Source organism: Lissotriton vulgaris, chromosome 5 (genome assembly GCF_964263255.1).
Source record: "Lissotriton vulgaris chromosome 5, aLisVul1.2, whole genome shotgun sequence".
Taxonomy (NCBI): domain Eukaryota; kingdom Metazoa; phylum Chordata; class Amphibia; order Caudata; family Salamandridae; genus Lissotriton; species Lissotriton vulgaris.
In genome coordinates this window covers 597594656-597738834 of record NC_141693.1, presented here as the reverse complement: position 1 = coordinate 597738834, position 144179 = coordinate 597594656, and positions in this window count along the sequence as shown.

Here is a 144179-nt window from a genome sequence, read left to right as displayed (position 1 = left end):
CACTCCCTCCCTCCCTCCTACTCCCTCCCACTCACTCCGTCCCTCCCTCTCACTCCCTCCCTCCCACTCACACCCTCCCACTCACTCCCTCCCACTCACTCCCTCCCACTCACTCCCTCTCACTCCCTCCCTCTCACTCCCGCCCTCCCTCACTCCCTCCCTCCCACTCACTCACTCCCACTCACTCCCTCCCACTCACTCCCTCCCACTCACTCCCTCCCACTCTCCGACTCACTCCCTTCCTCCCTCTCACTCACTCCCTCCCTCTCAATCACGCCATCCCTCTCACTCACTCCATCCCTCTCACTCATTCCAACCCTCTCACTCCCTCCCTCCCTCCCTCTCCCACTCACTCCCTCCCTCCCACTCCCTCCCACTCACTCCCTCCCTCCCTCCCTCCCTCCCACTCACTCCTTCCCCCTCCCTCCCTCCCACTCACTCACTCACTCCCTCCCTCCCACTCACTCCCTCCCTCCTTCTCACTCCCTCCCACTCCCTCCCTCCCACTCACTTCCTCCCACTCACTCCCTCCCACTCACTCCTTCGCTCTCACTCACTCACTCCTTCCCTCTCACTCACTCACTCCTTCCCTCTCACTCACTCACTCCTTCCCTCTCACTCACTCCATCTCATTCACTCCCTCCCTCTCTCTCACTCCCTCCCTCTCACTCCCTCCCTCCCTCTCACTCCCTCCCACTCACTTTCTCCCGCTCACTCCTTCCCTCTCACTCACTACCTCTCACTCACTCCCTCTCACTCACTCCCTCCCTCCCTCCTTCTCACTCCCTCCCTCCCTCTCACTCCCTCCCTCTCTCCCTCTCACTGCCTCCCTCTCACTCCCTCACTCCCTCACTCCCTCTCACTGCCTCCCTCTCACTCCCTCACTCCCTCCCTCCCTCTCACTGTCTCCTTCTCACTCCCTCACTCACTCACTCCGTCCCACTCACTCAATCCTCCCTCTCTCTCACTCCCTCCCTCCCACTCACTCACTCACTCCCTCTCACTCACTCACTCACTCCCACTCACTCACTCACTCACTCCCACTCCCTCCCTCCCACTCCTTCCCTCTCCTTCCCTCTCACTCCCTTTCACACCCTCCCTCCCTCTCACTCCCTCCCTCTCACTCCTCCCTCTCCCTCCCTCCCTCTCACTCACTCCTTCCCTCTCACTCTCTCCCTCTCATTCCCCTCTCACTCACTCACTCCCTCACTCACTCACTCACTCCCTCTCACTCACTCACTCTCGCACTCACTCCCTCTCTCTCACTCCCTCTCCGTCCCCTCCCCCTCCCTTTCCCTCCCACTCCCTCTGTCACCCTCTGTCATCTCACCCTGCCTGTGTGTCAGCCGGGGGACACACACACTCACAGCCGCACCCGAGCACTTAACAGATCTTTAAAAGACCATTTGCATGTTAATGTGGCCTTTGTATTTCACCTCTTCTTAGGCCCCTGACCTTTACTCTGGCCATTGCTAGGATCGCGCCCGCAGCTCCCACAGAGCAGCAGAGTCTCTCGCGCTGCTGCAGACACTTAAAAAAAAAAGTCAAACACAGAGTCTTGGGGGTCCGCGGGCCGCCAGGAAAGGCTTGCCGGGCCGCCACAGGCCCGCGGGCCGTACTATGAGTACCCCTGCTCTAGTATCTTGCGTTAGATTATCGCCTTACCAAACGTTGGGCGCCATGTAGTGTAGTTCCTATATTCCCAATAGGCTCTGCGCATTGGAACAACATAAACAATAGTTTAGACGTAAGACTGAGGTCCACTAGGTCTCTATTGAATATGTTAGACTTAATTATGAATGCCAGGTAGCTCAGAGGTCACTAGAAACTTTCTCGAGTGAACAGGAATGAGTTAACTTTCCTGAATAGACAAGAAGGGACTAGATTCTGACAACCGCATAAACATGACAACTTTGCTCCCTCCAGAATAAGGAGTATATCTCCAGAGTCGTGTGAAAACAATAGATAGCCATTTCACTCAGTCAATCGTGCATGCTTAGTTTCACCAGAGTGCAGAGAAAAAGAGAGACAGGCGTTTTCAATAAAAGTTGTTATTTATTGAGCAGTCTTCTTTCTCATGCAAGAGAAGTGAATTGCCACAATCGCAATACTTGTCATAAAAAAGTACATACAGTAAAAGGAGTATTATGAAATAATACTGTAAAAGCATTTATATGGTTCCTGAGCCATATGATACTTAAAACGGATAAAATATATACAATACATACAATGATAAAAGTTGACTAAACGTACTCAACTGGTGCTTCTAAAATGCGCCTACCCCGGTGTACCTAACCTAAGCCTAGTATGTGGGAAGGAGTAAGTGAGCTGCAGTTTAAGTTAAGTTAGTTTTGCCAAGAATCTGAATCAAGAATTCTCTAAGGATTTAATCAGCTCCGTACCTTGGTTTTAGAATGAAGGACGACTTGTATCTCTTTCTCAGGACTCGATCTCCCAGCAACCCGCAAGGGTGACTGGAAACACTGGAGCTGGATTTCCCGGCAGGAGAAAAGATAGCGTCTTTCTCAGTGCGTCAAATGGGAGGGTCGGCTTCCTTCGGCACTCGCATCAGCTGGGCTTTGGGTAGGTAGATAGCTGCTCTACTCCTAACCATTGTGTGTTTGCTTAAGGCAAATGCTGGTATATTTATACCTGGAAGGTGCCGAGTTTGATGTAAGGTTGGACATAAGACGTCACTAAGAACTTTCAGTTCTTTCAGGACTCTCAGGAGTTCTAGGACAAATCAAAACAGAAGCAGGGGGAATTCCCGGGCTGCTGGAGGCTTGGTTTGTTTAAAGAATGCGTTGTACTTTCTAAGAGCCTAGGGAAGTAGCCTTGCCGTATTTGGACTGCAGTGGTTATGACTGAATATGGATATGATTCTTATGCCTTTATAAGGATATGATTTGTTATAACCACATAAAGGCATGAATCGGGAATATTCAATTAGGGTCCTAGATACGTTCACAACAATAGGTCCTAATCCCGGTGGACACACTCAGCCTTCTTTCTTCTGAGGTCAGCATATGAGAACCATTGAGCTTGGTTACAAGAACTACCTGTCATTTTGCGCCAAGTTGCCAATGGGTCACGTGCACTCCTCATGTCACATTACTGTATGGCACACCGTGCAGCCAGACAGCACATAAATTAAGTCTCCGACATATGTGCGGACCTTTTACTCACAACAAGGGCGAGCCCCTTCTGTTTGAGATGGGCCTATGATACTAGAGCGAATAACATATTATTCTCAAATAAATCACATCTTTCATCTGGGTTGAAAGCTACAATAACAAGTAGGTGTCGTGTGCAAACTCAAGATGGAAGAAAATATTGCGTTTAAACATTTAATAAGCACATGCTAACTTAACACAATATATAGAAACGTAGTAACCATATGACACCCCCCCAATGATCCGAGGACGGTTTAAAAACGCTAAAACACAAGCCATTACCATCTGAAGACTAAAACATGAAATCAGAGTTCAATGATATTGAGCCAAGCTAAATGTATACAAATGTATGTAAAATTGAAAAGCAAAATTATGTATGAATGCCTATAGTGGCCACACAAAATTTAAAAGAGGAATTCAAGGCCTACTCTCAGTTCACAGGCCCAGAACATATAAAAATCAAATGTTCGTATTGAAGCAAAGGCACCATTCAGAATTACTAAAAAGTCACGTGCCATAATAATGAAAGTCTTCAAAGTCACTCATGGGTTGAATGAATATGCAAAATAGGTAGCTACAGCTTCCAACATGAAATCACTGTCATCATCCGAAAACAGTTCAGCCATCCAATTAAGCAATGGGAAAGAACGTACGTGCTCCTCCAACACCGATTCCTCTAGCAACATCAGAGGACAACTCAGTGGGTTCTCGAGAACGCTATGTGCCAGAAAGTCATGCGCCGCTGCGAATATGTCCCACTGACCCATTAGTCCATGCATCGCTGCCACGGCCATAACCCTTTCGCCTGAACAGACCAACTCGTGAGCCACTACGGGGTTCATCAGCTGATCAAAGTCGACGTCAGGTGAAGTCGGTAAGCAGAGACGCAAATCAATGGCCCAGTCGAAATCACAGCTCAGGCAATGAAACACGGGCTGGACACATGTGAAATAGGAAAATCTGAACGATAATCCAAAAGCCGTGCTTAAAGTCGCAAGCGGCAAGGAGCCATAGTAATCAAGCATTCGGTTGCGAAACTGCATCAGTAGGGGCTGAGCGTTTCCTTGCGCAGGATGGGCATCCATGTTTTATAAAGTAAAATATCACCAGAACGCCTGCAGCCAAAGCCAGCAAAACAGGAAATCCGCCAAACAGGCTTGCGAATATAGAATGAAAGAACGCAGGGATAATACCAAATACTTTTTCAAATGTAGTCACGAGACCACTGCTAACCAATTTAAAAAAATGAGCCAGGCCTACTGTGGAGGAGGCATTGAAGATTTGATGAACCAGCTCGCAGAAATGAAACGGCAAATCAGTACTTAAAAGGGCTTGCACCTCTGTGCGTGTGTTTGCTATGTGAAGGACATAAGTTTCGCGGGCAGAGCTCAGGGCCACCTGCTTTTGAGACAAAAGGGCTCTTATACGGCTTAAACCATTGAACTCAGCTCTGAAGGTTGATATTCTTGGCCAAATTAAAACATCTGAATTCCCATGCGTGGGTGGATATAACACATTTTTGCAGCAAACCACCCTCTCTGAAACGGTAACCACATAAGCGATACCGGCCTGTAACCCACAACAAAGTTCGTTATTCAAAAGTAAATAACTACCGTTGGACAATAAAGTGAACGTGGGAACTATTGCAGGAACTGGTGTCCCTTTCAAAACACAGGCCAAATTAGGTTTGTCCTGATTACAAGAACAATGCAACTGGATGTGTCTGCATATTAATGAACGGTCAGGCGACTGTGTACATTCTTCACCATTCAAATTCACTTCATTTCCCTCCTTTAGGCATCTGTAAGTGTATGGTAAAGACCATGTCTCATGTAGGAAAGCACTGCCTAACGGTTCATATCGCCCAATGGCTATATATTTCATACAATTTGTAAATTTATACAAAGCAAAAGGTAAGGTGATAACACCATGGATAAGCCATGTAGCAGCAGTCACCTCAGCCACAGAAAAGGGTAAAGATTCTAATTTTTCAATATGTAACATAGAAAATGTTGCATCTCTCATTGATAACATGTGCTGTTTTTCAGTCAAATTAAATGGGGCAAATAGTGATGAAACGTTCATAAAATTCCAAGGCACTCGACCAGACTTAAGAGTCTGTAGTGTCCAAGCAAACTGCATCACAGAACGCAATTGATTTTGACCATGATACAACACGGACACTTCATCATGTACAATGTCCACAACAGAGGACACAATATTCTTCAACGTGTAAATTCGGGAAGAAAGCGTGTTAATACTGTTATCGACAACTGCAAGCACCTTTTCTAAATTTGCTTGATCAATAGCTCTCAGGCGTTTAGCAGCCTCAATTTGTGAAACTTTCCAAATTTCATTGTAAATCGCATACAGCCATCGTTTAGATCTACCTTTAGCTGGGCCTTTTATAAAATCATTCAAATCCACATTATCATTTAATAGAGACAGATGTAGTTTAACTGCAGCTAATGTGGAATGTTGTAACCAATTTTGACACAGCTTCCCCACAGAATAAGTTGTGACAGTATAGTCTCCTTCAAAACGGGGATCGGGTCTGACTTCTGTGAACCCTTTGGTCAAACCCAGAAAACGGCGTTGGCAAGAATCAGCACTCTTCTGCCATACCAGCCAACCCTTGGAATCCAAACCGGAAATGTTAAAGGATGAATTGTGCAAAAGAGCTTGTAACTCATGAATGGACAAATCAGTAAAATTACCCCAACCTGAATATTCCCCTAAATTTGGGATGGTCGGTGTATTTAACTTTTTAGAAGTAGCCAATCCAAAGCATGTTGTTTGGAAAATGGATGAATTTAAAAACAACATGTGATTCGGGACGAGACATGCACGGTGCAAAGCCTCAGTGCCTTGTACCTGCCAATCTTTGGTACCCCAAACCGATTTAAGGTCAATTGTTCCTTTCCAAAACTCGTAGCCATCTACAGCCAACCTGTCTAAAAAGGACTTCGAATACAGCAATTTTGTATCGGTAAGTCTAACTTTGGACATGGACTTTTGTGTCATTTTAAAATAAAATGACTCGGGATTAGATTGATTAAAGTCTGTGAAATAAGTGTATTTTTTCAGAAATGTATTGGAGCTGCTACCTAATGGAGCAGGGCAATGTTCCCATTGTGTATAATTTACAGCAACCCTCCTGGAATTTGTCTTATGTAAAAAATGATTACCATAATGTTGAAAACAAAACAAATCACCATAATTAGTAGAATCTGAATACAGATCCTCAGCATCGAAGGCAGCATAATACTTCAAATCAGAAAATAATGCTTCTACGGCCTGAATATCCCAATCATCAGAACGTATATTTTGTTTAATCACATCTCCCATGTTTACTCTAAGCACATTTGGAACATTAATCACTTCAGTGGGCCCATGTATCTGAAACCTAATCGCATCCCACACAATCCCATCAAGGACAGGCCAAGCAGTAATGTTGACTGTATTTAAGTTTCGTTTCAGTCTGTGCGCTGAATGTGAAGAGGAAAGAGGGGCCAATGTTCCATTTAGGTACCGAATTCCTGTTCTTTCTTTAACGTAGTGACCATCAATCAGACGGAAAAAATAAAACACAAAACCAATTGACATAAAAAGGTAAAATGAAAATAGGATCAACCAAATGTATGTCCATGGGGGAATCAAAAAATGTTTCTTAAATAACTTGGCATATTTTGCAACAGTTGAGGGTTTCTTTGAAATTTCCGAAACAGAGTCAAAAGAGAATCTGGATTGGTCTGCCAAACGGGTCTGTAAATCAGGCATCGATAAATCAGCAGGATAAGTGTAATTCAGCTCATCAATGTTAGTAACAGGAATAGTATTTAATAAAGGACTGGATATGGCCGGCATCTCGAGGGACACCTCCTGTTCTGCACCAGAAGTTATTGCTAGCACAGAGTGCCTCACCATGGAAGGACAGGATACAGCCGGTGTCATGCTATGAAGAATCGGCCACCCTGTGTGTCTTGACATTGTCAATAGAAATAAATCTGTTTTCCTTACGACCTGGAAGTGGTGGTAAAATGACTGTTCTTGTGCCCTTCACTCCAAGAACTCGAACCGGTGTTCGATATGAGGGACCAAACTCTTTCTTGTTACCGATCTTCTCTCGAACCAGTTCTCCAACTTGGGGTAGCCAGCCAACTACCGGGACCTGCAGTGCATCATCCGATGTGGAGGGCAAATGTTCCTTTGCAAGACTGTCTCTGGTCTTTTGTAGATTCTGTAAAACATTGCAATGTTCATCTACGTCAAAGGCCGTGGTCTGGGCCTTGCAGTCCAGCCCATCGAGGTCAGGGACATACATCTTGATACCAAAGAGCATTTCGTATGGGGTCCGCCCACCCAGGGACCTTCTAGGGAGATTATTAAGCGCACGCTGCACGCCTATGAGGTGGGCTGACCAGTTTCTGCCAGTGCCTATAACTCGAGCTGTCAAAGATTGCTTTAAGTCGCGGTTCATTCGTTCAACTACACTATTACCCTCAGGTCTGTAGGGACTCGAAAATTTGACTTGGGCCCCCATCGAAACCATAGCATCCTTATACGCCTTAGAGGCAAAAGCCGGACCCTGATCCGAATGGAAGGTACCACAGGCAAAATTTCCCACAAAGACTCGCAAATCCTTAATGACAGTACGTGAATCAGCGCTCCGATGTGGCCATACCCACACAAAGCGTGTGCATGAATCTACTGCTACTAAGATGTACTTGTATGCAGTATCAGAAGAAAATGGACCGCAGTGATCCAAATAAACGCATCCAAGCGGTTTATTCGAGATATACAACCATGTCTGAGGCGGACGCGCAGCAGTTGAAGGCTTAATCTGCTGGCAAATGTCACATTGAAGAACATAATCGCGCGTCTGTTTGTACAGTCCCCGCCACCAGAATCTTTGTTGTAGCTGAGTTACAGTGGCTGAGATGCCCGCATGCGCAGACGCCACACCTTCATGAGCCGCTGCAATCAAAGCAGCCCTGCGATCCGAGTTGGGAACTAGACGTTCGCCAACATCAGGGATTTTCACATAAGGAACCTTATCGGGACTTAAGTGGTATGTGTATTTAGAAGGGAACCCCGCAGGATATTTACTTCCCTTCTCCGTTGCAGCAACTGCTGCCAAGATGTTATCATCTATTTTGCTTTTGGACCTCGTGACCGCTGCAACTAAGTATTTTGATACCGCTGACTTCGCTGCTTCATCAGCAAGCGAATTGCCAACAGCGTGGACCCCCACGCGCTGATGACCGAGAGTATGAATCACAAACACGAGTGGCAACTTCTCTTTAAGTTCCGCCACTCGGACCCAGATCATTTTATGTTTTATTGTGCTACCTTTGGAATCACGAAATTCATTCTGAATCCAAAAGAACAAGTTTTCATTGTAAGACTGGACACAGTAGTAAGAGTCACTTACGATTAAAGTCGTCACACTAGGATCTGCGCACTCCAATGCAAGCATCAGAGCACGAAGCTCTGCTAATTGTGCGGTGCAGTCCCCAAGCATCTGCGTGTGCACGACACTGGACTTGAACTCATCGTTCACCATGGCACCAACCACAATGGCGCAAGCGGAAACGCAGGCATGTTTAGAGCCATGCGCAACCTGCGCCGAACCATCAGTGTAAATGATGCAATGGAAATCCTCCAACGGCCGCATTGCTAATGGAGCAGGATGAACAAATTCATACTGTAAATACTCCTGCGACCGTAAAGTGGCGTCAAAAATAAACGTGACATCCTGGGACGTCAAGGACGCAGCCCATTGAATCCACCGAGGGTGCAAAGCTTTGGAATTAGGTACACTGGCTTTCGTAACCGCCTCTAAGGCAGGACACGGGGTAACAACCAACATGCGCTTTCCTTGTGACAGGGCACGTTCCTTAAGAATTGCCATCTGCACAGCCGTTAAAACTTTCTCCACAGTGGAAAAACGCAATTCAGCCGAAGTGTACAAGTGTGACTTGTAAGCAATAGGTACTGTATCTCCTTCATTAAAAGTCAGGTACGTGAAACCCACCGCCCCAGGGATAATTCTTATCACCAGGTTGGTTTGGTTATCACGAGTCTGTAAGTATTCAGAAGCGAGCAAATCAGCCTGCAAAGACTGCAGAATGGCTGAATGCTCAGGCAGCCAGCATGATTTGGAAAAAGATGGTTGTATCAAAGCATACAAAGGCTTGATACGCTGGGCATATTCCGGAATGTAAGTCCTTCCGAAATTCAAAAAGCCCAGAAGAGATTGTAATTTTTTCAGTGTTGTCGGAGAACGCAACTGTGCGCATTTCTCCAGGAAGTGGGGTGCTAAACCCTTCCCTTCGTTGTTAAGCTCGTAACCTAGAAACAACACTGTGTACTCTGCAATGTGCGACTTTGCAAAGTTAACCTTGTAACCTATGTCAGCAAAGTTACAAATTATGCTATTTACTCGACACAGATGCTCCCAAAGATCGTCGTCTGTGAGATAAATGTCATCCACATACGAACAAGCAACTGGGTCGAAGCTCTCCAGCAGAGAGACAATGCGTGCGGAGAATACTCCAGGACTGTTCTTGTAGCCCATTGGGAGTCGCCGAAACATTTTCTGCACACCGCCACATGTAAAACTGGTCCATTGTGAACTTAGACCATCTAATCTATGGGCATAAAAACCATTGGAAATGTCAAGCGTGGTTTTGAACCGGTTACGCTCAAGACTATTCACTAACGCAGAGCCATGAGTATTCTGTACTGCGCAGTTACGGCAATGCGAGTTCAAATGCCTATAATCCAAAACCAAACGACATGAGCCGTCCGGCTTGTTTACAGTAAAAAGGGGGTTATTCATCGGTGACACACACGTTTCAATTACACCTTGATATTCCAATTGTTCAAGGATAGCCGCGACTGAAGCTTTGGCTTCACGCCGTATGGGATATTGAGGTTGAGGCTGTAGCTGAGACCGTAAAGGAATCTCGTGGCTTGGTGACAATTTATCCCAGCCACACTGATTGCGGTACACAGCCGGCGCAAGCGCCAGAGCCCACTCTTCTGCAAAATGCAGCGCTTCCACTCTCGGCACAGTGTGCGCGAAACTGGGTAGGATTACCTCCTCCCCTCGCGGAGCTGCGAGAACAAAAGGTGGGGGCCAGTCAGCCTCCGAAAGCAAAATGTCATACGAAGACGAGAGATTTTCCCAAAATACCCCTTTTACAGTTCGCTGCATGTCACCTTCAATTAGCAGGACAATTTCAAAAAGACGTTCAGGGGGAGCAACATGCGTATCAGCAGTTTCAATCACAACATAAGAATCAGTCGCTGTCACCTTCAACAGTGGACGGAGGGCCTCTCTCACTATGGTGATCTCTGCTGCGCTGTCCAGAAAGGTCAGAGCCCACGTCAGATTCTGAAGCCGCGTTCTCACTATCTGGGGCATAACGATGCGCGGTCAGGGCGGCGACTTTCTTCGTGGCAAACTGTGGTCTCTTGGGCGTAGAGCCTTCCTGCTGCTCTCCACTGTTTCGCGGGCGGGGCTGACCACGTCCTTGCTGGTCACCCCGGCCCCTGCCGCCCCCTCCACCACCGGTTGACGGAGCCGATGAGTCCTGAAAGGAACGAGGAGAGCGTTGGTCAGAAGCCTGAAACCTCTCAGGCGATTTAATCATCGCGCGGTCGCGCAAATCATAAACTCGATCCGACTGCGCAGGCAACGGAGACGCAGGAGCAGAAACCTGTGTTTGTTGTTGTTGTTGCTTACCCTGATTCTGCTTTTTAGGCCAATTTTGTTTTTTGGACTTTTGTTGACCACTAGTTTCCGATGTCTGACCCTGGGGCTGCTTCTTCTCCTTATCAGGAAAAGCTTTAACCCCCATTGCATTGCGGCCAACCATTTTGTAAGCAGCTACAATTATCCTTGCTAACCGTCGGGGTCGTTCGGCCTCGGGAACCAACGCCAATGCGTTAGCAACCTGAAAGTTCACTGCATCCCCCTTGACATTCGCAAGGATCAGATCGCAAACCACATCAAAGGAGCCACACAGGCGCATACCCAATTCAACAGCCGACTCCGGTCCGTGTTCGTCTTGAACACGTTTAAGGACCCCACCTAGGTTGGTCACAGACGGGGAGCCATAGCACCTCGAATAGACCGCTGCAAAAGTCTTGCCCCAGGTCTCACAGTCAACAAGTTCAGGAGCCAAATCTTTCGGCAAACTTAGTGTAAGAATCCGGTGCTTGTCACCCGGACTCGTGTTGGGAAACACAGCTTCCAGCTGGCCGAATTTCTCAGCAAGCCAGAATGGAAAATCATCCTTGTCCTGGGGCTTTTTACCCATCACGGAATTTACCATGACCGGATTGATTTTCAGACCAGCATGTTCTGCACGAAGCTGTGCACCCCTAGGGGCCGCGTCCTGAACATTACGGCTAGTGTAATGAACAAGCGCTCTAATCACTCCCACCGCGACTTCATGAAGCCGCCGCAGATCAGCCACATTACAAGTGGCGCGTTGAGGGTGAGGAGTGAATCCAGCCAAAGCGGGCCAAGGTGTGCCCGGAATGGACAAAGGACCTAACCTCGGAGCGGTTAAAGCGTGCGGTAGGGCGCCACCAAACCAAACTCCATGCTGCCAAGCATCAATAGGAACCTCCAGTGCTCTGTACGGAGCGTACGCAACTGGTACATCCGAAGCAGTGTATGAGTGGAACACACCAGTATTAGCGTTCACTGCCGGAAATGTCACCCACGAATAAAACAGTTCGTACGGGTAAGCATGTTCCGCACTCACCACCAGAACCACAGCCAAGCCTTCCACAGGAACATCATACATCCGCAAATGGTCATGCACCGCAATGCGACTATGCTGCGGGATGTCCACGGCTTGTGCCATGTCAGCACAGGAAAGTGAAAACACAAAGATTACTTTGTAGCACAACTGGGTAGTAACTCAAAGAAACCGTTTACAGATAGATTCAAGCTTGAAAAAGACCTATTTCAAAAATAGGTAGGTTTTTCCGACACTGCCGTTTTCCGAAAACGGGAATGAAGGCGTTAAGGTTTGAATGATATACTACTCGAGTGTCATGAAATAAGGCCAATCAACGTTGGGCGCCATGTAGCAGGGTTTCCGTTCTCCCACAGAACTGCGCACAGAGATCTAGAACCTGGGTGAGTTAGGGTGACCCACAACTCACCTTTGTTTCAGAAATCCCCTTACCAAGCTAGCTACAGTGTCTCATCGGTAGTAATAACTTACCAATGACTTAGACAATCCAGAACATGAACTTAGAGTACCTTAGGTATCGTGGAACACATGAACACTCTTTCGTTATATTATCATTCCAAACCGAAACTGGGAGGCAAAGAATACACGTGCAAGTTTGAAATGTTTATTTTTCAATGCAGCATTCTCAAACGCAGTATCTTGTATAATATCAACATACATATTATAAAAATCAGAGTCAGCAGCATAGTCACTAATCCATAGTAAGCAAAAGGTGATAGCATGTTATGATGCAAAAATCTATAAAATTCTGTATCACCTATATTTCGCACACCCTAATTAGCATATTATATTATATCTAAGAAAGTCTCATCTGGGTTCTTAGCAGGGCGGACCCATACCTCTAATTCTCAGTAGGAGGAGATCACATCAACAGCTACCAGCTCTCTGCATGCTCAGCATCAAGTGTCTTGATTCATTCCCTGTAACTGTATCTTAAACTCACGTAGAGCCCAATGTTGGCAGCAACATTATTTGTGTTATGTCTAACGTGGTGCGAGGATCAGGCCTTCAGCAACCTTGTGTTAGGTTATTCTTAGAGTGTGCAGTTCTCGGTGTACAGACAGTTGTACCAAGTGTACCAAACACGACTGATACTAGAGCAAATAACATATTATTCTCAAATAAATCACATCTTTCGTCTGGGTTGAAAGCTACAATAACAAGTAGGTGTCGTGTGCAAACTCAAGATGGAAGAAAATATTGCGTTTAAACATTTAATAAGCACATGCTAACTTAACGCAATATATAGAAACGTAGTAACCAAATGACAGTCTCAAGTGTAGAAACAAGCCGTAGGATAGGAGATCATTTCCATTGGCTGTGGCAGTAGTTCTTGCTGTCCACGCAGCGAGGGCAAATAAAAGCGGGGTGCAATTGGATTTACATGATCAGCTTGGGGCCTTGGCCGATCCCTGCGGGCAGCTTTTAGCAACAGTCTGTTGATTTTGGTTGGCATTCAGTCAGTACACAAGTCAGCTCTGTAACCTAGGCTTGCATAGTGTTAAATATAGCATCACAGCAATGCTGGTGCAGAGCATGTAGACCGAAACCAGTGAAGGAAGGCAGCAATTTGCAATGCTGCTAGATTCCCCCTCTTTGGACCAGGGGCATGACGTTATGTCAATTATGACCAAAATTCCAAATGCGGCTATCGGTCCAAGCGGTTGCATCTCCTTTGACACAGAAAGAATATCTATCATTGCCACGCCAAGTCTGGGAGTAGGACACAGTGTCAGCAGGGAGATGTTTTTAGGCTGGGCCTAATGCCCCCACACCTCCCGGAAGACCACATGGAAAAGTGTAATTGTCCAATTGTTGTTTCTATTACAGGGAGTCTACAGTTACCTTTTTGCAGAATCTATGTCCACCACAGTTTGTAAGCTTTCCTCATTATGCGGCATGGTCAGGAAACAAACACAGGTAGAGCCAATGGGTTTGGGTCTTGCACAGCAGTGCAAAGATACACCTGCTAATTAGCGTCAGGGGACCTATTGGGTGAAGTGGGCTCTAAACCTGGTTATGTTTGGTGGAGTCAATGTCAACGCCACTTGGCCTCCTTTCCTCCGGCGGCAAGGACAGGAAACACTGACAGAGGGTAGCACCTGCCAGCCTCAGTGCAGCTATTAACAAAGAACGGTGTAAGCACCAGGTAAAACACTTTATTGTCCAGCCCCATGGGGTCAACTTTATTCAGTGAGGGTTGGTTGTTGGGAAAAGTAGAAGATGCTTGGGGCAGGTCAGTGGATCTCAAAGGTGCCGGTGTCGGGTTGACCAGCTGACCTACTTCAGGAGACGTTTAAGGTTGGTCCAGATAATTAATTTTGGGGACCAAAGTCGAGAGCCAAATCTTTTCGGGGAAAGAGATAAATAGGCTAATTTGTGTTAAGATGGTTAGTTGTCCAAAATCCGTAGCTTCTAACTCATGTGGATATCCGTATGAACGTGTGTAGAGAAGAAAACACGAAGTAGAGAACCATAATTCATAGGAATGTAAGGTATAAAATGCATCTCCGGTCCCTTGCCCCTGAAATGGATTACAGTGTGAGGCACATTGATGTCTATGTTATGCTTTTATCTACAGATCAGTATAAGTGTTATACATCGGTTTTTGTAGACTGCAGGGAGAGGGACTCAAACAATTTTCACCCTGCCAAGATAGTCACAGGGATACACACTTTACAGTCGAACTATACATGTGCTTGACCTATGAACTGACGGATTTAACCCTGCCCCCATTTACATAAGTTGTGTCACAACATCACCATTTTCTTAGACTCAGGGCCATTGACATTATGGTGATGCAGCAGTAATTTGCACAGATCTGGGGGCCTGCATTTGCCACTCATATACCTGCTCCATTCTGGCCCACACTATTTTGCTAAAGGTGAGTTCAACGGGCACAGGAGGGGTCATGGCAAAGAAAAACCTGGACCGATTCAGCTTTTAGCTCTGGTGGTGTTTTGAACTCATGGTCTAACCCCCGTTGTGTTCAAATAACCTTTCTTCCTTCTGTGGTTGTTAAAATGAATATCAGAAAGCGGGGTATTAAATATCTCTGATTCAGCTGCAACATGCCTACATGAATACTTGCACTTCAAAAATACACAAGTGTCATGCTCCAACAAGCGCTATACACAGATAACTGGGAAAGGAAGTAATGGGGGCTTGATAACTCTTACTTCTACCTGCATTGGCACACCTTGTCAGGAGTGATTGTCAAAGGTATTGCACTTAAGCCAGGCAATGTTAACACCCATCCACACCAAACCGATTGCTTACGGTCATCCTGGGCCGCATATACACAGCCCAGTATCAGACCCCTTGGTTGCCAGTGTAGTGAACTACGAAATTCAACTGAACAGGAGGCGTGACCGCGGTTTACACTAGCAGACGTTTGGGAGTTCAAAACTCCACATAGGGGGGTGGTGTCACGGCTCCTAGATTCTTTGCAGAGGCAGAACTGATGCTGGTCCCAATCGCCCACCGATCGGTGCCTCCGCTACTGAAAGCCACGTAACCAAAAGGGGGAAAAAGGGGAAGTGGATTGAGAGAAGAGACACTCCGACTGCTGGGCACCCCCGTTAGATTCTAGAATCTTCTAAATGATTCTTCTTTCTGCGTAGTTCAAGGCGCCTAATACACAGAAGGAGGGGAGGGGGATAAGAACATACCACATACCAGAATTCTCCTCAACTTATACTTTATACTATAAATGTATCTATCCTACCAGTTTTCTTCTGATCTTTCGCCTCTCTTCTATTTTATGTGTTCCTGGAGGAAGTACACGATCTAGGAAGAAAAATAACTATTTAATACCTTTTAACCTCTTAACTGTGACTTTGTATCTGGTACTAAAGACTGTGACACTATACCTGAGGTTCTTCCTGGTGATGCCTCAAATGATACACCTATCTTGGGTCAGTCAGTAGAATTCTTGAACTATTTACAGCAGGTAAATACTGGCCATTGCTGATTCCTCAGTTGCGCGCAAAAAGTGATAAGGAAGGAAAAGCGGGAAAGGAAAGAACAGGTAAAGTGCAAATGATAGGGAGGAATACTAAGGCCACAATTAGTTTGTCTCCAAAGCACAGCGGAATGCAGTCTTACTGTACATCCGTTGTCCTCTGCACTCCGTGTTCCAGTCTGCAATTCGGATATTCTCTCACTCTGAAATGTCAAATACTTGAAGAGGCGAATGAAGGCTCCGACCTCAGCACTTCCGTCTCTGTCTCTCCACACTGCCGGATTCCAAAGTACTTTCACTGAGGGAACTGCCAACTCTGACCCTCTAGCTACGCTGACTTATTCCGGAACTTCTCCTGCTCTGCAATGTCTCTTCCCGGCCTGAATATAGCCGCAAAAGAGTTTCAGGGTCAATTTGACTTCCATAATATCCTGCTGTGGATACAAGCATGGAGAAACGGCGCTAAGCTGCTTTCTCTTGCAAAGGTTCGTTGAAGTGCGCAGATAGAATCTCGCGCACTTCACACGAACACTAGACAGTCAGCTGCGGTTCCTAAACCTGAACACTGTCCCAAACGGCGGCCAACTTAAGGAGGAGGCATTACTGTTTACAGTAATGCCAAATGTTTACAGTACTGGGTTTCACTGTCACTCGTGCTCTTCTATGCCTTACAGAACAAAAGGTCGCGGCAATGCTGTGTCTCCTGACAGGTGGCTCCCTGAATTTGATTGACTAGTCCATAATGTTCCCAGCAACTGCATGTGGGAGAGTGTCAATTACCTGTGCATAGTTCATTCAGATACACAATATCATATTAATTGAAATAATCGCTGCAGTTGGAATTTTCAAGCGTAAGATTCCCTCAATGTCAGCAACTGCTCACATTTTCAGCAATAAAGCTGCCTGGGAACTCTGGGTGCAGTCACCACAGATTAAACTGAACAGGCAACAGTCTGGCAGGAAAGGATGGATGTTGAATTTATTGCATACTTAGCAGTTTGACTATTGCACAGGAGGATGGAGGGTGATTCAAGGGACACAGGTGGTGTGATGTCCATGCAAGATTGTCAATTTATGCTTGGTTGGAGGTTCCGTATCACCAACCAGAAGGGTGCCAAGTGGCAAAACCAGTAAATATGTTTAAGACATGTGTGTCTCTGGCCTTACGGCGGTGTAGAGCCATTATCATTTAGAGGTACGCCTAGGTGAAAATTGTGTGCTTAAGGTTCTCATGACCAATGCGGTTTTTGGTATCTTTTCAAGGGGAAGAGATATAAGTTAGGCACTTAATTGCTTACAACGTAGCACATTCAGGCGGGTGTTGTTTCATTGCAAGTTGCAACTGGAAGATTCCCTCATTACGTCAGCAGCTGCGGACAAGACGAGCAGTACACAGCCTGTGAAGTCAGGGGGCGAATACCACTGATTCAACAGTAAAGGCAAAATTACTGTACGAAAGGAGGGATAAATGGCAAGTACACGAAGACTCCCTTGCTTAATGTCACATATTTAGGCTTTCCTGTTTTCAGTTTCTATTTTGGGTATATTCTGGTGGTGTTTTTTCAGTGTGTTCCAGTGATTTCCATACCTTAAAAAAACAGTGCTTTTCAGTAGTAACTCATTTTATCACCATAAAAAACAACTGAAACAGTGTTTTAACAGTGTTTATGGAACGCTTCGCTTTTATTATTGCTTTTTCCACTTTCTTCAGAAATTGTATTCTGCTCTACATTTCAAAAGTTAATACAGTCATGATAATACTTTCTATTGTCCTTTGATCTGCAGCTCAGATTTAACAAGCATTTGCAATGCAATAGGTCTCGCATTTATGCGAGTTTAAGCTATTGGCATTGTAAATGACAAAGCCTTTTATTTATGTTTTAAAAACGAAAACAAAAATAAAAGGCATTGTTATTTGCAATGCATTACAAATGCTTGTTTTAAATGAAAGCGTGAATTGGTCACTCAGTGTTTGTCAATAAATATACGAAGAGAAAAAAACTTCCTCTAGCAAAAAGAAATAATAAGTAGTTGGGTCTTTGTTATTGCCCTTGATTTTTTTTGTCCGACAGTGATGGTAGCTTTTGCTCTTTTGACTGTTCTTCAACAGGATTGTGTAGCAAGTGCTGAAATGCAATAAGGTATTGTTAGGCCCACCATGCCAATAGGTCTCGTCTTTGGGACCTTATTAGTATTTATTTATGCAGCACTATATCCTTGGTGCAACAACAGTAACTGTTGCATGGGTAAACACTTATATGGGCCCAAAGGCTAGACCTATTGGCTATGCCAATGCTGGTTTTTAAACCCATGTTCTTGTTGCTTGCCCAGTCGTTAATTTGTGATTCTCAGAAAGAAAAAAGAAAACAATGTATAACTGTACACAAATAAAACTACTTGAATGTTAAAAAAACAACACATTGCAATTTACGTGGTGTTTGTGTAATTAGCCATTTGACCTCGTCCCAGGCCAAAGATTATGGCTCAAGCTCTCATTGTTAGACCATTCTCCAGCCCTTTCTCCGGCCTACTAAGATTTGAAGCTGCAATCTGCAGCTTGCACACAGAAGGCTGCGTGCAGCAGAAACAGAAACTAAATTAACTGAGTTTGTAATAAACACTAGGCAGGGCACAGGAATACAGTGCTGACAAGGACACGAGGAAGGCAATGTACAGGACTACAGGAGGCAGGCATGGCACAGAAACAGGAGGCAGGCAAAGCACAGAAAGAGGGGCAGGCATGGAACAGAAAGAGTAGGCAGACACGGATCAGAAAGAGGAGGCAGGCGTGGAACAGGAAGAGGAGTCAGACACGGAACAGAAAGAGGAGGCAGACACGGAACAGAAAGAGGAGGCAGACACGGAACAGAAAGAGGAGACAGACATGAAACAGAAAGAGGAGGCAGGCATGGAACAGAAAGAGGAGGCAGGTGTGGAACAGAAACAGAAGGCAGGCAATATACAGGACTGACACACCAGAGGTGTAGCAAACAGGGAAGGGAGGGTACAGATATACCTGGCAAATAGTGCACAGCACCAGCACAAACCAGAAAAAAGACACATTTGGCATGAAGGCTGACTTAGGTGAGATCAGCAAATACATGGGTCAGTGTGAGCTTTGGTGGTCTGAGATTATCCCCCCACAAACTGTGGCACAGGGCTAAGTCAGAGGAGGCAGTTGAACATTCCTGAAAGAGAGTGACAGTTTAATGCCTAAGTTCGCAGATCAGAATGGTCTGGGATTCATCAGACACGAGCTGATTCAGGCCAATGTTAAAGGCTACTTTGATAAAGATGGGTTCCACTTGTCACCTGTGGGAATGGTCCTGTCCCCCTTGGATTTCCAGGAGGCCTTGAAATGGCAGATTGCAGGTGAGAATAGAGCTGTGTTATTGGGGGGGGGCTCTGGCAACGATGGGGGCCACCTCCAGAGCTGTGGCAGAGTTACAGGGTGATCTGGAAGCAGATGGGTACAGAAGGGTACCTCTGCACGAGCACAATAGAGGTTCCAGAGCCAAATCCCAGGAGCCCCAGGGCAGGTTCCTAGAAAACCGCATTGGTGCCCCGTTAGTCCTTCTTGTGGTTGGGGGCCTGACCAACCGGGGGCTTGCTTGCTACACTACGCCCTGAAAGGGGCGTGAGTAAAACGGGACCAATGTGTCACGTGATCCAGGACGAAGATCACCCAAAAGGTGTAGCACTGATTGCGTTACCCACCACATACTTTTGTATGGAATAAACCTGCAGCAATATTTTCCCAGTACAAAAGTTGTTGTGTATTTATTTATACATGCATGCTCAGACTGTGGGTGGGCCTGTTGCCAATAATGGCACAATGTGGCTGCCCGTGGCTCCCTCAGGGGACCACATAAGAGGGCGGCCCTGAGGAAAAGTGTTTTTTCTGATCAGCATCATCTGTACCGAGACTCCATTGTTTTTTCATTGGAATCTCGTGTTAAACACTTCCACAAGACCTACCTGGTCATTTCTGCTGATGCCTGAGGAAATCTAAACTGACACGACAAAAACCATCTTGCAGTCTACATTTCTGCCCAGGAACTGTCACACACCCAACCCCCTGTTCTTTGCAGTTCAACAGAAAGCCATGAGACACCCACGCCGTGTGTAAACAAACTTGTTTTTCATCTCCTGCTCCCAGCCTGGTAAACATCAATGACACCATGATCAGGTTATCTAGACAATGGTCTGATTGTTAGACTCTAATCAGGGTGAATAAACAATGACTTGAAAGACCAGGCTTTGATCAAGGCAATTGAACAATGACCTGAAAGACTGAGCCTTGATCAAAGCTGAGTGAACAATGATCTGTGTACCAAACCTTGACCAGATCACTAACTACAAACATCGTCTGGATCTGGTTATCAACTGTAAACACAGCCCTGATTAAACAGTGGTCTGATAGCCAAAAGACTGGGATGAAAAATGTATAAAAGGCTTGTAAGCTACAGAGTGAAGTAGCAGCCTCCTGGGTTTTGTCTCTGACTAGCCTGGGACTCTGTTCCATAGCCCTGGCTATTGAAATAAATCTGGGTTCCTCCTGCAGACGAAGGTTCCTGTGTCTCCTTTTACTAAATATGGAAGGTATAGAAGATTTGGGCGGTTCCCCTGCCGCGAAACCCAGTAAGTGGGTTATCCTGGTTCCTCAAATGGCGCCTGAACAGGGACTCCACAAGCACGAAGGTCAGGCCCGGTGGATGTGAGGAGGTGCACGGAGAGACTCCGACTGAGGCGCCCTACCCGAGGGATTCTTGTATTCCGTTAGACCGAACGACTCGCCCGCTGTCCCTCCACACCCGGTCTGGGCCACATGACCGCGTTCTCACTGGAGTCCCCTAGCAAATAATTTCTGGAGCAGGACACAGCCCTACGTCTGCAGAAGAGAACTACCCCTGTAAGGTAAGGGTGGACTGATCATCCACCAAGTCTGTATGATTCTGTTATTGACTTTCGCAAAAGCCAAGTTGTTATTGACTTTCGCTAAAGCCAAGCAAGCGAGGTGAAGTTTTAAAAACCCGCTGATGTCTGTTCTGTATGATACTGCTGTTATTGACTTTTGCAAAAGCCAAGCAAGCGAGGTGAGTTTTAAAAAAACACGCTGGTGTCTGTTATCTTTTTTTAAGAATGCCAGTCAGTAGTAAGTTCAAGGGATTATGTTGTTGTATGTGTACACAGGACTCCCAGCTGGAGGCGGCCTGTCTGCTTCCTCCAGAAGAGACCCCTAGCCATACGATGTATGTTAAAAATGGCCCTTCTGCCATAATGTTTTCCTCATTCTGGGTAAAATATACAAAAAAAAGTAACGCGGAATTACAGTGGCCACTGTATGGCTCCTTTAATTCCCAAGTTCTCGCCAACTTAGAGGAACAATTAATGAAAAGAAAAACACGCCCGTCTATGTTTGAATCTGTCCGATTTTGGAGGAAAGAGATAGAGCAGAGAGCTAGAAAACAGAAGGCTCAAGAAAGAAAACAGGAACGTATGTCAATGGTCGACCACGCCAGAGAAAATTTACAAAATCAAATGACAAAATCAGTAGAAATAGCCCATAGGAAGCCTGGGGCACGGGTACAAAAATGTTATTCAGCTCGTGAGGAGAAAAGAAAGGGCCATATGGAAGGGGGAGAAGAAGGTGATTCCTTGCTTGATGCCATGCTAGAAAGCCCTCCTGCATATGCCCTAATGTACCCTGCCCTGACGCCTCACACCCCGCATGCCCCCCCGCCACCACCCACTCCTGCTCCCACTGCCCCTCCTACTGTTCTCCCTGTCACACCGACCCTCTCGACTTTTCCTATAACATCAACCACGGCCGTTTACCCTGTCCATGCTGCGGGAATGACAACAAGTCTCCATCCGCCCAACCCCTGCGGCCTTACCCCTACCCGCCCTTTTCCTACTTCCCCATGGTCTGCAGTTAAGAAGGATTTATATAAATTGTTGAATTCCCCCCGACTGGCATCCCTGCGCTCTGCAGTCAGCTTTTCGTCCCTTCGAGAAAATGACCTACAAAGACAACAGTGTGACTGTTGGATAAATAACGGGAATATTTATACCTTTTAAAGAAATATGGTTCACCTTTTCTCAGTGGACGATTATGGAACAGACCACCTGGGCTGAATATATGTGTACTTTGGTCATGCCAAGATTTGAGAATGCGCTTAAACAGGTACCCACCGGATTAATGGACCTTAGGTCACAAATAAAAGGAGGTGATGTTCAGGGAGGGGATGTTTGGCGCTATTTCTGCTGTAATGGCTTACCGTGATATGACAGCTTTTGTCAACACCCCTCTGGAAACAGCTATGCCAATGAGAGAGACGGACCCTGTCTTTGTTAATGCACTTACCGATGCCCAAAATAATTGCCGAGGGGCTGTTGAAGCACACTGGTGCAGGCTTTGGGTTCATGTTCCTTGGAAAAGGTCAGAGTAATGCAGTTAAAAGGACAATTACCAGATCCCCCGAAGCATCTGGCTGCCTTTTACAGAGAACTAGGTCAGATTATATCTGCAGGTAGTCTCGTTCTTGAGGATATAGATTTACTTTTTGGTACGGTTGTCCCCACTGAAATTTGGGACAAGATTCGACATACTGACCATGAAGTGGCATTGGGAGGTAAATGGGCTGACTTAGAGGCTATGGAAGAAGCAAGGGTAGGAGGGACTAAGCCAGAAGCTGCCATATTGACTTTGCCCGGTAAAATAATGACGTTTATGAAAACCCTTTTGCCGGAAACTGTCATTAACTGGGATAAAAAAGAACTCCTGTAGGCAGCGAAAAGATGAGAATGTGGCTGACTTCTTTACCCGTTTTGAGACAGAGTACAAGGGACACAGTGGTTTGGATCCCCGGACCCCCGGTTCTGGCCCGGTATTTGTCGATAAGTTTGTCAGCAACTTGCTTCCTGAGATCTCCGCCAGGCTTAAGAAAGTTGAAAGTACGTGGTCTGCCCAAACTATGACTGGTATCTTGGCTATGGCACAATATCACGAGAATAGGGAGAATGAAGATAGAGACAGGGAAAGTAGGAAGGTTAGGGATCTTAAGACTAAGGCACTTCTACAGCAGGCTTACCCTCCCCGAGGTCCTGATGCCCGTGGGAATTTTAGACCTCAACTCCAACCCCTTCCGAGGGCTCGCCAGTCTACCCCCTCCAGCCCTCAACGCACGGGAGCCCTCCAAACAGATCAGTGTGCTTATTGGAAGGGGTACGGCCATTGGATAGATAAGTGTCCCGTGTTAGCTGAAAACATCTGAACAGGGAAGTCTCTGCCTCGCGCTCCTAGGGAAGCAAGGCCGACTAGGGACCATGGCCCGCCCCAACCACAGGATAAAGAACGTAGGCCCAGGGATGACGCTCCCGTCTGGCCGCTCCCGGCCAACAGGTTTAATGGGTACAAAGCAACACACACTTATTACAATGATGATTATGACGAAGTTGATGAGACAGGATCCTACCAAGCATAGGACAGCCAGGAAAGGGGTATTACCAGAGTGCAAATTCCAGTGGGTCAAAGGGGCCCGTATGTTCAAATGTCAGTTGTGGGGAGCGATAAGAATTTTCTTTTGGATACTGAGGCCACCAGGTCTTCTATTGCACGTCTGTCAGTCCCGGGGGCACCCCTTTCTGGCAATATGAATGTCTCTGTGGGTTTTGCAGGAACACGTGTGACCAGCCCTGTCTCTGAACCCCTCCCTCTCGATATTGGCCCTGCACATGTTGACCCTCCCTTGATTCTTACTACAGGTTGCAGTGAAAACGTGTTAGGCATGGATTTGCTGAAAGCTCTGTATGTGATCATATCATGTAGTCCCCAAGGTGTATCCCTAACAATTTCTTCCACCGCAGTTTCCTACATGTATCTGTCCGGTCCCCTCCCACCAGAGTTGCAGTCTGTACCTTCCTCCCACTGGGCATCATCAGACACTGATGTTGGGTGTCTCAACATTCCCCCTCATGTGGTACACATCCAGCCAGGTGCACTTCTCCCCCGCCTCCGACAGTATCGACTACCCACGGAAGGGGAAATGGCCCTTTTGACAATAATATCTGAATTGATGGACAAGGGCGTAGTGGAGGAGACACGTGGCAATATCTGTAACAGTCCCATTATTCCTGTTCTTAAAAAGACCAATGGAGATGCTCTCTCCCCTAAAATATACCGATTTGTGATTGACCTGAGAGCCCTTAACAAAATAACAATCTCCCAATATCCTGTCATCCCGACATTACAGCCCTATTAAAGATAGTCCCTTCTGATGCCACGCACTTCTCTGTCATAGACCTGAAGAATGCTTTTTTCAGCATTCCTATACATCCTGACCGCAGACATTTTAGTGGTTTCTCCCTTGGTGGGCGGAGCTTTAGATTCTGCTGCGCCCCCCAAGGTTTCACCGAGAGCCCCAGTATCTATAGTAAAGCCCTAAAAAGTCAACTAGATTCCTCAGAACTTCCTGATAATTCCACACTATTACAATATGTAGCTGACCTCCTCATTGCTGCAAATTCTGCCCCAGCGTGTAAAGAAGCTACTCTCTGTTTGTTCCGCCACATTGCCCTCCATAATCACAAAGTCTCTTTAAAAAAGCTTCAATTTTGTCAAGAGAAGGTGACGTATTTAGGTCATCTCCTCTCGAAGAAGGGAAGGCAGCTCACCGCTGATCATGTAGCCATTATCAATGCTACGATGGCCCCACGAACACAAAAGCAGGTACGAGCCTTCGTAGGCCTAACCTCATATTGTAGACAGTGTATTACCAATTTTTCGGCCATAGTCAAACCTCTTCTTGCCCTCACCACTAAGGACAAATCAGACACTTCCTTTCCATGGACTACAGAGCATGCGCAGGCTTTCCGAGATTTGAAGAGGGCCCAGTGTACTGCTCCAGTCCTCTGTACTCCTGCCTATTGCAAACAATCTTTTCTTTTTGTACATAAGACAGACGGCTGTGCATGCGCTGTCTTGACCCAGATGTTTGGAGGTCACCAACGGCCATGTGCCTATTTTTCAGCCACCTTAGATCCAGTTGCAATGGGCTCTCCCAGGATGCCTACGGGTGACCGCTGCGGCCGCCCTCATGGTCCGTCACAGTGCGGGAATCGTCATGAACTCCCCCCTGACTCTGATGGTCCCCCATTCTGTAGATACCCTCCTTAATAACACCAAGACACAGTACCTCACTAGCGCAGGTCTCACAGGATATGAACTGACACTCTTTGCCAGCCACATCAACATCAAAAGATGCACTGGACTGAACCCCACCACATTACTCCCACTGGATACTCAGGATGCCCGCTTAGACCCACATGACTGCATATTAAGGACAGAGGAGGAGACAACGGGACGGGTTGACTTACAGCATACCCCGATACCAGAACCTGACGGTACACTGTATGTGTGGTCAGATCATGTCTCAGAGGGCCAGATGGTAACACCTGAGCCGCCTACGCCCGCACGACACTGAGGCAAGTTGTAGAAACAGCTCAGATTCCGCAGTGCTCTGCTCAGGCAGCAGAATTAGTGGCCCTCACTAGGGCCTGTGAGAAAAGCAAGGGAATAACAGTAAATATCTATACTGACAGTCAGTATGCTTTTGCGGTGGCCCACAACTTCGGGAGATTGTGGAAAGAAAGGAATTTCCTTACTTTCCATGGGACCAAGATCCAACATGGCCCCCTAATTCACAGACTGTTAGACTCCCTGACACTCCCCAGAAAGGTGGCCATTTTAAAATGTAAGGCCCATAACAAAGTGACAGGTGATGTTGGGAAAGGTAATGCCCCGGCTGACCAGACAGCCAGACAAACAGCTCTTAGGAAAAGAGAAGGAATGTATATAGGAGGTCCCGCTAGGTGGGTGACAGATGAGGGCATGGTTGAAAACACAGTACAAAGTGTGATTGATATTCAGTCCCATGCTACTCCTGAGGAACTAAGGGTGTGGAAGGAGCAAGTAGCAAAGGAGGGAATTTATGGTTGCTGGGTCCGTTCGACTATGGAAAAACAATGGATGTTACCTGACAGTCACGTGCCACCAGTAGTTACGATGGCCCATGGTCCTGCTCACATTTGTGCAAAAGGGATTTGCAAGCTGTTGAAACCTACGTGGTACAACTCTAAGATACCAGCATATGCTGAAAAGCTGGTTAAAACATGCATGATTTGCCTAATGTACAACCCAGGAAAAGGCACAGTTAGTACTAAAGGAGGATTCTCCCCTCCTACCTTCCCTTTTGGAATCCTCCAAATGGATTACATCCAGATAGACAGATCTAACAATCTAAAATATGTCCTGGTGGTGGTCTGTACCTTCAGCCGATGGGTGGAGGCCTAGCCCGTCAAAGACTGCACTGCTATCACTACCGCCAAAGTGCTATTAAAAGAATACCTCCTATGATTTGGTTTGCCCCGCTTGGTATGGAGTGACAACGGGACCCACTTTACAGCCCAAATTATGGAATATGTCTGTACAGCATTGGGAATAAAACAAAAATGTCATGCAGCTAACCACCCAAGTCAGCAGGTCTAGTAGAGGTGTCCAATGGCATACTAAAAACTAAAATGGCCAAAATAGTAGCTGAGACAGGTGTCACTTGGGTTGATGCTCTGCCCCTAGCCCTACTGTCTACAAGAACAATGGCACACACCCGGATAGGGCTATCCCCCCACGAGATTGTGTTCGGGAGGCTTGCCAATGTCTGGGGTGTCCCACGGCCTAAGAAACTGTCTGATGTTGAATACCCTGTATTAACTGATTATCTGTACAGTCTCATACCTTTCGTACTCTTTATCACCAGGTGCACGAGGCCATACCTGATAAAGGCGAGGGCCCAGGACACGTTATCCAACCTGGAGAATATGTCCTGATCCGGAACTTTCAACGGACTAAGAGCCTCGAGCCCCGCTGGACACAGCCCCGTCAGGTGTTACTGGCCACCCACACCGCTGTGAAAGTAGAAGGTCGGAAGAATTGGGTTCATTCGTCTCACTGCCGGCGTGTGCCTCTGCCACTCCCCTATGATCAGTGGGTGAGGGAAGGACAAGGAGACTCAGAAACAGAAACAGTTCCGACGTTTGTCCCATTCAGCGATGCCAGACTGCATTCTACATCTACGGAAGCAGAGAGTGACAACATACTGAAAGGAAGCATGGAACCTTCCCCTAACTCTGCTCAACACCAAAAACAATTGTTTCCCGACCATACTGTTCCTACTTCCGACCGATATTACTTGAGCCCCAGAGGGAAGGCTTGTCCTTGACTTCGCCAAGTGCTGATAGGCTGTAGGGCTGTGATCTTATCAGATGAGAGTAGTGCTGGTGTGTCAGACTAAGGTATGCCATAGGGCTCCTTGGCACCTGCACCCAGTGAAGCAACCACCAATCACAGACAGCCGCTGGAGGTCCCTAGCTTAGCACAATGGCAGCCGTTCAAAACACCCAAATCCAGAAACAAGATGTCAGTCTCCGACATAGTAAATGCTTCATAGCCACCGTGGTGACGCTGTTTATCTCCCTCATCCTGTCTATCCTTGGTTGGCTGTTACTAATCTACCATCCTGTTACCACACCAACTCCTGCAGAGCACCAATATTACATGCTACCAGCCCACGAATTACCCCACTGTGCAAAATTCTTCAACAACACCTTCATCCAAATGTTGCATCATCCTCAGCTGATCATGAACACTTCCAACTGCTGGGTTTGTGGACTGATGCCGCATTCCATGACACACCCTGTTCCATTCTTTCCTAACCCCTTCTCCATCACTGGGTCTTGTCTTGCATGGTGGATGCTGATGCAGGAGGCCTACACTGTCAATGGTACTGCCAATTCTATCCTTGGGACATTTCGGGATGACTTCTGGCAGAACAGGTCTGGTAATGCCAATGCTCCTTTTTGCCCGACCAGCTCGTCCACATTGCTACTACCACCAGATGAACTCAGTGAAATGGTAGTATTCAACTCAACCACTCGACGAACATTTTCCAGATTCCGCACACGAAGGATACTGCCTGATGAACAAGACACTGTGAATGTCATAAATGTGCAAGGCCGTGTCTGCATCCATGGCCTAGGGACTAAAAAAGTTGGTACCAGTACTTGTGATATCACAAAAACTTTGAACTCCACTTCTCCTCCGAAGGTGGTGGCATCCCCAACACCTATTTCATCTGTGGCACTGCCGCCTACACTTGGCTCCCCGTAACTGGTCTGGTACCTGCTATCTGGCTTTCCTCCTTCCACCAACATACTCTACCCATGGAGGTTACCACCAGTCAATGAAGGGCTCCCTGCGCCGCTCACGTAGGGGCGTCATATCAGCAGAGGATACAGCGGGCCAGGAAGCCGGGGACTTCTTTAAAGGTTTCCTTCCATTCTGGGGCCCCAGTTGGGCTGTACGAGGGCTGACCAGGGTCCTTGAGGCCACCATCACAGTAACAGCTGGTGCCCTCTCCAATATCACTGCAGAGCTACAGGCGGACCGCCTCATAACGCTCCAAAACCGCATGGTCTTCGACGCCATCCTTGCTGATCGTGGTGGTGTATGTAAATTGATCGGCTCCAGCTGCTGCGTGAACATCCCAGACAATGCACCTACAGTGTACAATGCCATCCGACGTCTGCATCGCCTTTCTTCAGAAATTCATTTCGATGAACGCAGCTGGTCCCTCACCGGCTGGGCCTGGGGCCTCCTTTCCCAGTGGGATTGGAGGGTCCTCATTATCCTTGCATTGGGAGTAGCTGTCCTGGTCTCCTGCTGTTTGTGCTTTAAGTGCCTGCCAGTGCTGTGTACAATGTGTGTTCTGACCATCAAGCCTCCACCCTATAACATTCACAACACCAATATGATGATGATGATGCTCCAACAAGAAACAGATGATCTTATGAACATTGACATTTCTTAAAAGTATTTGCCATTCAATGGTAAGAGGAGGGTCTGAGGAAAAGTGTTTTTTCTGATCAGCATCATCTGTACCGAGACTCCATTGTTTTTTCACTGCCATCTCGTGTCAAACACTTCCACATGACCCACCTGGTCATTTCTGCTGATGCCTGAGGAAAATCTAAACTGACACGACAAAAACCATCTTGCAGCCTGCATTTCTGCCCACGAACTGTCGCACACCCAACCCCCTGTTCTTTGCAGTTCAACAGAAAGCCATGAGACACCCACACCCTGTGTAAACATGCTTGTTTTCCATCTCCTGCTCCCAGCCTGATAAACATCCTTGACACCATTATCAGGTTATCTAGACAGTTGTCTGACTGTTGGACTCTAATCAGGGTGAATAAACAATGACTTGAAAGACCAGGCTTTGATCAAGGCAATTGAACAATGACCTGAAAGACTGAGCCTTGATCAAAGCTGAGTGAACAATGATCTATGTACCAAGCCTTGATCAGGTCACTAACTACAAACATCGTTTGGATCTGGTTATCAACTGTAAACACTGCCCTGATTAAACAATGGTCTGACAGCCAAAAGACTGGGATGAAAAAAGTATAAAAGGCTCGTAAGGTACAGAGTGAAGTAGCAGCCTCCTGGGTTTTGTATCTGACTAACTTGGGACTCTGTTCCATAGCCTGGGCTGCTGAAATAAATCTGGGTTCCTCCTGCAGACGAAGGCTCCTGTGTCTCCTTTTACTAAGTATGGAAGGTATGGAAGATTTGGATGATTCCCCCGCCACCGAGACCCAGTAAGTGGGTTATCCCGGTTCCTCAGCCCTTTAGTGCCATTTGGGCACAAACACCACCCCTCTCAGTGGTTGAACTCAGGGACGGAGTCCTTTCGCCTTGGCATGATAGACGTGTCACTTCCAGCACACAGAGGTTGAGGGAGGGTACTTTTACCTCCCCCCAAATTTTGGGCATCCTCTTTGCGCCGTGCACACCATCTCCAACCCTACTGCTTAACCGGCGTGGGGCTGGCAGGCAAAGTACGTAGAACATTGTAATGTTTTCTTTTGTCATTGCAGGCCGAGTTAAAGGGCGATCAGGAAGCAGATGGGTACAGAAGGGTACCTCTGCACGAGTACAATATTGGTGCCAGACCCAAATCCCAGAAGCCTCAGGGCAGGTTCCTGGAAAACCACATCAGCGCCCCGTTAGTCCTTTGGGCAGTTGGGGGCCTGACCAACCGGGGGCTTGTCTTGCTACGCTTTGCCCTGAAAGGGGCGTGAGTAATAAGGGACCAATGTGTCACGTGATCCCTGAAGAGGATCACCCAAAAGGTGTAGCACTGATTCGGTTATCCACAGTGCTGGCTCTTCAAGCGGGCAGGGCAGCACAGGTTGGTTACAGCTGCTTGTCCCTGGATCGCCCGTAAGATAACCCACCATATTGCATACTTTTGTATGGAATAAAACTGCAGCAATATTTTCCCATAACAAAAGTTGTTGTGTATTTATTCATGCATGTTCAGTCTGTGGGTGGGGATGGTGCCAATAATGGCACTATGCTCTGTGTGCCTTTCTTTAGAAATAACTTTCTTTCAACTTCCCAAAGTGTTGTCAGAGTTTGAGTAAAGCATCCATTGTAGAAATTTGGATACATAACCAAAAAATTGCAGGGTTCTGGCTCATAAGAACAGACACAACGTTTTATCTTACTGAAGCTACTACAATTACTATCATTGAGAAGGACAGTAAAGTTGTCTAACCTGCAAGCGTCTACAATCTAGTAATCTTGTGCGCTTTATAGATAATGCTGCTTTTTTAAGCTTTTCTATATTAAAGTAGTTCTCATCATTCTTACTTCGCTTTTAGTTTTTTGGTCTATCTTGACAGTACAGCTTTCTGCCTAACATATGTTACGAATTCTTTAAAATGTAGATGGGGTAAGTTTTGGGTCTTCCAAGAGGACTAATACACTTCAGGCAATTGGTTAATTGTTGCGGCTTCCACGGTACGCTTTTATTGGGCAGTACGAGGGACTATACTACATCGAAAAATTACACTGATTCATAGTGTCGTTTTTCACGTTCTACTCTCTAGTTCTATATACATCCTATACAGAAAGTTATCATTTTTCGATACCCGTCCCACCCACCGTCCCCCCACCCCTCCAGCATTGTCAAATCCAGAAGAGCTGTCTTGAATGTGGTGAACAACATTTCTGTGTGCGTAACATTTGTACAGGCCTGGGTATAAATGTGTACCTGTGCTTGCCACTGTTTAGTAGCCACTGCGGATAGAATCGCCAAAGAAAAACGAATCGTGCGGGGAGAAAAACTTGTAGCAGACGCTCCCGGTTTTCGAATCTCGATAAGGGGGTGTTAGCTAAGTGGAATGCATAATTGAGACGGCGCTTCTCGCTGACACTCCTGCTCTCCAAACAGAGCCTTGGTTGTACAGGCAAAATGGGGGCCTGCTGCGCACTCCCTGGCTGCCTGTGGGGCCTCTCGGGGGGGGGGGGGGGGGGGGGGGGGGTTTGGAACGCTTTGTGATGGTAATGCGAGCCAGGACAGCTGCTGCTGTCGAAGAATGGATCCCGAGGCCGGTTACTTCAATCTGTGTTATTAAAAACAGAGACATGCCAAAAATGCCTCCGGCTCACTGACGTATTCTAAAGTCGGTTTACAACCCCTCTTTAACGTCTAAGTGCATCTGAAAACGAAGGGGGTACGGCTAATGGAGCAAGCGGCGAGCTTCGCCTGCAAGGGACAGTAAATGACAAGCAACGTTCAGTGACCGAATTCCAGCAATTTGCCCGCCGTTGTGAGGAGAAAGCGAACGAGTTTGTTCCTGGAAGTCCCCATTCCTGTGATTTCCTGCTTCTTGAGATGTCTCTGGTATCCACTAGTCCGGAACAAATCTTTTGCTTGGGCCCAGCGACCCGGAATGGACCAGGCCCTCGGCACCAGCGTCAACCGTGGAGCAACTGAAAGCCAGATAGTTTCAAGTGGGTAATAAACAGAATGTCAACGCTGGGAAGAAAAAGTGAAAAAGAATCGACAACACCCCTGCTTGCGTGGGAGATTCATGTTATTTATTTGTCAGGGATTTAAGTGAGATGAAAAAACTCGGGGGTCTCTGAAAGGGCGTGACCAATGTAATTAACGCCGTGGCATCAAAACACTTAAGCTAGAAATCTATGCTTAGCATAGTGTGCCACCAGACTTGTATTTTGCTGTTTCTGTCATTGTAAGGGGAAGGGCCTATATTTAATTAAGGGCATGGCTTAAGCATATACACAAACATTTCCATAGGGTGCCACTCTACTCACACATTTACAACTAATCACAACTGCAACTGGCATATGCACCCATTGCACTATGAGGAGAGGCCAAGGGTTGGATACGAGTTCTGAATACTTTTTTGCCCCACTGGCAGGTATTGAGAGAAACCCACTGCGTTCAGCCACATCTCGATTGTGCCGCGTTATAAACACCTAGATGCGGTTTAGTTCAAATTATGCACTAAACAAAAGCAATGTTCTGCCAGAAAACAAATCAGCAACACAGTTACACAGCAGTCTGGAAAAAGTAACGCTTACAGTAGGGAATGCACAATTAAGTAAACCACGTGGAATATGGGCAGGAACGACATGGATTACCTTCCCGTTTTTACACATGAATACAGGGCCTAATCGGATTGGTTTCAATGTCTGTTTGAAAGTACTACCTGGTCTGAGACCTGGATGAATCCGGGCTACTTAAAGCACTATCTATTATCGTATATACGCTGGTGCCGGAAACCAGGGCTCGAGCCTCAAGGTCGCGTCCACTTCCTGTGATTCAGGGCAAATCACTTAATCTCCCCTTTCCTGAATGTGTAATGTAAATACGGTGCTCCTGTAAAGCGGTCCAATACCTTCGGGTCGAGTTCGCGCTATATAAAATATGCAAAAAAAACAACAAAAAAACAGGTATCAAGGCGCTGCACCTTCGACATTTAAACAAGCATTTAAATAAGCAGCGCTTATTGATTTTGATGGCATAGAAATAATCAGTTGCGGCACATATTGTACTCAAAAACAATGTTTCACAGTTTTACAAGGGACAGCAACCTACTTATGGCCTCATATACAATATGATGACTCACAGAAGCACATCAAGCCTTCCTGCTGTGCTGCTGTGCATCAAAAGAAAAGGGCAGGAATGAGCCATATCTACAAGATACAGCGCATTCATGTCCTTTTCTCCTGCACTGGCACACAATGGGCTGCCAACCGCCAATGCAGGCACCCATGCACCATGGTAAGGGTGACATGTTTTTGTGCAGGACACCTTCCTGCACAAAAAACAATCACTGGAGGTGTTTTCCTCTTTCTATGTGTGCTGCAGAATGTAGGACACATAGAAAAATGTTAGACCAGGCACAGTTGGCGTGGATCTCGCCTCCATTTTTGCTGTTACCTCATGTATTTTTGCTGGTGTTAGATGCTTTGGGGACTGTGCCACTGCTATCCAGTGCCACAGTGCAAGTGTTCCCTATTGTAAATTGATGTATTAATCAGTGGTTCCATGTTTGGCTATTTAGTTTTCTTGTCAGACCCTAGTCTAGTGCACTGAGTGTGCCCAGGGCGTGTAAATCCAAATGCTGCTGGTGGGCTTGCAGCACTTGTTGTGCCACCCATATAAGCAGCCTTGTAAAATGTATCTAAGGTCTGCCATTGCAGAGCCTGCGTGCAGTCTGGTACTGTCAAGCTGACTGGGCAAGTGCACCCATTTCCCAGTCCCTAAACCTTCCCTTTTCTTCATATCAGTCACCCCTATGGTAGGCCCAAGGGCAGGCTGCATTGTAAGTATACGGTAGGACAAGCCCTGATGTGTGTGGCATGTCCTATTAGTGAATTACAGCCATTTTCATTTTTCACTATTGCAACGAGTGTGCAGCACTCCTATTGGACCTACTGACACTGCACAGGATCCACGTGGAGGCGCTAGAGAGCAGAGCAGAGTGCGGAGAGTGCTGCCAGATCGTCGCTGAGGGGAAGCGGAGCAGACCGGTCACGGCGCAGGGCAGAGTGGCGGCGGATGAGCAGCGTGGTGTTTATAGCCATCAACGGGACTGGGACCGGGAGTTAGCAGCGGTAACCGGTAACCGGGACCAGAGAAAATACTGCGAGAACGAAAACTCCGCAGCCCCGCAGCTCCGCGGTTTTGGACAATCCCCCAGCCATAGCCACAGCACAGCAATCAATGCGTGGGGACGCGATCAACCAAAAGGTTAAAGGACAATCGGCTAACTAACCCCCCAATCTTCCAACTCAGCCCAACCCAGCACAGCCCAACCCGTGAAGGCGTCGACAGCGACAGTGCCAGGCAGTACCGGCCAGGACCGGGTGGTACCGGGCTGCATCAGGCACAGCCAGGACTAAGCCGGTGAGTGCTGTGTTGGGGGGCGTGTGGGGGGGGTGCCAAAGGACTAGTGCATCTGCCACAGAGTTAGCAAACCACGACCAGTGACACCACCGGTCAATGTGCACCCTTAGCTTCCCCAGCTTTCCCCAGCTTCTACCTTCTGCCGGCCGTAGCAACCCAGGGCCAAATAGCCCCAACATGAGATCTGGAATGATCCGAGGGGACCAAACGAACAAGGGAGGGCCAAATAAGCGAAAACAAAATTCTAAGCCATCTAAGGGGGAAATGAGGCTCAAACAGATGCATCTAAAGCTATAGTGAAGAGCCCCTTACTGGACATAATTGACCTAACGGTCTCAACGGAGCCAACGGAGTCAACACAGAACCAACCTGCCACAAACAAACAAACAAGAAATACGATGAACAAAGAAGGGGGAAATAAAATGAATAAATCTTTGGTACAGCCTAAAATCTATACAAAATTCTGCTTTCTAAAGGATCCAGGGGACGCTCTATTCTCAAAGATCAACAAAGTATCAGGCCTTCAATCGTCTCTTGAACCACTTCAATCAACCCTGCACCACCAGCCCAATGACAAGCAGCCCCGACTGGATGACGGCAACAGCAATAGTTTCAGTAATAGAAAAGGAGACAAAAGCATAACACCTATAACATCACCCCAAAAAACATCAACACCTCAGCACAACAACATCAAACCGGGGCTAAAAGCCGAAATGGCAGGTACCCTGGTAGGACGAAAAACGGCTATAGACGCCAATTTAATCCAAGTACACTGGCCAAATGAAGCCAAGGACATGTCGCCTTCAAAATTGGAGGAGCACATCTTTAACATCAACAGCAACATCGAGAGCGTCAGCATAAGCAATGAACTTGGCCACGGGGACATAAGCAACAACGAAGAGAGCAAGAGGAAAGAGGAAACTGCAACCGTACCAGCGCGGCCAACAGAGATGGAACCCTCATTAGTAGTCCTTGACATCTCTAACAATGAACCCACACTAGCACCCACGGCATCAGAAGGGACGCGAAACAAAGACACAAGCCAGAAGAATCTCACCCCAGAGGTGATCGAAATCTCTTCTTACCTAAGGAAAGAGGAGTGGGAGGAACTCATAGCGGTTTGCCCCAAAGACCTGAGCATAAGTAGGACGGCCAGTGAGACATCAAAAAGTAGAACGGCCTACATGCAGACAAATATAGCAGGAATGGGTGGGCCAGAAATAGCGCAACCCCTCAAAGAGCCACCCGTGTCCAAAGAAGCGGGGCTTAAAGAGAGTCACGGAAACCAGGATGCAATTCCAGCTCAAGCCAGGCAAGAAAGCGCATGGCCCAGTCTCCTCAATACAGTACAACTCCTGGTGGATGCAGCACACTACCAATCGGAGAAAATGGACGCCCAACTAACGTTATTAGACACGCTGGCAGTATTCGTAGTTGCAATAGATGGAAAGCTAGGCATGCTAAACTCGCTTCTCCAGAGCAAACTTGACCAACTTGAGGATACCAAAAGGAGAAACGGCATCGAGTGTGAATGTGGCCCAATCATTGACAAGCTGGCCACCCTGCCGACTTTAATGTCAGACTTATGCGGTCATCTCAAACGATCTGCCGAACATAGTCAGAAGATCAGCATTGACGTACTGGGGTGCCCTAAATCAAATGGATTCGGAAAAGTGACTATTGCACAAGCAGGGGCGGCCGAAGCAGACACCACCCTCAGTAAGGACACTGCTGTCAAACGGCATGGCAAAACATCGATGACTGGCGCCCATGATCACCCCATGACGAAAGAGTCAATCCAGCACACAGGGGAGAACAGAATGGAGCCAATAAAATCTCTATCAGCGGGTGCCGAAGATGACGCTGACACAAACCAGAAATTAAACGCCAAACAGAGGAGAGCGAAAAAACGCAAAGGGAGGAAATATAAGCTTTGCTCGAAACGTGAAGGCTTTAGACAACTCTTCGGGCAAAATAACCCCGCAGAACAAAACATGAACAATCCGGTGGAAGCAACAACACCAAATCGTGATCACGATGAAACGAGCGGCACACCTGAAGATAACGTCCAACTAGCAAACACAAGCTCTGCGATAACAGCAGCTGATCTACAAAGCAATCAAGCTGCTCTGCCCCAACACTCTGGGTCCATCATTTCATCGGCTGACCCTGGGTTACGGAAATGGCAAACACATAACACCCAGCCTTGTATAAAATCCATGGGAAGCCCAAAACCCTTTATAAGCCCAAGGGGAGAAAAAACAGGAAGACAAGATCTAGGACTCACTGAAAACCAAATACTAGCCTTTACCAAAGCAACCGTGTCAACTCATCTAAGGGCGGACCAGACAATGACAACAACTGCCCCCGTAGCCCTGATTTCAAATACGCAGCATCCACACTGCGAAACCTTTGGTTTAACCGTATGTGCAAGGGTTCAAACCTCAGCATGGGAGCACAACCGAGAGGGCTACCGGGCATTAGCAAATGCAACAAGTGGCGCGAAGCGGACAGTAATACTAAATATGGACAACGCATCTGGGGGTGCAACCAACCAAGGGGAAGATTCGGATGCCACATGGTTCACCCCAGACTTTACATCCAAAGGAAGTCACGACATCCTCAATAGAGGCAATATCTTGCAACTATTGGCCCACATCCCCTCACTGTCATTCGTGGCAAGCTCTGACCTGAAGTCTATTGAATTTATAGTTGCGGAAGGCACAGGAAAAGAGCCGACGAAGGCGACTTGGGCTTCGGCAGACCTGGCACAAAAGATCCTAACGGAATCCGAGACCTTTAAAAACTGGGGCATCACGAAGAAGCCTTTCACAAAGCCAGGATATCCGGATGTACTGTGCCCTGAGAGAAGCCTGAACTCGAGGGAGTACGCAGAAAGCAGTAAAATCTCGGTTCTCAGGGGTGCTGCCGGGCCAAACTGTATTGGCAGAAATGGGTTCATCGAACTTGCTCTCGGGGAATTACATGGAAGACAAGCTCCAAACGGGTGGCAGGAACAAAGACGTTTCGTGAGAACCCTAACAAACAGTAATTGACACGCGGAGCGGATAATAACGGAGCACCCACAGAACCAGTTGTGCTTATGCTCCTGGAATATAAATGGCCAAGCATCCAAAATGCTGGATTTGGATTTCATAGACTACATTCGATCCTTTGACTTAATTGCGCTACAAGAAACTTGGCTTGCAGAGCCCCCGCACCTTCAGGGGTACCTACGCTTTTTTTCTGGCGCCAAGAGCTTAGCCAAGTATGGGCACTTAAGAGGAGGCTTGGTAATATATGTAGCTACAACTAGCTTTGTGATGGCAAAAGAAACTGGGCCCTCGGTGACAGCTGCACTCACAGTTAACCTGACTCTGACAACAGGCTCAGGCAAAGCAAGTAACAACTGCATCCTGGTCAATGCTTATATTAACCCTAAAGGAAAGAAAAAAGCAGCGGAGGACTTATATGCCTTCATAGAAGAGTGCATCACGGGGGAAAAAACAGCAACCTAGTACTCACTGGGGATTTCAACCTCAATCTCATGGGAACAACACAAGAGGAGGGAATTATGGCACAAAACACATCTTGGGCCCTACCACAACAAGGAAAGCCACAAACAGCTAAACAATCAAAACTGGGAAAAAAGGTACTTGAGGCATTAGAACACTTCAACATCAGGGCATTAAATGGCAGGTTGGCAGGGGATAACCCGCCAGCCTCAACTTTTCACTCAAGAAAAGCGAACAGTACACTAGATTATACCTTCATGTCACTTCCACTTTTCCAACATATAATATCCTATCGGATAGGGAACCAAATAGATAGCGATCACTGTCCTCAGGAAATTACCATGGACCTTGCTAGACCGACTTACGAGCGTTCGACGGCTCCTAAAGAGTCCATCTATACCGTAAACTTTAAAAAAAAATAAGTATTCGGCTGCAACGGGTGAAATCTTGAAAGGACTGGCAAAACAACATTACATGGAGCGTACAAGGCCTCAACGAAGTAGCGAAATGGGTGCAGTTTACTAAGACCCTGGGGCAACATGCAACAAAGCCCAAAGTGCGCACAAGGACAAACAAGCTGGGTATCCTTCCCAGAGCACATACAGGGAAAATTAAAGAAATGAAAAACTCAATCTCTAACTTAATGAGAGCAGTACAGCTGGACCACAATAACAAAGGGAAGTCGGATCAACTCTCTAAATTAAAAGCTTCATTAAAAAAACTAAAGTGGGACGCAAACAGAACTATAGAGGAACAACTTTGGGCAACACTTCATGAGGACATAAAAAAGAACGACGGGGCAAGGTTCTGGAAAACAATAAATTCATTAACGCACCCTGCAAAAATGGAGACCACATCAAACATCACAGAGGCAACCTGGGCAGCTTATCTCGATAACCACTTTAACCGAGACTTGTCCGCTAATCAGAATATGAGCAAACCAATTCCCGGACAAGCCCATGTCGGTAACATGCCACAAAGGTGCCCAATCAACCAGGACACGGTGGGTGACGCAGATCATATATTACCTCAACCCAAAATCAAGCGGCAAATAAAGAAAGGAAGGAGGGAATGTCCGCCGGGTCCAAATGGGATCCCGCCCGTCCTCTTCAAACAAGACATGGACTATTGGGCAGCGGCACTTGAACCCCTTTTTTGGGAGATTAGGTACACTAACATCTTGCCAGACACTTGGAAGGGCTCCATCATTGCCCCCATATATAAAGCAGGGGACAGGGGCCTCCCTCAAAATTACCGGCTAGTTGCCTTAATCGATAACGACGCAAAGTATTTTGCAGGGCTCATACTGGAAGAACTACAGGCATGGGCCACGAGGAAATCTCTTATACCTGTTAATCAAACAGGCTTCGTCAAAGCAGTGGGAACAACAACAAACATATTGTCTATGGGTATGCTTATAGACTAGGCAGAGATGAAAAAACTGCCCCTACACCTCTGCTATATTGATTACAAAGCGGCATTCGACAACATCAACTGCAATCTACTGTGGACAAAACTAAATGACTGGGGCATCCCAAAAGTTCTGTTGGAGCTGTTAATCAACCTACACACAGATACCTAGATTCAGATCAAGGTGGGGGACGGCTCAATGCTGTCAAGGCGGATACAAACTAACAACGGCCTCAAGCAGGGCTGCGTATTGGCCCCCACACTGTTCAACCTGTACCTGGGGGACCTGGCGCCCCTACTAAACAACTGTAATTCACACTCGCCAAAATTAGGAGGCCTCAATCTACCATGCCTCTTATATGCAGACGACCTGGTGCTAATAAGCCATACAAGAGTAGGGCTTCAAAACCTCTTAAATACGACCCAGAGATATTCCGAGTCAAATGACTTAACAGCGAACCTCGAGAAAACGCAAACAATGACAATCAGTAAGAATAAAAAGAAGAAAGCTTTCTCGTGGTTCTGGAATAACACCTGCATCAAAGACACCTCGTCGTATAAATATCTAGGTGTGAAGATAGACAGTGGTGGCCAATTCAGCGCACAAAGGGCTAGTATCAGAGGCAAAGGCCTTGCTCTGGCAATCGCCTTAAAAACACTAAACAACAACCTCTCCGGCCCTTCTCTAACTCCTTTACTACATGTCATGCGTGCCAAACTGTTACCAACACTAACTTATGGGAGCGAGGTCCACCGAGGCAGAGATGCCATATTACTTGACAGCACAATTGTGTCGGCATATAGAATAATTTTCAGCCTCCCAAAGCGATCCTCCCCAGCACAGATAAGACTGGAATTTGGAATTCGGTCACAGCTTTTGGCACGACAGGGGGCATATATCTGCACATGGGACAAAGTGAGAAAAACGACTGAAGGAACCTTGAATGAATACTTATGGAAAGAGCTAGAGCAGACCCAAAATTCACCAGCAGCAAAATACCTGGCAAAAAGCTTAGAGAACACGGGGCTGGCAGAGCTCTGGGCGCCCCTGCAGATCATAAATCACTTAACGAGCTGGTAAAGAAATCGATCAAGTTACAGTCATGGGTCCAGGACAAAGCCATCCTATCAAAAAGATCTCACGCATGGATGGTATTAAATACATACCAGACACAAGTCTCCCAGCCTTATTTCGGTCTGGGTTATGCAAAAAAAACCAAATTGACCTTCTTAAGATACCGACTGGGCCTGCTACCATGTATTCAACACCTTCCTCACTGGCTGAGATCGAAAGCAGGAACACTATGTAGGATATGCGGCACTGGGGCAGAAGACATGCTGCACCTGCTATGCTTGTGTGAGGAACTGCAAGAAGAAAGGAAGCTCCTGCTGAAACGCCATTTCATTCTACAGGGGGTACGCACACGAAGGAGCACAGTTTTAACCTGCTTCTCAGCACAGGACCCTCAGCTGAGCTGCAGCTTCGTGAAATTTTTTTAAGTAATGGGAAAAAAACACTAAAAATTGACCCATGAAAACTCAATAAATTAGGACACCTGTTCTAACTTATATTGTGGAAATCATCTATGTCGAAAAATTTCATGAAAAATTTTATGTAAAACACGAATGGACTAGCAGGCCTACAAAGTGGATGGGAAGCATAGTATGGCCCAATGCAGGCGGCCTGCAAACAAAATTACCCTTTTATGTTGAATCGTTTATTCTTATCTCGCTATTGTATAGCATTGGTCTTAAACGCATGTCTTTTTATGCTGCATTTGAACCTTTCTTATTGTGTTATTGTATTGCATTGGTTTTAATTAACTGTGTAATAAACTATAAACTAAACTATAAACTATTGCAAGGCTACCTATTCTCCATGGGCCAGAATGGGCTGTTAGAGTTATTACATTTTATAATCTTAACTGTCTCAGAGAACATGGTGGAAATTCGAGTTTAGTATGCCTGGACTCAGAATAATAAAATACATCTTTTAGTGAGGTTGGTTTTAATATTCTGTGTTTGTAAATACCACTTTTAGAAAGTAGGTATTTGCTTGTATAACCATTTAAACCTGCCTCTGCTAGGTTGTGCATTCCTATGACTGGTTTTGTGAGTGACAGGGCTGGGGAATTCCAGGAGACAGGCTAAGTCACCCAGTGGTGAATAGAGAGATCTGCATCTAGATGGAAGGAAGGAGTTGCACCTGAATCTTGATTAGGGCTGTGCCTGCCTTCCACAATACTGGCTCCACCCCCTGGGGAGCGGCTGATGTCTCTGCCCTGCACATTGAAAGAAGAGAAGGAGTCCTGTAAACAAAGTGCTCTAGGACTGTATTTGCCGTCCACAATGCTGGCTCCACCTCCTGTGGGACGTCTGATGTGTATGCTGTGAAAAGAAAGGAGAAGTCTGGTAAACAGAGTGCTTCAGAACTGGTTTGGACTGGGCAAAGACCCCTCTCCCCTCAGAGAACAAAGGATTTTGGGGTATAAATATTGGGACCCTGATCCCATGAAATTAGATCACTTTGGACTACAAGAAGAAACCTTTACTGAGGAGAGGAACCTGAAGAAACTGAGGAGAGACTATTCCCAAGCTGAAGTGCTGCTTGGGGAATTGGCCTGCAGTGGTTGCCTTACTGCCAAAGGAAGGAGAAAGGAACTTTGTGTACTTTTCTTTCAACTTGTGAAGGATCTCCAAGGGCTTGGAAAAGAGCTTGCCTCCTGCTGAAGTCTCAGGGACAACAGACTTCACCCCCCATCTTCCCAGAGTTCTTTGGAAGTGCCTGCTGCTGTTTTGGGCCTTCTGAGGGACTGCGTGTCGCAAGGTGCTTGAAGCGTGACTCAACGAGAAGAAGCGTGTCGCCGTGCCTGCCGTCGCAACTCCGAAGGAGGGTGTCGCCGCTGGAACTGTCGCACTGCACCTCTCCGGAGAGAATTGTGCAGCAACGAAGAGGAAGTGTGTTGCCGGTGCTGCTGCTGCCGTCGCACCTCCGAAGGAGGGTGTAGCCGCTGTAGTTGTCGCACTGCGCCGCATCAGGAAAAGAATCTCGCAACGAGGTCGGAGCGTGTCGCCGTTGCTGTGCCTGCCGTCGCAACTCCGAAGGGGGGTGTCGCCGCTGGAACTGTCGCATTGCACCGCATCGACCAAGAGCACCTCGCATCCCCGAAAAGCGAGTCACCATCAGAGCTGCTGCCGTCGCATCTTGGATGTCGTCGCTGTAGTTGTCGCATCGAGCGGAAGATTCACGCATCGTGGGAGAAGAGCGTCACAGCTAGAGCTGTTGCCGTCGCATCTTGGATGTCGCCGCTGTAGTCCACGCATCGAACCGAGACCTTCTTGCATCCCCAAGAAGCGTGCCGCATCTGGAAGATCTTCACGTCTTTATTTCTTTGTATCTGAACTTTGCCGCATTTACCATCGCTGCAACATTGCTTGTCGTAGAAGCGCAACGCAACTTAAGGTACATTGACGCCGAGTGTCGCATCTAAGAACTGAACTGAACTAAGCTTAAATCTACCATCTTAAAGTAATCATTGTGTGTATTTTTGTCGTTTATGGTCTTGTGATAACTATATAAAGTCTACTTATTTTTCATATAAAACCTATGTGGCGTCCATTTGTAGTGTTGTCACTGGGTTACTGTATGTGGTCATAACTGCTTAACTTACAACGCCTCTGAAATGAACCTTGACTGCTCGCGCCACGCAGCCTAGAGGGTGAGCAGGGGTTATTTTAGTAGTGTAATCCTCCTTGTCCTGTCTAGAGGATAGGGTCCCTATTTGTCACAAGTACCTACCTGTGCCAACTAGAGACCCCCACATATAACATTGGCAGTCAGCGGTGAGGATTCTGGATTTGCATTTGTGACTCATGTACAGTGACAGGTGAACACTACTTAGTGAGTGTAGACCATAACAATAACACATACTTTTTGGTAGATTCCTTTTTTAATTTTTGTTCTATTTTTGAAAGATGCCTGATTCAGTAGAGAAAGCAGAATATGTGGTCGCCCTTCATTGCGAATGGGAAGAAGAGAGGCTGGAATGCTACACAGTAAAGCAGCTGAAGTACTTTTGCAAGAAATCAAAGGTTTCCACTGTTGGGTGCACCAAGAAAGAAGAATTCTACAAGGCGCTGAGGGCCTGGGTAGAAGCAAGAAAAACTCCTGAGGTTGAGGAGGATCATAACGCAGAAGTACAACAAGAAGAGCCATTGGGCTTGGGAAGGAAGATAATACCTTCCCCTGCAGGTAGCAATGCTTCTAACAAAAGTCTGTCTCCAGAAGAGCTGCAGAACAGAGAGAGATCAAGAAGGCATGAAATGGAGATGACCATGTTCAAGGTGGATAGGCAGCTAGAATTAGAAAATAGACAATTAGATCTTGAGGAAAAGAAAATGCAGTTTGAGCATGAAAAAGTTTTGAGGGAGTTGGAGTTTAAAACCAACAGTTTAGAAGTTACTCCCTCTGGAAGCAGCGTACCGTCAGTACAAACCGAAAGTAGAGTGTATATTCCCAAGGATGTGGTGAAGGAGTTATACAAAAATGATAATATTGGTCAGTGGTTCAGAGCCTATGAGGTAGCCATGTCTTCCCACCGGGTCCCTGAGAGAGATTGGAGAGCGGGGTTGTGGGGAAGGTTACTTAGTGAGGGGCGGGATACATTGTTAGACTTGCCTTCTGAAGTCCACAATTCATACAGCCACATGAAAGATGCATTGATGTCTAGATATAGTTTGACACCTGAGCTCTGTAGGCAGAGGTTCAGTAAATGCACAAAGTTAGACAACAGTACTTGGGTTGAATATGTCACTTTCTTTTGCAGAGCATTGGAAGGTTGGGTAAAGGGCAGCCAGGTTAATGATTTTCAAGGTCTCTTTGATTTGATTGCATGGGAGCACTTGTCTGATAATTGTTTTCCAGAGCTGCGCCAGTATCTGATAGATAGCAAGCTGACTAACCCTAGGAAGCTTGCTGAGGAGGCGGACCGCTGGGTCAGTACCAGGGTCCACAAGGGTCACATGAGAGACTCAGCCAAAGGTGGGTAGGGTCCCCAGCAGAAGAGGGGGGGACAAGGGCAAACAGAAGGAGTTCCGCAAAGGTCCCCAAAAAGTAGTCCCCAAGGGAACCCTGTGAAAGGTTCCCAGCCTCCCCCTGAGAGAAAGCAAGGGGGCCCTGACAGGTAGTCCTGTTCCCCAGGGGTCCCTGAAATGTTAGAAGTGTGGTGACCTGGGTCATAAGTAAGCATGGGCGAATTTTGCGAATCTCGCGTTCGCGAATTTTGCGGATTTGCGAACTCGCAATCCGCAAAATCCGCGAATTCTCGCGAATTTGCGGATTTTTTTTTTTGTGTTTGCGCGGGTTTCTGCCAGTTCGCGAGGGTTTTTTACAATGTCGCAAATTGCGAACTTACCTGTCGGGTCGCAAGTTTCGCGAACTTGTTGTTTCTACGTGTCCAGCCTGTTTGGGACACTCTTCTTCATCACTGCCACTCTCTGTCACCACTGCCACTCTCTGACTACTCATGCCACCCTCTGGCCCACCCATGCCACCCTCTGTTTCATCACAGCACCCTCTGGTTGTCCAGTCAGTGTACATTATTGTGGCAACGCAAGCACACCTTCCCTGCCTCAAGTGACCTGAATTAATTTGGGGCTGATTAATGTGTCACAGAATATTTTTTTAGCTGGCACCTGCTTCCTTAGTGCTTCCTGATTAGTGATCTTTTGCACTTGCTAAGTGCTTTCATTGTTGCAAAATTAGTTACAACACCTGCCCTGCCCCAACTGACAATAATGCATTAGGGGCTGATTAATGGATTTGAACTTCCAGCCTGGCTCCTGCTTGTCTCCCTTAGCTGTAATTCAGGACCTTTGTGGCATATGTGTAACTATTCTGAGGTTCAGAGCAGGGTCACATAATAGTTTCAACTGGCAACTGAACTCTGGAGGGGCCCCTCAGGAAGCACTACAGGAAATGGCTACTAATGATGAGCCTGAACTTTTGAACCTGGTAAGTAGTTACTTTCAGTTTTGCTAAGATCGTATTTCTGCAATTTTGCACTTATTCGCGGGGCGCGAACTCACGCGAACAGTGCGAACAGTGCGAGCAAAATCCGCTGCTCGCGGATTTGCGGATTTTGCGGGAGATTCGCGAATCTCGCGGATTGCGAATTTACCAAAAATCCGCAAAATCCGCGAGCGAAACAGATTTTCCGCCCATGGTTAGTCATAAGGCAAATGATACCAGGTGGCACCTGTTTGGTAAACAAGCACCCACTGCTTCTCCGCCCCGGCAGATGGCTAGTGAAGCCTTGAGGGAGGAGATTGATGTCCAAGGTGGGTAGGGTCCCGCACAGCTGACCCTTGTCTCTTTAGGAGACTGTGAGACGGTCTCAGAAGCTCAGCTACCCAGGAACACTAAGAAATATGGGCATTGAGTGACCGTCAATGGCCAAAAGGTGGAGGCTCTTAGAGATACAGGAGCCAGTGTGACAGCTGTCAGGTATCACCTGGTGTCTCAAGAGCAGATTGTTCCTCATGCATTTTGCCCAGTCGTTAACACAGACAACAGAGAGAACCTTTGTCCAATGGCTCAGGTTCCCTTTGAGTGGGGGGTCTCTGGTACTCTTCAGGTAGCTATGAGGCCCGCCATGCCTGTTGACTGTTTGTTGGGAAATGATTTATAGAGCTCCCCTTGGGAAACGGTGGAGAAGACAACTCACTTGAAGATGGTTGGACTGCCTGACTGGGCGTGCGTGACCACCCGGTCAATATCAGCCAGTAGGGGTTTTCAAGACGACCTGGAACCTGAGAGGGAGGCCCAGGACCCTGCCCGAGAGAGAAGTGGCAGGCGGCGCGGGAAACCGTCCCCAGAAGTTCCCATGGCCCAGGCAGGAGGTATACCCTGAGGGGGATGCCCTGGAGCCTACCAGGGAGCAAGTAGCTGAACTGGAGGACCTGCCTGAGCTGACCCATTGGCAGCAAGAAGGAGGCCCCTCCAGGGAAGAATTTTGCAAGGAACAGAGAGAATGCCCTTCTCTTGTGGGCTTGTGGCAACAGGCTGCAAGCGAGGCAGCAGGTGATCAGTCAGGGTCACACTTGATTTACTGGGAGAATGGTCTCCTGTATAGTGAGCCTAAGGTTGCTAAACCTGGGGGAGCCGTGTGCTGGAGGTACCCCAGAAGTTCAGAGCCTTCCTACTGGGGCTGGCTCATGATGTGCCGTTAGCAGGACAATTGGGGCAGGGCAAGACCTTTGAGAGGCTTGTCACCCACTTTCATTGCCCCCATATGCGCAAGAGCTCTGATACTCATTGAAAAAGAGTGGGAGGAAGCACAAAGCTCCTCTCCAGCCATTCCCTGTGGTCAGTACCCCCTTTGAGAGCGTGGGGATTGACATTGTGGGGCCACTGGACCCCAAGACAACCATGGGCAACAGTTTCATCTTGGTCTTGTTGGACCATGCCACCTGGTACCCGGAAGCCATACCTCTGAGGACAGTGACGGCCCGTGGTGGGACGAGCACTGATGGGAATTTTCTCCCGAGTGGGATTCCCTCGCGAGGTAGTGTCTGACCAGGGACCCAACTTCATCTTCAAGTATATGAAGTCCCTGTGGCAGGAGTGTGGTGTAACCTACAAGTTCACCACTCCTTATCACCCCCAAGGAAATGGGCTGGTTGAAAGGTTCAACTGGACTCTGAAGGGCATGATAATGGGTCATGAGGAACCCATGAGGCGTAAGTGGGACGTCCTCTTACCATGCCTACTATTTGAATACCGTGAGGTGCCACAGCAATCTCTAGGGTTCAGTCCCTTTGAGCTTCTCTATGGACACCCAGTCCGAGGACCTCTGAGTCTGGTTAAGGAAGGCTGGGAGCAATCTCCCAGGAAACCTCCCTAGGATGTATATAGCTACATGCTGGCCTTCAGGAACCAGACTAGGCGTTTCGGGCAACTTGCTGAGGCGAATCTGCAAGCCAGCCAGGAGGAGATGAAGCGATGGTATGACCAGAATGCCACTCTGGTAGAGATTCAACCTGGCCAAAAAGTGTGGGTCATGGCCCCCGTGGAGCCCTGCGCGCTCCAAGATAAGTGGACCGGACCATTTGATGGTGTGAAGTGCAAGAGTCCAGTTACCTACTTGGTGGACTTGCAGTCTCCTAGGAACCCCTTGAGAGTCCTACATGTCCACCACCTTAAGACCCACTTAGAGAGGTCTGAAGTGGGCGTGCTCTTGGCAGAAGATGCTGGGATGGAGGAGGAGACTGAGCCTCTTCCTGACCTCCTGTCAGCCTCAGAGCAAGATGGGTCAGTGGATGGTGTTAACCTCTCTTCCACCCTGACACCTGAGCAACAGAATAATTGCCGCCAGTTGCTGGGACAGTTTTCTGATCTGTTCTCCCTGGTTCCTAGTGTCACAGATTGGTGCGTCCATAATGTGGACACAGGAGACAGCTTACCTGTGAAGCACAAGTCTTACAGGGTAACTGAAAGGGTAAGGGCTTGCATTAAAGAGGAGGTCTCAAAGATGCTTGCATTTGGGGTGATTGAGTCATCTAGCATTCCTTGGGCCAGCCCAGTGGTCTTGGTCCCGAAGGCTGCAGCGCCGGATGCCACACCCGAACTCCGGTTCTGTGTGGATTACAGACGGCTCAATTCAGACACCCAGAGCTGATGAGCTCATAGATTGGCTAGGGGCTGCACAGTAGCTCAGCACGCTTGACTTAATGTCTGGGTACTGGCAGATAACCTTGAATTGATGGGAAAAAGGAGAGGTCAGCATTCTCCACACCAGAAGGGCATTTCCAGTTCTGTGTTATACCCTTTGAGATGAAGAATGCCCCTGCCACCTTTCAGAGGTTGGTCAACCAGGTGTTGGTTGGGCTGGACGAGTTCAGTGCTGCCTACCTGGATGACATCGCAGTGTTCAGTGCCAGTTGGAAGGAACATCTGCGCCACCTCTGGGAAGTGTTGATGGCGCTGCGGAAAGCAGGTCTCACGATCAAGGCGAGTAAGTGCCAGATCGGGCAGGGTTCCGTGGTGTACTTGGGACACCAAGTTGGGAGCGGCCAGGTGGTGCCCCTACAACCCAAGATTGAAACTATCTTGGCTTGGGAGCCACCCAAAACACAGACAGAGGTGGAGTGCTATTGAGCGTGAGGCATTTGCTGTGGTCTGGGCACTGAAGAAGCTGAGACCATACCTGTTTGGGACTCACTTCCGGGTTCAGATAGAGCACAGACCCCTCAGATGGTTGATGCAGATGAGGAGTGAGAATCCAAAGCTGTTGAGGTGGTCCATCTCAATACAGGATATGGCGCTACGGTGGAACACCGCCCTGGTACAGAACACTCCAACGCTGATGGTCTGTCCAGATTTTTCCGCCTTAGTGAAGAGAACTCCCAGGAGTTAGGGTAGTTCTCCCCACTTTTCAGCTGGAGGGGACACCTGTTAGACCTGGCACCATTGGCGTGGGTCTCGCTTCCAATTTTGCTGTTGCCTCATGTATTTTTGCTGGTGTTAGATGCTTTGGGCACTGTGCCACTGCTTTCCAGTGCTACAGTGCAAATGCTCCCTATTGTAAATTGATGTATTAATCATTGGTTCCATGTTTGGCTATTTGGTTTACTTGTCAGACCCTAGTCTAGTGCACTGAGTGTGCCCAGGGCGTGTCAATCCAAATGCTGCTGCTGGGCTTGCAGCACTGGTTGTACCACCCACAGAAGCAGCCTTGTAAAATGTGTCTAAGGTCTGCCATTGCCGAGCCTGCATGCAGTCTGGTACTGTCATGCTGAATGGGCAAGTGCACCCACTTCCCAGTCCCTAAACCTTCCCTTTTCTTCATATCAGTCACCCCTATGGTAGGCCCAATCACAGGCTGCATTGTAAGTATTAGGTAGGACAAGCCCTGATGTGTGTGGCATGTCCTAATAGTAATTTACAGCCATTTTCGTTTTTCACTATTGCACGGCTACCTGTTCTCCATAGGCCAGAATGGGCTGTTAGAGTTATTACATTTTATAATCCTAACTGTCTAAGAGAACATGGTAGAGATTTGAGTTTAGCATGCCTGGACTCATAATAATAAAATACATCTTTTAGTGAAGTTGGTTTTAATATTCTGTGTTTGCAAATACCACTTTTAGAAAGTAGGTATTTGCTTGTCTAACCATTCAAACCTGCATCTGCTAGGTTGTGTATTCCTATGTCTGGTTTTGTGAGTGACAGGGCTGGGGAATTCCAGGAGACAGGCTGAGTCACCCAGTGGTGAATAGAGAGATCTGCATCTAGATGGGAGGGAGGAGTTGCACCTGAACCTTGAATAGGGATGTGCCTGCCTTTCACAATGCTGGCTCCACTCCCTGGGGAGCGGCTGATGTCTCTGCCCTGCACACTGAAAGAAGAGAAGGAGTCCTGTAAACAAAGTGCTCCAGGACTATACTTGCCTTCCACAATGCTGACTCCACCTCCTGTGGGGCATCTGATGTGCATGCCCTGCACTGTGAAAGGAAAGGAGAAGTCTAGTAAACACAGTGCTTCAGAACTGGTTTCAACTGGGCAAAGGCCCCTCTCCCCTCAGAGAACATATGATTTTTGGGTATAAATATTGGGACCCTGATCACATGAAATTAGATCACTTTGGACTACAAGAAGAAACTATTACTGAGGGGAGGAACCTTAAGAAACTGAGGAGAGACTATCCCCAAGCTGAAGTGCTGCTTGGGCGATTGGCCTGCAGTGGTTGCCTTACTGCCAAAGGAAGGAGAAAGGAACTTTGTGTACTTTGCTTTCAACTTGTGAAGGATCTCCAAGGGCTTGGAAAAGAGTTTGCCTCCTGCTGAAGTCTCAGGGACATCAGACTTCAACCCCCCCCCCCAGCTCCCCAGAGTTCTTTGGAAGTGCCTGCTGCTGTTTTGGGCCTTCTGAGGGACTGCGTGTCGCAAGGAGTTGGAAGCGCGACTCAACGAGAAGAAGTGTATCGCCGTCGCTGTGCCTGCCGTCGCAACTCCGAAGGAGGGTGTCGCCGCTGGAACTGTCGTACTCCACTGCATCGTAGAGAAGCGTGCCACAACGAAGAGGAGGCATGTTGCCGTCGCTGCTGCTGCCGTCGTAACTCCGAAGGAGGGTGTCCCCGCTGGAACTGTCGCATTGCACCGCATCGACCAAGAGCACCTCGCATCCCCGAGAAGCGCGCCGCCGTCGGAGCTGCTACAGTCGCATCTTGGATGTTGCCGCATCTTGGATGTCGCCGCTGTAGTTGTCGCATCGAGCGGAAGCTTCACGCATCGTGGGAGAAGAGTGTCGCCGCTGGAGCTGTTGCCGTCGCATCTTGGATGTCGCCGCTGTAGTCCACGCATCGAACCGAGACCTTCTCGCATCCCCGAGAAGAGTGTCGCATCTGGAAGATCGTCACGTCTTTATTTCTTTGTATTTGAACTTTGCCGCATTTCCCATCGTTGCAACATTGCTTGTTGTGGAAGCACAATGCAACTTAAGGTACATTGACACATAGTGTCGCATCTAAGAACTGAACTGAACTAAGCTTAAATCTACCATCTTAAAGTAATCATAGTGTATATTTTTGTCATTTATGGTCTTGTGGTAAGTCTATATAAAGTCTACTTGTATGTAAAACCTGTGTGGTGTCCATTTGTAGTGTTGTCACTGGGTTACTGTATGTAGTCACAACTGCTTAATTTAAACGCGTCTGAAATAAGCCTTGACTGTTCGCGCCACGCAGCCTAAAGGGTGAGCAGGGGTTATTTTAGGAGTGTAATACCCCTTGTCCTGACTAGAGGAGAGGGTCCCTATTTGTCACAAGTACCTACCTGTGCCAACTAGAGAACCCAAAATCTAACAAAAAAAGAAAACATTTAGTAGAAATCAAGGTAATTCTCCTCATTGTGCCTCCTTTATGCCTCCCCTCGGGAGTTGTAGGAATTTGACGCATTCCCAGGTTTACAAAATGTTGTAAATCTAGGATAGCGTCAGGTTCCATGGACTTTGATAGGGAGCAGCGACAGCAACATCTATGGAACACCCCTTTCATGCAGAGTAATGCGTGAAAGCGGGCCATGTTTACAAGGCCATGAAAAGCCATGCAGGGTGGATTTAAGTGGCCTTGTAAATATGGGCAGGCACACTGCGCTGCAGGTGCGTCAAAACATAAAAACTGGAGTACAATGTTATATAAGTAACATATCAGTAATATTTGTCTAATAAGGCTCAGCAAAGAGTGCACCACAGATAAAACCAGGAGCCAGAAATCAAAAGGGAGATAGGCTAGAGAAGTAGAAAATATATATGGGGACAAAGACAGTAGAGAGAGAGAGATATGAGGGTGTGAGGCTGGCTGTCTGTGTAGTGAAGGCTCAGGGTTCAAATCTGAATATTAATCATAATATACAATTAATCGCCACCAAAAACTGGAGTAAACTTTCTCAACATATCTGAACTACTACTCCACTCCTCAACTTCCACAAGAATCTGAAGATCTGGCTCTTCAACAAGGAGCACTTGTTTTATTTGTTTTAAAGGTTTTATATAGCGCTGGCTAGACCCGGAGGTATCAGAGCGCCTTACATGAGCATCAGATCATAGTTACAGGTTAACATCGTTACAAAGGTTACACAGTTATTAGAGCAACATAGTTACTTGTAAGGTCCAGATAAACAATAATAACAAATACGTAAGGGGAAGAGCAGGCAAGTGGAAAGATTCAGGGGAGGGGGAAGGAGCTGGGGAAGTAGACAGGTAATGAAGGCGGGAAAGAGGCGGGGAGGGTGAAGGACATCACATGGAAAGAGGAGGGGAATGGCGACAGGGACACAAACCGGTAGATGAGTCAAAGCAAAATCCAAAGTCCAGTAAGCTGTGATCCCAGAGGAAGTGGTATCACTTCCCTATCTCTTTTGCGGGAGGCTCCCTTTACGCAGTGGACTCTCTCAGGGGGGGGTCACTGAGACTCCAAGGTCTAAATACTGGATCCTTCCCCAAAAAGGGGAGAAGGAGTGCTTTGGCAAGGGGTGCCATACCATACCTCAACTGTGAATGGCACCCTAGGCGCTGTGGACTCTCTCAGCGGGTACGCTGAGACTCCAGAGTATAAATATTGGATCTTTCCCCAACAAGGGGAGAAGGAGTGCTTAGTCAAAGGGCACAAAGGACAGGGGGCTAGGCAGACTAGCAGGCAAGGTGAGAGATTCAGGGGAGACTGGCTAGGAGCTAGGAGCTAGGGAGGTAGACAAAGGGTGAAAGAGTACTAAATGGGAACAAATTTAATTAATGAGTTATTATATAGTGCTGGCTAGACCCGATGGAATCAGAGCGCTTTACATGAGGGACAATAATGTTGCAAATTACATCAGTTAAAAGTTACATAATGATCACGAAAAGCATTTAAAGAACATAGGGGACAAGGTGAATGGAGCAGGAAGGATAAGGGGATAGGGTAAAGGGGTAGGAGGAAGACAGGACATAGAGACGAGGGGAAAATCTGCCCAAGGTCCGGCTGGGTAGGTGACGGCAGGGAGGGGGAGTCCACAACCCATCTCCCCTTTAGCTATATGGTAGCTTCACCGGGCATCAGCCAAATCGCTAGGTCTCCACAGTCTGGGGTAAGTTCCGCTGCTTCCAAGTCTTGATCTGTAGGCAGGTTAGGGGATAGGTTCAAGGTCTGGTCAATGTCCCATTGTTGTCCCAGGGAAGTAAAACAACGTGTAGGGGACCACTATGGAAGCCATCTTGCGGATGAGGAGCTCAGTGGACTTCTGGTAGCGGCGAATCTCACGGAGAGCCACGGTGCCGGGCCGGTAGCGGTGAGGCTTCTTGACTCCGCCGGTGGCAGGCGCGCTTTGCGGGCAGCCTTGGTAGCCAGCCGCTTGCGAGGCGCTTTGCCGCCGGTGGACTTGCGGGCTGTCTGCTTGGTGCGGGCCATGGCGGATATGGTCTCTTTCAGCAGTTCGTGATAGTCCCTGTTCTGTATTAGAGTTGGATCTTAAGAATTGAGCAGCCACACTGTACTGCAAGGGAAGGAACACTGAAAAAAGGCTGGTAGGCCTCGACATGAATCAAATGCATCAGACTACCAGTTATTGTAACAAGCTGGTCCCGCAGAACAGTCACCCATGCTTTCTTAAAGCGACGGATACACGATGGTCTGGGTGCACCGCTGCTGCTTGGTCTATGGTCCAGCCTGGGGCAGACGATCGCAACAAGATCTCAGCAGCCACAGTGCCTCCAGCTTTGGTGCTTCCCGCAGTTTACCACACTGTGCCAGCAGGGCGCCTCCCGCGTATTCCCGCAGGAGATAGTGGTGCGCTTCTCTCCCCCAGCAAAACACGATGCCCCCACTTCGAGCACCGGCAGAGTCCGCCTTCAATTGCCCGTGTCTGACTGCAGTCTGCAGGCATCTTCTCCCCGTCCCACGTCCGCCATTTTAAAGTAGTACGTGTAGTTCACTGAGGTCTCCGCTCTCATTCCACCGTGAGTGCAGACAATTAGAAATGGCTCACCCTCTGCATGTGTGTTGTCTCTAGCAGTTCTTTTCACAGGGTAGCCGCGCGGGCCCAAGCTACTGCTCAGAGTTCCTGGATACCCTAACGGGTAATAAGCTGCACCATACAAACCCAGCTAACATAACATAGCATACCAGAAAACGAGCTGTGTATCAGACACCATTTAGGGTCCACATACCCTATTTGTGGATGTTATGAAGCTCAATCAATCAATCAGGAGTTTGTTAAAGCGCGACTACTCACCCGTAAGGGTCTCAAGGCGCTAGGGGTGGGGGGGTGGGGTGGTGCAGGTTCCATTCCAAAAGGAGGGGGTCTGTAGAAGAGCCAGGTTTTGAGGTTTCTTGCGAAGATGGGGAGCGATGTTGTCTGTCTGAGGAGGAGCGGAAGGGCGTTCCATGCTTTGGCCGCGAGGAAGGAGAAGGAGCGGCCTCCTGATCTGGTCTTTCTGGTGCGGGGGACCACGGCGTAGGAAAGCTGGGCTGATCGTAGGGTCCTTTGGGGTGCGTGGAATTTGAGTCGGCTGTTCAGGTATGCTGGTCCGGTGCCGTGGAGGGCCTTGTGTGCGTGGGTGAGCATCTTAAAGGTGATTCTCGCCTCGACGGGGAGCCAGTGGAGTGTGCGCAGTTGCTGGGACATGTGGCAGTGTTTTGGCAGGTTGAGGACCAGTCTTGCGGCGGTGTTCAGGATGTTCTGTAGCTTGCGGATGAGGTTTTTGTTTATTCCGGCGTAGAGTGGGTTGCCGTAGTCGAGTCTGTTGGTGACCAGGGCGTGAGTGACTGTCTTTCGGTGTTCGAGGGGGATCCATTTGAAGGTCTTACGAAGGAGGCGGAGGGTGTGGAAGCAGGAAGATGAGACAGAGTTGATCTGGCGGTCCATTTTGAGCTCGGAGTCCAGGATGATTCCCAGGTTGCGTGCGTGGTCTGTGGGGGTTGGCGGGTTTCCGAGGGCAGTGGGCCACCAGGTGTCGCTCCAGGCATCGGAGTTTGGGCCCATGATGAGTACTTCTGTTTGGTTAGTGTTTAGTTGAAGGCAGCTGTTTTTCATCCATTTGGCGACGGCTTCCATGCCTTCTCGAAAGTTGCGTCTGGCGGTGTTGGGCTCGTTGGATAGGGAGAGGATGAGCTGGGTGTCGTCTGCATATGACACGATGTTCAGTCCATAGGTTCTGACGATGGGGGCAAGTGGAACTGTATAGAGAAAATTAGAAGGTACCCTGCCAATTATTTATGGAGGTCCCAGCTAGGGGATCCTACTGTGATAAAGTGAGGGGGTGGTTAGCCCAGCGGCTGAGGCTGCACAGGACAAAACTAGGTCATTCCAACCAAACTAGACAACATGTTTTGAAAAAATACATATTTTTTTATTTTTTTCTTCTTAAATATATTCAAAAGACATACATGTATAGATTTAAATAATCAGTGATATTTCACAAAACACATGAGCAAAATTCTTTACAGGATAACGGGCGGTTTGCATTTTTTCTCGCCCTTGCTCAGGGACCCGCAGAAGCGGCACCCCGCCAGGGTTCCGAAAACTGTCGGTGGAATCCATAACCAAAAGCCGGGCTTGATTTAATTCTAAGGTAAATACTGCCTTTGAGACTACTGCACGGTAAACTTATGAGCTTTCCCAGATGTATAGCCCTTGTTCATGAATCTCTGAGGTATTGCTCAATATCTGGAAAGGGTTTATCTGAAATCGCTAAGCAGTGGGCTCGTCTCAGTCTGTCTATCTGCCCTCCCCTAAATAAACATCGGGGGATAGTTACACCATGGAAGGCATAAAACGAGTCATTTAAAACTGACTCTGGCATTAAAGGGGGCCACCAGGGTCTCATAACGGCAAAAACATACGAGCATGAGAAGTTATGTTTAACTACACCCTTTGTTTCCATCTGTTTCTTTGTGTGTATTAGTTACGGAAATACCAGACGCATTATTTTTACCCGATCTATGGCATCGAAAGCAAAAGATTAGAAAGTACAGGTAATAAAGCATAGATGAATCTCTGGGTTTAAATTACGGCAATATGGGCATACCTCGAAATTAACAAATACGCATTATTGTGCTATGTTATTAATAGGACTACCTACCAACCATCCTTCCTCTTGATGCCCGGCAGTCTTTAATGAAGAAGCTATAAATAACTAACAGAGCAACAAATCGGAAGGTAGAATTTCATGCTAATTTACTTATTGATAGTGGGGCATGACTGTTCCGTTAAAAACGAATGGATGGCAAATTTAATCTCTTTGTCTCCTCTATATTTAGAAGGATCTGATATCTCTGTCTGTCCGAGTGATGGGATTCATTCGGTTGAATAAACTGACCTGTTAACCCTACAGGAGGGATCACGGGTGGAATCCTTAAACCTTGGTAAATGAATATTTCCTGAATGAGCATATGATAAAGATCAATTAATTTCTGATTGTAAATAGTAACCTAATGTACCCTCTCATTAAGGTGATAAATGGAACTTACTCCCTCCTAAAATGGTGAAGGTGGCCCTTACTTCGTAGGCGTCCCCAATGACCTAAACAGGTAACATTTATGAAAGTAAACTATCGGGTATAATAGTATGCACTAAATAGCTATAATCTGTTCTAGGTAGATAATACGATCCGGTTACCCTTCTGTCGAAAACAATTCCCGTCTTTTCCTATTAGCAACCTTCTTTGATTAAAAATACAAATGGAAAACTGTCTTGCTGAAACAAGAGGTCTTAGGTGAATGAAACTAAATATGTGAGATTATAGAAAAAAAGGTGTATGATGTTGTATGTTGTTGTAATATAAACTCTACTATTCATTTGGCTAAGGCTATCTGTTTGCCTTCTTTGGATTCCACGAAACAGGGAATTCTAACTTGGGGAGTGTCTTCAGGTGGTCTGTTACTGCACAGTGTCGAAAATGTCATCCTGGCATGTATTGAATCAACTCGTTTCAAAAATGTTCGGCAGAGTGATAGAAATTTAAGTAAAATGAAATGATGGAATATGTCTCTTTTGTGTCAGTTTATCAAAAATGTAGTACTAAGACATGATTTTTTTACTTCTAGATTTTTATTCCTTACCCCTGCCCAGCATACTACCTTGGCCCTGACGAAGGTGCGGCCATATTGGCTTTCCACCGAAACGCGCGTCGGCACGTTGTCCCAGGAATACGGCAACCCGTTCCAAAAACATCAGGACCCGTATTAATACCACCTTCCTGGTTTAACCCCCCGTTTTAGGCAACTTATGTAATATCTAGTGTTGCCTACGCCAGGACTATAAGAATGGATGAATGAGAGTTGAATGGTCCTATCGTAGCTAGGAAAATCCCTGTGTGAATGAGTGTGGTAGTTTGTTTAAAGTGTGGGCAGATCTTAATCCTGTAAAGAATTTTGCTTATGTGTTTTGTGAAATATCACTGATTATTTAAATCTATACATGTATGTCTTTTGAATATATTTAAGAAGAAAAAAATAAAAAAATATGTATTTTTTCAAAACATGTTGTCTAGTTTGGTTGGAATGACCTAGTTTTGTCCTGTGCAGCCTCAGCCGCTGGGCTAACCACCCCCTCACTTTATCACAGTAGGATCCCCTAGCTGGGACCTCCATAAATAATTGGCAGGGTACCTTCTAATTTTCTCTATACAGTTGTTCTTCCCCCTTGGCCTGCCTATATCTCTAAGATACCCTACGGGGAGCCCCCTTCTATTGTTGATGGGGGCAAGTGGAGCCATGTAGACGTTGAAGAGCGTCGGGCTGAGGGAGGAGCCCTGGGGGACTCCGCAGGTGATCGGCGTGGGGTCCGAGAGGAAAGGGGGGAGTCTGACCCGCTGCGTCCTGCCGGAGAGGAAGGAGCAGATCCAGTCGAGGGCCTTGTCCTGGATTCCTGCATCGTAGAGTCTGCGTATTAGGGTGGGATGGGAGACTGTGTCGAACGCCGCTGATAGGTCAAGGAGGATGAGTGCTACTGTTTCTCCTTTGTCCAGTAAGGTGTCCTCTTGCCTATTTTCTAAGTTTAGATGCCACATTTGCCTAATGGTCATGGATGCTGGCTTTGAAACTGGGGAACCAGGTTTGTGTCCTGGCATAGGCTCCACATCCTGTGCCTCTGGGTAAATTACTGCAAGGTGCCTGCCAACACATAAAAATAGTGAGCATGACTTTATGTAATGTAATCTGGTGTTCATGTAAAGTGCTCTTATGCCCTTGGGCCAAGTTTGCACTATATAAAACTGCAAAAAAAATTAGCAATTTACTTGAAAATGGCAAATGTTCTTTGCTGTATATGAGCATCCCCATACAGAACACAGTATTCACAGTGACCTGTTGTTTTCTGAGCTAATTGAATTAGATATTAAGATTTTTTTTAAATATTTCAGTGAAGTGGGGTGGATATTTTCCTCCTATATTTATAATTATCATTCGTCAATTACATTTTGCACATATCATATTTTGCATCAGATACATTCCTCTGGACAGGATGCTATATACAAATTACAACTGCAAGAATCAGACATCTAAGTGTAGGTGGTCTTGTGGCTGACAAATTAACGTCTTCCTATTTGGTTGTTAGAAACATGTTACATTGTACAATACAAATAAACAATATTACAATTCTTACACGTTTTAAAATACTCTGGTTGTATCTGCATACAAAATATTTGGAAGGTTGTCTAAAATCCTTATAAACCTTTAAAGAGTTTCTCATCTGCGATGTAGAGGTCCTATCAAAATCTGTGACAGAAATCTGAATCTTGGATTGAATAATATTTTGGGTAGATTTGGGGCCTTATTACGAGTTTGGCGGTCCTTTGGACCGCCAAATCTGCGGTTGATGTGCAGTGGGGGCCGGGGACATCAACAACAGTGGTCCGACCGCCACATTATAACTATGGCGGTCGGACCACCATAGGGCTGCCGCAACTGCCAGGGATTTGCTATCCATGCCAGTAGTGCAGCGGTCTGAGGCCACAATATGCATGGCAGTGTGACTGTGGCTCTTCCAAGAAAACTACGAGTTTCCTCACAGTGAGCGGTCTCGTGGCGGTGCTCATGCCATGAAAATGTTGGTGGTGAGGATTTTTCTCTGGGCCTGGGAAACATGCCGGGGGGAACATTGTCTGCCCCCCTGTGTGCATGCACCCCTTTTTCTGCATGGCATGGACTGCACAGTCAATGCCGTGCAGGAAAAAGATTTCACGCTCCCATTGCGGTGCCTTTCAAATAGGCACCACAGTGGGACCGCCAAAGGACTACCTGCCAGAACACAAGCAAACTGGTGGTGAGGTGGTGAGGATTTTTCTCTGGGCCTGGGAAACATGCAGGGGGAACATTGTCTGCCCCACTGTGTGCATGCTCCCCTTTTCCTGCATGGCATGGACTGCACAGTCCATGCCGTGCAGGAAAAGGATTTGACACTCCTATTGCGGTGCCTTTCAAATAGGCACCACAGTGGGCCCGCCAAAGGGCTGCCAGCAAGAACACAAGCAAACTTGTAATCTGGCGAGCGATCGAGTTTGGTTGTGTAGGAGTGGAGCTCTGGCATAGCAGCCTGATCCCACACCACCAAACTCATAATCAGGTCCAAAGACTGTGACTGACATACGCTTTTTGTAAAATCATGTTTCATGTCCTAAGCGTGATGCCTAAAAAAGGCTATTTCAGCTTCTCTTCTGGTCATACTATCAACAGTTAATCCTAAAAGAAAGCCATTCTTCAGGTGCTTGCACTGTTTTCACAGTTACCTAAACAGATGAAATTGCTTAGTCGGAAAATGCATTCGCTGTAGATACCCAAATGAACTCAGTGAAACATAGGTCCATGTCCATTCTGGGCTCAATTATGAGAAAGTTTTATATAATGAGCAGGCAAATATTATAATCTGTAATTTACATGTCAGGAACGCATACAACTCTACTAGTAATCACTACACAAAACAAGATATGTTCTGTAGCATTAGGCTAGTGCACAGACCATTATCTTTTCATGGTCTTTTGCCCTCCTTGAAAATAATGAAGTAGCTTATTTAAAGCAACAGTATTCTTGCATGTTAGTTGTGATTTCTGCAGTTGTTAACATCCAAGAACAATTAATTTATGCACAATAGACAATACTTTTTAAAGGATGCTGCCTTTGCCAAATGCAGCCCTTAAACGTTATATATAAATGCATATGAAAACTCTAAAAGGAACCAGAGTCTGTTAGGTTTTCAGTGCCACTAGGTGAAAACTACTGCTGTGGTATTACAAAAATGGCCTACAGAGACTGTCACTGCATTAAGAGATTCCAGAAAAACAACTTTTTAAGAATCAATGCAAGTGAACTGCACTTTCGCATTATTCATCATCTACTACATAATATTTGTAGGTTTATCAAAAATGTTATTCTAGGTCAAACAGATTAAAAGTTATTGGCAGTCAGTCATATTCTTTATTTTGATCAACCAAGGATCATAAAAATACAAGTATTAAAACCATCCGATCCAAGGGGGGAGACAAAGTGGGTACGGTCCTAGCTCAACACTTGCGGGCGTGTGCTGCCAAAGCGCACATCACCAATGTTCAGACGGGCGACAGCACGGGGGTTAAACGCGACGCCTTTTATAAGTATTACTCAGCACTATATACCAAGAACATGCCACCTCCGGACAGGGTGCCAGCCGTTTTGACAATTGCCCCATGTCACCGATCAGTCGATACCTTGCTCAGCTGCTGGAAGAGCCCCTTACCCCAGATGAACTTGTGAGCGCTCTGAAGGATCTACCCCTTTGGAAAACGCTGGGCCCGGACGGTCTCCCCCTGTCTTTCTACAGATTCTTCTTACCGCAGCTCCAGACGCATTTATTGCGTCTTTTTAATTCGTTTACTGACACTGAGGAACCGTCCATCTCCATGGGGCTAGCGGAGATAGCCCTCATCCCCAAACCAGGCAAGCACCCCACACTTTGCTCTTTGTTTCGTCCCATAGCCCTTTAGAATTCAGACCGTTAAATATGGACTAAAATCTTGGCTAAACGGCTTGACCGTCTTCTACCCGGCCTCATCGAACCAGATCAGGTTGGCTTCATCCGCAATTGCCAGGGAGCAGATAACCTGCGCTGTGCTGCACATCTTGTAGGGAAGGCCCACCACTGGAATATACTTGCATGTTTACTATCGCTCGACGAAGAAAAAGCGTTCAACGGAATGGACTGGACCTTCCTTCGAGCGGTGTTGCCCAAGATCGGGTTGGGTCAAGCTTATGATAACCCGGATCATGGCTCCCTATATTTCCCCGCAGGCAGGAGTATGGGTTAATGGTCAATTCACAAATCTCATATCTAGTCACAGAGGCACGCCACAGGGCTGTCCCATCTCCCCCCTGTTGTTTGTCCTCGTGTTGGAACCACTGGCTATGATGATCCGGCAAGCTCGACGTTCATGGCATCCCTCTTGGGGGCCAACAGCACAAAGTGGCTCTTTATGCCGATGATCTGATTCTTACTCTGTCCCGCCCACACACATCTCTCCCGGGATTAGTCTCCTTATTGCGGTCCTTTGAACTGGCATCCGTCCTTAAAATTATCCACGAGAAGTCCTGGACCTTGAACCTTACGATCCCAAGGGAGGAGATCCCCACACTTCAATCCGTTGTTCCTTACAAGTGGGCTACTAGCTCCATTCGCTATCTGGGGCTTCAACTGACCCTTTCACTTGACACGCGGTCCCAAGTCAACTGGCGGGAATGCAGGCAGGTGGTTTTGGAGGACATACGCATTTGGAAACCTCTCACCCTCGCTTGGCTGGGTCGCCTGACCGCCATCAAAATGTCAATACTCCCCAAACTTTTATATCTCTTTCAATGTCTCCCCTCCGCCATCCCGCAGCACCAGATTCAAACTCTTCAGCGAGAAATCACAAACTTTATAGGGGGTGGACGCAGACCGCGATTCTCCAACAAAATTCTCATGCTACCAAGGGATAGGAGCAGGCTTGCGTGCCCAAACTTATTAGAATACTATTGGGCCTCCCACCTTCGCTTCATCTCTGAGTGGAGGGCGAGGGAGAGCGAAAAGGTATGGTTCCATATGGACAGGGCGGTAACTGGACAAACCATTTGGGACCTCTCCTGGCTCCCCCGGGCCTCTCGCTCCCATAGTGCCTATATTGCCCTTCCCACCAGGACGGTACTGGACATCTGGGACAAGGTGTCTGTTTCTAAAGGACTCACTACCTTTCAATCACCCCATACCCCCATCGCTGGAAATTCGCTTTTCCCGCCGGCTGCCAACTCCCAGGTGTTTTCTGCTTGGTTGGAGGGTGGATGCAGAACGATCCGGGATCTGTTTCCAGGTGACATCTTCAAAACTTTTGCGCAACGCAAGGAGGAGTTCCGACTTTTTGTAGGAGAAAAACTCCAGTACACTGGGTATTCATGTCCTCTCTAACACAGGCCCCCACCCGCGCGTTCACTCCATTTGAACATTGTAGCCGGCGGGGTAGGGAAAGGCAGGAGACGGGTCTTAGTGATGTTCAAACCAGGTTTTATTTGGTGGAACAAACGGTCTGTACAGGTCTTCCTGGCCGCGACTCTTCTCGTGGATCGGCTTCTTTCACGCCGGCACTTTCTGAGCACACCTTCTTCCCGTCGTCGAGTCAGGCTCCTCCTCCTTCTTCCTTCCTCGGGCTCCGTTATGACCCAGGCTCCGCCGAAGGGGAAGACACCAGAGAGGAAGTATCAGGTACAAGCTTGTTCAATCAACAGTCTTAGGGAAAGGGGGTGAGGACAACCTTGGTGCTCGGGGAAGTGTAGGGGAGTGAATGACGTGAGTACCGGGGTTTTAATTAGGGCTACGGGGTACCTCTACACTTTTTACCAACCCAACCCGCTATCCGGTCACACACCTCGGTTAGCCACTCCCCTCCAGGGGAGCGGCTGGGCGATGCATGAAATCGTTGGCCTCCTGGCTCCGTTGACACCGCTGCTCCTCTTCGGACTCCTGCTTCCCGATGCTCTGAATTCTCCACCGCTGCCTGGGCGTCCTCCGTCCCGTCCTTCGTGACTGTTCTTGCCTTCTCCTCCGATGCCGCTCTCGCCTCCTCCTCCGATGCCGCTCTCGCCTCCTCGTCCACGCTCTTGCTCCACGCCGCTCCTCTCCACTCACTGACCACTCCTCCGGTGTAAAGACACACCTGAGTTTGCGGGCGGTCGTCCTTTAAGGCGTGTCCTGACTCCTCCTCTGCGATACTCCCACCTGGCCACTTAAAGGGCCCGAGGCCCATCTCCTCGTCATCACAACTATACCGCTCCTCATGCCAGTTCCATGCCGGGCCGTTTACGTCTGTGGAAACAAGAGGGAGGGGTCACAGGTTACGGGCTCACTCCGGGGCACAGGATGCGGGGGCCACCCGTCCTGGTTACAAACACCTAGTGCGCTCCTTCGATGATTCTAAAGGGCTCATCTCTCGGACTCACCAGGTTCTACAGCATCCCCTACTCGTGAACCCCCATCCATACCAATGTCAATGGCAATCAGTGGCTCCCTCTGCCATCAGCCCCACCCAATGGAGCCACCAGTGGCGAGACATCCCGAAGGTGTACCGCAGCACCTCTCAATGGGAAACTGCGTATACGCTTATGTCGCAGTGGTATTACACTCCCCTTCGACTGTACAAGGTGTTTCCTACCTCCTCTCCCCTGTGTTGGAGATGCTCGAGCATCTCAGTAGATTTTATCCATATATAGTGGGCCTGCAAGCTCTTGACTCTATTCTGGAAAGAGGTTCTTAGTCATATTAGGTGGTGCTTGGCTTCCCCCTGCACTCCAGGTACAATTCTCCTAGGCCTCAAACCTGACATGCACTAACCCTTAGAGATTGGCATATCGCCCTCCACATGCTCTGTGCCGCTAAACAGCTCATAGCCTTGTACTGGAAAAAAACTGAGCCCCCTCCCATTAATATCTGGTTCACACGTTTGTGGCACATAGTAACTATGGAATTACTGACCCCGCAATCTCGCGACACACACTTCACCAAAATATGGCAGCCACTGGTCACCTACCTTGGTAAAATGGAGCACGCACGTCTTTTGCCCCCGAAGCCCCGGGCTCTACACCTCTTTGAGGACGCTCTGTACCCACCTGACTCTGACAGAGCTCCTACACAATCAGTCTGGTCCTGTCCCTTGTTCGTTACACCATTCATTGAGGGGCAAGTTGAATGTCCTACGCCTCTATCTATCCACCCACCCCCTCCCGCACCCTACCGCTCTACCTCTTTTAGATACTGTCTTGGATCATAACTCTTGGACCTCATGATTATTATGGAATCCACCTCTTGTCCCTTCCTACATGTCCTTGACTCCCCCACAGTAGCTCCTTTTTGATTTCTATTCTGTATGTCCCCCATACTCTCCTCCCTGCCAACTACCTCTTCTCTCTTTTTTGTCAGGCTTTTCTCTTTTCTTCCTTATCCATGTTGAATTTGGGTCTTCTTGTTCTCACTGCCTAGAAGCATCTTCACATTTGATCTCCCATGCGATGCCTCTTATCATATGCGGCCGGCCCGTCATGGGTTGTACGCGACTTGATGTGTAACATCTGCATTGGTAATTAAAATCTGCACTTTAAATGCCTACCCTAAACAATGCGGCCGGCCTTGTAAAGGGTTTTAGGTGATAAGCTGTGTACAGGTAAACCCTACCTCTGGTTTTCACCCCAAAATAAAAACAGACTTAAAACAAAACCATCCGATCGATATTCATGAGTGTCCTACAGATCATAAGGTGTCAGAGTGCAAACATTATTCATTGTGATCCACAATATTTACTGCCAACGCATCATACAGATTCCCCATGACCCAATGAAACTCCTGCGTAATTTAACTGAGAATATGTTAGTAAGATACATAAAGCCAGCATTGCAGTGTACCTAGGGGCCTGGCAGACCCTCCATGTAAGAGAGTAGTGCACCATGGGATTAAGGTTCAATAGTACAACATATCCTGCTAGTCCATAGCTCGTCTATGTACAATACAGTGGTGTAATCTGTTCAAATAAAGTACACGTTCTTTAGTACCTACATAAGGTCCTGGTTTATTTGACCATTTGAACCAGAAAGGGTGTGCAATATTGAAGTGGGCTGCTAGCCTTTAAAGTGGAAATTTTCCATTCAGACACTTCACCGGTGTTTGACACAATACCACAAAATTTGAGTTAAAACACAATTAAACCATTTTGGAAGTTAAAATCAATATTAAAAATACGGTCACAAACACATGGAAAGTGCAAAAAGGTTAAAGTGCTAATAGATTATCTACTGCAGCAATGTTAAATATAAAAGGGAGAAAGCTGGTCCGATGCATCCCACATAATTATCGTGGAAGATTCTGTTCAATTGCTCATCTATACTTTGAATGCCAGATCCAGGCAGCCAAAATGTATATTGTTACAGTGAATACTGATCCAGCACTACACTTAATCAGTGATCAATACTCATTAACTTTTCTTACAAATGGCACATACACATTCACGAACTCATGAAATCCTCGTTGTGCTGGGGGTCAAGTTTTAATGACGTGAAAAATGATTTCCGTCACAAGTTCACGTGTAACATTTCTAAATACATAACTAGCTTGTGTATCAACTCTCTTTCCTCTGGTGGATGGACAAATTAGTTGAGTAGTTGATAGTAATAATAGTACTAACTATCTAGTCAGCTAAATAATCACAGACACTCAGTCAGATTAATAAAGTTTAACTCAAATAAATGTGAATAATTAATGCTCATCGCATACAGGTTACAAATGCAAACAAATAATCTCATAAGAGGGAAATAAAAACATCAGCAAAATGCGAACAGACTCATACTTATCATCAAATGAACGATATGCGTATGAAGGAGTGGATAGATGAAGAGAGATAAGTTTCATCAAAAAAATGTGAAACAATATACATATGACGGAGGGGATGGATGAAGAGACATACGTTTCAGCAAAATAATGTGAAACAATATACACATGGCGGAGGGGATAGATGACGAGAAATAAGTTTCAGAGACAAAAATACATTTGCAAATGATTATGCAAAGTACGAGTCATGAAGAAAATACTAACCCAAAGGATCAGTGAAATACCACCCCCCTGGCCAAGGAGGTAGTTTGGGTCCCCTGAAATATAGTCAGGGAACAAAGATTTCAGGTTTCAGGAATGGTACAGGGACAGGAACAGCTAGGCCCCTCTCAAATCGACAGACAGCAACAAATCACCCCTCTCGCCTCTCCAGACAACCTAATTCCTAAAACACACCCCCAAAGGTACCCCAGTTGTACCCTAGAACCTACATGTCCAACCCACATTAGTTGAAACAATTTATGAAACAGATTCTTCTATTGGATGGTTTGGGGGTGTTTAATCACACCACCATGATCACATTCATAATTCTGCATGCTCATTGTTTTACATCTTATCACATGACATAATTCTTGACTTGTTCATTCAAAGTCAAAGTCAAAAAAGCTTTATTCGGTGCATTATATACAACCATAAAGGCATTCTAATCATAAAAGACTGATTACATTAAAATGTATGCAATTTCAAAAGAATATTTTACATTCAGGCTCGTTCATTCATTTTAATACTTGTAACTTTTTCATTATTTCACATGAGACTTTCAGCTACGTCCACGGAAGAAGTCTTGGGTCCCACGACCAGTCTCATCTTTTGGCAGACAAACAATGTTCTCTGTATCTGATTAACCTTGACATTTTCAGGCACTTCTGCAGCGCTCAGCTTTTCTGTCTATTTGTCGGGTTATTCATGCTCTCTCCAGCCCTCATCTATGATGTCAATTTTAGGAAAATGCAGGCCCATTCGGCTCACTATGATGAATAAAACATAAGCATTAATTAATTACATGGTAATGCACTATTTAATGTTTACCACCCACCTTTGCACTATACCATGTTAATATTTTTTTAGCAAAGCTTAAAGCAAAAGCGGCAACATTTATTATTATTTTTTAAGCAAAATGCAAGATGTGAAATGTGGCCTAGTCATGCATTAATTTTGTTTCTTTTGAAGCGCAATGTAAAATGCGACCCAGTTCTTTCAGGCATTAGCTCATATTAGTGCACGCATGCGCACAGAGGTTTCCCATGTTTTTAATGTGATTTTGATGCTAGTTTCCACTGCACGCACACTGTTAGTATGTATTTAGGTGGTGGCAATCTGAGGAGGTTTCTTTTTACAAAACCCTGCTCCATCAATCCACCCTCTGATGGCTTTCTAGAGCCATCATAAAATACCCACCAGACCAAGAGCCATCTTTCTTTTTACTAACGTTCAGTATTCTTTTCTCTTTTTAACATATTTTCGTCAACATTTTTCATCCTTTCATAATAATCTCCTTTCATCTCTTCTGGTTCTAACTCATCTCTTTTTCTTTTTCTTTCTCTTCGTTTGTTCTTTGATTCTGTCATCTCTTTTCTTCCGCACCTACACTTACAACATTTATATATTGTTACTATTAATAAGGCTACTATAGCTACTGTAATGATTGGCATTATTATTTTCCCTAATAAGCTACTCCGAAAGGTAGAAAACCATTTACCTACAGAAGAGAAACTCTTACTAAGTCTCTCTCAGAAACCGTCAACCTCCAGTTGGGTCAAATCTTTATGTAATTTCGTAATATTCTTAATATATCCCTCTATTCCTTTACTTTTGTCAGGAATATAAGTGCAGCAGTGTTGAATTTTCAACATGCCACAGACTCCACCCTCTTTTGCCAATAAGATATCAAGGGCAAGTCGATTTTGCAAAATCATTGATCTGATTACAACCATTTCAGTGTCAATCATCAAGAACCCACCAGCAGTATCTGTTGATAAATGATCAACCACTGTGGACACTTTTTGAATTTCATGTGACTTCATAACGACTCCAACTGATGATATCAGTGCACAAAAGATGTCACCTATTATTTCTGTAAAACTCGCTCTCTTTTTACACGTTAGTCCTTGTTATTTCATTAATTCTGTTAATGTTTCTATCTACATGGTAGGCTTTTGGGAAAACAATTGCAAAATAACAACTAGCATACCAATGTGCAGGCAACCTGTAATAGGCTTTCTTACCACACACATAATAGACTCCTGGGACTCCTGGGAAAACAGCATCCGTTCCACCCTTCAATCCTCATCCTCCAGTAATTTGGAAAGTATGCTCACATTCACTAGTACCAATGAAATAAATATTATAGTTAGTTTTTAGTCTAAGCAAACAGATTTTCTCCTTTTGATATCAATCCAGGGACATTGCAGTGTATGTCTTGCCTATCACATCATTTCCTTCTCTAAAAGCCCACGGTGGTACCTGTGACTTCTGCTCAGCAGCACTTCTTTGGAAACGATTTCTTCTATCTTCTACCAGATCTATAAACGCCTTTCTTCAACCTGCAAACTACATGTTGGATTATGTTTATAGGCATATTCTATATCTAGTGTCTTGGTAATATGGAAGAATTCTTCCATATATTGTGCATTTTTACTAATTAAAACCTTGTTCAGCTCCTTTATAACAGGTATTTTTGAAAATACTAAATCTATATTGGAATAATGATACTCCAGCTTTCCCGTCATGTAGAAGAGGCTGGTTAAAACATTACACGACACACCATAAGTTAAAGGTAGGTGATGGTAGGTCACACCCTCTGAGACAGACAAAGGTAATTGCATGGACACATAACAATCACTCATAATTATTGTATTAAAATATTCATACAACTTTTAACGTGAAATTAATTGATTTATCATGATGGAAAATACTTCCATTTATTTGTTCTATGTTAGTATTAGGGGGTTCTTTAGTAACATCACTCACTCTTTCACCTATTACATTATTAGTATTGTTTCTGTTATTAGTTACCTTTAGAATAGGTACAATGACAGTTAATAATATCCACATAAATGTTAGTAATAAGACACTACATAAGCAAGCTTTAATGCATCTATGTTTTAGACTAGAATTTGGATGTTCAGTCACTTTTGCTTCGGCCATTTTGTATTCTACCAAATATAAAAATCTATAAAATCTAAATCTATAAAACGCTAACTTTGCTAAAAAATGTCTGAAAAATAGTGTAATCCTACAGTTCAACGCTTTTTTCTTTATTCCTTTCTTTGATTTCTTTCTTCAATTTTTCTGAGTCTTTCAATTCTTACTGACTGACACGGTGACACCTTAGTTTTTCACAGTTCTTTTAAGGTGGCTTCAATTTGCTGTCATCAGTTAGCTCAGTGCCAGTACTGTCTTTTTTTCACTTTTATCTGTGCTCTCAATTTCTTCCCAAATTATGTACGTCCATTCTGGTGCTTTGTACTTCTTGTTTGGAATTCTTACTCTCTTTGTTTTTCACACTGAATCTTCTCCTTAGTCTTCCTGTTTTGTTTGACTTGAGACCTCATTAATTTTCTCTGGTCTTTTCTTTGACTTTCTCCTCACCAGAGTGTATTTCAGTCTTTTCACTCCACTTGGCCAATTATCACCCTTTCTTGCTCTCTTAGTTTGAACTGCTTCTTCACCTTCTTTTGCTGGCTCACAGGTTATTTTACTTGGCCCTTCTCTTATTGGTTCTTCTTCTTGACTTTCAAGAGCTTCTCTTTCCTCTGTTTCAACAGCAGTCTCACAAGACACAGTATCTGGTGCCCACTCTACCTGACTTGTGCTTGGCTTTTCATCATCTGTTTGTTCTTCAGAATCTGTCAATTTAGATTCTTCAGCTTCGCACACTTCAGCATCTAGTTTTTGACTTTGGCTTACCATTTGCTGCTCTTCTTGTCTTTCAAGCGGACTTGGGACTCATTTGGTATAGCTCGCATGAATCCAATTTGGCAAACCACCACACTTCGCTGCTGTCATCGTCACCAGAATTACTTGGTGTGGTCCATTACACCTGGGTTCTAAACACGATTTTCTCAAGATCATGAGCTTGATTAGGCTGTGCTGTAGTGGCATTCTCTACTAACCTGGTGAGACACAGAAAGCACCAGATCAGCCAATCCTCAGCAATATTCAAGCACTAGATCATCAGATATATTCATCAGTTTGTTCGGTTGTACAAATGCTTGTCTTGTTGCTCTTCCCATCAGGACTTCATGAGGACTCAATACTGTCTTTTTGACAGTAATGCTTCTAAGACTCATCCATAGAAGCGGTAAAGCATCAGGACATCTCCATGTTGTGGATGCACAGACCTTTCCTAACCTAGGTTTTTTTGTGCCCTTGATATGCTCAACCACTCCAGATGCTTCGTGTCAATAGGCACAATGCAGCTTCTGCTCAATCTGTAATGCTGCACAAATTATCTGAATTATCTCATTGTTAAAATGTGTTCCTCTATCTGTTTCTTAAGTGACTGGAAATCCAAATCTTGGGATCAGCTCTCTTGGAAGTAGCTTTGCAATAGTGAGACTATTTTTCTTTCTTGTTGGATAGGCTTCCACCCAGCAAGAGAACAAGCAGACGACAACCAAAACATGTTTTAGCCCATTACACGGAGAGAGCTATAAAATCCAATTGGAGTCAGGTAAATGGTCCTGCTAATTTTCCAATTCGTCCCCAACTAACAACTGTCTTCCTGCCTGGATTTTTCTGCTGACAGGAGGCGCACCTCTGGCAAAGACTCTCTGCAATGACCCTGAGTTTTGGATTATACCATGACAGCTTGAAGAGTCTGATCATTGCATTTCTTCCAACATGTGCAAATCCATGGTATTCCCTTGCCATTTGGGATAGTAAACAATCTGACATGACTGGTCTTTCGTCTATATAAACTCACACTTTGTCCTCTGCTCTCTTTCTGCAGCCTGAATTTATCCAAATTTCTTTTCCCTCATCACTTGCTTCTTCCTGCAACTGTCTAATTTCATCCCAAGTTTCAAATGAAGAAGAGAACATAAGATGGCAATTGGTATTTTCTTTTTCTATCCCTCTGTTTAGGGCAATTAAATTTGGTGAACAGAAACTCGCGCTACCTGATCTGCATATCTGCTGCCCTTCGTCACATAATCATCTCCTAACATTTGTGTGGAACATTTGACCACTGCAATCCTTCTGGGCAATTGCAAAGCATCCAATAATTCTTTTACAGTTTTGCTGTCCTTATAGGGGAACCTGAAGAAGTCAGAAATCCCCTTTGCATCCATAGCTGGCCAAAATCGTGGACCACCCCAAAACCATATTGACTATCAGTAAACATGGTTACCCTAAGGCTTTTGGCAATTTTGCACACCCTAATCAGAGCTATCAATTTAGCAATTTTGGCAGAGTTTACCCATTTTACACAGGATGCTTCTAAAACTCCCGCTATGGTGCAGACAGCATAGGCAGAACACAATTCACCTTTCTCATTCCTCAAACATGATCCATCAATGGACATCTCACAGTCTGATTCTTCTAATGGGATGTCCTCAATGTCAGGCCTGGTCACAATATGAATTCGGGAACAGGGTCGCCGGATTTACGGTTGTGCACCTCACCATAGTCACATTTTCAACACCCGAAATCACTCTTTCATACCTAGTCAGCCGACTATAGGTCAAATACTTCATCCTCGTTCATGTCAAAAGGATCTCAACTAAATTTGGCACATATACTTTGACTGGATGTCCCATCACAATCACTTCACTCTGCTCTAGACTCACACAAGTAGCAGCTACTGCTTTCAAACAGCCTGGCAACCACGTAGCCACTGAATCCAAAGTAGCAGAAAAATATGTTACTGGACATCGTGCCATTCCATGTTTCTGACTTAAGACTGAAAGTGAACACCCATCTCTTTCACAGCAGTACAACGCAAACTCATTTGCATAATCTGGCATTCTGTCAGGTTTAGGGCGGCACGCGGTCTAGGGGTCGCCCCACTCACTGTACATGTATGTATGAGGTTGCGCGCTAAGGTCCCCTGTAGTAAAGCGCATAAGGCTGCTTCCTTGGCTCGCTGGTGGCTGTTCTGCTCCCATCGAAGGTGTTGTGCTTTTGCCAGTTTGCCGTGCATCAAAATGTTAAAATGTTTTAACAGTTAATTTTGTAACCGGCACTTGTGTATCTTTATTTAACTTGATGCCTGCTTTCTAGTTGTAAGAGCTCTTATAGCTCTTTATTGTCTTTCAGGAGATCCTTCCCCTGGGAACTACATCTCCCATCACGCTTGGGGGAAGCTGCACGGAGAGCGTGGCAAAGCTTACGTCAGCGCCCACGCCCCTACTTCCATGCTCACTATTCCATTGGATTTTCCTGAGTACGGAGCTCTCAGCTTTGGTCCCAGTCTCCTTACCTTCCAGGAGCCTTGCTGTGCAGGTTAGTGGCCTTGGTGCTGACCCTTTGAGGCCCGGGATCCTAGTTTGGTCGGGCCCATTTTGCCTCAGACCTCCCGGAGTTCTTTGATGGTTGGTGCTGGCTCACGCAGTACGCACTGGGCCACCCGCTGTTCCTCTCAGCTCCGTGCCGACTCCCAGCAGAGTTTTTCCCTTCGCATTTGGCAACACTACTGAAAAATAGATGAGTAGGTCGTACTCTGCAGGAAAGAAGAGTACAGTTATTACAAAGTCTATATTGCAACTTATTTGCATATTCTTTGAGTAATCACGCAGAAATTTGTCAAAACTGTTTTCTTTTGTGTATGAGAATTTGTATAATCTCTGGAACACAGAAACTGGGCAAGCTTTTGTTTATGAATGTTTGCATAATCTCTGGCATTTAACGATTGAAGTCAAGACTTCAATCACATATCTATATGGTGCCTTAGGACATTATATTTTTTATGGAAAAAGGTGACTTAGAAGAAGCCATTTCATTTTATAAAGAGTGAGTATTAACTCTTGTGCTACTCTGTCATTATAGTTCTGAGTGCAGAAACTTATTTATATAGTTATACTGCATAAAAGTTAATAGTGAGATAAAACTCTAGGGAGTTGTGGGACATGTTATTTCACTATTGTTACAGCTGTTTTGTTGTATTTTAACATTTTCCTTTACAGATCTCCTTTCCTGGTGTTCCCATCCTAATTTCCCTTCCCCCCCCCGCTTGATCACTTCAATCCTCTGTTAAATTGAAATCAAAGTTGAAGGTATCGAGAGGTGGGTCATTGTGTCTTCACGTCCAGAACCCTGAGGAAGGAAGCTCAACGTGACAGACTAGTGAGCCCACAAATAAAATTCCTTCCGGTCTGTACAAGGGTATACAACCTTTACAACGAATCTTTTACCACGCACTACCATTACAACGCAGTCATTACAACGCAAACCATTACAACGCATTGCGCTGGGGGCGCTCTAGGATAGGGAATAAGTTTAATTTACTATCCAACACCTTCCCTAGTGTCCATGGGGACTGGAGTTGGAATAGTAAATAAACTATTCACTATCCAGCACCCCAAAGCGCTATGCGTTGTAATGGTATGCGTTGTAAAAACCGCATTGTAAAGGTATGCGTGGTAAAAGTATGCGTTGTAACGTCATACATCCCTGTACGAGAGGTTATAATGGCCACCTTAGATGATCTTATGAAGGTTATTACACAAATGCAGAGGGATGTAGCAGAAGCAAAAACTGTTACTGCAGCTCTTTCTGATAAGGTGGATTGCATACAGCAACACAGTACTGGTAGTCCTTTCCCTCAAACTACAATGTCTGCGTCCAGAGTAGAATCACAACCCTCCACTAATATAGCTGTGAACATTTCTACACAAATCCCTTTGGCTCCTCCTGAACGTTTTTCTGGTGACCCTTCTAAAGTACTAATATTCCTGACTAAGGTGGAACTGCATTTTACGTGTAGACCTGCCGCGTTTCTGGATCCCCAATCCCGAATCGTCTTTTTGATTTCCTATCTGTCAGGAGACGCAGCCACTTGGGCTGTTACTTTGGTGCGGCAAGATAGTCTGCTACTGTATAATTGGCGAAGATTTGTAGAGGAATTCAAAAAAATATTTGATAGACGTGTAGTAACTTTGTCGGCTGCTCGAGAACTATTAGAACTAAGGCAGGGAAACAAAGACTTGATTTCATATTTATTGCATTTTAATAGGTTGATAGCCGAGACCTCTTGGCCTGAGGAAAAAAGAGCAGCTCTCTTTTATCAGGGACTGAAAGATGAGCTAAAAGATGTTCTTGCACAGATTGATCCTCAACCAACAACATGCCCAGAACGAATAAATCTAACATTGTGATTGGATTACAAACTCTCTGAAAGGAAATCTGACAGGAAGAAACTCAATAAATCCAGTTGGCGACTCAAAAAATCCAGGATGCAGCCTTTTCCTTCAGAGTCCACAGTTGAACTTATGGAAATAGGAACTCTTCGACAGCCATTATCCAAAGACGAACAAGACACTTATCTCAAGAATGCGCAGTGCTTGTATTGTGGTCATAAGGGACATTTTGTTAAGGACTGTCCAATTAAACCTAAAGGGAAGAATCCTAATACCAAAACTGTGGCTGTAACGACAGATAAGGTGACAGAAAACTGATTTGCCCAAGATGTTTGGAAGGGAATCTCTTGGGTACCCTTGCCTCCCCTTCAATAAATTCTTGCGTTTCAAATTATAAAGCCCATTGTCGTTTAGCAGTACAGATCAAGCCTAACACCACAGTCCATCAAACGGAGGTTTTAGTGGACTCTAGAGCGACTGGAAATTTTGTCGATTTAGAAACGGCTCAAACATTACGCATAGTATGTGAAAAGAAAGAAACATCTGAAATTGTGGAAGCAGTTGATGGGAAAATGTTATCAGGAGGACCGGTAACCATGCAAACTTCCAAAATGCTCATGTCCTGTACAGATGCTAAGGAACAAAAACATACTGAGGAACTTCAATTTGATGTTATTCAATCCCCGCCATATGGTTTCATTTTAGGGATGCCTTGGCTCCGTTTACATAATCCTATGATTGATTGGTAAAAAAGAGAACTCTGTTTCCTTTCCAGTCATTGTTACTCTCAATGTTTTTCTTTTGACCAACAAGTGCAAGGACGTATTGCCACAGCAGAAGAAAAAGAAACCATCCTGCCAACCCATTATGAGCAATTTCAAGATGTATTCAGTGAAGCCAAAGCTGCCATTCTCCAACCACATCGGACATATGATTGTCAGATAGATCTTAAACCTGTGTACGGAATTGCCTAATTTACAGTCTATCTGAAAATTTGAATCAACACTTGCGACAATATCTCGATCAATATGTGGAGAACGGTTTTACTCGTCCCTCTCGGTCTCCAGCAGCTTCTCCTCTTTTTTTCATTCCAAAGGCCAATGGTGAATTAAGAATGTGTATTGATTATAGGGCCTTGAACAAGATCACAATCAAAAATAAATTCCCCCTTCCACTGTTTCCCGTCCTTTTGGATCCGGGGAGCATACCATTTGGTTTGCATTCGACAAGGATACAAATGGAAAACCACCTTTAAAACACAATATGGATTTTTTGAGTATTTGGTCATGCCTTTTGAACTTAGTAACGCCCCAGCTGTGTTCCAATTTTTCTTAAATTATGTCTTACGAGTCCTGTTTGTCATTGTGTATATTGATGACATTTTGATTTATTCAAACACTGTTGACATCCATGAAAGTCATGTTAAAAAGGTTTTGACCACTCTTCAAAAACATCATTTATACTGTAAGTTATCTAAGTGTGACTTTCATGTTAATCAAGTTGAATTCTTAGGAGTAATTCTGACACCATCTGGGATGAAAATGACTGATAGAAAGATGCAAGCTGTTGCAGACTGGCCAATCCCTAAGACTGTTAGAGATGTGCAATGCTTTCTAGGCTTTGCAAATTTCTATTGTCGTTTTATCGATCACTTTTCATCGTTAGTAGCTCCAATCACGCAGTTGTTGCGGAAAAAGGTGAAGTTTGACTGGACCTCAGAAGCTGATTCGGCTTTTTTAGCTCTTAAAGAAGCTTTCACAGCTGCTCCAATTTTAATGCACCCTGATGTTCAAGAACCATTTATTATAGAAGCGGACGCATCTGATATAGTCATAGGCGCCATTTTGTCCCAAAGAAACTCAAACCCAGGACAATTACATCCTGTGGCTAATATGTCTAGAAAATTAAATTCTGCAGAAAAGAATTACATGATAGCCGAGAAAGAGTTACTTGCCATCCACAACACTTTCAAAGAATGGCGACACTACCTATTGGGTGCAGGTTTTAATTTTACAGTGTATACGGATCACAGGAATCTGCAGTTTATGAGTGCAGCTAGGGTTTTAACGCCACGCTAGTTACGTTGGATGATGTTTTTTGTGGAATACGATTTTATTGTAACGTATCAACCTGGAAATGACAATTAAAAAGCTGATGCTTTGTCTAGAAAAGATTCTTCTTGGTCACAGTGGATTAGGCAATGCAAAATTCAGACCGTAAGAGAAGGGATAACTTTTCATGGAAAACAAGTATACCTACTCACCAAAGAATTACAAGAAAAAGTGTTTTATTGGCTTCACTCTCTCCCGTTGGCAGGTCATCCAGGACCCAAAAAGACAGTGGAGAAGATACAAGGAACCTTTTGGTGCCCAACTGTGAACAAAGACATTACAAGGATGGTTCAGGAGTGTGAAGTCTGCGCACAAATCAAAACCGATCATTGCAAACCAAAAGGATTGTTACAAAGTCTTCCAATGCCTTCCACACCGTGGGAACATGTGTCCATGGATTTCATCACAGGCTTACCTGCAGTGCACCAACATTTGGTTATTTTAGTGGTCGTAGACAGCTTAACAAATATATGCTCATTTCATCACATGTAAAAACTTACCAACATCCAGTCAACTGGCGCAAATATTTTTACAGCAAATTGTGTGGTTACATGGATTGCCTACTGTGCTTTTATCAGATCGTGGTTCTCAATTTTCTTCTATATTTTGACAACAATGGTGTCACAGTTTACAAATCACGTCAAACATATCAACACGTTATCATCCACAAATGGACGGTTAAACCGAACGTCTCAATCAACCTTTAAAACAATATTTTAGTTGTTATGCCTCTGAAGATAAAAACTCTTGGTTGGACTTACTGTGCATGGCAGAGGTAGCGTACAACTCATCACCACATGCTTCTATTGGTACGTCCCCTTTTGAAGGTTTGTACAGATATGTTCCCAACACTATCCCAGTGGCCTTACCGAAGACAAGTTCAGACACACCGGCAGTACAGGATACAGTTTGTCATATGCACCAGATTCACAAAAATCGTATTCAAGCTAAGCGGAAGTATAAACAACAATATAATAAACACAATAGACCTGTCCGCTCTATAACCCGGGGGACAAGGCATGGATTTCCTCCAAAAACTTTGCCTTCAAAACAGGAAGTGTTTTCCATCCAAAATGTATTGGGCCATACAAAGTTGTATGTCAAGTCAATCCAGTAACTTACAAATTACAATTACCAAGTTCCTTACAGATTCCTCCTGTGTTTCACACTTATCTGTTGAAACCCGCCAGTAACACATGCCCTGAACGTCCAGCACCTCTGCTGGTTCACGGACATTGGGAATACGAGGTATGTGACATTTTGGATTACAAGTTCAGAGGTTTTTTATTGTGGTATTTAATATCCTGGAAAGGGTATGTACCCAAAAATGACTAATGGAAGCCTGCAGGGAATGTTAATGCTCCACGTTTGGTGAGATGCTTCCACCTCCGAAATCCTCAGAAGCCGGGCCCTAGACCGTGCTGGGGAGGGGGAAGTACTGTCAGGTTTAAGGCGGCACGCGGTCTAGGGCCCGCCCCACTCACTGCACATGTATGTATGCCGTTGTCCGCTAAGGTCCATTGTGGTAAAGCGCATTAGGCTGCTTCCTTGGCTCGCTGGTGGCTGTTCTGCTCCCATCAAAGGTGATGTGCTTTTGCCAGTTTGCCTTGCATCAAAATGTTAAAAGGTTTTAACTGTAAATGTAGTAACCGGCACTTGTGTATCTTTATTTACATTGATGCCTGCCTTATATTTGTAAGAGCTCTTATAGCTCTTTATTGTCTTTCAGGAGATCCTTCCCCTGAGAACTACATCTCCCATCATGCTTGGGGAAAGCTGCACGGAGAGTGTGGCAACGCTTACATCAACAGCCACGCCCCTTCTTCCGTGCTCACTATTCCATTGGATTTTCCTGAATACAGAGCTCTCAGCTTTGGTCCTGGTCTCCTTATAATCCAGGAGCCTTGCTGTGCAGGTTAGTGGCCTTGGTGCTGCCCCCTTGAGGTCTGGAATCCTAGTTTGGTCGGGCCCATTTCACCTCAGGCCTCCTGGAGTTCCTTCATGGTTGGTGCCGGCTCCCGCAGTACACACTGAGCATCCAGCTGTTCCTCTAAGGTCCGTGCTGGCTCTCGCAGAGTTTTTCCCTTTGCATTTTGCAACACTAATGAGAAATAGCAGAGTAGGTCGTACTCTGCAGGTAAGAAGAGTACAGTTATTACAAAGTCTATATTGTGGCTTAGTTTTCGTAACTGTTAAATCATTTGCATATTCTTTGAATAATCATGCAGAAATTGGGCAAAACTGTTTTCTTTTGTTTATGAGATTTTGTAAAATCTCTGGCATGCAGAAACTGGGCACGCTTTTTGTTTATGAAAGTTTGCATAATCTCTGGCATTTAACGATTGAAGTCAAGACTTTAGGAGTTCATCACATATCTATATGATGCCTTTGGACATGATATTTTTTATGGAAAAAGGTGACTTAGAAGAAGCCATTTCATTTTATAAAAAGTGATTATTAACTCTTGTGCTATGCTGTCATTATTGTTCTGAGTGCAGAAACTTATTTACATAATTATACTGCATAAAAGCTAATAGTGAGATAAAACTTTAGGAAGTTTTGGGGCATATTATTTCACTATTGGTACAGTTGTTTTGTTGTATTTTAACCTTTTCCTTTACAAATCTCCTACCCTGCTTGTCCCATCCTAATTTTCTTTCCCCCAGCTTGATCACTTCAATCCTCTGTTAAATTAAAATCAGAGTTGAAGGTATCGAGAGGTGGGTCATTGTGTCTTCGCGTCCAGACCCTGAGGAAGGAATTCGCAATTTAGTAGAAACTTCCAGTCCTTCATTATCCAAAACATTCAGATCTTTCACATCTTTTCGTGTCAGCCTCTGTGGAGGATTTGCAATCAATGAGAAATCACTGTTCCACTGTCTGCAGTATCCAACCATTCCCAAGAACACTCAAACTTCTCTCTGAGTTTAGGGTGGGCTCATTTGTTTAATCACACTAATTCGTTCTGGTGTCACCTTTTCTATTTTTTGCCCTAGGTACTGGACTTCCTGTTTACAAAATTGCAATTTTGCAGGTGATTCTTTGTGTCCTCCTTCTGCTAAATGGTTCAGTAAGGCAATGGTATCTGTCACACATGCCTCTTGTGTCTTTGATGCCACTAATAGGTCATCAATGTACTGAACCAAAAATGAATTTCCTGGCATGAATAAACATCTTTTCAGAATCTGATTAAGGATTGAAGGACTCCAGGGTACCTTTGAGGAACTCGCCAAAACATGGTCTCTGAACTGGAATGCAAACAAATACTGGCTTTCCGGATGTAAAGGAATCAAGAAAAGTGCTTGGCACAAATCAATCACTGTGTACCATTCAGCTTCACAGGGAATTTGGTAAAGGATGACTGCTGGATTTGGCACTTATGGACAACAGGGTACTACAATTTTGTTGATTTTTCTTAAATCCTGCACTGTTGTGTATTTTCCACTGGGCTTTCTAATTCCTATATAAGGTGAATTACAAGGACTGCTCAATATTTCTTTCAGAATTCTCTTTTAAATCATTTGTTCAATCACAGGAATGACTCCTGCAATTACTTCCGGACTCATTTTGTACTGAGGTGTGTTTGGATATATAGCACACTCTTTCACTGTAATCTGAATCAGATCTACATTTGTCATTAGACCAATTTCTTTTCCTGTAAAGTCGCATACATCCGACTTTACTGTACTTTTTAATTCTTTGGGCAAATTCTCTTCTGTTAGAAGTGAACACAACTCATCCACTTCTGTCCCTTGCTTTGCTAACATCATTTTGAATGGAACATCCTCATCAGGTGTCTGAAACGCAATACCATCTGGCGTACAATAGATGGTACAATTCATTTTACACAGTACATCTCTTCCTAAGAGATTTACTGGACTCAAGTCATATACCACGAAACAATGCATGTCTCTGAAACGCCTAATATGAACTTCTATTGGATATGTGACTGATATGCTTCTTCGAGACTCCTAAAACTTGAATAGTTTTTATCTGAGAGGGGGAGGTTCAGAATTTCTGCTGCTCTCACAGTAGAACGGGTAGCACCAGTGTCCACTAGGAATGTAATATCATTACCTTCCACTTTCCCGTCAACAAATGGACCTGACTGATCTACCGCCAAAGATGCACCAAGCACGCACTTTTCCTCCCCCCTCAGGCACCCTCATTGAGATGAGTCTGAATCACACTCATTGCCCTGCAACCAGTATTGAATAACCATTTGCACATTTTGATTCTTACTAACTTGATCAGGTCTGCGAAATCCAGTGTTCGCACTGTACCTCTGTACTTGAGCATTCACATTATTTGCATAGGAGCTTGTGGCAAATGTAAGTTTGGAGCAACTACCTCTGCTGCTGTTGATTCACAGCCACCTCATTCTGCATCTGTGGATTTCAATTTTGATTAACCTCATTATTCTTTTGAGCAGTGTTAGAACTGGGGGTCTCTAGTTGGCAAAGGTGTACACCTTTGACCAAATAGGGGACCCTTGCTTGTAAGTCAGGGAAAGGGGATTACAATCCTGGATAACCCCTGCTCACCCCCTTGGTAGCTTAGCACAAGCAGAAAGGCTTATCTCAGAGGCAGTATGTTAAGCATTTGTGGATACACACAGTAATACAGTGAAAACACTACAGATGGACACCACACAGGTTTTATAAAAAATAAGTATTCCTTATATAAACTTAACACAAGACCACAAACGACAAAACTCCACAATACTGTACTTAAAGTAGACTTAAAGATGGTAGAAGTCACTTAGTCCAAGTTGATGATAAAACAAACAAATGTCTCAAAAAAAGTACCTGGATGCGTAACGCAAAACAAACAAAAGGCTTGCAGAGTGGGAGATGCGTTGGTTCCTTGTTTCGGGGGAAGATGATGCGTCGTGCCTCAATACTTGCGCAGAGTAGGGGATGCATCTTGGTCTTTACCCGAGAGGAGGTGATGTGTGGATTCTCGTACTGCGGCCCGGTTACGATGCAGCAAGATGACGCCTTGATGCGATGCGATAATACGGTGCGAGGCAATAAAATGGCACCCTTGATGCGACGACGTGAAGAAGATGCGTGCACGCCCGGCCGCCGTGTGGCGAACTGTAGCTTTGGACCCGCGACCTTGCGGCAGCGACACTCTTCTCCGGTGATGCGTTGGGTAACAGCTTTAACGAAGGCACGCTTCTCTGGGGATGCGGCTGCAACCTCTGAGGCGGCGACATGCTCCTCTGGTGATGCTACGGCAACAGCTGTGACTGCAACACGCTTCTTCTCGATGCGTCGCGCTTCCAGCGACACGCAGGCTTCTACAGACAGAATTCCCAGCAAGGAAATTCAGAGGGGAGCTGGTGGTGAAATCTTTTGTCCCTGAGACTTCACAAGGAGGCAAGCACAAGTTCAAGTCCTTGCAGTAATTTTCTGCAAGGTGATGAAAGTTCTTTAAAAGTTCCTTCTCCTTTCCTTGACAATAAAGAAACCACTGCAGGCCAACCCAGCAACAAAGCACACTGGCAGGGGGGCAGTCCAAACTCCTACAGCTTCCTTTGCTTTTGCCTAGTCCAAACTAGTTCTGGTCAGTCTTGGAGCACTTTGTTTACAAGACTCCTTCTTTCCTTTCACAGTGTAGGCCAGGGACATCAGACACACCACAGGGGGTGGAGCCAGCCTTGTGGAGGTACGGCACAGCCCTATTCAGGTCCCAGGTGCAGCTCCTCCAATACATCTACAAGCAGATCTCGCTATTCAGCCCTGTACTGACTTACACTATCTCCTAGAATCTCCCAGCCCCTGTCACTCAAACTCCAGACAAGGAATACACAACCTAGCAGAGGCACGCGCGGATAGTTAGGCAAGAAAATACCTACTTTCTAAAAGTGGTATTTTCAAACACAGAATGTTAAACCAACTTTACTAAAAGATGTATTTTATTACTCTGAGTCCAGGCTTACTAAATTCGAATTTCTACCATGTTCCCTGAGTCAGTTAGGATATTATAAGCTGTTATAATCAAACTGCCCATTCTAGCCCATGGAGAGCAGGAGGCCTTGTAATAGTGAAAAACAAAACTGGCTGTAATGCACTAATAGGACATGCCACACACATCAGGGCATGTCCTACTTATACTTACAATGTACCCTGCCCTTGGGCCTACCTTAGGGGTGTCAGATATGAAGAAAAGGGAAGGGTTAGGGACTGGCAAGTGGGTGCACTTACCAAGTCGACATGGCAGTACCAGATTGCACACAGTCTCTGCAATGGCAGGTCTGAAACACACTTTACAAGCTGATTCTGTGGGTGGCACAACCAGTGCTGCAAGCCCACCAGCAGCATTTGATTTACAAGCCCTGGACACACATGGTGCACTGTGCTAGGGTCTGACAAGTAAATCAAATAACCCAATCATGGAGTCACTAATCAATACATCAGTTTAACAGAGGGAGCACTTGCACTGTGGCACTGAATGGCAGTGGCACAGTGCCCAAAGCATCTAACCAGCAAAACAGATCAAAACAGAGGAGGCAATCAGTTAAAATAGAAGGGAGACTCACGCCAATGATACCAGGTCTAACACATGTCCCCTCCTGCTGAAATGTGGGGAAAATTCCCCTTCCCCTTGGGAGTTCTCTTCACTAAGGCGGAAAAATCTGGACAGACCCTCAGCACTGGTGTGTTCTGTACCAGGGCGGTGTTCCACCGCAGAGTCCATACCCTGTATGGAAATGGACCACCTCAACAACTTTTGGTTCTCACCTCTCATCTGCATCAACTATCTGAGGGGCCTGTGGTCTGTCTGAACCCGGAAGTGAGTCCCAAACAGGCATGGTCTCAACTTCTTCAGTGCCCAGACCACAGCAAATGCCTCACGCTCAATTGCACTCCACCTCTGTTCCTGTGGAGGTAACCTCCTGCTGATGAAGGCTACAGGTTGGTCTAGGCCCTCCTCATCAATCTGTGAAAGAAAAGCCCCCACACCATGCTCTGAAGCGTCTGTTTGAACAATGAATTAATTTGAGAAGTTGGGCGCCTGATGCATGGGTGCTGTGCACATGGCAGTCTTCATGGAGTCAAAAGCCTTCTGACTGGTGTCAGTCCAGTTCACTTTCTTGGGCTGCTTCCTGAAATTCAGCTCAGTCAAGGGTGCAACAATGTTGCCATACCCCTTGACAATCCTCCTGTAGTACCCCTTGAGTCCTAAAAAGGTGCTCACCTGTGCCTGAGCCTTTGGGGGTTCCCATGCCAGGATGGTATCAATCTTGGGTTGTAGGGGCACCACCTGGCCGCTCCCTACCTGGTGCCCCAAGTACACCACGGAACCCTGCACGATCTGGCACTTACTCACCTTGATCGTGAGGCCTGCCTTGCGCAGTGCCATTAACACTTCCCAGAGGTGGCACAGATGTTCTTCCCAACTGGCGCTGAACACTGCAATGGCATCCAGGTGGGCGGCACTAAAATCTTCCAGTCCAGCCAACACCTGGTTGACCAACCTCTGAAAGGTGGCAGAGGCATTCTTCATCCCAAAGGACATAACCCGGAATTGGTAGTGCCCATCTGGTGTGGAGAATGCTGACCTCTCTTCTGCCCCATCAGTCAAGGCGATCTGCCAGTACCCTGACGTCAAATCAAACGTGCTGAACTACCATGCAGCCCCTAACCGATCAATGAGCTAATCAGCTCTAGGGATGGGGTGCGCGTCAGTCTTGTTGACTGAATTGAGTCCTCGGTAGTCCACACAGAACCGGAGTTCAGGTATGGCACCAGGCACAGCAGCCTTAAGGACCAAGACCACTGGACTGGCCCAAGGACTATTGGAGGACTCAATCACCCCTAAAGCAAACATCTTGGAGACCTCCTTCTTAATGTAAGCTCTGACCCTGTCAGTCACTCTGGTAGCCTTGTGCTTCACAGGGGGACTGTCCCCAGTGTCCACATCATGGACGCACCACTCAGTGACACCAGGAACCTGAGAAAACTAATCAAAGAATTGCCCCAACAGTTGGGACAATCTTGCTGCTGTTCAGGGGTCAGTGTGGCAGAGAGAGTGACACCATCCACTGACCCATCATGCTCGGTGGCAGACAGGAGGTCAGGAAGAGGCTCGGTCTCTTCCTCCATTCAATCATCTGTCACTAGGAGCATGCCCACTTTGGACTTTTCTAAGTGGGGCTTCAGGCGGTTAACATGCAGGACCCACAAAGGGTTCCTAGGAAACTGCAAGTTCACCAAATAGGTGACATCACTATTGCGCTCCACCACCTCAAATGCTCCAGTTTACCTTGGGGTGGTAAGGAATGATGAACTTGTATGTAACACCACACTCCTTCCACAGGGACTTCCTATAACTGGAAATTAAGTTGGTACCTCGGTCAGACACCCCCTCTCTGGGAAACCCCACACGGGAGAAAATCCCCATCAGTGCACGTCCCACCACGGGGGCAGTCACTGTCCTGAGTGGGATGGCTACCGGGTAGCATGGTCCACCAAGACCAGGATAAACCTGTTGCCCATGGCTGTCTTGGTGTCCAGTGGCCCCACAATGTCAATGCCCACCCGTTCAAAGGGGGTACTGACTACAGGGAAAGGTTGTGGAGGAGCCTTGTGCTTCCTTCCACTTTTCCCACTTGCCTGGCAAGTTTAACAAGTCCTACAATGAGTATCTGAACTCTTCCGCATCTGGTGCCAATACAAGTGGGTGATAAGCCTTTCAAAGGTCTTGTCCTGCCCCAGATGTCCAGCTAAAGGCACATCATTAGCCAACCCCAGTTGGAAGGCTCTGAAGTGCTGTGGTACCACCAGCACACGGGCTGACCCAGGCTCAGAAACCTTAGGCTCGCTATACAGGAGGTTGTTTTCCCAGTAGATCCAATGTGATACAGAATGATTACCTGCTGCCTAGTTTGTGGCCTGTTGCCATAAACCCACAAGAGACGGGCTCTTCTTCTACTCAGCACAAAATTCCTCCCTGGAGGGACCTCATTCTTGCTGCCAAGGGTCAGCTAAGGCAGGTCCCCCAGTTCAGCAACTTGTTCCCTTGTAGGTTTCAGGGCATCCCCCTCAAGGTCTGCCCCCCCCCTGGACCGTTGGAACAATGGGGTCTGGTTTCTCGTACCCCCTACCTCTTCTCTTTAAGGCAGGTTTCAGGACCATACTTTCAGGCTCCAGGATCTCTTGCACACCCTTCTGGCTGCCATAGACCGAGTTGTCACACACGCCCTCTCAGGCAGACCCAACATCTACATATGAACCTTCTTCTCCTCCTTATCCCAAGGTGAGCTTTCTAAAACATTGCCCAACAGACAGTCAACAGGCATGGCTGGCCTCACAGCTACTTGAAGAGTACCAGAGACCCCCCCCCCTCACTCAAAGGGAACCTGAGCCACCTTGCAGTGGCGCTCTGTGTTGTCAGCGGCAAAAACTGGGAAGAATGCATTGGGGACCACCTGCTCTTCAGACACCAAGTTACACCTGACAGCTGTCACTCTGGCTCCGGTGTCTCTAAGAGCCTCCACTCTATGTAATGTAATGTAATGTAATGTAATGTAATGTAAGTCGTTTTTTATAAAGCGCGGCTATCACTCCAAGGAGCATCTTGGCACTGAAAGACCAGAAAAGGTGAAGGGTCTGGTCAGGCTGCTTCCAGTAGGAAGGCCAGGGTACTCATATTAAAGCTTTAGCGCACATGTCCGGGAGATTAAAAATCCAAGTCTTCAGTGATTTTCTTAACTCAGATTCCAAGGCCATAGCACGGAGATGTGGGGGGAGTTTATTCCATGCTTTGGATCCAAGAACTGCCAGGGATTTACCTTCCTTCGAGATGAGTCTGAAAGTCGGGATGGCCAACAAATTGGCATTAGAGGATCTAAGGTTGCGTGATGGATGGTAACGCAAGAACCTCTTTTGTAGGTATTTTGGTCCTCGTGAGTGAAAAGCCCTAAAGGTGATTACTAGGACTTTGAACAATACCCGTTTGTAAATTGGTAGCCAGTGGAAAGTGTTCAGTGCGGCAGACGGTGAGGATTTCTTAGGCCACTTCAATACAAGCCTGGCCGCTGTGTGCTGTACCATTTGCAGCTTGTGTATGACAACCTTGTTGGTTTCTGCATACAGACTATTACAGTAGTCGAGTCTCGATGTTATGAGGGCGACCGCTACCATTTTTCTGGCTGATAGTGGGAGTAGATCAAAGAATTTCCTTAAGCCCTTTATAACATTAAAACAGGTACCTGCTACTGTCAGAGCCTGTTGTTTAAAAGACAGGGAGGCGTCAAACTTAATGCCTAAGTTTCATGCTGCATTAGTCGTGTTTTGAGGCACTTCCGCATCTTCAGGCCACCATTGTTTGGGAACAAAGTTATTCTGTGGGCCCAACGGAAAGATTTCAGTTTTTCCTGTATTGCACTTCAAATGATTCCTACCCATCCACTCGAAAGTGGCTGATAGGCAGCTCTTAAAGTTTTCTTCCCAGTCCTTAGTGTCTTTGTCCAGGACTAGGATAAGCTGTGTATCGTCCGCATAAGAGATAATATCTATCTTAAAGGACAATATCAGCCTGATCAGAGGGGCTGTCTAAACATTAAAGAGCGTCGGGCTCAGGCTAGATCCCAAAGGGACTCCTGACGTGAGCGCTTTTTCTTCTGAACAAAAATCTCCAAGGGTGACCACTTGACGCCTGTCACTCAGAAAGGTTTTGATCCACTCCAATTCGTCTCCTGCTATGCCAGATGTTACTAAACGGTCGATAAGGATGGCATGTGAGACTGTATCGAAGGCTGCAGATAGGTCTAATAAAATCTAAACAGCCTTCTTACCCTGATCCATAGCAGTGCGTATGGTGTCTGTAGCAAACAGGAGGGCCGATTCAGTGGAGTGCTGAGCTCTAAAACCCGATTGATTCGGGTGCGAGGCATTATTTTCCTCAAGGAACTTTGTGAGTTGTCTATTCACAAATGTTTCCGTTAGCTTACATAACACAGGGATAAGCGAGATGGGCCAGAGATTAGACAAAGTAGTAGGGTCTGCTAACAGTTTTTTTGGTAAAGGCTTTACCGCCGCAAGTTTCCTATTTGTTGGAATCATTGCAGTATCCAGCGAAGCGTTTACAATGTTATCAATAATGGGGTTAACTGTGTCCACAAGGGCTTGTAAAAGAATAGGGGGACAAGGATCAAACGGGGATCCCGGCTTAATCGACAATATGGCCTGGTGGTTTTCCTCCAGACTAATAGGTCGAAAAGTCGTCATACAGACCAAGTCTGTGCTTGCAGAGCTCCCTTCTTCTGCTATATGAGCGTTAGGCGGGGAAAAGTCTTTGGTAAGTACCTGCACTTTTTGTTAAAAGAAGTCCACTATGGTATTGCACTGTTCCTGAGAGGCAGGAATTTCATGCAACAGTATTTTTGGATTATTAAAACCATTCACAATCTCAAAAATCGGCCATTGATGGCCACCCACTGCCTGTACTTGTTAGTGTTATCGGGGAGCTGAGTTTCAGGGACCATCTCAAAGTCTTCCAATGAGACAAGGGACATTTCTGCGGGACCCCACCCACATTGGGCACCCATTTCCTCCCCACCCAGGGCTACACTGGCCATCTGATAGGATGGTGCACAGGGTGGCACATACTGACCCTTCTGGGGACACTGGGGATCATACCAACGGTGTCGCACTTGCTCACACTGAAAGCAAGTAGCAGGCCCCCTGTTCACAGGTTTACCTGTCGGGGGCTCTGGCTTTTTCTCAGGGGGAGGCTGGGAACCTTTCCCTTGGTTCCCTTGGGAATTACTTCCGGGCCCTTTCTAGAACTCCCTCTGTTTACCCTTGTCCCCACACTCTGCTGCTGGGGACCCTGCCCACCTTTGGCTGAGTCTCCCACATGACCCTTGTGGACCCTAGTACTGACCCAGCGGTCCGCCTCGTCAGCAAGCTTCCTAGGGTTAGTTAACTTGCTTTCAATAAGGTGCTGGAGATGCTCTGGAAATCAGTTAGTAGACAAGTGCTCCCTTGCAACCAAATCATAGAGCACTTCAAATGTATCCACTTTGCTACCCTTCACCGAACCATCCATAGCTCTGCAAAAGAAGGATACATATTCCAACCAAGTGGTTCCCTCCAGATTCTTACAATTTCTGAATCTCTGTCTATAGAGTTCTGGGGACAACCCATACCTTGCCATCATGGCTTCCTTGATGTGGGCATAAAGCATCCTAATTTCATTGGGTATGTCTAACAAAGTATCCCTCCCTTAACTCACAATGCGGCCCCACAACCCAGCTCCCCAATCCTTCTCAGGGACCCGGTGGGCCAACATTGCTATCTCATAGGCTGTAAACCACTTCCCAATATCCTCATGCTTATGAACATCTTTGATGACATCCTTGGAGATATATACCCTGCCTTCTGAAGGCACAGACGGTGCGCTGCCACCAGAGGGATTGATCTCTAAGCCCTTTGCCTTGATTGCAAAACTCCCTCACCATCATCTCATGCTCCGTTCTCATTCGCTCTCTCTCCAATGACAACCTGTTATTCTCTATTTCCCTCTGACCCTCCATCTTAAGCTTAGCCATCTCCAACGTGTGTGCCCTATTTCTCTCCCTGTCTTCCAGCTCTCTGGGGGACAGGTCTTTGGAAGAGATGCTACTGCCAGGTGGGAACGGTAACCCTTCCCTAGCTGGAAACACTGGCCTATCCAGGTACCCATCTGCATCCCTAGCTGGCTCCACCACCAACTCGCGGGCATTTCTTGCTTCTACCCAGGCCCTCAGCGCTTTTGGTAGCCATCCTTTTTGGAAATGCCTGTTGTGGCAACTTTCAATTTCTTGCAGAGATGCTTGAGCTGTTTAAAAGTGTAAGTTTCCAACCTCTCTTCCTCAAAATCTAGATCCATAGAGGCAACTAATACTGGTTTAATGATGGCAGTATGAATTGGTAGCTCTTAGGAAAAATAACAGTCCAAGGAAAAAAAATTCACCCAAAAAAAGTATGTGGTCGCGTTTGGTCTGCACTCACTAGTAGTGTACACCAATTACTGTATATGAGTCACAAATGCAGGTCTAAATTCTCACCGCTGACCACCAATGTTAGAACTGGGGGTCTTTAGTTGGCAATGGTGTACATCTTTGACCAAATATGGACTCTTGCTTCTAAGTCAGGGAAAGGGGATTACACAGCTGGATAACCCCTGCTCACCCCCTTGGTAGCTTGGCACGACCAGACAGGCTTATCTCAGAGGCAGTGTGTTAAGCATTTGTGAATACACACTGTAATACAGTGAAAATACTACAGATGAACACCACACAGTTTTATAAAAATAAGTATTCTTTATATAGACTTAACACAAGACCACACACAACAGAAATCCACAATACTGTACTTAAAATAGACTTAAAGATGGTAGAAGTCACTTTTTTTCAAGTTGATGATAAATGCAACACAGTTCTCACAAAAGTACCTGGATGCGTGACGCAAAACAAAGAAAAGGCTCGTAAAGTGGGAGATGTGTTGGTTCCTTGTTTCTGGGAAAGATGATGTTTCGCACCTCAAAGCTTGCGCAGAGTAGGGGATGCGTCTTGGTCCTTACCGGAGAGGAGGTGATGCGTAGATTCTCGTACTGCGGCCCGGTTACGATGCGGCAAGATAGCGCCTCTGTTAGACTTGGCATCTTTTGGCGTGTTTCCCCTGACTTTTTGCTTTCTGACCTCGAGTTTTTTGCTCTGTTTTTGCTCGTGTAATGATTCTGCGCACTTTCCTCACTGCTGTCCAATGGTAAAGTGCAAGTGCTCCTGTATAAAATGTGTTATGGATTGGTATTTCCACGATTGGCTCAAATAATTTATATGTCAGTCACTAGTAAAGTGCACTGCGAGTGCCAGGGCCTATAAATCAAATGCTTTTGGTGGGCTGCAGGACTGGATTGTGCCACCCATAGCCCGTAAAGAGTACCTCTGGCCTGCCATTGCAGAGCCTGTGCACAGCCTGGGGCTGCCATGTCGACTTGGCAAGCACACACACACTGCAAGCACACACACTTGCAAAGTCCCTAAACCTTCCCTTTTCTACATGTGAGTCACCCCTAAGGTAGGCCCAAGGTACCCCCATGGGCAGGGTACATTGTATATGAAAGTTAGGACATGCCCTGTGTGTGTGGCATGTCCTGATAGTGAATTACAGCCTACGTCATTTTTCACTATTGCAAGGCTACCTGTTCTCCATAGGCCAGAATGGGAAGTTTGATCATTACATCATATGATCCTAACTGTCTCAGGGAACATGGTAGAAATTCGAGTTTAGTATGCCTGAACTCAGAATGATAAAATACATATTTTAGTGAAGTTGGTTTTAACATTCTGGGTGTGAAAATACCACTTTTAGAAAGTAGGTATTTTCTGACCTAACCATCCAGCCCGCCTCTGCTAGCTTGTGTATCGTCTGTCTGGTTTGTGAGTGACAGGGGCTGGGGAGAAAGGGTGAGTCAGCAGGGCTGAATAGGCACATCTACACATAGATGGGTGGGAGGAGTAGCACCTGGGTCTGAATGGGGCTGGGCTCACCATCCACAATGCTGTCTCCACCTCCTGTGGTGCGTCTGAGGACCCTGGCCCACACAGACAAAGAAAGAAGGTACACCCTGGCAGAGTTCACCCCAAACTGGTTTGAACTAGGCCCAGGCCCCTCTGCCTTTATAGGACAAATGAATTGCTGGTATAAATATTGGAGCACTAACCCCAAGACTTTAGATATTGCTGAAATCAAGAAACCTGCTAAGAAGAAGAGCTGAAAGAGCTGCCAGGAGGAGTACTGCCCCCTTGCTGTGGGTTGGCCTGCAGCTGCTGTTTCTGCCTTGGGCAGTGAAAGGACTGGACTGAACCTTCTCTACTTGTGCTGAGCGTCTCCAAGAGCCTGAAACCATGCTGGCCTCCTGTTAAGAAGTCTCAGGGACTGAAAAGACTTCACCAACCTCTGGGTACCGCTCCTGGATCTGCTGTTTCAGTTGCCACAGAGAAGAGGGAACTGCACCCGACTCCGTCTGCCAACTCCGTCAACCGAGTCCGCAGCTGGCCTTGTGTCCTGAAGGCACCGCAGGCTGCACCGACTTGCCCTGCACTGCACGCCTTGGTCTCACTGACGCCGTCTGCACGATTGTCACCAAACTGTTCCCTACACCGCTTTGAGAGGCACCACAACCAGCAACGTCTCGCTTCACTTCTCTGGCCTGATCTCACAGACTCGGTCGCCGTTGGCTCGACACCTGTCACCGCCTCGTCATGTACAGCTGTCCGGCTTGGCCAGCACCGATTCCCGCCAACCGTCTCTGTCGCTGCACTGCAACTTGCCCTCACTGCATCAAGCACCGTCTCGCCCTGCACCGCCCGCCTTGGTCTTATCAACGCCGTCTGGATGATCGTCACTGAGACTGTGCTCGCACCGCATCGAGGGACACCGCACCGTGCACCGCTTCCACTTTACACCATAACTGCGATGGACGCCACGACCTGCTCTGTCCCCTGCATCGCAACCTGCCAGTACCGCATCGAACACCATCTCGCCCTGCACCGCCCGCCTTGGTCCCACCGACGCCATCTGGATGACCGTCACCGAGACACTGCACGCACCACGTCGAGGGACAGAGCACCGTACCGCTTCCTCTTTGCATCGCAACCGCGACGGATGCCAAGATCGACTCGCACCTCCATGTGAGCCGCACTAAATAAGGTACTGTTAACGAGTCTGTCCTGCTGTTGCTGGCCCGTACCGACGCCGTCAGCTAGAGCTGTGAGACTCTGTTGTTTTCAGCATCGCGGTAGGCTCGGACCAAGTTACCGACTCGTACGAACTGTGTTTTCAACGTCATTTTGCCATTTAAAAACTATCTGGTGAAGCAACTATTGTGGATTTTTATCGTACTTGGTCTTGTTTAAGCATATGAAAATATTGGATGTTTTTCTAAACTGGTGTGGTGTCCTTTTGTAGTGAATTCATTTTATTACTGTTGGTTTTGTGCAAATATTTTACACACTGCCTCTAGGATAAGCCTGACTGCTCATGCCAAGCTACCAAGGGGATGAGCAGGGGTTATTTTAGGAGTGTAACTCCCTTATCCTGACTAGGGTGCTGGTTTCTGCCTGGCTTTGGTGCAAACCTTATTCAACCAGAAATCCCATTTCTAACAGCCTCGATGCGCTGCGGTAATCAGGTGTGATACGATAAGATAAGATGGTGCCTTTGATGCGGCAACATGAAGACGATGCGTGCATGCCTCGCGGCCGTGCGGCAAACTCTGTAGCTTTGGAGCCACGACAGGCCCTGCGAAACACTTCTCCGGTGATGCGTCGAGTAACAGCTTTGGCGAAGGCACGCTTCTCTGGGGATGCGGCGGCAATCTCTGCGGCAACGGCATACTTCGCCGGCGATGCGACAGCAACAGCTGCAACTGCGACACGCTTCTTCTCGATGCGTCAGGCTTCCAGCCCCCAGCGACACGCAGGCTTCTGCAGACAGAATTTCCAGCAAGGGAATTCAGAGGGGAGCTGGTGGTGAAGTATTTTGTCCCTGAGACTTCAGCAGGAGGCAAGCACAAGTTCAAGCCCTTGGAGTAATATTCTGCAAGATGATAAAAGTTCTTTAAAAGTTCCTTCTCCTTTCCTTGGCAATAAATAAACCACTGCAGGCCAACCCAGCAGCACAGCACACTGGCAGGGGGGCAGTTCAAACTCCTACAGCTTCCTTGGTTCTTCTCCTTGGCAAAGGTTTGTCTTTTTATTCCAGAAGTGATCTAAAATCTTGGGATATGGGTCCCCATATTTATACTGGAAAATCCTTTGTCCTCTGAAGGCAGAGGGACCTTTGCCTACTCCAAACCAGTTCTGGTCAGTCTTGGAGCACTTTGTTGACAAGACTTTACTTTCACAGTGTAGGCCAGGAATATCAGACATACCACAGGAGGTAGAGCCAGCAGTGTGGCAGGAAGGCACAGCCCTATTCAGGTCCGAGGTGCAACTCCTCCCACCCATCTACATGCAGCTCTCTCTATTCAGCCCTGTGCTGACTCACCCTGTCTCCCAGAATACCCCCAACCCTGTCACTTAAATTCCAGACAAGGAATACACAACCTAGCAGAGGCAGGCTTGGATAGTTAGGCAAGAACATACATACTTTCTAAAAGTGGTATTTTCAAACACAGATTGCTAAAACCAACTTGACTAAAAGATGTATTTTATCATTCTGAGTTCAGGCATACTAAATTCGGATTTCTACCATTTTCCCTGAGTCAGTTAGAATTATCAGCTGTTATTATCAAACTGCCTATTCTGGCCTAGGGGGAACAGGTAGCCTTGCAATAGTGAAAAACGAAAATGGCTGTAATTTACTAATAGGACATGTCACACACATCTGGGCATGTCCTACCTTATACTTACAATGCACCCTGCCCTTGGGCCTACCTTAGGGATGTCTGATATAAAGAAAAGGGAAGGTTTATGGACTGGCAAGTGGTTACACTTGCCAAGTCGACATGGCAGTACTAGACTGCACACAGGTTCTGCAATGGCAGGCCTGAGACATGCTTTACAAGCTGCTTCTGTGGGTGGCACAACCAATGCTGCAAGCCCACCAGCAGCATTTGATTTACAAGTCCTGGGCACACATGGTGCTCTATACTAGGGTCTAACAAGTAAATCAAATAACCCAATCATGGAGTCACTAATCAATACATCAATTTAACAGAGGGAGCACTTGCACTGTGGCACTGAATAGCAGTGGCACAGTGCCCAAAGCATCTAACCAGCAAAACAGTTCAAAAGCAGAGGAGGCAATCAGTAAAAATGGAAGGGAGGCTCACGCCAATAATACCAGGTCTAACAAGCAGATCTGCACTCGTTCTTCCAATGTCCATACTTTCCGCACGCATGACAAGGAAATTTCTTCCTAGCCTCTTCTTTACTCATTTTAACTCTACCTCTACCTCCACCCTCTACCTCCACTGGGTACCTGTCCAATTTGATTCTGATCATTCATCTGATAACCTACTTTAGAATCATTGTTTCTTCTTGCTGCTCTGCTACCTTCACACATCATTTTCTCTTTTAACTTTTTATGTCTTGATTCAATGTCATCACTATAATACTTTGCATACCCTAAACTTTCATTAATTGTTTTTCTCTGCCAACAGTTCAAATGCTGCTGTATTATGTAACTAATCTCTTGTTTCAAATCATTCACAAAATGTCCCATATCTTTGTCTCCAATATTCTCAAACCCTTTGTACTGTTTGAATACCTGCAACAACCTTTCATAGTAGGCATGTACTGACTCTTTTGGTTCTTCGGTTGTCCTGTCTATCTTAACCCAATCTGTTTCCTTAGGGGAAATGTTACCTTTCAAAAAGGTGATTACCTGATTATAATTTCTTATCACCTCATCAAATGGTGCACCTGTTTTAGGATCTCTAGGATATTCTTATTTTGGCCAATCAACAGTGATTTTACACAAATCAGCTGGAACTACAATCTCAAACAAACCATCTAAATCCTTTAACAAAACCTTTGAAACTTTCACAAACCTTTCTACCTGTTTGTACCACTCAACTGATTTCTCCCTTCACCTGTGAAAATCTTTCGTAAAGGATAATATATCCTGTCTCGTCCAGGGAACATGAACAATCCACCACATGATGGACCCCCAAGCGGGTTAAACCTTCTGCCCCTTGGTATACAGACAAACTTAAATCTCAGAAACTGGTCTGTAAAAAACTAGAACAGGTTTGAAGGAAGGACTATAAAAACATTGATAAAGAAACGTATAAGCAAAGTCTTAAATGTTATAAAGAATTGTTGCTGGAAACAAAAGAACTTTACTTATCGAGTGAAATTCTACGAGCAAAATCTAATGCTAAAGAACTATTTAAGACGGTTATAAAACTTACCTCATCAAATTCATCTGTGCGGGCTAGCAGCCCTGAACTTTGTAATATGCTAGCTACCTTTTTCCAAGGTTGAGTGTATATACTCTATTTTTTCACCAGCCCAGAAGGAAGACGGAACCTTCCGTTCAGCAGTGCTGCAAATTGGTCTGAGTGTGGTGCCTGTATTTGACTGTTTCATCCCTTTAGAAAGATCTGAGACCACTAAACTTCTGAACTACATACGCTCAGGCTCTCCCACTGATCCGTGCCCAGTCTCGATCCTAAAAGCGATTCCGGAAACAATTGCATCCGCCTTACACCCCTTGATTAGTAACATCTTTGCTTCTGGGTGTTTCCCCAAAGAGTGGAAGAAGGCGTCTATTCTTCCCTTATTGAAAAAAACAAAAATGGATCCCGCAGACCCCAGTAGTTATAGGCCAATTTCACGGTTGCCAATGCCAGCTAAAATCATTGAAAAGGCAATGAACATTCTGCTCAGTCTACATCTTCAGACCAACTAATTACTTGATCCAACACAATATGGCTTTAGATCCGAACATAAAACAGAACTGGCTCTTATTAAAGCTACTGAAGAAGTAAGGGAGGCGTTGGACGGTGAAGGGAAGGCTGTTCTGATTTTGTTAGATCTATCAGCCGCCTTCGACACGGTCCATCATATGGTTTTGATGGACCGTCTGTCGGAGGTAGAAGTACAGGGTGTGACATGGAAATGCTGTACTCTTTTCTCTCAGATAGATCACATAGGTCAACCTGGACAATAATAAGTCTCATCCGTTCCGCCTTCCCTGTGGGGTCACCCAGGGGTCCTCATTAAGCCCTACGCTTTTCAATGTTTATATGATATCATTGGCTGGCCTTATAAAATCTTTTGGCTTTCAGCTTACCTCGTACACCGATGATACTCAAATAGTTTTATCATTTAACGACGGCGAGGAAAAAGCAACTGAATTGCGCTTTCATAATTGTATGAAAGAGATAGCGGGGTGGGTGACTTCTAACTGTTTGAAATTGAATTCCACCAAAACTGAGATCATTGTCTTTGGAAACAATCCTCATATCTGGACCCCGGACTGGTGGCCAGCAGAATTGGGAAATTGCCCTTTGCCTACACAGAAAGCCAAGAACCTGGGTGTAACAGTAGACAATAAATTGACATTTAGAGATCATACCAGTGTGGTGGTTTCCGCCTGTTTCCTGATACTGAGAATCCTAAGGAAAATTAAACCTTATCTTTCGGATGGTAATTTCAGGACTATAGTCACGTTACTTGTAATGTCAAGATTGGACTACTGTAAAGGCCTCTATCTGAATGCCCAAAAACAAGTCATCAATAGGCTTCAGAAAGCACAAAATGCTGCAGCCAAGCTGTTATCAGGTACCCCCAAATTCGTCTCAGTAAAAAATGAGCTAATCAGGCTACACTGGCTTCCGGTGAAACAAAGGGTTCGCTTTAAGGCCTTATGCATGGCTTTCAAGGCTCTTAATGGTTTAGGCCCCGACCACTTGAGGGAAAAATTCAAGTGGTATGTTCCAGCAAGGGCCCTTCGTTCAATGGGAGCAAAAAAGGTCTGAATACCAACTGTTAAAAAGACCTCCTGAGGAGGCAGGAGTTTTGTTGTAGGTATATCCAAGGATTGGAACGATCTGCCATTCTATTTGAGGAATGCTTCTGACCTCCTCCTTTTTAGGTGGGGTTGAAGACATAGTTGTTTACTCAATGATCCTCTCCTCACTATGGCTAGGCATTACATAGCGCCAGGACACCCCAGGGTAACCGTTGCGCTCAATAAATTTAATTAGCATAACATAACATGGAACTTCCCTCATCGGACACGCCCTCTCAACTTGCTCTGTCTCTCTCAACTGAAACAAAGATGCTCCTTTACCAACTGCCTTTTTGTTCTTTTTCGTCCATCTACCTTTTCATTGTTCTACATCTCCCAATTTTTTCAAAAAATTCATCAACTCCTTTATCTGTAATCTTTTTCCAGACAAATTCAAACTTTCCAAATCCTTATCAGTAAAATCCATCATGTATGTTTTCTGCAACACCTTTGACTTTCCTATGTCAACTCCATATTCACTAGCAGCATCTGCTATTTTCTCATTATGATTTCTCGCTCTCCAAGTAATATTTTTACACAAAAACAACAGCTCTTCATCTCAGTAAGTTCCTAGTCCATCTGGACTTTTTTTTTACAAATATTCATCTCTTCCAAATCTCTTCTCAATTGACTTACATTTATACTCTGTGGTTGAGGTTTTTTTTTCCCTTTATCCAATCATCTAATCATCTGATGAAGGACCTACTGAACTCTCTGTCATTGGAGTGACATGTGTCCCTGTTTTCCTCTGGTCCATTTGTGTACTTCTTTTAGGGGTTTCAGTTATCATCTCACAAACCGGAATTTCTAACAATGAAGTATTCCTGTTAGTCTGTCCATCCTCATCCGCTACTGTCACCATTTCACTCCGTACACTACTGCTTGGAACTGCCAACGTATGTACTTTTGATATATTCTGCTTTTCTCCATACAATGGAATTATGGGACCGATTGTTACCGGTAATGTCAATGCTTCCGCATTTAAACTTAACTGATTTATTTCATCGGTCAGTTCTTCTCTTGTCTTATCCACCATGTCCTTGTCACTTTCTCATACAACTGTAGTTATTTTCAGGACTTGTGGAATTAATAGGATTCCCATTAGTGGTACAATTGGAGTCACTTCACCTGAAGTTTCTAGATAGGGCAAGGTCTTTTGGTCAAAATGTCATCTAACAACTAATCATCAGAATTATTTGGGTCATAGCCTAATTTCGAAGTCTCTATATGTTTCTTTTTCGCTTTACATTTACCTCCTGTATGGTCTTCTGCAACTAAAACTGGGTACAAACCCTCAGTTACCACAGCTCTCCTTCATTTTTTCATGTTCTCTTCTCATAAAAAGATATCTAGTCATTATATCTCTGTATCTCCTGCCGCCTCAATATTTTTCTCTTTTGAAGGCTTCTACTTCCCATTCCTCTAACGCTTCATACTGTGTAGGTCTGGGATTCTGCTCGAGGGAATTCATTTGATCCCTCAAATTATGTAAAATCCTTACATTAAACGAACCATGTTTTGGGAAAGCTTAAACACCATCATCCTTTGTGTATTCCACCCAATTCTCCAACCAAGTACATGTATGTTATCCTCACTCCAAAGTTGTTCTTGGAGGTGGAATATGAATTCCCTCTTTAGTCACTATTGATTTGTCCTTTTATAAAAAAAATCTTTATTTTCTTAAGCAACTTCATTTTCTGACTCTTTACGCTAATGTATCTCAGCAAAACAAAAAAGGAAACCTTTCCGTATTTCTACTTATTCTATTTGTCAGTTCACGTCCTATACCAGTGGGACTCACACCAACCGACCAATAAGAGCTTCACTATGTAAGCAATGTCTCAACCAATACAAATGGAATTCACGTAAATCAACAAATCACAGCTCCCTAAACGCCCTCTATCTGACCAATGCCAGCGCAGCTTTTTCTGATCTCAGTATTACTCCTTCTACTGACCCTCCCTTTACAAAGTAATATGGCAATATAATTCTTAATCAAATTCTTGTTAGTGACAACACAAAACAATGCTACTCTGTCTGCTCCACTAAATAAAGAGATAGTTTTTCACTTCCAAACAAGATTCTTTCACTTCAAATAAAACAATGACCAGCGCTATTTTATGTCCAAACACGCTACAGGTAGACCTAATACTCCTCTAGGGATAATGCCAAAGATTCACAAGAGGACTTTATTTAAAGAGGTCTTGTTACTCCCCAGGGGATAAGGCCAGAGTTTCGGAAGTGGACCCTTCGCTAGTTCAGACACTCTACTTACATACATAATTGTCCCTAAATATAACACCTACCACCTTCCTCTGTACGGTACTATAACAGACAAAGGGTCACATGCTTCAAAGTTTGCATTTGCGATTCCTAAATTGCGATTTTTAAGAAATCGCAATTTATTAATCGCAAATGCCTATGCATGTAAGAATTGCAAATAAAATTGCGATTCCTACACATTCTTTAATTGCGACTCGCAACTTGCGAATCGCTATTAAGGAATTGCTTCCCATTCATGCCTATGGGCCTAAAGGCCCATAGGAATCAATGGGAATTGCATGCACAATTTGCAAGTACCAAATAAGAACTTGCAAATTGTGCATGCAAATTCATGGGTGCCAAAAGGACACCCTGATGCACTCCTGAAATTATACTGTTTTCACATGTTGCACACACACATGCCCCAAAGGCATGTACATGTACAACATGGAACTTTGAAAAATGCACTTTTGTGCATTTTTAAAAGTTCTCGCAAATTACCATCAACTTGGAATTGATGGTTATTTGTGTTTCTTAATTGCAGAATTGCAATATTTTGTTGTTAATGCATTGCATTTAGGGAATCTCAATTTGCGATTCCCTAAATGCAATTGCAATTTAAGTAATCACAAATGTAGCAATTACTTAAATTGCGATTTTTGCATTTAGGATGAAACATCCCAAATGCAAAAATTCTGATCGCAAAGGAGCAGATTCTGCGAATCTGCCCCTTTGCGAGCGGTATTTTCAATGATGCATGTGGCCCAAAGTACTTCTTCAGTGTGATAACTTATCAACACTCTTTTTCTGCCTATTTCAGGCTAAATTTCCATCCTGGGATCTCTCAGGTAACTCCGTACCCGTACTTCTAGGCAACTTAGAACAGGACACACATTTTTCACGTTAAGAACATATAATCAATAATTATTACCAAACTAATCAATACTTAAACTGTCCTCTGCTACCAGAAAACTGATCCAGCGCTACTCTTGATTCGGGAATGATACTCATTAACTTTTCTTACAAATGGCCCATGCACATTCACCCAACTCATAAAATCCCTGTGCGCTGGGGGTCAAGTTTTGATGACGTGAAAATTTGTTTCCTTCACAGGCTCATGTCTAACATTTCTAAATACATAACTAGACCTGTATATCAACTCTCTTTCCTCTGGTCGATGGACCAATTAGTTGAGTAGTTGATGGTAATAATAGTACTATCTAACTATCTAGTCAGCTAAATAATCAAAGACTCTTGGTAATATCAATAAAATGTATCTCAAATAAATGTAAAGAATTAATGCTCATTGCATACAGGTTACAAAAGCAAACAAATAATCTCATAAGAGGGAGAGAAAAACATCATCAAAATGCAAACAGTGTCATACTCATCATTAAATGAACAATATGCATATGAAGGAGTGGATAGATGAAGAGACATAAGTTTCAGAGACAAAAATACATTTGCAAATGATTATGCAAAGTACGAGTCATGAAGATAATACTAACCCAAAGGTTCAGTGAAATACCACCCCCCTGGCCAAGGAGGTAGTGGGGGTCCCCTGAAATAGAGTTAGGGAACAAAGATTTCAGGTTTCAGGAATGGGACAGGGACAGGAACAGCTAGGCCTCTCTGCAAACTGACGGACAGCAACAAATCACCCCTTTCTCCTCTCCAGACGACCTAACTCCTAAACCAAACTCCAAAGGTACCCCAGTTATACTCTAAAACCTACATGTCCAACCCACATTAGTTGAAACAATTTATTAAATGGATTCTCCTATTGGATGGTTTAGAGGGCGTTCAATCACACCACCATGATCACATTCATAATTCTGCATGCTCATTGTTTTACATCCTTTCACATGACATAATTCTTAACTCGTTCATTCATTTTAATACTTGTAACTTTTCATTATTTCACATGAGTCTTTCAGCTACATCCACGGAAGAAGTCTTGGGTCCCAAGGCCAGTCTCATCTTTTGGCAGGCAAATAATGTTCTCCGTAGCTGTTTAACCTTGACTTTTTAGACACTTCTGCAGCACTCAACTTTTCTGTCTATTTGTCGAGTTATTCATGGTCTCTCCAGCCCCCATCTATCATGTCAATTTTAGGAAAATGCAGGCTCATTCGGCTCACTATGACGAATAAAACATAAGCATTCATTAATTACATGGAAATGCAATTTTCACTGTTTACCATCCACCTTTGCACTATCCCATGTTAATATTTTTATTAGCAAAGCTTAAAGCAGCATTATTTACTATTATTTTTAAAGCGAGATGCAAGATGCTAAATGCGGCCTAGTCATGCATTAATTTTGTTTCTTTCGAAGCGCAATGTAAAATGCGGCCTAGTTCTTTCATGCATTAGTTCATATTATTGCACGCATAGGCAAAGCGGTTTTCCATGTATTTCATGTGATTTGGATGTTAGTTTCCACTGCACACTGTTAGTATGTATTACAGGGGTGTCAGTCCGAGCAGGTTTCCTTTGGGAAACCCTGCTCCATCAATACGACTGTCCAAGAACTGTCCGCCTTTAAAATCCTAAGTGCCTACGGATGCCTCCTAGTGCCTGCACATGGGCAATAACCATTTTTGTGCTAAAGGATGTAAGCAGGACGAAAACATTATATGTGGGGTATGGTCTCTGAAGGCCCTCTACATGCTGGGCACTTGATGACCAGATATTGGGCATTAGCCCTCTTAGGACAGAAAGCTCTAGTGGGGAGAGACTGGTACTTTAATTGTAAGAACAGTTTTCTAGCCAGAGGGACCATGGTTTCATCATTTGTCTTTTCATACATAGGGAGCATTTTCAAGTTGATAAATTCTGTAGTTAACATGCCTCTACTGCTACGAATGGTTTCAACAGATAAGTACTCCCATTAGGCCGATTTCAAATCCTTTTTGGATATGGAGTTAGATTCCACCGGCCTTGCCCAAAGTTTCTCCAGCCACACCTTCCTTAGAGTAGTTCTAATATGAATGAGCCAAGGGAGTTTTTCGGGGCACCAGATGTGAACAAGAGATCCCATAGGGATTCCCTGAAGGCTCCCTAGCCAGATGAGGCCCGGAGTCTATGCCAGTAAAGCAAAGGCCTATACTCAGTTTTCAGATAGATTTTCCTAAATGCCATATTGAGATTGGTAAACAGACAAAATATCGACTACAAAATATCGAATTGACATAATATTGAGTTCAAAATATAGGCTGGACAGAATATCGAATGGACCGAATATAGACATCAAAAATATCGTTTTGAAGGTAAGTAAGGTAATATCGAAATTTAAAATATAGATAGTCAAAATATCGAAGTACATAATATAGGTTATTAAAAATATCGAAAATGTAATAATATCGAATTTTTATAGTGTATTTTATGTGTTAAAAGTGTTTATTTATGCTATAATGTATTTAAATTAATGAATTTAATGTTATTTACATTTTGCGTAATTTAACTCAGTAGCGGGTTGTGGGTTTATAGGGGAATAAGGTGGGAAATAATTTAATTATAATTAATTAAATATGTAAATGTATTTATTGGTATTTGTTTATAAATAATTGTTAATTAATTTTTATTTTGTAATGAATGACATTTTAATTGCCAATTAATTTTATTTAATTGATTAATTGATAATTATGTTAATTTAATTAATGTATTTTTTGTAGCGGGTTGTGGGTTTATAGGGGAATAGGATGGGAAGTAATTTAATTATAAATAATTAAACATGTAAATTTATTTATTGGTATTTGTTTATAATTAATTGCTAATTAATTTTTATTTTGTAATTACATTTTATTTGCCAATTAATTGTATTTAATTGATTAATTGATAATTATGTTAATTTAATTAATGTAGTTTTTGTAGCGGGTTGTGGGTTTATAGGGGAATAGGGTGGGAAGTAATTTAATTATAATTAATTAAAAATGTACATTTATTTATTGTTATTTGTTTATAATTAATTCTTAAATAATTTTTATTTTGTAATTAATTACATTTTAATTGCCAATTAATTTTATTTAATTGATTAATTGATCATTATGTTAATTTAATTAATTTTATTTTTTGCGGGTTGTGGGTTTATAGGGGAGTAGGGTGGGAGGTAATTTATTTATAATTAATTAAATATGTAAATTTATTTATTGGTATTTGTTGCACTCTTTGGAGTGGGAATAGTCATTTTTACCCCTACTCTATCCAACGCTTTCCCTAATGTTGGACTCTTTGGAGTGGGAATAGTAAGTTTTTACCCCTACGCTATCCAAAGCTTTCCCTACTGTTGCACTCTCTGGAGTGGGAATAGTAATTTTTACCCCTACGCTATCCAACCCTTTCCCTACTGTTGCACTCTTTGGAGTGGGAAAAGTAGTTTTTACCCCTACACTATCCAACGCTTTCCCTACTGTTGCACTCTCTGGAGTGGGAATAGTACTTTCCACCCCTACGCTATCCAACGCTTTCCCTACTGTTGCACTGTCTGGAGTGGGAATAGTAATTTTTACCTCTACGCTATCCAACGCTTTCCCTACTGTTGCACTTTCTGGAGTGGGAATAGTAATTTTAACCCCTACGCTATCCAACGCTTTCCCTACTGTTGCACTCTCTGGAGTGGGAATAGTCATTTTTACTCCTACGCTATCCAACGCTTTCCCTACTGTTGCACTCTCTGGAGTGGGAATAGTAATTTTTACCCCTACGCTATCCAACGCTTTCTCTACTGTTGCACTCTCTGGAGTGGGAATAGTAATTTTTACCCCTACGCTATCCAACCCTTTCCCTACTGTTGCACTCTCTGGAGTGGGAATAGTAATTTTTACCCCTACGCTATCCAACGCCTTATCTACTGTTGCACTCTTTGGAGTGGGAATAGTAATTTTACACTTCCGCTATCCTACGGTAAAAATATTGGACATTTTTAAATTATATCATGTTATTATATATATATGTTTTAACAAATATGATTGTACATTTTTTTATAACTTTAATGTATTATTTAATTATTATAAGTTAATTTAAGTATTTTTAAGTATATTTTAGTAAATAATGTTTTATATTAATTTAATTTAACATTGTTTTTACTAAAGTCGATATTTTTACAAACTATATTTTAGTAAACGATATTTTTTACTTGATATTTTTGTACTTACCTGTTTGTAGATACAAAGTCGATATTCTGTCTGTCTATATTTTGTCAACGATATTTTAGGTAGTCGATATTATGTCCCTCGATGTTATGTCAGTGATCCATTGAGATGCAAAGGGATCAGTGGCAAGCTCTTGGGATGAGCAAAAAGGGGCCTAATAAAATTGTTTTCTGCTAATGTCAGACAGTTACAGTTAGCATGACCCTAAATCTCGGAGCTGTATATGATGGGTCCGAATGGCTTCGCATTGTAGATCTCAAGAGTGTGATTCATGCCCCTGCATTGACCAATCTAGATTTGGTGTTGATTTTATCCCTAAATAGTCAAAGTTGAGAACCTGTTCTATAGACTCCTTGCTGGCATACAACTCATATTTGAGATTTAAAGGGTTAAATATCATACATTTCGTTTTAGAGCTATTAAGCTCTAGCCCACACTATTTTCAGAAGTTATTGAAATCATTCAGGAGCTTCTGTAGACCTTTCAGTGATTTAGAAATCAGCAGACTGTCATCTGCAAAAAGTAGAGCTGGCACTCTACTATCTGCCACATTGGGTGCATCACAACCATCTCTGTCCAGCCTTCCCACTACGTCATTTATGTATATTGAGAACAATAGGGGGCCAAAACACAACCCTGCCTGACCCCACAAGATCATTATGGGGTCAGGAGTTGCCCCCGATGTCCCCACCTGACCCTTAAGTAGTTATCTTTGTGAAGCTGGGCAAGAATTGCCAGTAGGTTTCACGGAATGTCTGACTTATCCAGAGTCGAGCAAAGGGTTGCTCTAAGGACTAAATCAAAAGCTGCATGCAAGTCAACCAAGGCTACTAATAGTCAACCCCTGTTGACTACTACAGCCTTCCAGAATAGGCAATTGAATTGGAAGATCTGATCGACCGTACTTACACCACTTCTGAACTCCACCTGGAGTTCAGATAATATATTAATCTCCTCAATCCAGTTCAGGAGGTGTGCTAAAACTTGCTTACAGAAAATTTTTTGTGAAGCATGAATTAAGCTTATTGGGCGCTAGAAACTCTGCACATTCTGTTGGCCCTTCTTGTGGATTGGAATGATCTCTGCAGTGAGCCAGGTGGTGGGGAGCTTCACACCATTTAGGCTAGAGTTTTAAAGTTAATTCATATAGGTGCCCCAAACATCCAGATGGAAAATGAAAAACTCATTTGGGATCTGGTTAGGACCTGGTGCTTTTGCCTCCAGCATCTCCCTATGCTCAAATTCCATGGTATTTTGGTCTTTTAGCTTGTCTGCCAGCAAAGGGTCGGTACCCACCCATGTTGAATCCTCACTGCAAGAATACAGATTACTAAAATGAGACACTAACTCTTGGGTTTGCACAAAGAATTATATTTCCTTCTTACCACCATTTTCTCTCAGTGCTAGAGTTGACCAGAACCGTACATTGCCCCTGGTGTTCACGGTAGAAGACGGCTCATCCCAAAGTATGTTTTCCCAATCCACCTTGGCATTTGTCAGTTCCTTTTCATAACATGCCCTAAACAGCACAAGCTGGGGCCTGTTTTCAGTTTTATCTGCTAACAGAAGCTCTGTTTTAGGTGCGCTCCGATCTAGTCCCAGAGAGGCCAAAGAGTGAAGTCCAGCTGTTTGGCAAGGGGGACGGCGTCCACCCGGTAAAATAAGTGGGCGGACGCCGTCCACCCGTGTTGTACCCCGGCTCGAGCCCTGCTTATTATCCTGAGCCAAAAGATCTCTTATACTGGTGAAAAGCACCTCATGGGGCTTTTCCTTAGTCAGGCTACTCTCTTCTGAAGAAAGGCTATCTAGTATTTCTACTTGCTTCTTAACCATATTAACCAATGACCCCAGGACCTCCGGATGCTTTTCAACCCATCCCCACCTAATACCTTTCGCATCGTTTAAAAGTGCAGCGTCCCCATCTTGCGCACAACTTTGGGTACGAGGGACATTGGCTATGGTACTCAGTAACGACAGACTAAGGGCATACAAGCAGCGCAGTGAGGCGGTGGGCCGGGTGGGGGGAATTTCGACAGACAGCAATGAAGGGAAATTATTGATTTAATTTTCCCTAATGGTCGTCTGTCGGATCCTCCTCCAACCTGGCTCCACAACTCTTACCTGCTTGGGCCGCAGGAGACAAATCCGTTACATAATTCAAACATGGTGCATAAATATGTTTTTCGCTTTTTACCCTCATATTTACACCACACCATTTACAAGAAGGCACGGGAACTTAAAATCACAGTTTTCAATGTTTATTTGCCTTCCGAAGTGCCTTCTTGTGAAACACATTCATGGTAAGAATGAAGTGTCATCTGCTCTGCAGGACTGTCTCTAATTGGAAACAACTGCAGGAAATAACTGAGGCACACATTTTATTACAAGAAGTGTGTTCTTGTATGCATGTTTTCTGCTGAGGGAGACATCATTTTACACAATTTATTTTGCTATAGGAGGAAGACACGACAGTGTTAATAAAATCCCATGTGTGTGCTTCCAGGCATGACAAAATCATTAATTGCTGGTGCATAACAGTTTAAATTGCATCGACTGAATGTGCATAGTCGACGTCCTTCAAGTTCAGGCTTGTGTGAAGCTTTGCAATCCCCTTTGTATTCACGTTTGCTAAATTGGCAATTTAATTATTTAATAATGCCTCTGAATATGCTGAATCATTATGTTGCACAATTTGCCTTTCTTTGTCCATTAATTGAGCCAGCCCTGACACATCTTCAGGTCTTTAGTTGGTATATAATTCCAGTGGCCTCACAAGGTTAGTTGGATTCATTAAGGATGCCATCTTTACCAAGAGAGTGCTTCTGTCACTCTGCATGCACAGTACAGCTCCACTTGGGTGTCACTGTGGCAAACTGCTAAGCTTCCTGCAAATGGCGACTTCATCTCTTGGAACAAGACTTGCACCATTGCCTGAAACAAGAGACACAACACTTGTTCCCAGTGCTGTCCTGTGGTCCGAGGACAGCCATCCGAAGTGACACATACTGCAGGCATAACTGGAGCTGGCTAGGTTTGCAGCCGCCGTTCGTGAAGGTAACAGCGGTGAGGTGGTGGGGCCGCGTGGGGGGGATTTCAAGGGACGTTGCAGAGGGAAAATTAAATAAATAATTAATTTTCCCGCTGCATCGTCCCTCGAAATCCCCCTTTCCCCTACGCGGCCCCACCGCCTCACCGCTGTTACTTGCACGGACGGCTGCTGCACGTTTGTGTCCCTTGTACAGTGCTTGAAATGGAAAAATAGAAGTGCAGGTACTCTGTAACAAAGTACCTTGTTGTTTTTGAGAAGTGGCGGTGCTCTCCAATTAAAAGTATAGCATTTCTCTTGAGAAGTGCCGGTACTCTCCCTCTCAAAATAGAAAAGTGCCGGTACTCCTTACCGGACAGTACTGGCCCATTTAAAACAATGCTTGTGTACCCTTTTACCACCTCCTTGCATGTGTAAAATTCTACCATTCACACTCCTAACCGTGTCCATTCATCAACCCCAGCTCCATACTATCAGGATCAATCAGGGAAGCTGTGTGCCCCAGAAAACAAAAGTCAAACCAAGTGCACAGCAACATCTACTCAGCTGTGTGGCCTAGGAGCATGCAGTGTGCACTAATGCTGGTGACGGTTAATCAATGGGTCTGGGAACCTGCTGCAGAAACCTGCATGTAAACTATAGCCAAACACACTCATGTGCCAGTTGAGCTAACTCAGGCTTTTATGTCTCTTAAGTTGATAACATAAATTCTTTTGAACTCATATCCTAGCAACTGCAATAACCTACTGTTCATCCAGCTACATCACAAAAAGACGTTGCAAGTATGAATTCTATGAAAATGTGTGTGTTCAATGTGATTGTTGAGATTGCCAAATGGTCTTTTAGGGAGTTAACCAAATAGCGCAGTAAAAAAAATTCCATAAAGCCAAACATCAATCTTTGCTCGTCAGTGTTGCCACCAAATCCTTAGAACGCTGTACAAGTTTTAAACATGTTAAAGTTTTGTACAGTTCTCTCCATGAGTTAATTACTTTACTGATGCTTGATAGATGCAGCCGATGTCTTTATCTAATTGGATTTGAGAACTGAAGCCGTCATTTTTCCTTCTTTCTCTCTTACATTTTCTGAAGATTTTTATACTTTATTTGAGAAGATCGTATGTAATTGTACACGTGTATCCAATACTGGCACAATTGGTACACCATGAAACTAACCCTGGGCGAAGAACTACGCTCCGTTCGTGGAGTTTGCGGAGTTTCGGCAACTCCGCGTTCCGCGGAGAACGCGTAGCTGTCGATTACTCCGCGATCCGGTGCGTAGCGTAGTTCTCGCGCGCTGCATAACATTATCGCGTGCGCGGCAATGGCTTACCTTGGTTCTGCGTTCGCTTTTTCCCGGTCGCGTGTGCCACCATGTTTGTAAACCCTCCCGCACAATTCCGTGCGACTGTGCGAACGCGATAACGTCATTTGGATGCGCGATAGCGTCATAAGGACGCGCGAGGATGCTTGTTGGTAAGATCGAGTTGCCGAACACGCAGAAACTGCAATCTTGCACAGAATAATTCGCGAGCATGTTAAAAGTAAAACCATAATAATAAATTACCATTTTGGTTAGCAAAAAAGTGAGAAACCCCTTAAAGTTGTACCTTTGGCTGTATTTTTGGGGGGAAGGAGTTCTCTTTTTGTTTCTACTCTATTTTTGAAGATTAAGGAGGAAGGGCCCTTGAGTTTACAACTTCCTGTTCCTGTCCACCAGGCTCCTCCCAGTGCTTTGTCCATGAGGTGCTCACTTTCATTTGGATATTGAGCTGGAAGGATCACTTTCTGTGTGTGTTGGCTGCATTACTGCTTTTTCTTGGATTTTATTGAGGACTTTTGGATTTGGAATTCTCTTTTTCAAGTAAGTTTGAGTAATGTATGAGTGAGTATGATGTTGTAGACTTGTGTTTGTTTGATTTGAGATTTTAACTACAGTATTCAATCCTGGATTTAAATTATTGATGGGGGCCTGTACTTTTATGAGGTCCCAACTTGTATTTCTTTTTAAATTTCATCCAGGCTACATAGAGAGGTACCCATGGGTAAAATCATGTTTCTGTGGTCTGTGTTTAAATTTTTATTCAAGTTTGTAAACAAACATCATGGATGGCATTGGATTATGGTCATTATGCAATAGCAATGTCTGTTGTGGAATTTCTGTTTGTGTAATTTAAATGTTTTTATTTTTTTTAAGCCAATAGCTGACCCTAGTACTCCATGTAGTAAGTGTGTAGGCATGCTTGAGTTCATTGTATTAACTTTCTGTGGTTGGCCTGGCCATGTGTTGGCGGCCATTTTATGTTTCCAGCCACTTTGCTCTTGCCATAGGCCTCCAACCTTGTGGCCTACTCTGCCAGTAGGCCAGAGGGTCATGAAAGTTAATCAACTGTCTTTGTGGTGTACCCTTAATTAGAAAATCATGGATGGCTTGGATTGATTTAGAAAATCTTATTTTTATGTGTGGGGTATGTCAGGTTTTGGGTGTGTTTAACTAATCTGTCAATTTCTGCCATTAGGTAACCCTAGGAATACAGCTTGGGTAGTTTTGGTAACTTCGCACAGTGTAAGAACGTGACCTTACATTTTTTGTCTTGTTCGCGCGCTCAATGTACTGGCTCGGGAACGCGATAACGACGTTTCATTCAATTCGCGCTGCCGAACACGCCGATTTTGCAATCTCGCGAACAATATGTCCCGAATTGCATAAAAGTTCCTCGAAAATGTTTAATGTGTTTCTTGTGCTACAAAAAGTCCTCATTTATGTGTCATTTGGTTGTAGTTTTCTCTTATTGGAGCATGGACCACTTCCAGTTTCTGTCCTCTATGTAATGATTTCTTGTTTATGGGTGGGGTGACCAATTTGGGCGGTGGTGTGTCCATTTTGTGAAGCTGAGCATTGTCCCTTTGCCATAGGCATTTATTGTCTGTCTTCTCTTTCTTTTCATGTTGTTGTGGGTGGCCAGGCCATTGTGGTGGGGGCCATTTTGTGTGTACTTCCTTTGTGATGATTTTGCCATGTTGTTGTTGGTGGACAGGCCATGTGGTGGCGGCCATTTTGTGTATGCTTCCTTTGTGACTGATTTTGCCATGTTGTTGGTGGCCAGGCCATGTGGTGGGGGCCATTTTGGGTATACATCCTTTGTGATTTTTCCATGTTGTTGTTGGTGGCCAGGCCCTATGGTGGCGGCCATTTTGTGTGTCCTTCCTTTGTGCTTTTGCCATAGGCATCCAAGGTTTTTGACTATTCTGGCAGTAGGGCAGAGGTACTACTACTCATAGCCATAGGTGCATTAAAGTTAATCAACTCTTTTTGTGGTGTATCTTTAATTACATCGTGTATGGCTTTGGATTGCTTCACATTTTTTTTATGTTGGTACTTTCAGCTTTTGGTTGCTTGTGTGTAACTAATATGGCACTCCCTGCCAGTAGGTAACCTTAGGAATACAGCCCGCGTACTTTTGGTAACGTCGCACCGTGTGGACACGCGACATTACATTTTTTGTCTTGTTCGCGCGCTCAATGTACTGGATAACGACGTTTCATTCAATTCGCGCTGCCGAACACGCCGATTTTGCAATCTCGCGAACAATATGTCCTGGGTTGCATAAAAGTTCCTCAAAAATGTTTAATGTGTTTCTTGTGCTACAAAAAGTCCTCATTTATGTGCCATTTGGTTGTAGTTTTCTCTTATTGGAGCATGGACCACTTCCAGTTTCTGTCCTCTATGTAATGATTTCTTGTTTATGGGTGGGGTGACCAATTTGGGCGGTGGTGTGTCCATTTTGTGAAGCTAAGTATTGTCCCTTTGCCATAGGCATTTATTGTCTGTCTTCTCTTCTTTTCATGTTGTTGTGGGTGGCCAGGCCATGTGGTGGGGGCCATTTTGTGTGTACTTCCTTTGTGATGATTTTGCCATGTGGTTGTTGGTTGCCAGGCCATGTGGTGGAGGCCATTTTGTGTATACATCCTTTGTGATTTTTCCATGTTGTTGTTGGTGGCCAGGCCCTATGGCGGCGGCCATTTTGTGTGTCCTTCCTTTGTGCTTTTCCCATAGGCATCCAAGGTTTTTGACTATTCTGGCAGTAGGGCAGAGGTACTACTACTCATAGCCATAGGTGCATTAAAGTTAATCAACTCTTATTGTGGTGTATCTTTAATTACATCGTGTATGGCTTTGGATTGCTTCACATTTTTTTTATGTTGGTACTTTCAGCTTTTGGGTGTGTGTAACTATTATGGCACTCCCTCCAAGTAGGTAACCTTAGGAATACAGCTTGCGTATTTTTGGTAACGTCGCACAGTGTGGACACGCGACATTGCATTTTTTGTCTTGTTTGCGCGCTCAATGTACTTGCTCGGGAACGCGATAACGACGTTTCATTCAATTCGCGCTGCCGAACACGCCGATTTTGCAATCTCGCGAACAATATGTCCCGAGTTGCATAAAAGTTTCTCGCAAATGTTTAATGTGTTTCTTGTGCACCCAAAAAAACTGGAGTTGTCATTTGGTTGTAGTTTTTGGAGCATGAAACAATTCCTGTGTCTGTCTTCTTGTTTCTGGGTGGGCTGACCACGTGGGCAGTGGTGCAGCTACTTTGTGAAGCAAAGCAAAGCATTGTCCCTTTCCCATAGGCATTTATTGTCTGTCTTCTCTTTTCTCTTTCTTTTCATGTTGCTGTGGGTGGCCAGGCCATGTGGTGGCGGCCATTTTGTAAGTACTTCCTTTGTGCATTTATCATTGGCCTCCCTGCTTTTGGTCTGATCTGACAGTAGGCCAGAGTCCCAGAGGTAGTAGTTAGCGGGGCTGCTTAATGTAGCTGTTTCTATTCGGTCTATTCAATTAACATCATTAGGGCATGTGTGTATGGCATTGCATTCCCAAATGTGTTGTCTGGGCAGGGGTGTAGGTAACTTTTTTGTGTGTGTAATAATTTTATGCCTTGTATGTGTTTTTGCGGTGTAGGTTTCCAACCTCTTAGCCATGGGGTATTTTATTCCTTGCATTAACCTGTCATGTGTAGCAGGCATCCTCCTTTTTCTGTCCATATTGGTATATATATAGGCCTGCTAGACTTTATTGGTTCTTTCTGGACTTCGTGTGGCTGGGAGCTGTGGTGCTGGTAGTATTAGTCTTCTGTTTTGTGTTTTATACATTGGCCTGTGTGTCTTTCAATTGTTCATGTTGGCTTACTGCTAGTTTGACTGATGTTGTTCTGTCTTCTTTGCTTGTAGCTGCACAAAAAAAGACTGAGGAGGTGCTGGTTGTTTTCATCCATCGCCCGTTCTACTGCCAGACGGACGTCCTTCAGTTGTACGCCACGTGTGGGTTGTGACTCATCTGACCACACATCTCTGCAATTTGTGCTACTGAGTGCTGCTGTGTGCTGACATCAGAAGAAGATGGGTCCTAAGAAAGCAGGTACCAGGTCCTCCACCACCAAGAAAGTTGCTGAGAAGAAGGTACAGAAGAAGGAAGTGTCACTTAAGTCTGGTATGGACCCCAAAACTTTTTTGGGCCCCCAAAAGGTACGCCTGCAGCAGCGGTGTCCGGGGTGCAAGCTGGGGCCAGCACATCCGCAATAGCTGGGGCAAGCCACCAACCCAGGGCCAAGCACATGAGGGTCGAAGAGGTAGCCAGACTAGTGTTACAAAGCAGTGATACTGAGCCTGAACTAAACTTATCGCTGTCTCAAAGTAGTACACAATCCACACAAGATGAAAGTGCTCAACAACCACCGCCAGCAGTAGATGTTCAACAACCACAACCACTTCCCGCAATAGTTGTTGAACAACCACAACCACCGCCACAATAGTTGTTCAACAACAACAACAACCAAATCCCACAATAGTAGTTGTTGAAGAACCACAGCCCGCTATAGTACTTCCTCAAGAACAACAACCACCATCTCCGCACGCAATAGTAGTAGTTGTTCCTCCCGAAGTCGGGGCAGTTCAGGAAGTAGAGCCTCATTCCGAGCAAGAAGAAGAGGAAGCCACTTCTGGAGGTGATCTATTGTCTTTCAATTCAACAAGGGAAAGGAGGGTTAGTGGCAGTGCATCGAGTTCTTCGCCAAGCATCCCTTCAGATGACCTTGATAAGGATTGGCATCCACAACTATCTGAGCATTCAAAGGAGAGACATCCCAAGACCAGGCTAGGAAAAAGGAAGGATCCACCAAGGCTTGAACTTATGGAGGTCGATGTAGGTGAGCAGGATACTGCTGGTGATAAAGACGGGTCTGACACTGTCATCATCACGAGCGTTATTCCTGGTGCAGAGGATGTAGAGACCAACATTTTCACCCTATCCAGAAGGGCTGCGATTAGTGATGAGCAGGTAGCACGTATAAATCCTACACACTCAGCACCCAAAGTAACACCAGCTCCCATTTTTTCATCAGCGAAGGCCCGGCAGCTTCCGACATCCAGCACAAGCGCCACCTCAACAGAAGGAGGTAGTGGCAGTACTAGTACTGAACTGTCACATAGGGAAATTCAACAAAAATCCTCCAGTTCATCCGGCATTGGAAGTGGGTCCTCTTCCTATGGCAGGAGACAAAAGTTTACCTCCCCAGTGTGGGATTTTTTTACAGTTCACCCACATCAGGAGAACATTGCTATATGCACCATTTGTCATGTCAATGTTAGTCGTGGTAAGATTGGTACAAACTATGGTACTGGAGGCCAAACGACCCATTTGAAAAAAACACACTTAATCACGTGGGAGAACCACCTTGCAAGCTTAAAAAATTTAAGCACTGGTGTTGGTGGGGATACAGTACTACAAGGTCCACTCATGGTTGACCAGGAGGAAGAAGAGGGAGACGATGACCTTCTATCTGGGAGTGGTATACAAATGAGCCCTGTCGCCAGCACTGGAGTGGTACAGTCCACATCCTCCGCATCAGCAACTTCTCAGTGGCACCAGAGTCAGCCGGAGACACCAAGGAGTGCAAAGTCTGCTTTGCAAGGTGGTCCGTCTAGCATAACAGAAAGAAATACCAAGCAGCGTACCATTACTAGCATGTTTAGGCAGGAGGGAAAGTACGAGCAGAACCACCCAATAGCACGTTTGTACAATGCGAAACTTGCAAAAATGTTGGCACTAGACCTTCTCCCATTTTCATTTGTTGAGGCAGTGGGATTTCGGGAATTAGTGGCAACACTCTGCCCAAAATGGAAGGTTCCCAGTCGCTACTATTTTGCAAGAGTTGCTATTCCAGCACTACACCACGACGTGCTGGAATTGATTGGGAAAGCCTTACAACAGAGTGTTGTCCATTGTATCCACCTGACAACAGACATGTGGAGCAGTTGCGAAGCCACAGATTACATGTGCATCACCGCACACTGGATCTCTTTTGCAGGTGTTAAAGACAAGTTAACTTCAGGCCTTGATGTTGCTGGGATTTTTAATGATACTCGCAGACATGCAACTGTAGCCATGTTTGGTATGGAGAAAACTCATACTGCTGAAAACATGTTGTCTGAGTTTAACAGCAAGGTCTTTGAATGGCTGCAACCAAGAGGCCTTAAGATTGGTTTTGTTGCCACCGACAATGGCAGTAATGTAGTGAAGGCAATGAGAGAAGGACATTATTTCAGGCTACCCTGTTTGGCACACTGCATTAACTTAGTCGTGCAAGACTTTCTGAAAACTGAAGCCAAAGTCAGCAACATACTGACCATCTGCAGAAGAATATGCACGCATTTTAACCATTCTTTTAAAGCACGGAAGCTGCTACGGGTCATTCAGCGTGAGCATAAATTGCCAGTCAAAGCACTGATCCAGGAGGTCCCAACACGTTGGAACTCTACTTATTTCATGCTTGAGCGTCTCTTTGAGCAGTACATACCACTGAATGCTTATGTCATGTCAAGAAGATTAGGGGATCCTACTGTTAATCTTAAAACCCTGACCGTTGAGATGTGGCAGTGGGACATCATTAAATGCTTGACAGAGATGCTACTACCTTTTGAGGTCTTCACACGTGCAGTTAGCAGGGAGGACTGTACTATGGGCCAAGCCATCCCATTGTTGTACATGCTTGAGCAACAGCTGAAGGAGGTCTGTGAAACATACGAAGGTGACGAAGAAAAAGTTGATGCATATACCTTGGCCAAGGCCTTAGCCAACCGCTTATCTCTAAATGCAAGGCTTCAAATGATTGTGTCAGATCAACATTACATAACTGCAACAATGTTGGATCCACGGTACAAATTATTTGTCAGCAGTAGCGTAGTAATTCCTTTTTCAGATGGGGATGTTGCCAATTACAAAACTTCCATAGCTGTGGAAGCTAATGATTTAGAAACTGAACTGCTGTTACTTAAAGGCCTGCCAGTGCCAGCCCAGGACAGTCAAAGTACTCCATGCCATCCTCCTGGGGCAAGTTCTTCAGAGCATGAGAGCAGTGCGTCTGCTTCCCAGCAGGCACCAACAGTACCAAAAGCAGCACCTACACGATCTGATTCATCAGACACAACCAAAAGCATAACTGCTTTTTTTCTACAAAAAGGGATGGGTAAGTCCGTTGCTGTTGCAAAGGGGAAAGAGGACCAGCAAAGCCGAGCACCAATGAACACTGAGCGGATGGTTCAGGCCTATCTGGATGACACAACAGAGGTGTTCATGGAGCAAAGCCCATTAGTCTATTGGTATGAAAGAAGGAGACAGTGGCCAGTGCTGAGCAGGCTGGCGATAAAGTATCTGTCTTGTCCTGTAGCCAGTGTCCCTTCTGAGCGGGTTTTCAGTGCTGCTGGTGCCATTGTGACATCGAAAAGGACCAGTCTCTCCCCCAAAAGCGTGGAGAGGCTGACAATGATAAAAATGAATCAATACTTCATACCACCAGACTATAAAGTACGTGAATCAGAGCAGGATGAAGAAAGCGAGTCCGAAGACATCATCACTACTGTGTTACATGACCTACTTCTGTCCGAACCCCCAGAGTTTGAGGACGAGCTCCTCTTCCCTGACAACTAGGCTTTTAAATTGTTACTTTCTCCCTTCCTTTATTTGTGTTATTCATTTTTTTATTAACAATGGTTTTCTGGTGCAAAACTGCTAATAAAAACCACAACCAAATCCATCCCCACCACTGATTCTTTTTATGTACCTACTGGAGTTGCACGCCTGTGCATTTATTTTCACTGTATCTTTTTATTTACCTCCTGGAGTTGCACGCCTGTGCATTTATGTTCCATGTTGACTGCACTCCTCAGAGTCTTGCTCCATCTTCTAGACTCCCACTCAAGTCAATACAATTCCATCTTGCCAGCCATACATTGGATGTTGTAGATGGAGTATAGTACAATAACAATAATGTAGCATTACACCAAGTTTTGAAATGCACCGCTTCAGCAATCGAATTTACACCATATGTCGGTGATGTGGTCTATGTTCAAAAGAAATGTTCCAAATAAGAGAACGCTGAGTCCGTAATTGTAAACAAGTGTTCAGGATTCCTTTAATGTTCCAATTGAAAAGCCAGCCAACGCGTTTCGTTCCGTCAGGCGGAACTTCTTCAGGGCGTAATGGTAGTTGACGAATGTAGAAATTTTCTGAGCCGGGATCACGAGCTGCTGTAAATATCTATGTCCTATGTCTGGATATTAATGACTAAATTAAGTCACAGGATGCCAAATGTGAAAATGGTAGTCACCTTATGTCTTCAAAGAGAAATACTCCTTGAGAAGGCCTTCCTACTTTTTCATCCACAGTGACGATAAGCTGAGTAATTTATTACTGGCTGTCGACCTTAGAGCATAAAGTATACGTATTATTCACTGTCACTTATTTGGGTTCGTCGATCCCTAGTCGGCTCTGGCGATGCAGTCACATTGAGGTAGTTACCTGTGAGGGTCCCATTCGATGCCCCCAGTCGGCGTCTCTGCAATTCACGCGCCAAATCTTCTCCGGCCGGATGAAAAAGTAGGAAGGCCTTCTCAAGGAGTATTTCTCTTTGAAGACATAAGGTGACTACCATTTTCACATTTGGCATCCTGTGACTTAATTTAGTCATTAATATCCAGACATAGGACATAGATATTTACAGCAGCTCGTGATCCCGGCTCAGAAAATTTCTACATTCGTCAACTACCATTACGCCCTGAAGAAGTTCCGCCTGACGGAACGAAACGCGTTGGCTGGCTTTTCAATTGGAACATTAAAGGAATCCTGAACACTTGTTTACAATTACGGACTCAGCGTTCTCTTATTTGGAACATTTCTTTTGAACATAGACCACATCACCGACATATGGTGTAAATTCGATTGCTGAAGTGGTGCATTTCAAAACTTGGTGTAATATTGTTTTTCCCAAATCTGCTGGGATATACTCTCCGGACAGGGAGTATTTTGAAAATTGCACGCTATTTGAAAGACAACCTAAATGTATATATTGATGATAGATGGATTGGTGCTTATAGGGTGCTAAAAGTGGTCCACTGTCCATATTGTGTTTTTGAACAATAATGTAGCCTCTAACAGTCCCTCCATAACAAGTGAACCGTACATGACTATAGCCATCCTCTATTTCATTTGAAATCTGCAACTCATCACTGTCTTACTGAGTCTTAAGGCTACCACCTCTGTCTGCAGGCATTCATAGACGACTCTTCAGTGTCAAAAGAAACTTGAGCAGGCATCCACAACTGAAGTCAACTTGTTGTGACTCGTCATTACTTTTAAAAGGCTCGGCAGCATCTGTGATCAATCATCTGACAGTGAAAGAGAAGAGCAAGACAGGTATATTAAATGAATGATGCCATGCATTGCATTGGATGTATTGTTTTGCTGACTCTGAGCAAATGCGCATGGAGTTGAAGTATACTAGTAACTTCAGACTCACGTGATAGCCAATTTTTCAATGTTATTTAATAATATAAATTATTTACGCACTTGTGTTCCTACTACTACAGGTGCAGTCAGGACTTAATTTATTGTAGTCACTCACTACAGACTGAGTTGCTGTGCTGTTGGACTAGACGTGCCACACCTGATATTGATGGTGACCACCATATCTTTGCACGCTGTCAGGCAGTTGGATCTGAGCTGATTGATGTACGATGTTTCTTGGAGTGGAATACAAGGTAATAAATACAAATAAGAGGCACAGCACAGTAGACCCAGGCTACTACATGTGTGTGCACTGTGCAGTGGTAGAGTACAATAGTGGTATGATTGATGACTGAGAATGACGCATTGATTTTGTTGATTAATTTTGTAAATGCTAGGTTGTGGATTTGTGGGGGTATTTATAAAGCGCAGCGTTCGCTCTGGAAGGAGCATCTTGGCGCTGAGGTTGCTTTTTTATTCCCCTTTCTGTGGCTCAGTGAAATTTTTAGGGAAATGCAGTTTGTGTTACGGGCGACCCTGTGTCGTCGTGGGCCTGTTCTGTGCTGGCTCCTGTCTTTTTTTGTACTTCTAGATTAATAATGATGTGCAACTAGTAGACTTATACATATTGTATCGAAGCCGGATCAGTCTGAAAGTCCTCTCTTACGACTACTCTTCTTGCATTATTTTTTTGATCTTTACTGTATTACAATTTGTTTAGGTCATTCACATTCTTTTGTATTTGCCTTTTCTTTTTCAGGCTGGGCGTTTTTCACCCACTGCTATTATACTATGAGCATCAACTCACCCTTACCACTAATCCTCATCATCAAGCAATTGGATGGCGGGAAACCAAGAATGATATTCAGCGTGTCCTTTTCTTACGTTTATTCCTTAGAATTCATTGGCTAGTGGATCAACATCATAAATCATTGTCTTCATTGTTTTGCTTTTATTGTCTCCATGCGTACTGTTTTTCTTTCTCAAACCTTTCCCAAAACCCCCATACCCATCCATTCAACAAACCCTAACCCTCTTCCCCCGGGCTGCGTGGTTTCATTGAGGTGTGATGTTTGTTACATTAAATATACACCAACAATTTGATCACGCGCTTGCTGGGGCAGATGTGGTGAAAGCAACAATAGTGAAATTTCAACAAGGCATGGCCAGGATCTTCTTCGGCTTCCCAACTCAAGCTCTGTGTATAATGCCAAATAATTTACCATTACCATCAAACAACGAATACATCTAATGAATTGGCGTCATTGTTTGGGTTTAAGTTTAAAGCATTATGATTTAGAAAAGTTTGACGTTGCCGTGAGTACTACAACTACAGTTGAACTTCTTATCTTCTCTTGCACTTAGTTTCCAGTCCCCAAAACCATTGTTTTGTTTCAGTTTAGCAGTTGCAATATTGGGTCAGTCGTGTAATGTACTGTACTTAATACTTATACTACCCCCACATTGTCTGTCACGCAAATGACTGCCTCTTTCTTTTTGTCTCAAAATGCTACTGGCAGGGTCTGTCTACTACTAGTACTATCACAGAAGTTCAGAACCACAGATTCTTCTCCATTGTCTTGGGAAACAAATGCAGCCCTTGCAGTGCCACACTTCATCATAAATCATCATCAGCAATCACAGGTAAGATAAGTTTGCTGTGAGGTATAACGCAAGACAGACTGGTAGTTCTTCTAATACTACAAATATAACTCGGTGAGGGTTTACCGCATCTATCTGTCTGCATGTTAAAGATGTGGCCAATGTATTTTTTTATTTGAAAGCACTGTCCGCCGACCTGCATGGCCAATTAAACCTTGCAATGTTGCACAACGTACATGAAACAGTCCCCCCTCCACCCCCCCAACAAACACAAATGAACTTCAAATGTTTTCTTTTGAACATAACTTTGTGTCTCGTTTATTTTAACATAATATAAATAAAGATGATACAAAAATAAAATATATATTAAATCTTACCCCACAGCTGTCCCTACCCGCCTCCCCTAACCCCAACCAAATTTCCACGTTCAATGTAATGTAAACCCCAACACCCAATTCCCACCCACCAACAAAAGGATTGAAAAAGGGGCAAACAAACAGGGTCCATCTCAAAGCCGGCGGGCTTTCAAGTGTTTATCCACAATGAGCTTCACACGCTCCTCTATTTCACCCTCAAGCCTGGCTACCCGGAGGAGAATCTTTGTTTGGAATTGACGGCACCTACATTGGCATGCATGTTGTGGGGGGGTGGCCGATGCTGAAAAAATCTGGCGGCGGGTGGCTGCCTGACCACGGCGACGTACTCCTGCAGGCTTGGGGGCTGGGGCATTGGAAGAGGCAGCAGCTGCTGCCGCCGCCTCCTCCTCCTCCTCCTCGGCCTGAGCCACCAGCCGGTGGTAGGCCTCAACGATGGCCTGCAGTTTCCGCTGCCGGGCCCGGACTGCCAACTCCTTTCTCGTTGGTTTTGAAGGACTAACTATAAAGAAAGAGACAGAATTGTTGTAATCCAAAATCCCAGCAAATCAAGAACACAAAATGTATTCAACACATAGTGGCACAGTACAGTAGCACTAGCAAGCAAGCTGAGTTCAAAAAATGGTGTTGTATCTATCTTGAACATTCTACGGCTTATATACTTAATTTGTTGGACTTTTTGGCACGGCATTATGCCTGCCCTAGTAGCATAGCATGGGTGTACTTCAACGGTCACACACATACGAACACCTGTCTTTTTCATATCTCGTTTTTTTATATCATATACTCTGTGCTTCCGGGAACAGTGAAAGTCTCAAACTAACATTAATCAACAGGGGCCAGCTAGTACTAGTAAATGTCTAGTAGAGACTATCATTCTTTATATCGCGCAACAAACCTTAGGTGGTTTGTGTTTCGCCAGCAACGACCCGGAATGCATCCAGTCGTCCCCTCCTTCCCTTGCCTTTGGGTTTGACCAAAACACCGCTGCTGACACTATCCACTACCCACCGATATTGGGTGTGTCTCCCACCCACGCAGGCAGCTGTGTTTTCCCCTTTCTATGCTTCCACAACAACCCATGCATCCGACTGCTATCAGCCACCTGCATTGCTGATTCCCAAGTATCCTTCTATATTAGATGATTGGTGCTTTTTCCTTGCTCCTTTCATCATACTTAAAATCAATCTCCTTAGTGTTAATCCATCGCGGTCATGTAATGTTGTGGATAAGACTTTTTTAGTCTGCCACCAACCTTTCACAGCTGAGTTGTAGTCAGATAGAAGAGGCCTGCTATTTTATCAATTCTCGCCGGTGGTAATGCTAAGCTTGGTAATGACAAATAAAGGTGGCGTCATATATTGTCCAGTAGAACTTCAAGTTCATTATAAATATCAGAGTACAGTGAGGAAGTTTTCCCCACCCACCAAGTAATGCCGATCACTATTGAATGTAACTTACCATCGCCCACCGTTGTTGGCTCCTCCCCCACTGCTGCTGGTGCTGGTGTAGGTGCCTCTGGTCCTCCTGTCCCCTCCTGGATCGCCTCTGCTGACGCTGCGCCGCTGTCCCCGTCGGCACTGGTGGATGGTACCGGTTCTGCACCTATAAAAATAAGTACACCTTTTTAGATGGATGGACAGCCCCCATTGTACTTGTTCACCAAGAATGGAGTTCTGCAAAACAGTTAAGTACAACGTAATCAGTAGTAGTCCACATTGCCTAGTACAGCAGAGTCACTAACTCACTACACATATTAGCATTCATTTGTTATGGTATGGTACCCAAGCTCATCTCATCTCTACTGCTACTCTAGTCCTTGGAAAGTTAGACTGAACCATGTAACCTAACCAGTTTGTACATCAATGTCTACAGTTTTGCGCATGCTACCTCGCAGCTTGTTGCGCAGTACGAGAAGACGCCTTTGAGGCCACATGATTGTTCAAAGCATACACCTGAAGAGTTTGGAAAATAAAAAGACCCGTATTTACTTTTTGAATGTGGATTGTGGAATCGAGTTTGCTTACAGCCTCTGGTTACACCTTTTTTTAGCATGACTGCTAAAAACTTGCATAAATGTATTTTTTTTCATACTGTCTAACGTGCACCACTTTTGTCATTATTTTTCGGCAGATGAGAAGATTTCCTTCTACGAAGCAGAGATTTCCAGAGCTTACCAAAAAGAGGCATATGTAACCAGTATACGTTCAATGGTGAGGGGTCTCCGACATTTCCCTATCGTGCACTGGTAGCTGTACAAATGTAGATTACTTTATTCAGCCTTTTTTAACTCTGGATTTTTTCTGGTGGGCCTTGACGTATTTCACGGAACAACTTAAAAACATTGATGTTACTTACTTAGTTACTTCTAACAAAATAAAGCTTTTGAAGTACCACATTGACTCAGAAGTATATTTTCAGTGTCTGTTGTCTTGTAGACTTACATGAGAGAGTGAGCAAAAGGGGGTTACTTAGGTTATGGATTGTGTAATAAAAGCATTGGGCATCTTGGTATTGGGGTTCAGGAGTGGGATAATTGAATAATTGACCAATGACTGAGCCCATATAGGTTGTCGTTCAGTGAATTGTGGGTTCCTCAGAGTTCTGTGACTGAGGTGTAAGACTGTAAGTAAGTAAGGTCCAACCTGCCTATCACCATCATCCAATTTTGTGGTGCATACATAGTTATGTATGTGACTGCATAGAAGAATACCCGCAAGAGTAGTAGTGGTAACGTTTACAAAATACTAGACCAACATCTGGATGCATACTTGGTTGGTGTCAATTGGCAAAGAAGAGACATTACAGAGGAAAAAGCATAAGACAGGAGTGGACCCTGTGCATGCAGCTATTCTATCACAGATTTTTTGAAAAGATTAATACCTTAACTAAAGAGTGGGCAACAGGGCAAGCTTACCTACAGACAGTCTAGTAGTAGCACAGAGAGTCATAGCAGAGGCTCTTTGAAGGAACAGAAAGGCAGGGACAGATACCCAAATTTTTGAAAACATAATCAAAATCAAAAAAGCATTTGTCAAAATTTAGTTAGGAATGAAATGTCATTAATCGGTTGGAAAAAAAAGCTCAGTTAGAAAGTTAGGGAAATATCATTGTTCCAAAAGAAAGCACTGTTGGACTTACTGGGAACAGCAGCAGGATCCTCAGTAGAGGAGCTCTGTGCCTGTGGTTCAGGTTCACCCGCCGACTCGGTCCCAGCCTTCTGCTTGCCCCTGGGTTCTGTGGTTCATGTAAGAAATAATAAAGAAAGAGAAAAACATTGAGTGCTGTGAAACATAGACAGCATTTCAAAAACCACTGCTACCAAATTAAAAGAAACAAACATTGATCTACCAAATGACTACTGCCTTGCATGATTCACTGACTGTATATATACTTGGAGAAAACAAATCAAATGTTCCATAAACATTCTGATTGCAGATTACTAAGTAACACAGAGGCAGTAACACCTGAACAACACCACCGATTCAAGAATGGGGTAATCAATTATCTGTAAGTAGGCATTTCTTTTTTATTTTTGCCAGCAAAATCCAGTGAGTGCAACAGTAGTGAAAGTGTTGGATAGCGTAGGGGTAAAAATTACTATTCCCACTCCAGTGAGTGCAACAGTAGAGAAAGCGTTGGATAGCATAGGGGTAACCATTACTATTCCAACTCCAAACACTGCAACAGTAGTGAAAGTATTGGATAGTGTAGGGGTAAAAATTACTATTCCCACTCCAGTGAGTGCAACAGTAGGGAAAGTGTTGGATAGCATAGGGGTTAAAATTACTATTCCCACTCCAGTGAGTGCAACAGTAGGGAAAGTGTTGGATAGTGTAGGGGTTAAAATTACGATTCCCACTCCATTTTGTGCAACAGTAGGGAAAGTGTTGTATAGTGTACGGATACAAATTTATAATACCACTCCAGTGGGTGCAACAGTAGGAAAGTGTTGGATAGCGTCGGGGTAAAAATTACTATTCCCACTCCAGTGAGTGCAACAGTAGGGAAGGTGTTGGATAGTGTAGGGGTAAAAATTACTATTCCCACTACAGTGAGTGCAACAGTAGGGAAAGTGTTGGATAGCATAGGGGTAAAAATTATTATTCCCACTCCAGTGAGTGCAACAGTAAGGAAAGTGTTGGATAGCGTAGGGGTGAAAATTACTATTCCAACTCCAGTGAGTGTAACAGTAGGGAAAGTGTTGGATAGCGTAGGGGTAAAAATTACTATTCCCACTCCAGTGAGTACAACAGTAGAGAAAGTGTTGGATAGCGTAGGGGTAAAAACTACTATTCCCACTCCAGTGAGTGCAACAGTAGGGAAAGTGTTGGATAGCGTAGGGGTGAAAATGACTATTCCCACTCCAGTGAGTGCAACAGTAGGGAAAGTGTTGGATAGCGAAGAGGTAAAAATTACTATTCCCACTCCAGTGAGTGCAACAGTAGGGAAAGTGTTAGATAGCGTAGGGGTAAAAATTACTATTCCCACTCCAGTGAGTGCAACAGTAGGGAAAGTGTTGGATAGCGTAGGGGTAAAAGTAACTATTCCCACTGCAGTGAGTGCAACTGTAAGGAAAGTGTTGGATAGCGTAGGGGTAAAAATTACTATTCCCACTCCTGTGAGTGCAACAGTAAGGAAAGTTTTGGATAGCGTAGGGGTAAAAATTACTATTCCCACTCCAGTGAGTACAACAGTAGAGAAAGTGTTGGATAGCGTAGGGGTAAAAACTAATATTCCCACTCCAGTGAGTGCAACAGTAGGGAAAGTGTTGGATAGCGTAGGGGTGAAAATTACTATTCCCACTCCAGTGAGTGCAACAGTAGGGAAAGTGTTGGATAGCGAAGAGTTAAAAATTACTATTCCCACTCCAGTGAGTGCAACAGTTGGGAAAGTGTTGGATAGCGTAGGGGTAAAAGTAACTATTCCCACTGCAGTGAGTGCAACAGTAAGGAAAGTGTTGGAAAGCGTAGGGGTAAAAATCACTATTCCCACTCCAGTGAGTGCAACAGAAGGGAAAATGTTGGATAGCGTAGGGGTAAAAATTACTATTCCCACTCCAGTGAGTGCAACAGTAGGGAAAGTGTTGGATTGCGTAGGGGTTAAAATTACTATTCCCACTCCAGTGAGTGCAACAGTAGGGAAAGTGTTGGATAGCGTAGGGGTAAAAGTTAACCATTCCCACTGCAGTGAGTGCAACATTGTAAAAATAATAACATATTAATTTACAAAATTATTGATAATAAATACCAATAAAATTAAATAAATATTTACTTAAATTACATTAAATTACTTGCCACCCTATTCCCCTATAAACTCACAACCCACTACACATAAAAAATAACACATTTAATTAAAGTATTAATCATTCAATTAATAAAAATACATTTCCAATGAAAAAACTTTAACTTAATTAACAATAACAATACATACAAGATAATATTACATTAATTATAATTAATATAATAATCAATTAATCAATGTATAAAAAGTAATTATCAATTAATAATTAACTATGAATTAACTATAACAATAAATATAAAATAATAATAATTAAAATAACTATAAATTGATCAATTAATAAATATTAATTGCCAAATAACAATTAATTAATAATCAATAAAAATTAAATAAGGAATATGAATGGAATAATTATAATTAAATTACTTCCCACCCTATTCCCCTATAAACCCACAACCTGCTCTGGTACTAAAAAGCAAAATTTACTTAAAAAAAATTACTAATTTCTATACATTTAATACATATATTTAAAAATAATTTTAAAACATTACAAAACATTTTGAACATATACATATAAAATAACTACTAAAATACATACACTAATATAAATATTGATATTATTAACAACAATATTTTTGCTAACGATATTGATTACTTCGATATTATATTTATCGATATAAAAAACGATATTACTTACCTTAAAGACAATATTCTGCTCAACGATATTCTTGAGTTCGATATTCTGTCCATAGGGTAATCAAAACTCGATATTACTGTAGGTCGATAAAAATTATCGATATTATGACTGCATACCAGTAAAATCACAGCTATAAAATACAAATGAAAAGAGATCTTTGGGATCATAAAGTCCTATCTGGTTCCAGAGGCGAACAGCAAAGCAGCCCCACTGTCAGCGGATTGGACGCACCTGGTGGTCCAATCCTTTCACTCCAAAATAATGACAATCCAGCAGCCCTTTTTGTGTCATACATAGTTGCTACAGCCTTGCTGAGTACGGAAGAGGATCCAATTAAGCCTTCTTCATCATTGGAGCCCCCACAAGGCCCTGAGTTATTACATTTCCCAACCATAAACATTGGGGATTCACGCTCCTATCCGATGAGCCTAAAATTCGGTTCACCAGTAGATTCACAGTGTCTTGGTAACTACACAGTTAGCATATTCTGATCCCCAACGGTCAACATACGCCATCTGCAATCTTGCTACTTTAATGTCTGCCCTCCAGCACAGGGCCTTACTGCAGTAATTTGCAGGCAACTGTTTCAGGCACTTTATCCAATAGTCCTGATGATGATCCAATAGCTTACAGATAAGGATCGAAAAGCATTTCAACATAGTTGTCAACCTTATTTCACAGTGATTCCCCCATTTGATATTGTGTAAAGGTGACCATGTTAATTGTTATTTCACAATTCATATATTGCTTTATAGAAACAACCACAAACTGCCTGAGCTATTTTACTTTGTTTGTCTGTTTTTCATGTGGGTCTAGAGATACAGGCCTGTATCCCACTGTCATTGGACTCGCAATTCTGTTCTATTTTCTTAAACTATTTTGCATATTAAAACTGACTTTATCCGGCTGGTTACTGGCATAAATATAGTAGTGGCTGGGTCTATATTCATTTTATACACATTCTTGATTTTCCCAGAGACCACTGTCTCTTATAAAAAGTTAGTTCCCAAGGTCCCTGACCGATCCTAATTGGGTTCCCTTGTTTTTGTTTACACACACAGCTCTGGAAACAGGTGAAAATCCTGCCCCTACTAAAGAAACCAAGCGCCGATCCCTTCATACCCACAAACTACAGTCCTATCTATCTCCTTCCTGCTTTCCCCAAAGTGCTGGAGAAGCACGTAAACAAAATAATAATGGAGTTTGCCGTAAATCATAATCTCTTGCACCCCACTCAGTCAGGTTAAGGGCTAACTGTAGCACTGAAACGGCTCTGTTGTAGGTGACAGAACACCTAATAGAGAAGCTGGATCAGAGGGTTTGAGCGATCCTCATAATGTTGAACCTGTCGGCAGTGTTCAACATGGTGCCACATAGGAGGCTCCTCAATAGACTGGAGAAAATGGGCTTTAGGGGAAAGGCTCTAGCCTGGCTCACTTCCTACATGGAGGAGAGAGAACAGGTTATTTGGACTTTTCCTCTACCATGCCTAGCCTTCAAGTGGGAGTCCCCCAGATCTTCTGCCTTAGCTCAACGCTTTTTTACTTACATATGTCCCCCTTAGCAACACTGTTGGAGTCTTATGGTGCAAAGATAATTTTGTATGCTGACGACACTCAGCTGATTTTCTCCTGCAACAGGCAATGAGTTTGATGGGGACGTGATTAGATCCTGCCTCACTGACGTCTTCGGTGGCTGGAGGAAAACCAGCTTAAGTGCAACTCTGACAAGTCAGAAATTGTTTCTTTCCGCCTGCCTGTATGCAACGACTGGAGTCAATGGTGGCCGTACGAATTTACCCCTCCCAGTGTGGCATATCCACAGTTAGAAACTTAGGAATCCATTTTGATAATGCTCTCTCTATGCGTTCCCAAGTTGACGCTTTGGTGGGGACCTGTTTCGGACTACTCCGGATGGTGAGAAAGTTTCTTCCACTTCTCCTGTTGGATTGTAAGAGGATTGTGATCCAAGGATCCAGAGCACACTATACGTATCAAAATGATATTCTTGTATTCAAGTATTCATTCCTTAGGGAAAGATCGACCAAACGTAAGTTTTTCAAAAAGTTTTATTATCAACAGTGTTCACCCCTTGGGAATCACTGTGCTTGTCACTTGAGCCTACACGTGTTTCATCACAGCATGTGGCTGTGACTCTTCAGGGCTAATCTTAATGATCGAGGCGCGTGGTAGGGGAACCGGTGATAATTCCAACCCGGTCCTAATCGGGTGGTTTATTTATTTGAGAAGTAACGGTACCAGTCGGTATGTCCGGTTGCCGTCAGCAAAATGCTTGTCTGCGATGTTCACAGCGGAAAGTATTTTCATTTGTCGGTATTCAGGCCGTGTTCAGCCCGTGATACAGCCTTCTACAGCTTCGGTATCGGTCTCCAAGTGCGTTCACTTGGAGACCGATACCGAAGCTGTAGAAGGCTGTATCACGGGCTGAACACGGCCTGAATACCGACAAATGAAAATACTTTCCGCTGTGAACATCGCAGACAAGCATTTTGCTGACGGCAACCGGACATACCGACTGGTACCGTTACTTCTCAAATAAATAAACCACCCGATTAGGACCTGGTTGGAATTATCACCGGTTCCCCTACCACGCGCCTCGATCATTAAGATCAGCCCTGAAGAGTCACAGCCACATGCTGTGATGAAACACGTGTAGGCTCAAGTGACAAGCACAGTGATTCCCAAGGGGTGAACACTGTTGATAATAAAACTTTTTGAAAAACTTACGTTTGGTCGATCTTTCCCTAAGGAATGAATACTTGAATACAAGAATATCATTTTGATACGTATAGTGTGCTCTGGATCCTTGTCCAATTACAATAAGAGGGAGGTTTTTATACCTCTTCTCTTCACAGAGGTTAAGGGTTTCCTCTGTCCAAGAAGCACCTATTGTGACTACGATAACAAAATACTTTACCGTGAGCAGTTGAGCGCCAGAATTTCTGAACATTTGAAAAACCTACACATAGAGTATTCAAGAATTGTGATCCAGGCACTGATCACATCCAGACTAGACTATGGGAACATTCTAAACCTGGGCTTGCCGGATTTTCTCCTACAATGCCTTCAGGTGGTGCACAATTCTGCAGCCAGGGTTATTCTCCGTTCAAAACTGAGGTCCCACATGGCACCATATCTCAAAGCCCTTCATTGGCTCTAGGTGAGGGAGCGGATAAAGTTTAAGGCTTTAGTAACTTTTTTTAAGGCTCTTCACAGCAAGGGGTCTAGTTATCTCAGCGTGTTGGCTGGTACACTCCGACAAGGGCACTGAGTTCAACCTCGGGGTCATATGCTTGTGTCTCTAAGGTGCGCCTGGCACATAGGGGCGGTAAATCCTTTAGCCTCCTGGGTGAACAGGCATGGAATAAACTTCTGTTGCCCCTTAGAATTTCCACGGATTTGACAAATTTACAAAAATTGTTGAAAACTTGGCTGTTTGGGAGGTAAACCATTTCTTTGTCAGCATTGTGTGATGTGGCAGTGCCGGGACACTCCTGTCAGGCTTCGTCTTCCGATCTCTTCAGAATTGTGCCGATGCTATAAGGGTTCAACCTCTTGACGGCCCCGGAGTCTGAAGTGAAACACACAGACTACCAGGACAATCAAGCGAGGGAAGGAAAGGAAGGGGACAGCAGGGAGGGAGACCTGAAATGATAATAGAAGATATTCAAGACACAATAACAATGACATACCTTTCAATGCATTCTAAACACCTCCTCTCACTTGCACCCTACTTAGAATCCCCTCTTCCTACCTGTAAAGGAAAATATGGTTGATTTACTATATGGAGAGGTTAAGGGTGGAACCAGGGCTTTGGCTGACTAGGAGAGGAAAACAAGAAAAGTAGGTTTGAGTAGAACACACATCTCTTATTATGCAATTCTATAATTCCTGTACTCCAACATACCTAAGAGATAGCTTCTTATTGCGTAACCAAACCCACAGACAGTAACCCCTTAGCTTCTCTCTCCTATATAGACAGGATAAATAAAAGTTGTGTGGAAAAACATAACATAACAGCAGACGGGGTTAATGCTCCTTAACGTCGTCTGACTCCAATATTTGTTGCGTGCCAAGAGAAAGCCCCGCTTTAATCCAAGGGTGTCGCGAGGTAGGGTTTTGATTCCCAACACAACTTGAAGTGGCCCCAGGCACTTGATAACGCCACAATAATTCTTTGCCCCCACTCAGGCACAATGCTGTTCCTAAAATACAAGAGCTGATGGGGGATCACTCTTCAAGAGTCGATGTTCCTCCCCGCAAGGGACGGCGGACTGCGGGACCCGACTAATGGGGGGAGGGGGAAATGAACAAGTACACAGGCAAACTTGCCTTAATGTATCCAAGACTATAACCAGGACTCTGTAGCATAGAGTTCAGAACTGGCAGTTAATGTAATCACAAATAACAGAAATAGCGCCTTCAGACCTTCACTGTCTGCATCCAAATCCGGAGCGGGATGCAACCCAAAGTCATGAAGGAACCATACAAGAACAATCTTACCGCTTCTGCCATGGTCCGAAAGCGACCTCAGGTAGAGAATTATCGGCAGCGTCTGCCTCATCGAGCCAGCTTTTACTTCCGGGCATGCGCGAGCATGAGTCGCGTACTTTGCGTAACGTGCTGCTCAAGCATGCCGGGAAATGTAGTTTATCCGTGGCGCGCAGCCAGCGCCTTTCCAGAACAGCGGATCGTGACTACTCCTTTTGGAGTAGCTGTGCACTTTATAAATGTATGTCATTCATTCATTCATTCAAAAGACAACCGTCCTGGGATGGTTAATTACGATATTTCAGATGCCTTGGCTGAAGTGGAAGTGATGGAGTCTCCAGGGCTGTGAAACTGATGGAGGAACAAGCTAAAGAAGAAACAGGCCTTCTCACATGGATGCCTGCTGCAGGAAAGAAATGTAAATGTGCAGATTTGGTTAATCTGCATATAGAAAGGCTGCTTGGAAGCCGGTTTTGACTTTAATTGATGGAGTCACTTGAAGCTTCGTGATGCCAAATTTAAAATTTTTAAAGAAGCATTGTAAATTGGCCAACTGAGATCTATATTTTTTAAAGTACTTTTTAAATTAAACCTACATCTTTTCTCACATTTTGTGGTATCGTATCATATACTGTGTGTAATGCAAGTGTAAAATAATGTCATACATATTCACAGCGCTTTATTTTAAAGGGTGTGACCTTGCAGCACTATCAATACATAAGTCATTATTGCCTGCTTCTCCCTCCAACCAGAATTCAGTTCTGTGGCGCTCTGTTACACTCACAGGTATGTGCAGTGATCACACTGACCAACAGAGGTTTCATAACATAAATTAGTGTATTTCTCACTGATTAATTTAACTTACATGTATTTTTCTTTTAAGGTGTATGTTATTTTACATGCAGGAGAAAGATAAACAATTTTTACAGAAGGGTGTCCTGCTATGATTCTCGATACTGCTGTTACCCATAGGAAGACACACAAGATTGCATATATAAAGCATCCAGAAGAGCACATAACCCTCAATCAGTTAAATAAAATACACTATCATACTACGACACCAACACACACAATGACAGCATCACACACTGTTAGCGGGTTAGAGGAACTCACGGACACAGGTAATGATTTTAAGCTGGCCTTTATTGGCTTTAACTGTTTCTTTCGTCTGGGACTGTCTATAATATGGTAAGGTTGCTTCGGGGTCTTTGTCTGGAGATAGTCGTCCTCTCAGAAAGGGCTTTCCTTTCTTCCTCCACTCCAGGGTGCTCCAGGGGCAGTCGCCGGTCTGGAATGCAAGAAAAAAAAATAGACTTGGATTCAGTCTGAGGTCTTGCGTCAATAAGTGATGGGGAAGGAGAGTGAGGAGGCACACGGTGCGCAATATCAAAAAGAAACCAAACAGCAGGTAACTGGTTTGCCCATGTCGATAGTGCTCAGGGAGAGGGGGTGATTGGATGTTGCCGGTGTGGTTACAGGAGTTTGAAACCCTTCCTCCCTGCCCACCCCGAGACACGCGTCCGTCCCTGGGTGAGCCACCCGTCTCTTGACGTGTAGCTGGGCGATGCGTTGAATCGTTGGCCTCCTGGCTCTGCCGCACTTTGAAGCGTCTTGTCTCTGCTGGATTCCTTCATCAGCGGTCCTTCCTCGTCTCGATCGGCACCTCCTCCACGCTCGCGTTCCTCTCCTGGTGTCGGACACAACTCCTCCTCCGTCCTTCCGGGTTTTGGGGCCTCTGACCGAGTGACGTCCCAGGAGAAGGGGCCTTCCGCAAACTCGGCCCAATTAAAGAAACATGGCCCTGCTTCCTACTGCGGTCGGAACAGTGTTGTTTCCGCCGGGTTCCAGTTTTCGGGTTGCTGCGGGGAAAGAGGTGAGACCGGTATAGTTCTGGCAATTATCTCGTTTCTCTGATGGGTTACGACTGGCCGCCCTCGTGACACACACCAATATACACACACCATTATATCCAATTACATGGGGTGCGTGGCTTGATGCCAATGGAGTAGGAGGCTCTGAACCGCGCTCCCGGCAGTGAGCCCCTATCCTGTTATGTTTCATATAGGTACTCCAATACAGGTCCAGGGAACATCATACCCTTTCACCTACATCACCACCCCTACATTACACACTAACAAGCCTTTTAAGGATAGAATGCCTTATAAGGATTGAATGCCTTTTATGGGCTAAACCTTTTACTTAATTCTAGGTCTGGGAGCAGAAGGGTTTTTTTTCCCGAACCATAGTGTTCAATGATTTCATCTATAGACTGACACTGCATGAATTATTATTCATGAAACTACTTGGAAACCAGGCAAGGGCTATACACCACCTTCCTACTATCTATACACAAGGTTCATCTCATACGTCATCCTCATACCCAACAATGGCTAACACAAGGGACAAAGGGACTCTATATACTTTTGTGTATAAATACAGCACCTCATGCTATCAGTAGTTAGAGGGAACCGAGACTTCCAGACTGAAACACTGACCAGAGACACTGAGGCTCCTGCATGCAGAGGCTCGAGCTGACAGTGGTCTGAACATCCCTTGCGGGGTGTCCAATTCGAGACCAAGAGGGGCTCTGACATTTCTCATACTTCAGGTAATGGGGTTCGACTACATTCTAGAGGGATTCTTGACTTTCACACCTACTCATATGCCAGGTACATTTAGGTACATCTAGAAAGGCATCATAGGAGTATGCACACTTTTATCATGCATTTTATATTCATATATTTATTCATGCTTATTGCAAGATGGTAGAACTGTACTATCCTTTCATATTCATAATACTACTAATCATATATCACTGCTACTGTCTAATGGTTGTTGCAGCTCATATATTTTATAAGAGAATAACAACTGTTCAATAAATCTTTATTGAAACACCCAGACTGTTTAATCTGTGAGCACGAGTGACTGAGCGAAAAGTAGTACATTGTTTTCACGGTCTTGAGGGACCAGGGTTGTCATGGTCTAAGGTTGCCAGAAACTAATCTCTCCCCAATAAGAGGAGACACTAGTGGCACTGTGAGCTAGCTAATGCAAAAACCGGCAACATATTCGGTGGGGGTGCTCAGAGTTAGTCTGCAACCAATGCTAAAGTTTATATTATTCAAACGCGCAGGTCCTGCAGGGGCACTATAGGAACTATACAACTTGGCGCCACCAACGTTTGTATGGTACTTATTAAACAGTAGAATCTGAGTAGTTCAGTTGTGCTTATTCTCAGAGACCCCTACTCACAAAATGCCAGAGGCGTCTGTAGTGGGTGGGCACAAACTCCGCCACAGCTGAGTAGGTGAAATATCCTGTTATTGGCTGCTGGTTAATCAAGCTTAACAGGACACAGTGTTCCTAAACCATTGTGCATAAAACCTTATCTTAGTTCCCTGGAACACACTTCTTCAATTCAGAAATGACTTAGGGAGATCCCACAGTAGTGGCTCATCGTCTCTCAGTGGGCGAAGAAGATGATGTAGATGGCAATCCTATTGCACCCAAACACAGACATACTATCACTTTAAAACTTTTAGAAAATGTTTTAATACCCAGGGTTGGCTTAGTAGCTTTCGTGATTGAGGCACACGTATCAAACAAATCAGAGGTGTTCTATTTATGGGTTACATTCCCAGCAGCAGATGCAGTAACACACACATTTCACTCTTACACAGATGGAGATGCACCAGCAGAATATAGTCCTTTTGATGATATAGAGATTTCACTAACTTACCAGGAACATTTTCACTGGTTTAATGGCACCCTACCCCAACTAAGAAGAAGAGTAAGGCTTTGTCCGTTAGGAGGACCAGCTGCAACATGGCCGATATTAGCAGTCTACACACCTCATCCTGAAATTGAAACAATGCCACAACCAGATTTACTCATCGAACACAAAGATTTAATTAAAATTTACAGAATCTTGATGCAATTCGTCATGAGGACTTTCGCAGTCCAAACAGCAACAGTTGCAATACATGGAACTCATTCACAGAGTACAGCAACTAAAATAACTCCACAAACATTACACGCAGTAATGGGCACAAATGCCCACAAAACGCAAACAAATGCCATTCTGGGTAGCTCAGAAAATTACTTCTCTAGAGGCAGTATTTCCAAATACTATACCATTTGAAAAACCCAGAATGCTAACAATCTGCTAGCCCATGGGGATAACTCCACAGTTAGAGTATTGCACCACTTGGGGTAAAATCTTTGCTGCTATATATACCAGAACGCATGGTATTCCTTCATTAGTGGTGATACCGGATGTATTACGACACATACAGAACGAGTACAGGGCAGAATCTGCTCTGAAGTTAGGGATGAAGTTACTAAATAACTTTGATCAGGCATCGGCCATAATCCTAGCTAATATTAAAGGGGAAGCAGCGTCAGTGGCAATCCTCCAACGCCTAAGGGAGTTCAACCCTTTGGAACAATAACAAGAACTACCAAAAATAATTGAAACCGCATATGCAGAATTAGACCGTCTGGGTGGGAAAGCTCTAAACCCACAGCTGATGGGCCATTCCTGAAAAGGACACTTCAAAGCAGACACCTGCTTCTTCTAAAAAGAAGTGGGAAATAAAAACATTTAAAGGAAACAGATCTTAGTCCAGAGGTTAATCTCCTCCGCAGGAGTCCTCTGAAAAGAGGTACAACCTTAGGAATAGGGATAATATTAGGAACCCTGACCGGTATCAGGATACTGGTACACCTTCCTCTCTTTCCTTTCAGGGCTCAACGAAAACTACAAAGAAAGAAGGATGTTGAGAACACAGAGAAGAGCGTACAAGGTCCAGAGACATCAGCACACTCAAGAGTATTCTACCTAAAAAGAAGACAAGCCAAAAAACCCTCAATTTAAGAAAAAGAAAGTTGCCGGTCTAAAGATCAGACATGCCCAGAATTCTGAGGACGCAGCTTCTGAATGGAAAATGGGCTCAGACGATACTAGTCAGCGCAGCAGTAGTAAAAATAGCTCGCCAGAACCCAAAGGAATTTCTGATGACAGCGGACTTGAATGATTATATCACAGTGGAAACACCAAACACCAGGGTGAGCGTCCTACATAAGTTACACTAGATAACACTCCAGATGGAGGGGAACAAGCCCAGGAAAGTTTAGGGTCTCTTTTTGGAAAATCTGTCATCCGAGTACGACATCCTATTAGCAGAACAAGATTGGCCGCCAGTATTCGTTATGGAGTGCCCACGGGGAGAAAACATAATTTTTCCATCTTTTCCCGACCTCGTTCCCGTACACCTTAAACATGCATATGCACCGTAGTGGGCAGTGGTCCTTGCTCCAGCATTACATAAAAAACACACTGGATGGGATGAGGACTCAACCCACCACGTGATCCCGTTAGAAATTTCACGAAATGCCCAGAGACAATACCCTATAAAGCAAGAAGCTAAAAAAACAGGTCAGGGATGTATTAGATCCACTTGAATACCAAGGGGTGATCGAAAATTGCACCTCACCAATGAACAATCCTTTGTTTCCCGTATCAAAACCAGACAATAGTTATCATCTAGTTTTTGATTACAGACATTTAAACACTTGCACAAAGACATTTGCTGTCCACAACGCACATAGTGCTGCATTAATGAATAACATTGTGCAGAAAAAATACAAAATTACACTTGATATTTCAAATGGATTTTTCTGCCAAAATATAGTGCCTGAAAGCAGGTATTTAACAGCATTCTCAGCGCAGGGGTCCTAGAGACAATTTTGTCGTCTCCCCCAAGAGTATAAGAATAGCCCTGGCCTATTTTCAGCAAGGGTAACAGAATTACTCCAAAACGTTAACGGAGAAGCATTGTCCTATGTGAATTATATTTATCTGGCGGGCGATGATTTAATCAGGTACTTGACCAGGGTGAGCACCATTATTATGGGATCTGCCTCGGAGGGCTACAAATTCAACTTTAAAAAATCAAAAATAGCCCACCTCAGTAACCTGTTTCTAGGATACGAGCTTTCAAGTGAAGGGAAAAGCCTGGCAGCTAACTTTTTAGAAAAGTGTGTGCTGCTTCAACCTCAAAAAACATAACAAAATTTACAATCAATACTGGGATTCCTAAATTTTGGCAGAATATACATTTTGGATTACGCAGAAAGAGTAAAACCTTTCTACTACTTAATAAAACCCGGCTTTTCAGTTAGACATTGAACACAGGAACATTCAAACATCCTACGTTCATTACAAGAAGACATGATTGCTTCTAAACACTTACAGACAGGCATAAATGAACGCAACTTGGTGATCCGTGTTATAGCGGGTCAATGCGGGTAACCTTATTTAACCTTCAATGAAGGCGAAACAGTACCAATCGCATACAAAGCACACCTGTGCACAAACGCAGAAATGTGTTTCACTCCAAGTGAAAAAAATCCTGACAGTAGTTCTGTCTGCTGTAGCAAGAGAAAGAGCACTGGCTCAGGGGAAACGCATAATTGTCGTAACCCCGGTACCCGCTTTAGAAGCTGTTACAAAGGCTAGCTTTCCGAAAGCAAAAGCCTTACATCCAAGATGGATACGATGGGCTAATTCTCTTACAGCAATGGATGTTGAATACAGATTTGATCCAAGTTTAAAAACACAGGCATTCCTGCAATACGAACAAAAATATCCTCCACCTAATGAAATATTGCCTCTAGAGCAGTATGAATATATTATTTACACTGACGGATCTGCTCAACCGGCCATAGTAAGTAAGCAGTATTACAGTGCAGCATGTGCAATCATTAAAGGTCGCATGCATGATGGCAAGTTCCATCCGAGTTCCACAAAAACTCAATCTCTAGGAGACTGCACGACACAGAGGGCAGAGCTAAAAGCATTAATTCTGGCACTCGTAAATACAGATCGCGAAATACCCACACTAATCGTGTGTGTGTGATTTCTTTTACTGTGTGCAGTTGAACAATGAGTACTTACATCATTGGGAACAAAACGGGTTCAAAGATGCAAAAGGTGGCACAATTAAGCATGAAATGCTATGGGAACAGGTAGTGGAGCTGAAAAACAAACCACAAAGGGCTCACCTGATACACACACTGAGTCATCAACGTGATGGTGTTCAAGTTAAAGGGAATTCATAGGCTGATGAAGCTGTGAAGGGGGTTGTACGCAAGCTACCGTAGCTGCAATCACTCGCTCTATGACGAGAATAGACGGTGAGATTATGGTAGCTGTCATTGCTACACGCAAAGGCAGCACAGCAGTACCTAAAAGATGTCCACTTAAATTCTGCTACAAGTTAGATGCACAAAACATTTCATATGCTCAGATTCCTGGCGTGGGGGATAGGGTAATACCAAATATGGATCGTAGGCAAGATTTAATACTAGCAGCACACAAGGGTTAGGGCTCTGCGCATACAGGCGTTACAGCGACTATTTATTTGTTAAAACAGCACTACTGATGGCCAGGTCTAACAAAACAAACTAAAGACTATGCCTTGAAAAGTAACATCTGCCAGCAGATGAAGGGGTCCACCTTTACACGCTCAGCACAGACAGCACTCTTGCATGTATGTATTTGAACCACTGGAGCCCCTTACAACCTGATGGGGATAAAAAATATATCATGGTTGCAGTGGATTCATGCTCCAGATTCCTATGGGTTTGGCCTCAGGGCTCCGCTGATGCTCGAACTGTTATATAAAAGATTTGCAAGTCTTTATCGGCACATATGCAGTTGGCACGTTACATTTTCATCGCGGCCCGGCGTTTAGCTCTCAGGCTTACAAAGAGGCCATGGAAAATATGGACCTAGCATTGCGGTACTCCTCTCTGTACCATCCTGAGGGAAATTCAGTCGTTGAGAGAAAAAAACGTGACTCAAAGCAATCTTTAACAGCTAGGGTATTAGGCAAGGGTGGTAGTTGGGTCAATCACTTATATGGGGTTCAGAGAGCCCTAAACAATCAGCCAAGAAGTTATATAGGGGATGTCACTCCATATGAGGTCCTATTCGGGACGAGAATGTTGGTAGCTGATCCTGATTGTGAAGGTACAGTGGCAGATGGTAAACCATATGATTATCCATGATCGTTTGGCTGTTTTACAGGATCAAAATTGACCCAGGACAAGACAAAGTAACATCCTTTCAAAACAGACCGCCACTTGGGAATTCTAGGCAGTCACAGCAAGACCTGTCTGGATCCCAAAAGTCAGGGATCTGGTCAGAGACAAATAGCAAACAAAAAATATTTTGGACCATCATACAGAACACCTGTACCTGTCCTAGCAGTACACAGAACATGACCTGTGCTGCTCCTGCCTCTTGCCGGAAAAAATGAAAAAGATTTGTCCAAATAGACTTAATCAAACCACACTATGTGGCAGATACTAAGCAATAGGCCACGTGGACTCCACAGTAGCTGACGCCCTCCTCTCGCTACAATCCAAGAAGTTCAAACAGAAAGAATCATCACGTTTGAAGAGCCACCTGTACGAAATGAAGGACTGTGCAACAATGCAATGGAACTTGGTCCTCTTGAACCCAAAGTACAACTTCAAAACCAAGTAAAAATATTTTACAAGTTGGAATTAGATCGAACACTGACGTCTACGTTAACATGCCTCGAAGAGAGCAAAATACAATTTCAACAAATCCTGATGCAATTCCAACAATTGATCGAACTTCTTCTGGCTACTTCATGAATTTTAATGCGTTCTCCCTGGATCCAAGGGAACCGGAAACAAGGCCAGCAAAACAAACATACAAGCAACAAATAAAGTACTTTTTTCACTTTCGTCAAAAGACATACCTGTTATCACCTTCGGTGAACTCTGGGTAATTTTTGGGATATTGTTGTTTCTTTTCTGGCTAGGCTTAGTAATAACGTTTAGTATGCTTATTAATGGACGATACCTCCAGCGAAGCTCTACAGCCCAAAAAGTCAACTTGATTTTAAAGCCACATCAATCATCACACCGTAAACAAAGAGACTTGTCATCAGTGAACATTACAGCAGTTCCTATACCGGATGGTATAGTTTGGGACAAGGTTGATTTCGATATTTTTGGCCTGACAAAACTTTTAAAGATTCCTCATTTATTTAAAATTTCATCAAGTGAAATCATTACCTCCAGTACTTTTTCTGATGATTGGGACACTGATACTGTTAATGATATGTTGTCTGATTTAGAAAAACTGCTGCTTTTCTAAACACTGAAATGTTAGAAGGTAATTCAGACTATGACACTTTGTACGGTTATCAATAATATTGTCATCATTTTCTACACAAATCAATTTAACCTAGAAATATATTTGAATACTATCAATGGGAGCATTACCAGACACCAACAAAGAGTAGTTCACATACCTTTGCACAGAAATTATAAAAAATTTCATGATTTAACAACTTTGACCTAACCTCATATTATTATAAGGTTACACCAACATTGGCACTGACAATTATGCTGACTAACACTAAACAGATTTACTTTGCTTCCTTTATTGCCCAAGTGTAGGAACAGGGATTTGACCTACGGAAAGATACAATAGACTTAAAATCAGTCTGGGGATCTAGGGACTGGCAAGGCCAGGGAACAGAAGCGCTATTTAGAGCATGCCTCATTTCACAGCAGATAATATTTCTAAACGAAACTGTGCAACATACATCCTGTGTTGGAGTAGCCAAGATGAAGGACCTGAACACACCTCAGTTTCCAACACATCACTGGGGTGGCAACATTCTACTACAAAGGAAAGGGCAACAGTAGATGACATTTTACAGTACAACAGAACAGACCCCAATTGGAAAGAATGGGTGGTTTGGCCCTTAGGCACGAATATATGTCATAAAAGATTCTTGGGTATCACCGAAGGGTTAAGTATTCCCAGGCCAGACCCATGTTATGTACAATGAGAACACCCGGGGGTAGTGACATCCTATAGTGTTGGCAAGTTGTGCCTTGATTGGCTAGAAACCTCAACACTAACAGAAGTGAAACAACACTTATCTTTACTCTCACAAGACATGGATCTTAGGGATTTTTTATTAGGTCCCAAAAAGACACGTCAGAAATGTTTCATATATGCTGGCATTTACGCAGCCTATAATGAAATCTGAAAAATATCCCAACAAGAGGCCGCAGAGAGAATACGGGAATTAGACCGTATTAACTTAGAAAAATTGTTAGCTGTGGTAGACAATGGGTTAACAACTTTGTCCTCCAGAATATATTCTTTAGGCAACATTGTGTCTTCTGCAATAGACATCCTAGAACACGATTTGGCTAAATTACAAAACGGGCAATCTCAATTACGTTCTATCATGTTGTTGAGCTGGACGCTACAATCTTTGCGTGCAGGCTTTGTGCCTTGGTGTTTTATAAACAGTACATCTCTGTTGCTGTATGCAAGTATTGTTTCCTGTGACAAATGCAGTCAGGGAGGCAACACTATGGCCTTTGCTGAATGTTTCGTTTATACAACTTGATACTTGAGCAGACAGAAAGCCATGCTTTTACAGTAAACTGTACCCTTAACCTTGGCTCGGGAAACCTTTGATCTTCAAGTAACAAGGATCTTGACTGAGATACAGGCACTTATACGTACAAACTGTCCCATTCATTTCGCAGAAATGCTGGGTCGTATCTTCAACATGTCTGATACGAGTGGTATTGAACACCTATTTAAGACTATAGGGTCAGGATTCCTTAGCACCTTACAGACAATCCTCTGAGTTATTCCAAACTTTATACACTCCGTATTTCGAAGCATTTTTGGAGGTCTGCCTCTGATCCTGCTCTCAATAGCTGGAATCATGATTGTCATTTACCTGCTACGCAATGGACAGCCCAATCACCAAAGAGATGGTTAAAGCACTCCTTGAGTGGAAATACAGTGAGCGAATGGTACAACATCTGGGCACACCTCGCCTATGAGAACTAAGTGCTTCCTGGTTCCTATTGTTCAGACCAGTCTAGATGGACTGCATGTTACCTGTTATTCGATGCCTGTTTTAAGGTGACGAATGTGCGTTCGACCTATGTCTGACACTAGTGACCGACATGCCTGCAGACTTAAACACGAGGCTGGAGCCGTTGAGGTCCCATACTCTGCAATGTCCCCTGCGTATTCCTATCTTGACAACTGCATTCCTCGAGAACCCACAGGTGCCTTTTACAACTGGGGTGAGTTTTAGCTCCACCATTAGCACAGAGGTATCGACTACAGCACCGGCTGCCTCTCCACCAGCTGTTGGCAGCACTGAATTTCATCTATGCTCCATTGACGTGCTCTGCAAGGTGTTACAAGATCCTTCCCCTGCGGCAGCAAGCAGCTATGATGTTGCGTCTCCCAGCCAGGACATTTAATCTATAATTGGCTCATCGTGTGCTGGGAAAGAATTCAGATTTTCATTTTCATTTCAGAAATTCTGCTAAAATGGGAACACTTGCTAAAAATGGACACTTTCACTAAAAAACTATTGCCTTCTAAAAATGCTTGTAGTGGTTCAACTTATAAAATCAAACTCATTTAGGACTGTGAATTACGGAACAATTAAAAAAATTATATTAATAATATTATTTCAGAGAACATTTTACACCTCTTTTTTAATTGTTTTTAGAACTATTTTATGTTTTTTAGACATATTTTAAATGGCTTATTCATAATTGCATTCACTGACACCTAGTAAAATGAGTATCACGTTTGCGTATTATTATTGTTGAGTATTAAGAGGAATGGGTGTTATGTGTCATATGGGTACCCTAATATAGGTCCAGGGAACATCATACCCTTTCACCTACATCACCTCCCTGACATTACACACAAACAAGCCTTTCAAGGATAGAATTCCTTATGAGGATTGAATGCATTTTATGGACTGAACCTTTTCCCTAATTCTAGGCCTGGGTGCAGAAGGAGGGTTTTACCCGAACAATAGTGTTCTATGATTTCATCTTTAGACTGATACTGCACAAATGAATATTCGTGAGGCTACTTGGAAACCAGGCACGGGCTATTCACCACCTTCCTACTATCTACGCACAAGGTTCATCTCATAATTCATCCTCATATCCAAAAATGGCTAACACAAGGGACAAAGGGACTCTATATACTTTTCTGTATAAATAACATTTCTCATCCCTCAGGTAACAGGGTTAAACTAAATCCTAGAAGGATTCCTGACTTCCACACCTACTCATAAGCTAGATACACTTAGGTACATCTAGATAGGCATCGTAGGAGCATGCGCACTTTTATCATGCATTTTATATTCATGTATTTATTCATGCTTATTGCAAGATGGTATAACTGTGCTATCCTTTCATATTCATAGTACTGCTATCATATATCTCTGCTACTGTCTAATGGTTGTTGAAGCTCATATATTTTACACAAGAATAACAACTGTTCAAGAAATCTTTATTGAAACGCGCAGACTGTTTATTCTGTGTATATTTAAGACAATGTAAGTGAACACGAGTGACTGAGCGCAAAGCAGTCCATTGTTTCCACAATCTTGAGGGGTCAGGGTTGTCATGGCCTAAGGTTGCCAGAAACAAATCTCTCCCGATAAGAGGAGAAACTAGTGGCATGTGAGCTAGCTAATGCGAAAACTGGCTATCGTATTTGGTGGGGGTGCTCAGAGTTAGTCTGCCACCAATCCTACAGTTTATGTCATCCAAACGCGCAAGTCCTGCAGAGGAACTATCGGAATTACACGACAATCCAGTACCATCCTGATTAGCCACTTCACGAACGATTGGCCCCTGGGAGCAGGGGACAATCCAGTTGAAGGTGTATTGTGACCCCGTTAGCTGCCGGAGCTGATTCTAGCAACTTACAGGAGCAGATGAGTAATGAAACAAAATGGCCACCAACTGAAAACTCCCACGAGCCGCTGAGGAAGCTAGCCCACAGCAGGTGAGCGCAGACTCGGGTCCACCTTGGGGGGCCCCTGATGGTGCAAGAAGAGAGTGGAGGGAAAGAGGAAGACTGGAGTTGGGCTAGAGCGGGCAGCAGGTGGACCTGAGGACTGAAGCGTGGGCGGCCACTAGAGACAACAGTGCCCACGGTGTACACCTGGGACGCCCCGGTGCACCTCTGCGAAGCAGGAAAGTCTGGAAGCTTCGACTTGTTCACTAGACTTGCAGTCTGACTTAGGGAGATACGGCCCACTGCGGGGGTTAGCAACAGTATGAGTGAAGGACTGGAACCCACCATGAACACCCACAAGGAATCACCTGGGAAGGGAGGATTGCAGAGGCAGACAGTGAGGCCACTGAGACAAGAGGACGTACAGTAGCTGGAAAACAGAAACCTACTGGGCCAGCCGCTCTCACAGGGATGAAGTGCGTGAGCAGATGGTGCCCTACACAGCTGGAGAAGGCCAAAGAATACAGGTGAGCAGACACATCAGATGGACCGAGGGGGAGGACCGGAGAGCTGCACACCCACCATACAGAAGGGCCTGGAGTAGAGTTCACCAAGGAAATTAAGACCAGGGAAGCAGGGTCCCCTGGGAGTACACATTTGACAAAAATGGAAGGAGACTTTTCACTACGGTGAGAGGCGGAGGGCCTGCACAGGGACATAGACAATCGGCCACATACGGGGATCAATGTAATTCAAGAACCAGACCCATACGGGGAAGATACCAAACTGTGACCCAGTTGACACACCAACACCGGCCACTCATGAAGAGCCTAACCTTGCTGAAATGCCCCCACAGCCCCATGATTGGGCGAGATCAGGCAATGAAGCAAGCTACGAACCCCTCATGCACTGCTGCCTGCTCTGAGAAGATGAGGAGTGGGGCCACAAATTAAGGGCACAGGAGCTTATAAGGAGATGAAGAGGGTATAAAAGTGAAGCGACACTAAGAAGAGGAGCTCCACCATGGGGAAGACTACCAGGAGAAGGGACCCAGAACTGCAGGACCCCGAT